This window comes from Muscardinus avellanarius (assembly GCF_963383645.1).
Source record: "Muscardinus avellanarius genome assembly, chromosome: 11".
NCBI lineage: Eukaryota > Metazoa > Chordata > Mammalia > Rodentia > Gliridae > Muscardinus > Muscardinus avellanarius.
In genome coordinates this window covers 16,389,477-16,533,655 of record NC_137797.1, presented here as the reverse complement: position 1 = coordinate 16,533,655, position 144,179 = coordinate 16,389,477, and the positions used below count along the sequence as shown (strand labels likewise).

The window sequence follows — 144,179 nt, the reverse complement described above, 5'->3', positions numbered from 1 at the left end:
CTGGGAAAACCCCAGCTCAGCGGGTGACAGGGAAAGGCAGTCTTCTCTAATCCCACGTTGTCTGGGCTCTTCTCTTAGTGCTCCTCCCCCTCTCCTAGGTGTAACCTACATTTTGGGGACCTGCCCAGCATCTCCTGCTTCCATGACAACCGTCCCAATCCCACCCACACTTCGGACCTTCAGGGTACCCTCTGTGCCCACCACCCTGGCCCCGGCCGAGGTGCCATAAAGAGGTGCTGCTGTAGGGAGGTGGGAGGAGGCCTCTCCAGAGGCAGAGGAGACCTCTACTCCAACCTCCCAGGCCCTAGATACATCACAGTAAGGAATTTAGGACGCGTTAGGTTTAGTGAAAAGATGAAGAGCATCATTAGAGAGCAAAGGCGCCAGGGTGTGGCCCCTCCGGAGGCCAGCTGCCAGGGCTGAAGGTTTCAGGTGATTTTCTTTTTCTTCTTTTTTGCAGTACAAGGGATGGAACACAGGGCATTGAACCCAGGGATATTCTACATCTTGAGTTACACACCCAGCCCTATTTTATTACATTTATGTTGGAAGCAGGCTCTTCCTAAGTTGTGGAGGACCTTGCTAAGTTGCTGAGGCCGGGCATGGCACCTGAGATCATCCTGTCTCAGCCTCCCAAGTCCTGGAATTACAGGTGTATGCCACCATGCCTACTTTAAGGTCAGTTTATTTTTTTAAGTATTCATGATTAGGTGGAAGGTGTATGATTGAGGGGGCTAGACTTTTCTATGGATTGGAGATACTGAGCAAGATTATGTCATGTTAGGGGTCTGGCACACGGGTTTCAGTTTACATCAGGGTCTCTAGAAGTTGTTGATGGGGTCACTGTCTGGTCGAATGTTAGCCTCTACCTTTATGAGGTTCATGGTCTCTTTCTTTCCCAATTTGCCGCATTCCAGAAACCGTACAGAGAGTTGGAAAGTTGCAAAGTAATTAGGCTCTTTGGTGCTCATACATCTCAGTTCCTTTCTGTCCCCTCCTCAGGACATGACAGGAGAGAAGGAGAAGTCCACGTGACATGGGGTGCTGGCACTGCGCTACTTTGAGACATCAGAAGCAGGCATGATGAGTGCTTGTACTCTCCATACATGGGAGGCTGAGAGAGGAGGACTGCAGGTTCATGGCCAGCCTCAGCTACTTTGTGGTCCTCTGACACTTAGTTAGACTCTGTTTCAAAATAAAGAGTGAAAAATAGGTCTGGGGGTGTAGCTTGGAGGTAGAATGCCACTGGGATCCATCCCTAGTACAAAGAAAAAGATGAAAAAGAAGGAGGAGGAGAAGGAGAAGAAAAGAAAGAAGAAGAAGAAGAAGAAGAAGAAGAAGAAGAAGAAGAAGAAGAAGAAGAAGAAGGAGGAGGAGGAGGAGGAGGAGGAGGAGGAGGAGGAGGAGGAGGAGGAGGAAGGAAGGAGGAGGAGAGGAAGAAGAAGAAAAAGAAGAAGAAGAAGAAGAAGAAGAAGAAGAAGAAGAAGAAGAAGAAGAAGAAGGAGGAGGAGGAGGAGGAGGAGGAGGAGGAGGAGGAGGAGGAGGAGGAGGAGGAGGAAGGAAGGAGGAGGAGAGGAAGAGGAGGAGGAAAGAGAGGAAGACGAAGAGAGAGAAGAAGAAGAGGAGGAAGAGGAAGAGGAAGGAGAAGGAAAAGGAGAAGGAGAAAATACAGGGGCTTTATTATTCTCATCTTCCAAATGGGGAAACTGAGTATTAGATCAACAAAGCTTTCCCCAGAAAACTTAGGTAGTAGGTTGTAGTTCACCACAAAACCTGTCTCCATGTTTCAAGAGCTGTGGGACCTCCCTTCTGTAGCTGCTTCTAAATTGGCCTTTTTCTACTCTCCAGAAGTGACAAAGCAGGAAATCCCATTCTCTCCAAATAGGAAATTTTAACCCAGGAGCGGTGGCTGAGACAGGAAGGTCGTAGGTTTGAGGCTGACCTCAGCAATTTAGTGAAACCCTCAGCAACTTAGTGAGACCCTGTTTTAAAATAAGTTTTTAAAAGACCGAGGGTGTGGCTTGAAGGTAGAATGCCCCTGTGTTCAACCTCTAGTACCAAAATAACAGCAGCTATGACAACAATCAAAGAACGGAAAATGTGCTCTTCTGGGCATCTGCCCCCCACATGCTGGATGGGGGTGGAGAAGGTTTCAGGAAGCTTCCGGTGGCTTCTGAAGATTTATTCATTTCTTGCCTTTGGAGACCATGAGATGTGGAGACACCCGCATTTTCCCCACACTGCGACCTTTCCTTTTTCCGTCTGTCTTTCTCTTTTGTGCTTTCTACAGTGACCTTTCTGACACAGCAGGGAAAGTTAAGTTTTGTGTCCTACAATCCCGTGAACGCCAGTTACAACGGAAACAAAGCCATCCCGCTCTTTCACCCTCGGTGTCCCAAACCTTCCTCGCAGGAGCTTCAGTAAGGATGTGCAGGAGTCTCCGACGCACAGGCCTCATGTTAGCACATTCCAGGCGCCGTGAATGAGGCCGGCTGACGCTTTGTATTAAATGTAAGTGGCTTCTTTTCACACGCTGGCACCGGGGGCCAGGGCCCGGGATCCAGGGCTCTCTGGGATCTTGGCAGGCCCAAGCGTGGGGTCTGAATCGCAGCTCTGTGGGGCCACAGGACAAGCTGTCACCGCGATGCAGGATTCTTCAGCCTGGAAGGGATGTGGGCAGGAGGAGGCCGGCCCAGCCACACAGGCTGCACACCGGGCACAATCACAAACCGCTTCTGCAGGGAGCTCGGCCTGGCGGAGGAATTGAGGCTTTGGTAGTTACTGGAGTAGAGTTTGAGTCCTGGTTGCCGGAACCTGAACCAGCAGCTCCGGTTCCCTCCCTTCAGCGGACGGGAGGCAGGCAAAGGAGCTGGCGGTGAAGTGCGACTCTCCAGCCTGCGTTCATCCCGAGCTTAGCATGTTCCAGGCTCTAGAAAGTGGGAATCTCCCTCCATCACACGCTATTCTAAGGGCCATAGAAGATGAAGTCTATAAAACAACTAGTACAGAGAAAGCATAATCATTGGAAAATACTGCTTTGATGTGTGTGGGTGTGAGTGTGGGGTACTGGGGATTTAACCCAGGGGCATTCTACTTCTGAGCTACACCCCCAGTCCTATTTTTTTTTTTTAAGCAGGATCTCACTAAGTTACTGAAGTTAGTTGCAAATCTGCAATCCTCCGATCTCAGCCTCCCAAGTACTAGGGTTACAGGCATGCTCCACCATGCCTGTCCCCCCACACCCTATTTCATTTATTATTTGGGAGGAGCCCAAGAGTGTTCTAGCCCTGGGCTACAGCCCTTTTAAATTTTTTATTTTGAAACAGTCTCGCTAAGTTGCTGAGACTGGCTTCAAAACTGTCATCCTCCTGTCTCAGCCTCCCAAGTACTGGGATTACAGATGTGTGTCACTGCGCCTGGCTATTGCTTTGATTTTAATCTTATATTTCCAGGAACTGTATTGATCACAGTAGTTTCTCCTGGTATTTATGAAAGGTGTGGAATTGCCCTGAATATTCGGGTATTTTGGTTTCTAAAATGCCGGTTCCAAGCTGCACATGCTGGTGCACGCTTGTAATCCCAGAATTTGGGAGAATGAGACTAGAGGATTACAGTTTGAGGACAGCCTCAGCTACTACTTAGTGAAGCCCTTTGCAACTCAGTAAGACCCTGCTTCAAAATAAGGAATAAAAAATAGGAGCCGGGTGTGGTGGCGCACACTTGTAATCCCAACATTCGGGAGGCTGAGACTGGGGTACTATGGTTCATGGACAGCCTCAGCTACTTAGTGAGACCCTCTGCAACTCAATGAGACCCGGTTCCAAAATAAAGAATAAAAAATAGGGCAGGGAGTATAGCTCAGAGGTCAAATGCCCCTGGGTTCCATCCCCAGACCCGCAAAAAAAAAAAAAAAAAAAAAAAAAAAAAAATTAGGGTTGGGGGTGTCACTCAGAGGTAGAATGCCCATGGGTTCCATCCCCAGTACTGGGGGGGGGGGGCCTGGTCCAGTTGGAAACCGCCCACTCTTGCCTGGTCTGGACTCTGTGGTCTTTGTACTTGACACCCGGGCCCATGAGAGCTGGGGACCACTGGGCCGGCGTCCTCATGCCCACATCACTTCCAGGCTGAAGAATCCTGCTCCGTGGTGACAGCTTGTCCTGCGGCCCCACAGAGCTGCAATTCAGACCCCATGCTCTGGTCTGCCAAGCTCCCAGAGAGCCCTGGATCCCAGGCCCTGGCCCCCGGTGCCAGCGTGTGAAAAGAAGCCACTTACATTTAATACAAAGAGTCAGCCGGCCTCATTGACGGTGCCCGGAACATGCTAAGCTCCGGACGCAGACTGGAGAGTCACTTCCACACCAGCTCCCTCGCCTGCCTCCCCGTTGGCGGCTTCTCACAGACCCACATGTGCTGGCTTATCTCTTCCACCCCTTGTCTGTCTCCCCAGATGTCGAGCCATGCTGTCCTGGGGAACAGCTTGAGAAAAGCCCTCTTCTCGCTCTTCCTCACCAGCCAAGAAGCCCCGGCCTGCAGGTGTCTGGCGGAGGCGGGGGCCGAGGCCCTGCCAGCCAGCCTCAGCCCATTCTCTCAGGCTGAGAAGTGCCTCGTCCCAGCCAAGTGGAAGCGCAGAGGCTCCGAGGCCTGGTCCTCAGGCACCTGTCTGTCCCGGCTCCCCGCTGCTGCTTCACTCAAGTGCGGGTGACCCCAGGACCGTGCCGCCCGCAGCCACCCCTCCTCTCCGGCTTGTTGGAAACTCGGGGTCTCCAAGTGGTCTCCAGGCCAGGAAGCAAGGGAGACTGAGAGACGATGCTCCCGCCCATTTCTTCTGGATGGAGAAATGCAGGAGGAGGCAGGAGGGGACCTTCAGCAGTAGCCTCTGTTCCCGTGGATCTCAAGCATGGCTGCAGCTGAAGCCACCTGCAGAACATTAAAAATGAGATCTTAGGGCTGGAGGCTGAGTGCTGCATGCACAAGGCCCTAGATTCACTTTCCGGCTCTGCAAAAGAAAAAAAGAAAAAAATATATATATGGTTAAAAATGAGATTCTGATTTCACTAGGGATGGGATAGGGAGGGGAAACCCTCAGTGGCACCCAAGCTGAGAATTCCCGATCTGGTTCACCCGCTTGTATTTTTTTTTTTTTTTCCGGTACTGGGGATGGAACCCAGGGGCATTCTACCTCTGAGCTACACCCCTAGCCATATATTTTGTTTTAGTCTTTCATCTTATTTATTTATTTTTTGAAACAGGGTCTCACTGAGTAGCCAAGGGTCTCGCTAATTAGCTAAGGCTGTCTTTGAACCGTGATCATCCGGTCTCCGCCTCTGCCTCCCGAGTGCTGGTATTACAAGCGTGAGCCCCCATGCCCAGGCTCACCCTGCTTGTCTCATAGGCAGGAAAAAATGGGCTGAGAGCCGGGCGTGGTGGCGCACGCTTGTAATCCCTGCGCTTGGGAGGTGGAGACAGGAGGATGGCGCAGGTTCAAAGCCAGCGTGCTGGCTTAAGAGACCCTGTTTCCAAATAAAATATAAAATAGGTCTGGGAGTGTAGCCCGGAGGTAGAAGGGTTCCATCCCCAGTACTGCCAAAAAAATAAAATAAAATAAGGGCTGAGAGCAGGGGCTTTTGAGGTGATTCATCTTACCTAATCCATTGGTTTTACAGATGGAGAAATGGAGGCCCAGAGAGGTTAAGTCAACTTGCTTGGGGCTCCATAGCTATGAATTCTATTTTTTAAGATTTGAGGTCATTTGATTTTTTTTTTTTTGTCAGTACTGAGAAGATTTGAACCCAGAGGCATTCTACCTCTAAGCTCCATTCACCAGTCCTTTCAATTTTTTTTTTTTTCCATTTTGGAACAGGATCTCACGATATTGCTGAGGCTGGCCTTGAACCTGCGATCTTCCTGTCTCAGTCTCCCAAATATTGGGATTACACGTGTGTACCACCATGCCTGGCTCAGGTTGACATTTTATAGTCTTAAAATGGTTTTATTTCACCAGGTGTGGTGGCGCACGCTTGTAATCCCACTGCTTGGGAGGCGGAGACAGGAGGATCGTGCAGGTTCGAAGACAGCCTCACTGGCTTAGGAGACCCTCTTTTAAAAAAAATTATATATATATATATATGTGTGTGTGTGTGTGTGTGTGTGTGTGTGTGTGTGTGTGTATGTGTGTATGTATGTCTGGGAGTGTAGCCTGGAGGTAGAGGGTTTCCAGGAACCCCAGTACCACCAAAAAAAAAAAAAAAAATGGTTCTATTTCAGCTGGGCATGATGGCACACACCTGTAATCTTAATATTTGGGAGGCTGAGACAGGAGGATCGCAGTTCGAAGACAGCCTCAGCTATTTAGTGAGGCTCTTTGCAACTCAGTGAGCCCCTGTTTCAAAATAAAGAATAAAAAAGATAGGGCTAGGGGTATAGTTGACAGGTAGAATGTCTCTGGGCTCCATCCGCAGTACTGCCAAAAAAAAAAAAAAAAAGGTTCTACTTCTCATCTCTAGTTTTAGTGACTTAAAGATCTGCTAAACCCTCCACATTTCCCCACTGCTCAAAAAATAAAGGAGTCCACCCACCTCCAGACGAGAGGTCCCGCTCTGATCCCTTGCTGTGGAAGCCTCCATTTTGACCTTCTGTGTCCCTGCTCAAACAAGAAGGAATCCATAGGAGCAGGTGAACCATGGTGCCCGTAACTGCTCCTGGGCACTCCTAACCCCACAGTAGCCCGCGTCTGACCTGGGGGGCAGCTGCCATTAGGATGCATGTCCCCAGGCCTGAGAGGTGGCCGTGCGGCAGCTGCTCACAGGTGGGGGGCAGTGGGGCTTGGTCGCGCCCCTTCCTTCCGCTGAAGTCCACAGTGAGGACAGGCTGGAGGTGGTAACTGCATCCCAGGAATCCAAGAATCCAAGTTGTAACGTTGTCAGGGTAGGAGACTAGAATGGAGTAAAATGCTTGATTTATAAACTGTAAATATTTAGTCCTGGCACGTGGGGAGTCGTTTCTACTCTTGGTTGTCCCTGCACACCTGACAAACGGGCTGCTTTTCAGACATGGCTCCATCCGTGGGGGCTTCATGGCCCCCAGCGTGGCAGAAGGTCCCTCGGGCCTCCCAGAGGACAGTGGAAAGGACTGGACTCCATGCTGGGGCTCAGGCAGCAAGGGCTGATAGTCAATTTGCTGCTGAAAGGCCAGAGGCCCAGCCGTCCAGTCTTCACAGGGGCACCGGTCATTCCTGGAGGGTCACAGACCACACTTAGTGCAGAAAGACCGCATACGGTGTTGATAAGACGTGGATCCAGGATGGGGTGCTGAGCTCTAGTGGGGGGCCTCCTTCCTTCATCCCACTAAAGACCCCTGTGTCACCCCCCCCCCTTCTTGGCAGTACTGGGAATAGAACCCAGGGGCCTTCCAAGCTACATCCCCAGCCCTATTTTTTATTCTTTATTTTGAAACAAGGTCTCACTAAGTTGTGGAGGACCTCACTAAGTAGCTGAGGCTGTCCGTGAACCACGATCCTCCTGTCTCAGCCTCCTAAGTACTGGAATGACAAGTGTGTGCCACCACGCCTGGCAGATCTCTTGTTTTTAAAAGCCGGGACTGCAGTCTTTTTTTTTTTTTTCTTTTCTTTTTCTACAATAGAATTTCCATGATCTGTATAAACAGTAAGCAACAGGACTGCTGGGCCACAGCATATCTCAGACACGTATTTGCCTAAGGGATTCTAGGATGTCCTTTCGGATGGTCGCACCTGTCTGCCCTGGCACCAGCTGTGTACTGTCCCGTGCTCTGCCAAGTGACATGATTCCGCTTTCTCATTTTTGCCAGATCACCAGTTGAAAGTTATATCACACTGTTGCTTAAATTCCCAATGTTTAAAAGAACTAAGTAGTTAGCATTTTGTCCTGTGCCGGCTGTGACAATGTGACTGTCCACTTCAATCAGCTCCACCCTTCGCCCAGATCTGCCACCAGCCCACATTTCTCTAGAGGTCTCTGCAGAGAGAGCTGGACAGACCTCCGCCAGCGGCTAAGACCTGGATGCACTGGGGCGCTGGGTGGGGCAGAGACCCTCAGCCCCTGGCCTTTGCCGTTCCTGCTTCTTCCCCTCTCTCTGGGAGTTCATCCCCACAGCTCCCTCTTCCCTGGCTGCATCAGCCATGAACCTGCAAAGCCAATTCCACCTCAGGGGTTTGGGCTCACTGTCCCCTCTGCCTGGCTCCCAGTGCCGTAAAAGCTGATGTCCTTCCTCCCCGGAGAATCTTCTCAAGATCCTCTTGCCTGTGACTCCCCCACCCTGTGCCTAACGTGGCACGTGGAGTGCTGTGGCCTTCAATGTTTTCTTCCTGGCACCACAACCACCCCCACTGCTCATGTCCTGCCCGCTGGCTTTTTATTTATTGTCCCTCTCCTGGGCGCCACCAAAGCAGGACTGTCGCTTTTTGCTGTGTCTCGAGCTTAGAAGCTCTGGGCACACGCAGGTGCTCGAGGAGCCCTTGTCGACTTGAACAAGCTCTTCTCAGTTCCTCATACCTAGAAACACTGGCACAACGCTCCAGCGTAAACGTGTGGCATTTATCAGTTTCCTAAGAAAAGGTTTTAGATTCTTTCTTTAAAAAGGAGTTAATTGCCGAGTGTGGTGGCGCACACTTGTAATCCCTGCTCTTGGGAGGTGGAGACAGGAGGATCGCGCTGGTTCGGAGCCAGCCTCGCTGGCTTAAGAGACCCTGTTTCCAAATAAAAAATATTAAAAAAAAAGTTCTGGGAGTGTAGCCTGGAGGTAGAAGGGCTTCCAGGAACCCCAGTACCAATAAATAAATAAATAAATAAATAAATAAATAAATAAATAAATAAATAATAAATAGGAGTTAATTGGGGTGAGGCGTGTAGATCATTTGCCTTGCGTGTGCCAGACCCTGGGTTTAGTCCCCAACACTGCCAGAAAACAAATAAAAATGAAAAAGAAAGAAAGAAAGAGGAAGAAAGAAAGGAAGAAAAAGAAAGAAAGAAAGAGAAAGAAGAAAAAAGAAAGAAGGAAGGAAGTAAGGAAGGAAGGAAGGAAGGAAGGAAATGCCAGGAGAACAGCACAGAATTATAAAATCCACAAACAGGTGACTTTGACCACTGATCGGAGAGAATTCCTACAGGGAACCAATTTGCTTCCTAAGAATCTGGTGCTGTCCCCAAACTGACTGGATCAATGCATTTCCAGATTTGGCTTTGGAGAAAACAAAAATCAATCAATCAAACAACAACATTAAACAAACAAAAAAGAAATGGAAATTTTGCCTAAACGCTAGATTATCTCCTCGACCTCAATCAGCACATTCCCTTGGTTGCCTTCCATCGCTTCTAACCGCCTTGAGTCCTCAGTGCTGATCATTTTCTTCTTTACAAAAACAGAGCCCTGTATAAAAAGGGCTCTGTGTTTAGGCTTGACATCTTAGTCTGACATGATGAGAAATAACTAGAGAAGCACCTGGTCACAATTGCAGAAACTCCTTCCAAGAAACTTAACCCCACTTGCTTTTTCTGAAACTTGCAGAGAGAGAGAGAGAGAGAGAGAGAGAGAGAGAGAGAGAGAGAGAGAGAGAGAGAGAGAAAGAAAGAAAGAGAGAGTTTTGTTAGGAAACAATGGAGCTAGAATCCAGCCACATCTTTCTTTAAAAAAAAAAAATGGTTAGCATGCCAGTTGTATAGGCACTGTCCTTTGTTTGAAGAAAAAAAAAAGTTTAACTCCACAGAGGAAAAACTAACACTGTCACTAGGATATGAAGAAACCATGGTGAAGAACTAGCGCCCGGCGCTGCAGAATGGCCCGCGGCATCTGCTCCGAGGCCCTTTATCAGCAGCCTTGTATGGTCTATTCAGGACTCTCAGAATGATTGTTGGCGTGATGTAGACAAATTGACGCAAATTAGTTTAGCATGGGCTATGCAAAGTTTAAGCTTGTCGAGCAGTACACGGGGACGCATGGCAACAGCTCTGACCCTGCAGAAAGTGCGATGCTCCGCGGGGACCTGCGCCTCCAGACTGGAAGCAGAATTTGCACATCGCTGGGAGGCGGGGAGGGGAGGGGCAGGAAGCTGGCCGCGGAGGCCCGAGCCCCTCTGCTGACCCTGAAGGCCGGTGATGGCGGAGGAAAATGTCTCCTGAAAGTGCCGCTTGCTTTGCCTAAAATCGGCCGCCTGCTATTTCACAGCCACAAATCCTCAAAGGACTGGCCCCAGAGATTAGAGGGATTCCTCCACTTTGCTCTTTACACTGGGTTCAAATAACTCAAGACAATTCTCTGGGAGCTGGTGTCACACAGACCACCTAGAGGGACCTTCTAATTGTATTTACAGTAATTTAATTACAGCAGGGAGAGCTTCAGAGGGCAGGATTTACCAAGATCGATACTACTACGGGGGCCACTGGAAGAGGTTTAATCTGTTAAATCAACAGAGAAATGGTAAGAAATAAAGCCACTCCAGAGCTTGGAAACCACTTCATGGGCTCTTTCTTTCTTTCTTGAATTCATTCATTCATTCATTCTATTCTTTTCTTTTCTTTTCTTTTTTTTTTTTTTCTTTTTTTTTGTTGTTGTACTGGGGATTGAACACAGAGGCATTCTACCCCCGAGCTACACTTCCAGCCCTTTTTATGTTTTTATTTTAAAACAGGCTCTAGCTAGGTTGCTGAGAGTTGCTGAGGGCCTCGCTAAGCTACTGAGGATGGTCTCGAACGTGTGATCCTCCTGTCTCAGCCTCCCCCAGTACCGAGAGTACAGCACCACGCCTGGCTAGTCATCTCACACACCCACGTGCATGCACAAACACAACTGTGGTACAACATCCAAACTGTGTGTGTGTGTGTGTGTGTGTGTGTGTGTGTGTGTAATTAACATATCTCTGGATAGTTATTCAAGAACTTGAGAGTCGTTGCCTTTTCTGGGGAGACCTGACATTGAAGTGGGAAAGAGACTCTGAGCCGCCGGTTCCCTCCTTTTGTATTTTTGTTTGTTTGGTTGGTTTTCCAAAACATTTTTACACAAAACACTGAAAACAGTTTTTTGTCCCCAATGTAGCCATAAAGACATTTTCCTGCAAATATTGTCACAAAAATTGGTGACTTAAATGTATTTGGCTAGCCGGGCGTGGTGGCGCACGCTTGTCATCCCAGCATTCGGGAGACTGAGACAGGAAGATCGAGGTTCGGGGACAGCCTCAGCTACTTAGTGAGGCCCTCTGCAACTCAGTGAGACCCGGTTTCAAAATAAAGAATAAAAAATAGGGCAGGGGGTGTAGCTCGGAGGCCGAATACCCCTGGGTTTTATACACAGACCCCCCCAAAAATGTATTTGGCTGACGTTAGACTAGCTGAGTAGTTATTTCGCCTTGGTGGAGGCGCTTCCCTTTGGGGGCCTTGGCTTTTCCATCTGCAGAATGGGAGGGAGCTGGCCAGCTGCTCCTGACCCAAGCCCCTGGAACTGTGACTGACAGCGGAGTCACGGAGTCTAACATGTGCTGCTACTGCCACCTAGCAGCCCGCCCCGGGCAGTGCGAACCCGGCTCTTCTGAAGCATCTCCAAAGCCTCCTGGGAGCAATTCAAAACACCGACTCCAGTGGCTACGTGGACATCCCCGGTGCTTTCTGAGCAAGGCAGAATATAACTATGGAGACAAATCCTTAGACATTTTCAAAGCAGTCTTGTCTTTCTCCAGCGTAGTAAAATCATCGGTGGGATTCCGTGGCCTTGAGTCTTTGGTGATGTGCCAGGCTACTCAGTACAACACAGATTTGCTGGGCCCTCCTTCGTGTGTGGGACACTGTGCAGATGTGTGTGGCAGGAGGAGGCAGGGATTTGGTATCATGCGGTTCAGACTCTGTAGCCTGTGGGACAGAGACTGTGACTGGGAAGTGTATTCTCGGGTTGCCCGTGTCTCTCCAGCAGCGAGCATCAGGCTGTCACGTAGCAGGAAGCGAATACGTTCTTGTTTTTTTTTTTTTTTTTTTTTTTTTTTTTTTTTTTTTTAAGTGGTACTGGAGGTGGAACCCAGAGGCTTTCTACCTCCGGGCTATCCTCCCAGACCTATTTTATACCTTTCATTTGGAAACAGGGCCTCACTAAGTTTCTGAGAGCCTCACTAAGTAGCTGAGGCTGGCTTCGAACCTGTGTGATCCTCCTGTCTCAGCCTCCCAAGCGCGTGCGCCACCACGCCCGGCTTACGTCTTGTTTTCAATGAATGAATCAATGAACAGACAAGTGAGCAGATTATATTTCACTTCATAGCAGGTAACTCTTGTCCCGGATTGTGGGGATCCAGTGATATGACAGGGGCTATGACGTCACGTCCACTGGAAGTGCCTTAAAGAGGACGACTGGGGCCGGGGTGTGACACACTTTAAAAAGGATGTGGGCCGGGCGTGGTGGCGCACGCTTGTAATCCCAGCACTCGGGAGGCTGAGACCGGAGAATCGCGGTTCACGGACAGCCTCAGCTACTTAGTGAGGCCGCCGCAACTTAGTGAGACCCTGTTTCCAAATAAAGAATAAAAAAATAGGGCAGAGGGTGCAGCTCCGAGATGGAATGCCCCTGGGTTCCATCCCCAGACCCACAAAAGTAAAATAAAAAGGGTGTGGTTCTGTACCTTGAGGCCCACTCACCATTTACTGGGCATGACTATGAGAGATGCCCTTTACTCCCCGCGTCGATATCTCCATTTGAGAATTAGAAAATGTCTTCTGCCGTGTATTCTAAGTTCACCTCTAGCTAAAACCTCAGTGTGCCCTATAGGCAGGGATTATTCTTCGGACTGTTTCCCCAGCCTGGCCCTTGCTAAGGAAAGAATAGATTGTGTTCTTTGTTTTAATGTTACCCCCAGGTGTCCATGTACTTATATTGGGGAGGGTAGTGAAACAGTAGCTAAAGTCTACTCCCTCCCACCCCCCTCGAGTCTGGGGATGGACCCCAGGGGCATCGACCTCCGAGCTACACCCCCTGCCCTATTTTTTATTCTTTACTTTGAAACAGGGCGGCCTCACTAAGTAGCTGAGGCTGTCTGGGAACCGCGATCCTCCGGTCTCAGCCTCCCTAACGCTGGGATTACAAGCGTGCGCCCCCACGCCCGCCTAAATCTACTCCCTTTTAAAACGGATAGTAACCCGGCAAGATGCCCGAGGACTGCGCGGCCGCCTGACTGCTCTGAAGAACCGCGCTGTGCCGCCACCTGTTGGTGAAGTGATGCATTCTTTTTTAAAAATTTTAAGCAAAACTGAAGTTTAACTTTTGTTTTGTTTTGCTTTTTGTTGTTTAGATTTTTTTTTTTTGTAGTACTGGGGATTAAGCCCAGGAGCATTCTACCTCTGGGCTACACCCTCAGCCCTATTTTATATTTTGAAATAGGGTCTTGCTAAGTTGAGGAAGGCCTCACTAAGTAGCCGAGACTGTCAGCAAACCTGTAATCCTCCTGTCTCAGCCTCCCAAGATGAAGTTTAGCACTTAGATTTTAATTAAGACCTAATGAATTTATAAACTTTTTTTTTTTTTTTTAGGTACTGGGGATGAAACCCAGGGGCATTCTACCTCCAAGCTAAACACTCAGCCCTATTTTTTATTCTTTATTTTGAAACAGGGTCTCACTGAGTTGCAAAGGGCCTTACTAAGTAGCTGAGGCTGTCCGCGAATCGTGATCCTCCTGTCTCAGCCTCCCCAATGCTGGGGTTGCAAGCGTGCGCCACCACGCCCGGCGGTTATAAGCTTCTTTAGATTAAAAACTCATTATGCTGAAAAGAGCAATAGGTATTTTTCCAAAGGTAAAAATAACAGTGGACACTTCAGTACCATCTGAATTCTTCCTCTTAATCCTCGCAGCGCCCGGGTCCTTTGATTATTCCCAATTTAAGGATAGGAAACTGAGAGTCCATAAAGGAACGACTTGCCCTGGGACACAGGGGTGAAAGTAGCAGAGAGGGCGTTTAAGCCCAGTCCCTTCTCATTGATCGCGACGGTCCCAGCAGTGTATCCTACCATCTTGATTTTCTCCCTCCTGATTTGAAATGCGCTTAACATCTTTGTGGATTAATCCCACCACCAAGATGAAACCCATGTTAACATTTTGTCCAGATCTATCCAGTGTTTTCAATGTTTAAGTTGCTTAATATTTGTACTTTTAAGTATAATTATGCTTTTTGGTCAAGACCCCAAAAGCCTTATGTTTTAAAATTAATTTATGTATCCAAATAAATTTATCAAATGCTTAATCTGTTCCAAGAAAAGATATAATGTATGAAAAAATATAATCACCATTCAGGTGAAGCTCACAGTCTAGAGGAAGAAATGTACAATAATCACCATGAGATAAATAGACACTCCCCCCCCCAAATTAATTCCAGGGGGGCAGGTAGCAAGAGAAGCCAGTGTTCCTGGGGAACCAACCGCGAGGCGATGTTTGGAAGGAGCCAGACAGCTCAGGTACCACCCCTCCCCGCCCGCCAATCAACTCCCCAGTAAGCCCTGGCCTGGAGGCGGGGAGAGCCCCCCTCTCCAGGCTCTGCTCCCTCCCAGGCGGGCGCAGCGAGGGTCAGTTAGCTCCTGCCTAACGGAGGAGGAGGGTGAGACCTCAGCCTTCCCACTGTACGCACCTCTGTGTTTACAGGTGGTTCTTGGGGATCTTCACTCGGGAGAGGAAACCTCCTCACCACAGACTCCGCACCTCCGCCCTCACCGTTTAGGTTTACAGGCGTCCTGCCTCCCTTGTTGGCACCGCTCTCTTGGGGGAAGGCAAGCATCTATAATTTTCTGCTGAAGTCAGGGTGTTAATTCTTTGTTTGGGGGTACTGGCTTTGAACCCAAGAGTACTCTACTCCGAGCTAGACCCTCCTTTTTATTTTGAAACAGGGTCTTGCCAAGTTGCTGAGGCTGGCCTCAAACCTGTGATCCTTCCATCTCAGCCTCCCAAGTACTGGGATTACAGACATGACCCACTGTACCTTGCTTCAGAGCGTCAATTTTTGAGCGAAAGGAAAAGGCCCTCTTAACCACTGCACCACTGTTCCCAGCCCATCTGCACACTCAAGTCACCTGATCTTTGGCCCTCGCCTGCAGATTCTGATTTTGTTGGTCTGGGGCAGTGCCTAGGTCCTGGGGTTCCTAAAAAGCTATCAGTGTGCAAGGCATGCTGGGAGTGACCATTCCTTCACCTCCCTTTGCCTCCTGATGGGGCATGGTTCTGACTACTGGGCATCTTTCTGACTTCCGCTGAAGAAGAGATGAATCCATGAAGGGTCTGGAAGAGTTCCCAGTGGAGGAGAGAGGCGAACTTAACTCAAGACCAGAGGGGTCATACCTGTTAGAAAAGATTTTCAGCCTGAGCCAGTCAGAGCCATAGACAGAGATTTAATTGGAAAAGCACGAAATGCACACTCAAGAAAGACCGTGGCGCTAGGCATGGAGGCACATTCCTATAATCCCAGTACTTGCAAGGCCGAGACGGAGAATCGCGAGCTTGAGACCAGTCTCAGCAATGCAGCAAGACTCTCGGCAATCTAGCTGTCAGAGTCTTGAACAGAAGTGACTCCATCTTGTAAGGCCATGTCATTCTGCAGATATCTTTGCTGCCCAGAAATCCCCAAGTCTGGCTCAGTAGACCCTTCTCCTTCCTTATGGAAATATTTCCATTCTCTTGTCTAAAACTGTGCCCGACAAGCCCCTTGTTTATTGCACCCCTCTGCTTATGGAAAAAAATCCCATTGTTCTGCTTAACCCAGCTCTAAAAACTTATCTAACGCCGGGTGTGGTGGTGCACACTTGTAATCCCCGCGTTGGGGAGGCGGAGACACAAGGATCGTGCAGGTTCGAAGCCAGCCTCAGTTGGCTTAAGAGACCCTGTTTCCAAATATAAAATAGGTCTGGGTGTGTAGCCCAGAGGTAGAAGGGTTCCATCCCCAGTACCACCTAAAGAAAAAAGAAACAAAAAACAAAACAACCCAACTCAACTAACTTCCCTTAACAACCGCCCTAGCAATGGCTAGGCTAACCACCACACTCCTCTGCCCCATAGAATCTCCCCATAAACAATCCATGTAAGCATCTAGACTAAATGGGCACAAGCTCCAACCTTTCACTGGAGCCATTGCCATAGATTTTATCCCCAAAAGCCTGCAAAAAAAAAAGTATATCAGGTGCCCTGGACAAGCTTACCATTTGGCTCCCACCAGCTCACTGCATGGGCGTGATGAAGCCTGGGCGTGTGAAAGTGGGACTGCACAAAATGCTGCTGAGCAGCGCTCACAGGCCAAGAGAGAAGCCCAACAGGACCTGTCTGTCTAAATTCCTCTTGGGCTTTCTGCAGCATTCCTTCCTCCCTGGTACGGAAAGTGTCCCCTTGAAGTGAGAGTCTTATGATCAATTCCCCAACAAGGTAGGTCAATGTTCCTCCCTCACTCCCTCCTTCCTTCCTTTCTTCTTTATTTCTCTTTCTTTTTCTCTCTCTTCCTTTCTTTTCTTTCTTTTTTTCTTTTTTTTTTTTGTACTGGGGATTGAACCCGGAGATATTTCATCTCTGAGCTATGCCCTTTGCCCTATTTTCTTTCTTTCTTTCTTTCTTTCTTTCTTTCTTTCTTTCTTTCTTTCTTTCTTTCTTTCTGTGGAACTGGGGTTCCTGGAAGCCCTTCTAGGTCCAGGCTACACTCCCAGACATACATAATATATATGTATATGTGTTTTATATATATATATATAATTTTATTATATTATATATATAATTTTATATATTATATATAATATATAATTTTTATTTTATATATATATACATATTATATATATACATATTATATATATATATAATTTTTTTTAAACAGGGTCTCTTAAGCCAGTAAGGCTGGCTCCGAACCAACACAATCCTCCTGTCTCCGCCTCTCAAGCGCGGGGATTACAAGTGTGCGCCACCATGACTAGCTTAGTTTTTATTTTGAAACGGGGTCTCACTAAGCTGTAGAAAGTCTCACTAAGTTTCTGAAATTGGCCATAAAGCTGTGATCCTTCTGTCTCAGCCTCACAAGCACTGGGATTGAAGGTGAGTAACTTCTACAGGATGATCCACTCACAACCAACAACCAATTTTTTTTTTTAAATAGAGGTCACTTGGGTCTGGAAATCTGCTGAAAGATTAGGTGAAGCAGTGGCAACTTCTATTGCTTCCTGGCCACACAGTTGAAGAAATCCGCTGGCCCTTTGCTGTGAAGTAGGCCCCAGTTCCAGGCCTGCTGTGCAACAGGCTCCAATCCCAGCCTTGGGCCTTGCTGGCTCCAGACCCGGCCTCGCCCCAGGGCAGGCTCTGAGCCCTGCCTCGCTAGCAGCAATGGGTTTTATCTCCCCACTGAAAGTCGAGGCTCTCAGCCTCACCATGGAGAGCAGGATCCGCTGCTCCAAGCACACCCTGAGCCCCAGCTCAGTGTAGAGGGGAGCAGCGGCCATGAGCTGAGGCTTCCCAGGACCTCCTGCGCAGCAAATTAGCCCAGGAATATGGGCAGGGCTCCCTCTGACTTGCCCCGGACATTTTTCTTACATAGTATGTTGTCCAGAATTCCTGCGCATGTGTGGAAAGAGCAGTCTACTTTTGGGGAGATATTTTTAAAACTTCAAGGTGGATTGGATTGGATCTGTCTGTCTCTCCTGAATACTGGCCACCGCTGCTACTGCCATCTTGGTCCAGCTCCGCAAAACTTTTTCTTACATAGTATGTTGTCTAGAATTCCTGCACATATGTGGCAGGAACAGTCTACTTTGGGGTAGATTTCTTCAAAAATTCAAGGTGGATTTGGTTGGATCTGTCTGCTTCTCCTGAATACTGGCCACCACCGCCGCCTTCTTGGTCTCTACTAGAGTATGTTACTGTTAAGTATTCCTGTGCATGGGTGGCAGGAGCAGTCTGCTTTCTGATTTCTTCTGGGGTATCCCTCCAAAAATCACTTTTCTTGCAGTGGCAGGCACCACGCTGCCATCTTGCCTCTACTTTCACCATTTTCTACTCTCTCTCTTATATTTCAGATAGGAAGTCATGACTGGAAATGTTTCTGTGTGTTGTCCCATTCAGCTATTAAATCAAAATCTGTTGTCCAGGGTTTCTCAAGGGGATGCATATCCTATTTGGCTGCTACTAACCATCACCGCTGTGGTCCTGGTCGCCGCTGCAGCTGCAACTGCAGCTGCCGCCATCTTCCTCCTTCAGTATTTTTTAATAAAAGAAAATAGTACATGCCTTTTAAAGGAGTTGGGGGTCCAAGTACTTAGTAGCAATGTGTTTTATCTCCCCGCCAAGAGTGGAGGGCCACAGATGCATCACGGAGAGTGGGTTTTGCTGCTCTGAGCTCACCCAGCCCCAGCGCTGCACAGAGGAGTGCAGAGGCCAGGAGCACCCTTGGCTCCCAGGACATGTGGCGCCGGCCGACCGGACTATGCGGGCTCCATCTGACGTGCCCCGAACATTTTTCTTACATAGTATGTTGTCCAGAGTTCCTGAGCATGTGGGGCAGGAGCAGTCTTTTTTTGGGGAGATTTCTCCAACAGTTCAAGACGGGTTGGATTGATTTTATCTACCTCTCCTGAATACTGGCCACTGCTGCTGCCGTCTCCACCATCTTGGTCCGTCTGTTCTTTCTTATATTTTAGTTAGGAAGTCATAGCTATAAATGTCTCTATATATTGTCCCAATCAGATATTAAACCAAAATCTGATGTCCGGGGTTTCTCAGAAGAATACCTGTCCTATTTGGCCGCTGCCAGCTATTGTTAACTGTGGTCACCGCCATCTTCCTGGAAAATCTCCCTTTTTTTTTTTTTTTTTTTACTAATTTTCAGAAAGATTAGTTGGTTCTCTAGCAACTTCCAAAAATTACTACATTGTTTTATGTTTGACTAACACTATAAGTCTGTGGATTTAATAATATTTAGTTTGTTTCACTCCAATGTCATTTTTACTGATACTCACATTCTCTCATTTTGGCCAGAGAAAGCTTTTTTAATCTGGCGCCTGAATTTTTTAGTCAGGACTCTAGTAATCGTTAGTAAACTTTTAATCTCTCTTATCAAAGTGCACACTTTTACCTACCTTACTTTCACTGGTATATTCTATATACCAGTGGTATATTTCAATGATATATTCTAGAAATCATTCCATGCTGGTATATAGAGTATGCATATAGCTTTCTATATACTACCATATATATTGATGGGGGATTGAGCCCAGGGGTGCTCTGTCATAGCCACACCCCCACAAAAACTTATGTGTTGGCAATGTGACCATATTCAAAGGTGAAATAAATCATGAGGGCTCTCTAATCTCATTAGCTGATAAGTCCATTTGGTGGGTTAATAATTTGAAAGAATTTACTGGGTGGTATCTGTAGGCAGGCAGAGCAGGGCTGGAAGATGCAGGGCACTGGAAGTGTGGCCTTGGGGACTACACAGATCCCTAGTCTGCTCCTCTCCCTCTCTGCTTCCCAGCTGCCATGAGCTGAACAGCTCTCCTCCACCTGCTACCATGATGCTTCTGCCTGGGAGCCAGCCAACCATGGACTGAACCTCTGAAACATGAGCCAAAAAACTTTCCCTCTTCTATGTTGTCCTTGCCAGGCATGCTGGTTACAGTGATGCAAAGGTGTAATGAACACAAATGGGTACATTTTTCAGTATGTGAATGGTACCTCAGTAAAATTGTTTTTCTTTTTTTAATGCTAGATGAATCATTCTCCCCACCTAGTGATTCTTATCCACTTCCAACTGTGACAGGCCCTGACCTCATGGGCTATCTCCTATACCAAATATGGCCTTTGCAGAGCTCCCACACTGTACCGTGCTTTCACACAGATTTGGGTACACTGGTCTTTTAGTTCCATAGAGATCTATATTTCTTAACCACAGGAACCAGGAATGGAGGGCAGAATCCTACTCGCAATAGACCATAGGCATCTCCATGGTTATACCCTGTTCATCCTCCTCCCAAGCACCAGGGCAGCACCAGCTACTCTGTGGTGAGCCGCCATTGAAAGATGGCGCCGGCTTCCTGCCTCTGAGCTTGATTAGGCACATGGCTGTGCAGGAAGCAACTCCATATTTGGAGGCTAGGGTTGCGTAACACATGACGTGGTGGTGACCTGACGAGCGTGAGCCAGTGAGTGAGTGAGATGTGGCAAGAAGTGATTGGGTGAGTTAATGTTTATAATGCCCTGCACGAGGCAGATCTTGGCCATTCCGCCATTACGAGTATCCTGAATAAACGGCTTGCAAGAAGAGCTTCGTGTCGTGTCTTAATCGCTGGTCGAGGGACGCGACAACTGGTGGCCCGTACGGGGAAAAAACAGCTCCCGTGCGTGAAGCTCAGAACTTGCTGTCGTCAGGGAAGGTGCACCGGTAAGTCCCCTGGTAAGTTGGGGGGTCCGCGAAAAATGCGGGTAACCGCTCTCACCTGTGGATAAGGGGAGAGCAAATCCAGTAGAGCTGCGATCAAAGCAGACGGGAAAGTGACAGTAGAGCTGCGATCAAAGCAGACGCGGGAAAGTGACAGTAGAGCTGCGATCAAAGCAGACGCGGGAAAGTGGAAGTAGAGCCGCGGTCAAGCAGACGCGGGAAAGTGAAAAGTAGAGCCGCGGTCAAGCAGACGCGGGAAAGTGAAAAGTGGAGTTGCGGTTAAAGCAGACGCGGGAAAGTGAAAGTGGAGTTGCGGTCAAGCAGACGCGAAAAAGTGAAAGTGGAATTGCGGTTAAAGCAGTCGCGGGAACGCGAAGGTAGAGCCGCGATCAAAGCGGACCATTTTTGAATTTCATTTTGAGCTTAGTTTTGGGATGGGGGCTTCGCAGTCTCATCCAATTTTTTTGGCTCTCCAGGAGCTACTTTATTCTAGAAGTTTAGAATTTAGAGAGTCTACTTTAGAGAAATTTTTAAATGATTGTGACAGAGCTGCTCCATGGTTTGCTGTCTCAGGTAACCTGACAGTTCCTAGTTGGGAAAAGCTTGGTCGAGATCTTGAATATGCCAAGCAACAGGGAAGCCTTAATCCCTGTGTTCTACCTATTTGGAAATTGATCAAAGGTTGTTTAAAAGATCAAAAATATGATGATGCTATTAAGGAAGGGCAAACCGCCCTCGAGTTACTCAAAGAACAGAAATCTGAAAAGCATAAGTCAGAACGGGCAGTTAGTGAAGCAAAGGAACCTGTCTGTTCCTCACTCTATCCGAATTTGTCTGAATTTAAAGGGCCAGACTCCTCTTCTGATTCTTCTGATGAAGAAAAGGGTTCGTTAAAGAAACAAATGGCCTGTGTGTCAATTCATTCAGCCTCGAAAAAATCTCGTTTGCCTAAATTAGATCCGGACTTTCCTATGCCCTCAGGTTTACAAGATCCTCCTCCTGGGCCACCGCCATCCTTACCATCCTCCACTCAGGGATCTCATAATTCCTTTTGCCCTCAAGTTTGGTCACGTGTTAGAACTGAGCTCCCGTTGGCCTTTCCTATTTTTCAAGATACACAGGGTGCTTGTTTTTATGAACCCCTTGATTTTAAGGTCATTAAGGCATTAGCAGAATCAGTTCGCATGTATGGGGTCACAGCTTCCTTTACATTAGCCCAAGTGGAAGCTCTGGCTAGAAACTGCATGACGCCAGGGGACTGGAATGGATTAACACGAGCGTGCCTCACCCCTGGACAATTTTTGGAATGGAAGGCCTTTAACATAGAATATGCCTCTGATCAGGCTGCTGCTAATGCTCTTGCTGGAAATCCTCAATGGGATCGAGATATGATTTTAGGACAAGGGCTACATGCCCAAAACCAAACCCGACTTCCTTTGGAAGTTTATAATCAAATAAATTTTTGTGCTATTAGAGCATGGAAGTCCCTTAGGAGCTCAGGGGAATCTGCTGGTAATCTAACCAAAATTAAGAACAAGTTGAGGTATTATGGCAGCTTGCTCAGCTTGGATGTGAATGGAGATATCCTGGTCTCTGTGTTACCAGCGTTCAATACAAAAACTTTACAAAAGCCGCTAACCTGTCTCGGGAGTTGTCAATTTATCTTTTAGGCAACTGGACGGGAAAATTTGAAACCCAACTAGAGAGATTACGCACTGCCGTGGTCACCGTCAACTCGACTCGTGTGGACATCAGTTTGGCTGAAGGACTGTCATCTTGGATAACTCGTGCCATGAATCATCTAAAGGAATGGGCTGGATTGGGGGCCTTGATGGGATTATTGGTTGTGGCTGTGTTGTTTTGTGTCTGGTGCATTGCTCGTCTTCGCCAAAGTTTTAATCATAATACAGCCATGTTTATACAGGCCTGTGTGGCTATCGAGGCAGGACAATCACCCCAAGCCTGGCTCGCGGCAGCTAAGGCATAGTGGCTCAGGTTGCAAGGCAAAGCACTGCAGCTGAGGGCACAAGTTTGGTCCTCAGGAAGAGTACGCTTGACTGCACACGGGTTAGGCACCCAAGTACCCGTCCCTAGAAAAAGGTGCCAGTGATTAATAGGGGTCAAACCTCTGCTCTTACCTGTTGCCTATAAAAACAAAAAGGGGGAATTGTGGTGAGCCGCCATTGAAAGATGGCGCCGGCTTCCTGCCTCTGAGCTTGATTAGGCACATGGCTGTGCAGGAAGCAACTCCATATTTGGAGGCTAGGGTTGCGTAACACATGACGTGGTGGTGACCTGACGAGCGTGAGCCAGTGAGTGAGTGAGATGTGGCAAGAAGTGATTGGGTGAGTTAATGTTTATAATGCCCTGCACGAGGCAGATCTTGGCCATTCCGCCATTACGAGTATCCTGAATAAACGGCTTGCAAGAAGAGCTTCGTGTCATGTCTTAATCGCTGGTCGAGGGACGCGACACTACTCCAGTGCCACTCTGCCCCACCTGGGGCCTGAGGACCAGCATCACCATACACTGCCCTGCAGGACCTCTATCCCATTCACAATTCCTTTCAAGTACCCTTGACCTTCTGCCTGGTGGGCCTATTCTACCATTAAGTTAACAATTAAAGATGACATATTTTGAGCTGGGCATGGTGGAGCATGCTTGTAATTACAGCATTTGGGAGGCTGAGACCAGAAGATTGTGGTTTGTGGACAGTCTCAGTTACTTAGTGAGGCTCTTGCAACTCAGTGAGACCCTGTTAAAAATAAAGAATAAAAATGGGGTAGGAGGTGTAGCTCAGAGGTTGAATGCCTCTGGGTTTATCCCCAGACCCGCAAAAAAAAAAAAAAAGATGATATATTTCTTTTGAAAGTGTATGTGCACGCGCGCGTGTGTGTGTGTGTTCCTAATTGCACATAAAAATTTTTCTGGTTTGGGGCTGTAGGTGTTGCTCGGTGGTAGAGCCCTCACCTAGCATATACAAGGCCCTGGGCTCAACCCCCAGCCCTAAATATAAACAAATAAATAAATACCTAAATATTGCCAGTTTTCTTCTTCTCCTTTGCTTTTACTATCCATAGAGGGCATTCATAAAAGAATAATTCTTGCAGTTCTCAGAATAGATATGTGCCTTTCAATTTTGGGGTATATTTGGAAGAATCAGATAAAAATATACATGTAAATCATTCAAATGTGATTATTATTTGCATTTTATCAAAAGCTATGGATAGTATCCTAATTATATTAGATATCTCTTTTGATAGAATTTATGAAGCTACTTAACATTTAAGGTTATGTGGATTATTGTTAGAATCTGCAATGTCATTGACAAATTATTTTAAATTTTTCTATAATCTGTATTTCTCTAGATGAATAGACATTTGAAAAAATTATGTTGCCATAGTTTAAACATGTGATTTCTCTACCCATAGGGTAGATAAATGTGTTCCTCTTGAACGCATTTCAAGGAGTATACATTTTTTTTTTGCAGGTCTGAGGATGGAACCCAGGAGCATTCTACCTCCCAGCTACACCCCGGCCCTATTTTTTATTCTTTTATTTTGAAATAGGGTCTCACTAAGTTGCAGAGGGCCTCACTAAGTAGCTGAGGCTGGCCGCGATCCTCCTGTCTCAGCCTCCCAAATGCTGGAATTACAAGCATGCACCACTCCGCCTGGCTAAAAAGTATACATTTTAAAACTGTCAGTAAGTATAGTTAAGTGTGGATCTCATTAGATGGTACTCATTTAAAGTATTGAATTCTGATTAGTAAACATTTCTTTTTATATATTTATTTTGCGGTACTCCTACCCTATTTTTTATTCTTTATTTTGAAACAGGGTCTCAGTGAGTTGCAAGGGCCTCACTAAGTAACTGAGACTGTCCACAAGGACAGTCTGGGGAGGGAACCCAGGGGCATTTACCAATGAGCTATACCCTGAGCCCTGTTTTTTATCTTTATTTTGAAATAGGGTCTCATTGAGTTGTAAAGAACCTAAGTAGCTGAGGCTGTCCACCAACTGCAATCCTCCGGTCTTGGCCTCCCAAATGCTGGGATAATAAGCGGGTGCCACCATGCCCAGCTAACATTTCTTTTTAAATTTCACCTAATTTGCCTTATTTTTAGCCAGACAGGTCACACAGCTCTAAAATTTACTATTAATGGAAATTAACATTAAAATAAAAATCTAGGTCAATACCTATGTAAATCATGGTTGTCCTACATTGGGTAGGTTGCTAACTCTGCCTTTACTGATCTTTCTTTCTTTCTCTCTCTCTCTTTCTTTCTTTTTCTTTCTTTCTATCTTTCCTTTTCTTTCTTTCTTCTTTCTTCATAGTACTGGGATTGAACCCAGGGGCATTCTACCTCTGAGCTACATCCCCAGCCCAATTTTATTCTTTTTATTTTGAAACAGGGTCTCACTAAGTTGTGGAGGGCCTCACAAAGTTGCTAAGGCTAGCTGTGAACCTGCGATCTTCCTATTTTAGCTTCCCAAGTACTGGGATTACAAGCATGCGCCACCATGCCCGGCCATTAGTGCTCTAATGGGACATCAAGTTTACTTAAATGGGACATCAAATTTACTTAATGTCAGCAAATCAGCATCCAATTTTCAGGGACAAACAGTGACAGTACCTTTATCCAGAGGGAAAAAGCTAGAGGAAAATACCTCGTTACTTTATATTCAGTAAAAATAAACTTTGGAAAAAGCCATTTTCTTACAAGTAAATTTGACTTCTAGTTTATCTTACATTTTTAAAAATTTTCTTGATATTTTGATATTTAACTTTTAATGACAAATGAATGTAACATTTGTGACTGTCTCTGAATTTTAAGTTAAATGGCCTAAAATGTGACTTGAGACATATGTTTTTATATAATGAGCAGTAAACAATCTGTTTGGGATGCTAAGTTTTATCACCCTCTGATGTATTTGTAAACAAAGACAAATGTTGCTTTAAGAAGTAATTATAATTGGGAAAAGACTATGGATGTGATACTTGATATTTTAAAACATACGCGTGTTTGCTTTTGTGCATTATACTTAAAATTAAGAAAATGTATTTCATAGATTAATAAAAATAATACATTCTCTCTTCTCCTTTTCCCTATTCTTTATCTTTTCCCTTTCTTTGTGAAAAATTCAGCCCAGAAGTGATGAGGTGGGCTTCCATGGCCCCATCCTTCCCTCATCCCACATGGGCACCTCTCCCAACCCTGTCTCCCTGCCCTGCCAATGTAAGTCGCCCTTGTCAATTCCTCAGCTGAGGTTCCAGAAATCTCTATGGAGGGAAGACCGGCAGGAATAAGGAAATCCACCAGAGACCAGCTAAACCAAGTGAGTTGGCAATAAACTCTTTCCATATGCGCTGAAGGATGTATTCTTATTCAAATTGTTGCTCTTGTAATCTACCCTTCTAAGAAGCCTGGCAGTGGGACGAGTGAAGTGTTTGGGGACTATTAACTAGTACAGAGGCCCTGGAAAGTTAATTATTCTCTTCACATATAAATGATTAGATCCAAGAAAAGATGAGCCTGGAGGCAGGGGAAGAAAGTGGGCCAAGTAGTCACTGATACAAATTTTAGTCTGGCAGTTTTAGATCTAGGGAGAGATTAGTGTTGGCCTTTTCAGACTGATAAGAGATTGGATTGGTTATTGTTTGCCTTATATCCCATGTGAAGGTAAAGGAGACTTTGAAAGATACCTTTAAAAGGTTTATTCCCTCCTGGAACTCATTTGCTTTTATAAACTATTTGGTTTCAGCATTTCAAGTGAGGAGACATCCGCCTACCTTGGTTACAGAGGATTTAATTAATTTGTGATGTTGAAAATTGAACCTAACGGGATTCCATCTCTGAGCTAAACCCCCAGACGTTTTGTTTTTTATTTTGAAACAGGGTCTCACTAGGTGGCTGAGAGTCTCACTGCATTGCTAAGTCTGGTCTTGAACCTGTGATCCTCCTGTCTCAACATCCCAAGTACTGGGATAACAGGTGTGCACCACCATCCCCTGCCAGAGGATTTAAGCTGTTAGATATCTTCAGGGTTTTCTTCACAGGTAAAAGAGGTGCAATGCCTCTCAGAATGCATATAGTAAGTATCGCCTAAATTAGGGTGGGCAACTGTCCCCAAACACAGGCCAAATTGAATGACTTACTTGTAGTTTACAAAAATCCCAGACAAGCTACATTATGTTCTGGGGCCACATAAAAATGTTAACGCAGTAAGTCCTTCTTCTCATAGTAAACACATTCGGCCTGTCAACTTCAACGGCCACTGCAGATGACAGCAGGACCCTATGGGCCGGCTCTGCCAGGTTCTACTCTCTGGTTTTCTTGAAACCTGCACCTCGCCCATTTTCCCCAATCCCCATTTAGCTTTTCACCACTGACAAGGCTTCTGCTGGTGAGGTTGGCCACAGTTTTGGCTGCTTTGCCCCAAGGTGAAGTAGACGTTTACTGCTAATCCCCTCCTTGGTTCTAGCACCTATGTGGGATGGAAGTGGGTGCTAGCACCTATGTGGGATGGAAGTGGGTGGGAAACAGTCATTGCTTCTGAGTAGCCAGCTCAAGTTCTTATCAAAGTCAGCATAATGCTTGCTAAAAGATAATGTCACCTGTTAACTGGAGACCCCGTTTTGAAGTAAAAATAAAAATAGGGTTTAGGGTGTAGCTCAGATGTAGAATGCTCCAGCATCACACACACACAGTTAGGTGGGCATGGCCTGGATTCAATCCCCAGTCTCAGAAGGATTGTAGGCTCCAGGCCAGTTCATAGTAACTTAGAAAGACCTTGCTTCAAAATAAAAATAAAGATCTGGGGGTACAGCTCAGAAGTGAATCCCCCTAGGTTCAATCCCCAGTACCCCCTCCTACAAATATAATCATCCCCGTCCCAGATCCTTCCTCCATTCATTTAATCTTCAGTGTGTGTGTGTGTGTGTGTGTGGTGTGTGTGGTGTGTGTGTGTGTGTGTGTGTGTGTGTGTGTGTGTGTGTATTGTACTGGTTACTGTAGAGGGAAGAGAGCAGAAAGTAGCCAACTGTGGTCAATTCCACACAAAGACACAAGCAAAAATATAACTCTGGCTGTATTGCTGCAATTGCTGTGAAGCACTGTCCACGCGGACAGTAAGCGCGTCTGTGTTTCCAGCTGCCAGCTGGTCCCACCCCAACGCAACCACTGTTTCCCATTTCATCATTTTTCTAAGCCAGGCCTGTGGAGGTTTAATTTACATATAGTAAAACTGTTCTTCTTAGTATGTTTTACAGATGTATAACTTACATCCCATTCAAGATACAGAGCAGTTCCTTGACCTCCCCCAATTCCCTCTGCCCCTTTGTAGACAACTTTTTCTACCTCCTAGGCAGCCTGATCTGTTTTCTCTTCCTATAGTTTTGCCTTTTCCAGAAGGTCATATAAATGGAACTGTACAGTATATAGACTTTTTAATAAGGTTTTTTTAAACTTAGAATAATACATTTGATGTTTGTGTTTACGAGCAGTTTTTTTAAATCGCTAATTCCATTGTACGTACCATTTGCATATATTGGGGTTTTTCCCATTTTAGGCCATTATAAAATGCTTACAGGTTTTTCTGAATGTTTTCATTCTCTAGGATCAGTATCTAGCAGGAGGATACTGGATCATGTGGTAAATGTATTAATAACTCTATAAGAAACTGCTAAACTGCCAGGTGTGGTGGTGCACGCTTGTAATCCCAGCATTTGGGAGACTTGAGACAGGAGGATCACGGTTAGAGGACAGCCTCAGCTACTACTTAGTGAGGCCCTTTATAACTCAGTGAGACCCTATTTCAAAAATAAAGAATAAAAATAGGGCTGGGAGTGTAGCTCGGAGGTAGAATGCCTTTGGGCTCCATCCTCAATGCTGCAAAAATAAAATACAAATACAAAAGAAACTGCTAAACTAGTTTCCCCAAGTGCTTCTACTATTCTGCATTCCCATCAATAAGGATTTTTGTTGCTTCCCATCAATACTACTTGGAATTATTATTTATTTTTATTTTTTATTGGTGCACTGTATTCATACATCATAGTGGGATACAAACTTTTGTAGACATACATGCACACATCACCCAGTCAGCCCCCACCCGATCCCCACCCCATTCTCTCCCCATCCCTCCTTCCCATGTTTGGCTTAGTGGTTGACATCTAGTATTATAGCAATTTATCCAAAATTAAAAATGATAATCTCACATAACAGTTTCATTTATCTGATACCAAGCTTTTGACGACTTAAAGATAACATTTCAATATTTCGTTTTACTTTTTTTCTTACCAGAGAATATTTTTTTTCTATTTTTTTAGGTGAAACTATCATATATTTATATATTTATTTTTCAGAAAATCTATCCTAATATGGAATATGGACTCTAGATAACCAAAATGATCTTGAAAAAGAACAAAGCTAGAAGACATATATTTTCTGATTTCAAACCATATAAAGCAACAATAATTGAAACAGTGTAGTACTGTTCTAAAGGCAGATATATAAACCATTGGAGTTAAATAAAAGCCTAGAGCTAAATTCTTCCCTATATTGTCAAGTTATTTTTGACAAGGTTTCCACGAACATTTGGTGGTGGAAACAATAATCTTTTAACTAAATATTGTTGAAAAATAATAATTACATGGAAAAGAATAAAGTTGGACCCTTACCTAATCCCATATACAAATATTAACTCAAAATAGATAAAAGACCTAAATATAAATCTTAAGACTATAAACTTTTAGGAGAAAATCTGGGTCATAAAACCTCACAACATTGAAATTGGCATTGATTTCTTGGATATGATTTCTATGGCACAGGCAACAGAAGGGTAAACAAACTCCCTAAAAAATAAAAAATATTGTATATCCAAAGACAATGTAAACAGAGTTAAAAGTTACTAATAGAATTGGATAAAATATTTCCAAATGCTATATCTGAAGGTATATTAATATTCCAACTAGAAATCCTAAAAATTAACAACAATAAAGGCAAACAATACAATTTAGAGATAGGTAAAAGACTAACATAAATAATGAATCTCCACAGATAACCAATCTTAGTTGTCTATTGGATGGAAAATCTTGTTTCTCTGGTTCTGGTGTGTGTTACCTATTTCTTCTTTGTAGTTAATCTCTTTGAGTATTTTCTCTAGCGCTGGATTTGAAGACATAAATTCCTTCAGTTTCTGTTTGTCATGGAAGCTTCTTATTTTTCCATCTAATTTGATAGAAAGTTTTGCTGGGTAGAAAATTTTTGGCTGGAAGTTGTTTTCTTTCAGAGTTTGGAATATGTTACTCCAAGCCCTTCTGGCTCTCATGACTTGGTTTGGGAAGTCTGGAGTGATTCTAATTGGTTTGCCTCTGAATGTCACTTGGCCCTTTGTTTTTGTTGCCTTTAAGATTCTCTGCTTGGCTTCCACATTGGTCATTTTGACAATTATGTGGCGTGGGGATCCTCTTCTCTGATCCTGTCTAAAGGGGGTTCTATAAGTTTCCTGGATCTGTGTATTGACCTCTTGCTCTATGTTAGGAAATTTTTCTGCTATTACTTCCTTGAAGAGATTGTTGATCCCTTTGGTTTCACTTTCTTTTCCCTCCTCTATTCCAATTATTCTTAGGTTAGCTCTCTTAAAATGGGCCCATATTTCTTCAATGTCAGATTCCTGCTGTCGGATATTTTTTTCTAGATTGGAAACTATGCGTTCATTTTTGGAATGATCATCTTCTAAGAGCGAGATTCTGTTCTCCATGTGTTCTAATCGGTTGTTTGTGCTTTGAATTGAGGCCTTTACTTCATTAATTGCATCCTTTATCTCTTTTTGGCTCTCTCTGAGTTCTTTTCAAAGCACCTCTATTATTTCTACAGTTCTTTTCCTGATTTGATCTTCTAGAAATCTCTGATTTTCTGTTTTATCGGGTTCTGATGTTGTGGGGTTGTGGGCATTCATTGCTCCAGTGTTATTCCTCTTTCCCATGATTTTGGAAGTTTGTGCCTTCTCTGGGTTCTTCCCTTGGGTCACTATGACTTCACTTAAGGTGCTCTGGATCTCGAGTCTGTAGTATCTCAGACCCCACTACTCCTTTACTGGGTTGTATCACAGAGTCTCTGACTCAGGGAGTCGATAGAGGCTGCTTTAAACTATGGGGGGTGCTAGGTTGCACGTTCTCCTATGGTGTGATATCTCTGCCACCGCCATTCCCCCACTGGGTCAAGTCCCAGGGAGTACAGTACTGAGAATTCTCCTCTGTGGCCCACAATTTGACTCACTGTTCTTGAGTTCGCAGATGTAGCTGTACTGGACTTGGTGAATTCGCTGCTGCTGCCACCGGTGGCAATATAGCGCTGCTGCTACGTCCTCGGTCGTGAGGCTGGCTTATATCTTCTTGGTTTTGAGTTCCACTCTGAGTCTCTGCAGCGTGTGCTAAGCTCAGCCACTGGGAGCTTTAGATGCTCCCTGCGCCGAAAGATCCCGCCTGGCTGTTCTGCAGCGGCTCACCTCAGCTTGCTGTAGCCGTCCGGTGAATTCACCGCTGCCGCCGGCAGTAGGGCGCTGCTGCCACGTCCTCGGGCGTGAGGCCGGTGTATCTCCTCTGTGGCTCTGAGCTCTGTTCTCAGTCCGCTTTCTCTCTGGAGCCTGGTGATTTTTTTGTTTCTCTGGTGATGGTGTTTTCTGGCTATGAAAGGCGCTGATTTTGTGATAATGGAGATTGGTTGTTAGCGGGGCTCTTAAGCCCCGCTTTTCTCGGTCGCCATCTTCCCGGAAGTCTCCTGGAATTATTTTGATTTGTACTAACTAGTGATTTTCATTGTGGTTTTGATTTCCATGTCCCTTTTTACTATGATGTAGAACACCATTTTGTGTACTTATTTGCCACTTGTATCTTCTTTGATGAAGTGATCATTTATTTATGCACATATTTTTAAATTGGGCTGTTTTCATATTGGGTTATAAGAATTCTTCATATATTCAGGACACAGTAACTTTTATACATGTTTTACAAGTATTCCTCTCAGTCTGTTTTTTTTTCATTTTTTTGATGTGACATCCAAAGAGCAGGTGTTTTTAATAAATTCATAGCTCCTTTGCTTCTTATATATTTCCTACTGCATCAAGAAATCTTTTCCTATCCCAAGATCACAAAGATTTTTCTTCTATTTTCTTGTAAATGTTTTATAATTTTACATTTAAATCTGTGATCCATTTTGTTATTTTGCACAGGGTATGAAGTGTGAGCTAATGGGTTAAACTTTTTCCCCAAAAAATGATGTACAATGATTACAGGATCATGTGTTTCTTTTTGCTCTCTTTTAATAAGGCTTCATTTGGCAGGCACTTTACATGGAAGTCACAGAAAGAAAGAAAAAACGGCAACAACAACCTTGCTTTGGCATGACAATCCTATGGCTGGAGAGAGAAGGCAGCTTCCAGTTTCTTCACCAAAATTTTTTTTAGAAGCATACTTTCCATTCCAGAGAAGTGGATAGAACAGTCCAGAAAGAACTGTCCATGTTCTCTAGCCAAAGACCACCAGGAACACCTGTGGCTGGACAAACATCAACCATCGCAGCGAGAGAGGTACACACCATGAGGAACTACAAGGCATCCCAGTAACAGGGGTTCAGAAGGGACTTGTTTTAGGTTTTGGGTTGTGTTGGGTATCTGGATGGAGGATTCAGGCAGAACTTTGTTCTGTGCTCTGATTCAGATACTGTCAGGATGCAGGGGTAATTCTATAGTTAGGCTGATGAATCTTATCTACCAAGGGGATAGGATAAAGTGAGTGAATTTATAACTGGTAGAGAAGCAACAGCCACGTGGCTGTTGTATTTTCATTTTGTGTATTACTCCATCTGGTGACCTGCACACGTTCATGGCTCTGTCCATCTTCAGTCATGATTCCCAGGTATCTTATTTTCTTACCATCATAACCATGGAGCAGTCTCGGTTCATGTTGACGTTCTTTGGAGTTATTTTTGTTCAACAGGAGAACACTGAGGCCTAGGTGTGCCAGGCCAGCTCCTAGCAACACCAAGACCTCACCAACAGTGCTGGGCCATTTACTACATGTCAGAGACTGCCCTCTTCCTCTTTCTCAGAATATAGTGGTTAAGAACGTGGGCTTCAGAGTCAGAGTTAAATGTTCAATTCCAGAGTATTTTCTTCAACTGCTGTAAGACCTGGACTAAAATATTTAAATTCTTTGCTTTCTTGTATTAGTAGGGGGAATATAATAGTGCTCGCCTCATTGTTGAGATAAGATGATACAGGCTAATAGCTCATGTCAAATAAATCTTAGGTATTATTATTGTAGCATAGGAAAAATTAAGGATATTGAAAGGAAAGGAAAACCAAAGAATAGTACAGAGAAATGTGTCAGGAGAGTCAAGGAACATAAGAAAGGTAAAGACAGAAGGACATTATTATTTCCATATGATGGTAACCTGTACAGAGCTGTTAAACATCCAGCTCATTTCAAAATGCCAGGATAGCCAGGGGTGGTGGCTCACACTTGTAATCCCCACGCTTGGGAGGCTGAGACAGGAGGATCACACAGGTTCGAAGCCAGCCTCAGCTACTTAGTGAGGCTCTCAGCAACTTAGTGAGACTCTGTTTCCAAATAAGTATAAAACTGGTCTGGGAGTATAGCTCTGAGGTAGAAAGCCTCTGGGTTCCACCCCTAGTACCAAAAAAAAAAAAAAAAAAAAGCCAGGATACTTCATTACATTCATGAAAACATGGTGAAACAGAGAAAAACGTGTGACCTTATACCAAATAATTTGCCATTTAAATGAATCCACATAAAAACACTGGGAAGAGTGGTTGGCAACTGAACAATGAAAACTCTATTTGTGTGGATGATAGGAGTTAGGTTCATGTATTGGGCAGATTAGACTGATTTACTTTCAACTTCAATGTGTTATTAGCATATAAATAATTTTGTGCCTTCATATTTCTGATTTCTAACTTGCTTCTTTCTAGTTCTAACTTTTTGAAGTACCTCACCTTGTTAAGCAATATCATATCTAATTTCTTCAGTTTTTCCATAAAGCAAAAGATCTTTTGGTGTAACCAACTAGGGGGAAATGCGTACTTAAGAGCCTGGGTAATTGATATATGCTAAATATATAAGAACTTATTTATATGCTAAACAAATAAGAATTTATTCTGGGAAAAAAGTTATTGCTTGAAAGTACAAACGACTTATTTATTTTAAGACATTATGGAATTTTCCAAAATAACAGCAAGAAACAAAATTTTATTTTAATAATTTAAGGAGATTTCACAGAATGGGAGTCAGTGCAGTAGAGGTCAGCCTATAAAATGAATAGGGGTTGACTTCTTCCCTCAGGCTCCTTTTGTTGCATTATGGCACCCCAAGTCATGATAGCATCCTTCCATAGAAGCCATTCCATCAACATTTCATAATTATTCTCATTTTAGATCTAAGTGTGAGTGCTATTCATTTTTATACATTAAAAAAAAAAAACCCTGAGGCAATAAGCCAGGTGTGGTGACACATACCTGTAATCCCAGTACTCAGGAGGCCAAGACAAGGAGGATAGCAGGTTCAAGGCTCAGCAATTTAGTGAGACTCTGTTTCAAAAGAAAAAGTAAAAATGAGGGGTAGAGGTGTAGCTTAGAGGAGAATGTCCCTGGGTTCAATTTCCAGACACACCCACAACCACCACCCCCAAAACTGAGGCAGTAATAATGAGGATCAGACTTCAAATACATGATTAGCTATGCTTGTGGTTTCAGATGTTCTGCTGAACTCTGCTGAACCTTACAAAAGAGCTCTCCCTATATCTTGGTTTGTATATAATATAGATTCAACTACCACTTTGAATTACAGCTTTAATAACTAAAAAATGCAAATTCTTCCAGGAGTGGTTACAGTTTTGTCAAATTCTATAGCAGAAAGAAATTCAAGAAGAAATGAAGGGTAATTATATACTTCCTGATTCTGCCAGGAGTCCAATCTTGAAAAGTCACAAATTGAAGGACAGCCTTCTGTGATAATAGAAGTATCCATCTCTTCACATGCTGGGTAAAAACCATCCACAATTCTGCTAATCAACCTAAATTTGAAGTGAAAAGATTAATATCTCTTCTAAGTTCTGTCAAACTACAATATCTTGTTAATATCAATGCAGTGACCTAGGTGATTTGATAAATTAATGATACAATTACTACATAACTATGTAGTAGTTTATGGCTGATACCATAAACTACACTGAATCCATGTTATTTAAGAACTGGATCTGAGCTTCTTTGAGGATGTTTTCTTCGGTTAGCCATTCCTTTTCTGAGCCTTGTTTTTTTTTTTTTAACTAGTGACACTCTGATCATTTTGCACCTAAAAATATTGTGTCAGGCTTTTTGCTTCATATGTACCTTAGAGTTCTTGTGAATTTTATGCTTCAGTGTATGTTTTTATTTTTTGTGGTACTGGGGGTGGAACCCAAGGGCTTTCTACCTCCGGGCTATACTCCCAGACCTATTTCATACTTTATTTGGAAACAGGGTCTCACTAAGTGTCTGAGAGCCTCACTAAGTAGCTGAGGCTGGCTTCGAACCTGCGCGATCCTCCGGTCTCAGCCTCCCAAGCGCGGGGATTACAAGCGTGCGCCACCACGCCCGGCCAGTGTGTATGTTTTGATTTGCTAAATGTGGAAGAAAAACTCTCCCATTTGTGTAAGATTTCACAGTTTATAATGCCCTTTCACATCCATCCTCGCTTCACAGCTCAAAACACGTGGGTTTATCGACACCGTCACCTTGTGCGCGCTGTGAGAAGTCGCAGAGGCGGCGGCCGGGTCAGCTTTGGTCCCCAACCCCTCTGCGGTGCTCGTCCGCGGCGGCCCCGCCGGGGCCCACGAGCCGCCGCCGCCGCGCGACCTCCCGGCCCGCGGGGGCTCTGCGGAGGCCGGGCTTCGGGGCGGTCTGCGGTCCAGTGCCGAAGCCGGCGTTCAGATCCCCGATCTCTCCTCCCCATCACACACACCTCACCAGTGTCGGGCGTCTGGGGAGCCCGGGCACTGCAGGGCGCGCGGCGCGAGGGACGCGCCAGCCAGGTCCCACCGCGGAGTGAGGGGACCCGAGCCCGCGCCACAGACGCCCCGGCCCGCGACCGTTAGCCGCCGCGCCCCGCCCCGCCCCTCCTGATTGGACGGCGCAGGCGAGGGGGCGGGAGGCCCCGCGGGCGCGCGCGGCGGGCCGGGGTTCCCACGGGGGCGCGCGGCCCGCGCCTGCGCACGTCGCTCGGCGGCGGCGGGGGCTGCCGGGAGCCCCGCGCGGCTCGGGGCCGGGGGCGCGGGCGGGGCGCGAGCGCGCGTGCGCGTCGGAGCGGAGCCGGGAGGGGGCGGGAGCCGAGGCGGCGGCGGAGGGGGCGGGTCGCGTCGGGCGCCACGTCCGCAGCCAGAGGCCGCCGCCGCCCGAGGCTGCAGGCTGCACCGCCGGAGCGGACCCGAGCCGCCGCGCCCGCCGCCCAGCCCTCGGAGCAGCGCCGGCGGTGAGTGCCGGCCGCCCGCCCGCCCTCCTGCCGTTGGCGGCGGCCCGGGCCGCGTGGGGCGGGGGCGCGGCGGGCGGAGCGGGGTCCGCAGCCCGGGTCGGCCGGCCGCCCGGAGCCCGCGCCCGACCTGTTGATGCGGCCCCGGCCCCGCTCCACGCCGGCCGGTCTACACCGCCTGCCCGCTCGCTCGCTCGCTCGCTCGCGCGGCGGGGCACGGCCCGAGCCCCCGCCCAGGCCGGGTCTCCGGGCCGCCTGCGGGGACGCGGGCGCCCACGGGAGGCTGCGCGGGCTCTGCGTGGAGAGGTCGGGAGGCCCGGCCGCGGCGCCTCCGGGGGCGTTTTCTGTCTCCTGCCACGTCACTCCCTCGGCTAAAGGAGAATGGGGGGGGGGCTTGCTGAGTGCTTCAAGGATCAATCCGGGGAGTGGGGCTACTGGGAACCACTAGGAACACTTAGGGTGTTTCTAGATCTAGTGTCCTCGTTAACAGTGCCAATTCCAAACGAAAACTCCTGTGTACGTACTACCTGTGATTATTTGTATATGCTGTTGTTTATCCTCTAAAATGTCTACTGGTGTGGATGCTCCTAGACTCCCCGGGAACACAGATAGCACACCAACAGGTATGTGTGTTCCCAGGCTCGCTCTAGAGAAAGGGAGAAGTAACCTTTAATAGATCCGCCTGCGTCCTGTTTGCTCTTTCCACGTTTGTTTCTTTGTTCTTGGTTATAACAGCGATACCAGAAACCAAGCGGAGCAAAAATGTGTTCATATATAGAAAGTATCATTAGGAAAGCTTAATAGTTAATATATCAGGCAAGTAAATATGCAGATTTGTGTGTTTGATACTTTATTTTAAACTCCAGGAAAATCTTTTCTTTGTTATAGTCACTGAGTATTGGCTCTTTTCTTACTTCCTGATGGTGTCTCGTTAGATTATATGCAAACACCTTAGTAGAGCCTTCGTATGCTTGTTCAGTGCCTAACAGTTTCTGACGTGTTAGGGATGCAAATATCTGTTGAAATGATGAGGCCTAATTTAGTGAAGAGAACTGATATACTAGTTCTCTGGTTTGACAGAATATTGTAATTCTGTTTGTTTCATTTAGGACAACACTTAACAATTGCCATTTTGACACTATCAGTTGTAAAGGGCACTATGTGTGCACTTAGAGGTTTTACTGACGTTACTTTTTCTTCCTTGCTAGGCCTAGTGCGTTTCCTAGTCTGCTTGTTGTTGATTAAGAAGCAGCTTGTTCAGTATGGTTAACTTCAGAAGCCTGAACACAGTAAGCTGTCTTACTGTACATGGCTGCTTGGTGTATTTGTATTAGAGCTCTGTACAAACGTATTTTTAAAATCTCCTTGCACTGTTTGGGAAAGAAACTAAGATATGGGAGTAAGGATGTGGTGGAATTCTTGATATAGAACTACAGAAGAATTTAGCTAATTTATAGTCTTTTATATAGGAAAATTGGCACTTACTGTTTAATAACATACTTTGAAGTGGCTTTGAAAGTATTCTGTTGTGCACTGTACTTTTGTAGTTGATCTTTATACAAAGTGTTAGTGTGATTTAACCTCTATGGTACATTAGAGGGGTGATAACCATAAGCAAATTTATGTACTATTTTCAGACTTTGTCATTATGAGAAAAAAGTTTAAATTTATAAAATGTTACTGAAACCTACAAAGCATTGATTCATCTATTTTCCTAAGGAAAAAAGGAGAGAATTCTAAGAGGTATTTATTACTTATTTCTATTATTGGAATAATTTATCCTTTATAGGATAGAGCTGTTATTAATCTTTGTTTAGTATATTTGCCAGCTGTTATATCTATGATACTGTTTATAGGCAAAGATTATTCTCCCCCTCCTCACTGATTATTTTGCTATTATGCTAAACAGTATGTAGACATAAAGTCATATTTTATAGTTTCTTAAAAATCCACTTATAAGCAGTTTGAGTAGTGTAACAGATTATTCACATGTTAGGGCCAAAAGACAGAACTAATTTACATCCATAGAATAATTTAGATCATTTATCCTGATGTAAATAAAGTCTGTTGTCTGTCATTATTGCCTTCCTTAGGAAAGTGTGGGTGGTTTGAGCCCAGAGGTATTCTATCTCCAAGCTACACCTCCAGCCCTATTTTTTTCCTTTAATTTTAAAATAGGGTTTCACTAAGTTGAGAGGGCCTCACTATATTGCTGAGGCTGCCTGAGAACCTGCAATCCTCTTGTCTTAGCCTCTCAAGAACTGAAATCACAGGTTTGTGCCACCAGCCCTAGAATAGGAAAACTTTCTTTTTTAAATAGAAACTTGTGTGCATTATGGACTTCCAGAGAGTGGACATATTTTCTTTCCTAATCCCCTTCCCCCCCTTTATTCTTCCTTCTCTCCTTTGGAACCCAAGGACATTCTACCTCTGAGCCATACCCTCTCCCTTTACTTTATTGTGAAACAGGGTCTAAGTTCCTGAGAGCCTTCCTTAGTTGCTAATGCTGGCCTCAAACTTTCCATCCTCCTGTCTGAGCTTCCCAAGTACTGGCATCACAGGTGTGCACCACCATGCCTGGCTATATTTTGAATGAATGATTGACTAAACTGGTAAGTGCTAGGAAAGTGCATTCCCATTTGATTGTAAACTCTGGCCTAGAGTATGTCTGTGTCTTTTTAATCATACTGAAGTTTTAAATGCATAAGATGCTTGGCACATTCCTATGTGCTTGGTTCACATATTTTGAACAGTGACTTGGTGAGTTTAGGGTAGATAGTTTATATATAACAGTAATTTTATTATCATTTTGACATTGTCAGTTGGTACTTGTCTCCACATATATACTTTATTAATTATTGTTATTATTTTGGTGGTACTGGGGGTGGAACCCAGAGGCTTTCTACCTCCAGGCTACACTCCCAGACCTATTTTTTATACTTTATTTGGAAACAGGGTCTCACTAAGTTGCTGAGAGCCCAAGTAGCTAAGGCTGGCTTTGAACCTGTGCATATCCTCCTGTCTCAGCCTCCCAAGCGTGGGGATTACAAGCATGTGCAACCACACCCGGCCACATATATACTTTAAATTTTTATTGGCAGATTACTTTTTTGGGATTAGGAGTCAGTTTGTCTTCACAGTTTCCAACTTAAAACAGGTCTTCTGCAGTGGTGATAATGAAGAGGAAGTAAACAATAGTGTCCCCTTATCCATGGGTTTCACTCACCACAGTTACCTGTGGTCATCCATGGCTCAAAATACTACATGGGAAATTTCAGAAATAAACAGCACATAAACAGAAATAATTTCAGAAATAAACAGCACACTGTTCTGAGCAATGTGATGCAATCTTGCACCATCCCACTCTATTCTGCCTGGGACAGGAATCATTTTTTTGTCTAGTATATTCATGCTGTATGTGTTTCCTGCCTGTCAGTCACATAGTGGCCCTCTGGGTTATCAGATTATTACAGTGCTTATATTCAAGTATTTTCCTTAATAATACCCCCAAAATATAATAAAAGTAGTGATGTTGGCAACTCAGGCCAAAGAGAAGCTGTAAAATACTTGCTTTAAGTGAGAAGATGAAAGTACAGTAAGATATTTTGAGATAGACCATGTCAACATTAACTTGTTATACTTATTTTATAATTGTTAGATCTCTTACTCTACCTAGTTTATAAATTAGATTTTATTATAGGAATGCATATATTCCAGTGATAGAAGAAAACAGTTTTTTTTTCTTTTTGTTTTACTATTTGTGGGTTTAGGTATCCACTGGGGTGTTGGAACATATCCCCTGTGGAGAAGGGGAGGAAACAACTGTATAAAAAGCATTTCTCTTTAATAGTAAAATGGTAATATCTATGAAGAGGATAATATCACTAAAAATTTGGCACAAATATAGAAGCTAGGAACAGTTTATGTGTAATAACACTTCAGGTACTTAAGAATTTTAGCAGATACCCTCTTTATAAAATAACATATAAGGTTTTATGATGCAATTTGGAGTTTAGGGGGATAAATCTCAAATACTTCTGGCTTTTACATAATTTTAATTAAGGGTTCTAGAATATATATATATACAGTCTACCTATGAGCTATACCACCAGTCCCATTTTTTATTCTTTATTTTGAAACAGGGTCTCACTGAGTTGCAAAGGGCCTCACTAAGTAGCTGAGGCTGCCCGTGAACCATGATCTGTCTCGGCCTCCCAATTGCTGGGATTACAAGTGTGTGCCACCATGCCCAGCTGCCCTGATATATTCTTATGGTGCAATCACCATTATAAATATTGAAAGACTGAGACAGATGTGTGGCTCATTGCTATAATCCCAGTACTTGGGAAGATGAGATAGGAAAATTGCAGGTTCAAGGGCAGCCTCAGCATTGTAGCAAGACTCAACAACCTAACAAGACCCTGTTTCAAAACAAAACAACAACAAAAAAAACATAAAAAAGGGTGAGGGGATGTACCTTAGAGGTGGAATGCCCCTGGATTCAATCCTCAGTATCCTCAGCCTCACAAATGTTGAGATTACAAGAGCACGCCACCAAGCCTGGTTCAGAGGAATTTTAATACTACATCCTTTCTATTAAGACCGGTAATGGGCCAGCTGTGGTGGCACACACTTGTAATCCCAGCCTTTTAGGAGGCTGAGGTAGAAGGACTATAAATTGAATGCCAGATTTAGGCCATGTTCTTGTTCTTCTTGTTTTTGTTGTTCTCCTTCTTGTTTTTTTTGGGATACTGGGGGAGGAACTCAGGGGCATTCTACCTCCGAGCTACACCCCCAGCCCTCAAGGTCAGATTTAGCAACTTGGCAAGACTCTGTTTCAAAATAAGAAATAAAAAAAGCCAGCCAGGCGTGGTGGCACATGCTTGTAATCTCAGCAGCTTGTAACTCAGCATTCAGGAGGCTGAGGTAAGAGGATCAGGGTTTGCTGACAGCCTCAGCTATTTAGTGAGGCCCTTTGCAACTCAGTGAGACCCTGTTTCAAAATAAAGAATAAAAAATAGGGCTGAGGATGTAGCTCAGAGATAGAATGCCCCTGGGTTCCATCCCTAGTACTAGGGGAAAAAAAAAAAAAAAAAAAAAGCCAGGCATGGTGGTACACATTTGTAATTACAGTATTTGGGAGGCTGAGATAGGATCAAAGGTTTGAGTCCAGTCTCTGCAACTTAGTGAGACCCTACTTCAAAATAAAACATAAAAAGGGGTGGAGTACAGCTCAGGGGTAGAATGCTACTGGGTACAATCCCCAGTATAATAAATAAATAGGAAGAAGAAAAATGGAATAAAGGGCAGGGGATGTAGCTCAGTTGTAAAGCATTCCTGAGTTTAATTCTTCTTCAGTGCTTCTTACCAAATGAAATCATACCAAACAACAACAAAAGAATCCCAGTGACATACAAGAAACCTAAATATTAAAACCAAAACCAGTCTCTGTGGCCTCTTAGTACTTTGACGGGCCTCCAGAAATTAAGTCCCTCTAGTTTAGGTAGACACATGCCTACCTTGATGGGACTCCAGAGTTGCTATTTGCTATTTTTTTGATAACCCTGTTGGCAACTCCTGCTAGTAATTTTAAATGTGACTATTTCTGTATAATAGTATCAAACTTTACACATTTAAAAATCTTCTATAGAAATGCTCCTAATCTGAGAGCCAAGTGAATGCATGATGGGAGTGGAAGTGTGTTTGGGCTGGCAGGGGAGTGCTGGTAAACTGGGAGTGCACCCTAAAGCACTCTTAGGCAAGAAGGAATTATTTTTTTTTCCCCAGTACTGGGGATTGAACCCAGGGACATTCTCTGGAGTTACACCTTCAGCCCTATTTTTTTTTTTTATTTTTATTCTTTATTTGAAACAGGTCTCACTCAGTTGCAGAGGAAGTCACTAAGTAGCTCAGGCTAGCCACAAACCTGTGATCTTCCTGTCTCAGCCTCCAAGTACTGAGATTACAAGTGTGCGCCACCACCACCCTTCTTAAGAATATATTTTTTTTAAGTCTAGTTATCTTAAGAAATTCCCAAGCACTTTTCATTTTACTTTTTACTGTGTGTACATTTAAAAATAAAACAGTATTTAAATTACTGTGGAGTTAAATGCATACAGCATGTATCTCATCTGATTTCTTGAAGCTCCTAACATATCTCTGCCTACTCAAGAAGGTACATTTGAAAAGCACAACCCTAGCTTAGAGTTTTCATTTTTTATGCTGAAATTTGGGGCCCTTATCAATATGCATATTTTCTTGTGAGGCTAAAGCTAATGTGGATACAAATATTTTGTTTTTATTCCACTTATTCCACAAATAAATACTGTGTAGCAGCTTACAGTATAAACAAGTATTAACAAAATGGTAAAAATATAAATAAGATATTCAAATTTCAAACCAGGAAAAATAGCAATGAGAAGAGAGGTCCTTAGGGCGTATGTAGGAGGAGCAGGAGCACAGCAGAAAGGACATGGCTAGACAATAAGAGCCTACCTAGTGGAGCTGGGATTCTAGCTATAAACTTCCAAAAGCCAAAGGCAGACATCACATCTTTATATCTTTTAAATAGGAAAATACATAAATCTCAAAAAACCCCATAATATTTGGGAGACTTACCTCTAAAGAACTTACTTATGTAGAGCTCCATGTGGTAGCTAGTAAACGATATAGTGGGTAATGACCTTAACAATATTACACAGTTCCTGTAGTAATAGCCTGCATTAAGGCTGTCAGGGTTTCCTTACCAAGTGCATAACTGAATAAAATGCAGTGATGTAATTTTCTTAGAGCATTATGTGATTCAAGTGCATTGTTTCTTAGATTATCAACTTCATCTGTGGATAAAAACCTAGAATAAATAGGACAAGATGAAGTTTAAAAATATTTATGAGCCAGGTATGGTGGCGCATGCTTGTAATCCCAGCATTTGGGAGGCTGAGACAGGAGGATCGTGGTTCACGGACAGCCCCAGCTACTTAGTGAGGCCCTTTGCAACTCAGTGTGAGACCCTGTTTCAAAATAAAGAATACTAGCCGGGTGTGGTGGCGCACGCTTGTAATCCCAGCGCTTGGGAGGCTGAGACAGGAGGATCGCACAGGTTCGAAGCCAGCCTTAGCTACTTAGTGAGGCTCTCAGCAACTTAGCGAGACCCTGTTTCCAAATAAACTATAAAATAGGTCTGGGAGTATAGCCAAATAAAATATAAAATAGGTCTGGGAGTGTAGCCTGGAGATAGAAAGCCCCTGGGTTCCACCTCCAGTACCACAAAAGAGAAAAAAAAAAAAAAAAAAAAAAGATAGGGCTGGGGGTATAGCTTGGAGGTAGAATCTCTCTGGGTTCTACCCCTAGTGCCACAAAAATAAATAAATTATGAATATCACCAATCTCTAAGACTTAAAATTTTTTATTGCAAAAGTAATACATTTATGGTAGAAAAATTAAAGAAATACTATATGTAAACACTATTGCATACCATAAATATGTATAAATAGCATATATTATAAACACTATATAGGCATCTACTATAGGATCAAAATATATTATTAATACTATATAGGCATGTTTCTACCTTCTAATGGCAATCTTTGTTAAACTTTTGTATACTTCCAGTTTTTTTATGCATTCTAGTAATTAGATCATATGATATATATCTTTTACACTAGTTTCTAAATATATTATGAGTTTCCTGGAGGATTTGGTTTTCTTAAATTATTTTAACTTATCCATTGTATATGATTTTAGAAAGCTTATACAGTTCTTTTTTGCCTTTAACAAAGCTGTAGTCATTTGACTCTTCATTTGCAGGTTTATTTTGCTTATTACTCTTGCTGGCTTCTGCTTGGCTGTCCTAGTTCAAGTTGTCAGTTTACTTCTTACCACTCTTCCTTAATCATGTCACTAACGCACAGCAGCTTCAGCTATCACTTCAAACCACTCTCAGAACCTCGACTTTTAACCTAGACTTCTTGCTGGAAGTCTCTGGCCTCTTAAATCACGTTGCCTGCTGGACGTCTCCTGTGGATGCTCTGAAGGCACCTCAAACACAGCCTGTTCAAAACTCCATTTTCTTGTAAAGGTAGTTTCTCTTCTAATGTTCCCTCCCATCTTCTTCATCTGTTTACTTAGTTGCTCACTCTAGAAATCTTAACCTAGACTATTCTTTTATCTCACATTAATAGCTAAGTAATATTATATTTCATACAGAAAATTCAGGTACTTCTGTGTCAACCATGCATTAGACATTTAGCTCTGGAGGGAGAGTAGGGAACACAAGCAAGCCTGTTCTCATGGAGCGAACATCCTAACTGGGAGAGACACCAACAGATCAAGTGGCCATGAGAGCTATGAATATAGAGCAGTTCGGTGCGTAAAAATCAAAGCAGTCGAGGGTGCTGACCTATTATAAGGTGGTCGGAAAGTCTTCTTATAGGGATATTTGCCCAAGGACCTGAAGTAAGGAAGCAAGCCATGCACAGATCTTGGGGAAGATCCTTTCCAGGAGAGAGGAAGGAAGGAGAGGAATGAGCAAGAGGGAGAATGATATCGAGCAGAAATGGAGGTCAGATGTCTGGCCTCAGAGGCCAAGGTGTAAAATCTCTGGATTGTATTCTGAGCAAAATAGGAAGCACTTGGAGGGTTTAAAGAGTATTACATGGCTGGGCTGAAGGAAGAACAAAGGTGGAAGCTTGGAGACTAGAGATTGTAGTAGTATAGGTGAGAGATTAAGATGGTTTAGACTAAAGTCATATCTGGACTTATTTAGGCAACAATTTACTGATGTTTAGATGAGAATGTTAAAAAACAAAAAGTCAAGGGTGACTCCTAGATTTCTGGCCCAGCTGTTTATTTGGGCAGGGAACAGTGACAAGGGTTGAGACTGCTAATCTATTTTACTTTTATACTAAAGTAGCCACTTAACTATATTTAATCTCTGTCCTATTTGTCCTTGCATTAGTCCACTTGGAAGCCCTTCTATCTCCCGGCTACACTCCCAGACCTATTTTATATTTTTTATTTGGAAACAGGGTCTCTTTAGCCAGCGAGGCTGGCTCCCAACCAGTGTGATCCTCCTGTCTCCGCCTCCCAAGAGCGGGGATTACAAGCGTGCACCACCACGCCCGGCTAAAGCAAATCTTTACATGGTAGCCCCCACCTCCTTCTCCATCCTTCCTTCTTTCTTCCTTTTTGCAGAACTTGGTGTTGACACTAGGGGCATTCTACCTTGAGCTACACCTCCAGCCCTATTCTTTTATTCTTTATTTTGAAACAGGGTCTCATTAAGTTGCAGAGGACCTCACTAACTCGCTGAGGCTGGCTGTAAATCTGCGATCCTCCTATCTCAGCCTCCCAAGTATTTCTTTTTTGATTATTAGATACAGTAGAGAAAAATAATTTAAAAAGGATTTTGTATTAGGAGGAATAGGTAAGACTACTAGTAGAGATTTATAGGCTAGAAACCAGAAAGGCACTTTTGAAATGTATGCATTTACTATCATAATCATACTTACTTTTGAACTATAGTTAAAATATGTAAGATATAAAGGTGCATATAATTTCCTTATTTTGACATAGAGTATGAAAGCCGTTGTTGATTAATTGCTGAATGGATGAGCAAGTACTTAAGTGACTGTGTGTGTGTGTCTAATGTGGATAACTGGGACTACAGTGAAGAACAGTTTATAAACAGCTGTCTTTCCTCTTGAAATAGCCCAGTGGTGAGGAGGAAGGTGGTTCTAGTAATTTTTTTCCACAAAAGGAACACATACATACTGCATGTTTTTGTTTTTTTTTTTTTTGAATTTCTTAATGTTCTCATCTTAGATTTAGAGCTAAAATATTAATTTTTTTTTTTTTTTTGGTGGTACTGGGTGGAACCCTCGGGGCTCCACTCCCAGACCTATTTTATACTTTATTCGGAAACAAGGTCTCACTAAGTTGCTGAGAGTCTCACTAAGTAGCCTCGGCTGGCTTCAAACCTGTGCGATCCTCCTGTCTCAGCTTCCCAAGTGCTGGGATTACAAGCCTGCACCACCACGCCCTGCTGAGCTAAAATATCTTTAATTTTTATTTTTAATCTTACTAATAAAAAGAATCAAAAGAAGTTGCTTTTCTGCTGCCATATAGCTTATGGTCAAGTTGGGATTCAAACAGGTTTTCTGATCCCAGAAGCCATAATCACAAGCTGTGGATATTTTGTTATGATCAATCAAAGAAAATGGAAAGAATGTAACTTTTTAGATTGAAGGAATTTTAAAATTAAGGCAAATCTGTCATGAACTTCTTTTCCCTTTTCTGTAAGAGATAACATCTTTACTATTATTTTTTAAATCTTAAATACATGTGCTAAATTAACAATTCAGATGAGGATAAGATTAGGTACTACTGATAAGTGGTCTGAGCCAGGATTTTTCTTTAGAGCAACTAAGATACATATTAAACACATCATCTACTGGACTCTAAGGTGCAGTGAAGTGCCATTTTAGATGGAATTTAAGTTTTAAAAGTACAGCAAGCCGGGCGTGGTGGCACATGCTTGTAATCCCAGCATTTGGGAGGCTGAGACCGGAGGCTTGAGGTTCGCGGACAGCCTCAGCTACTTAGTGAGGCCCTCTGCAACTCAGTGAGACCCGGTTTCAAAATAAAGAATAAAAAATTGGGCAGGGGGTGTAGCTCAGAGGTCAAATGCCTCTGGGTTCCATCCCCAGACCCGCCAAAATAAATAAATAAATAAATAAATAAATAAATAAATAAATAAATAAATGTACAGCAAGATGAATTGCATTGTTAGAATTACTATTGAAACCCCCACACTACTCACAGCCTTACCTCTGTTGGGATGTAACTGCAATGAAGCTTTCACAGAATATCCTGTGTAAAATATCACACCCTCTTCTCCTTCATCCCCTTTCTCTTTAGCACCACCTGACAAACAGTAATAGTGTTTGTGTAGTAATTATGTTCCCCAGCTAGAGCGACCGTGTCATGATGGCAGATCCTTTGGGCTGTATTAACACTCTGTGCCCCATTCGCACCTAAAGCTTGCTTAGCTCAGAGTAGTTGCTCAGTCACTATTTGTTAATGGATCATTACAGCACGCTGTTAGGTTTTACAATAGCCTTTTCAGTATCTGTTGTGTATGTGCTATAAAGTAGTTTAGGCTATCAAGATATATGATTAAGAAATATTTAGTTGACTGCTGGGATAATAACCTTAGTTTTATCCTAGCAAGATAATATATCATAAAGAAACTTTCAGACCAATCTTGACTTGTTTTAGTCTTTACTTAGTCATATGAATTTAAAAACATATATGCTTAGGGCTGGGCGTGGTGGTGCAGGTTTGTATTCCCATCATTTGGGAGGCTGAGACGGGAGGATCGTGGTTCCCGGACAGCCTCAGCTACCTGGTTCCCGGACAGCCTCAGCTACCTAGTGAACCCTCTGAAACTTAGTGAGACCTTGTTTCAAAATAAAGAATAAAAAATAGGGCTGGGGGTATAGCTCAGAGATAGAATGCCCCTGGGTTCCATCTCAAGTACTGCAAAAAAAACCACACACACACACACACACACACACACACACACACACACACACACATTTATTTCTTAGGTTCCCTTTCTATTTATAAGTAATTCAAGTATATATTTTGTATTCTCCTCTGGTCTTCATCAGAGTTCTAAATATAACAACATCCGAGTCATCAGAATCTTATCTTTTACGATTTCAGAGTGGTTGTGTCATATGTATATAGAAAAGTGATCCTTTCTTCCCGCTAACCCCTATCTTCCAGCTCTCTTTTAATTGGTAATTTTCATAAGTTGAAGCCCCCACAGTTAACAACATTAGGAAAACTAATACTGTGTCTGCCTTTCTTCAGTTAGTGTTTCAGGTAAGATTTATATTGTCCACTGGTATAATATAAAATATTTCTTAAACACTAGGATTTGACATAGGAGAGAGACAAGATGAAGTGGATTTGTGGTTGGTGTTTAAAAATGTTGTCTAGCCAGGCATGGTGGTGCACGCTTGTAATCCCTGTACTTGGGAGGCTGAGACAGGAGGATCACACAGGTTCGAAGCCAGCCTCAGCTGCTTAGTGAGGTTCTCAGCAACTTGGTGAGACCCTGTTTCCAAATAAAACATAAAATAGGTCTGGGAGTATAGCCCGGAGGTAGAAAGCCCCTGGGTTCCATCCCCAGTACCACCACCAGAAAAAAAAAAATGTTGTCTAAATAAAATTAAGTATTAATTTAGCATGTGATAAGTGGTAGTTTCACCTTAAAATGTTTTTTTTTTTTTAAAGGAGATCATGAATCAGGCAGATAAAAATCAACAAGAAATCCCATCATACCTTAGTGATGAACCACCAGAAGGTAAGCATTCATTTATAACACTTAAGAATGAAAATAATATCTTTGTGAATTAAAGAACTATAGTGCCAGGCGTGGTGGCACATGCCTATAATCCCAGTACTTAGGAAGTTGAGACAGAAGGATCACAGGTTGGAGGCCAGCCTCAGCAACTTAGTGAGACTATGTTTCAAAATTAAAAATTAAAAAGGACTGGGGGTCTAGCTTGGACTTGGAATGCTCTGGGTACAATCCCCAAACCTCCCCCCCCCCAATGTAGCCTATTTACCTGGTCAGTAAATAGGTTCCAATAATCTAAGGTAAATATGTTTAGCTTCTAATAGAGGAAGCACAGATACAGGTGAATGAAGACACATTTAATTTTTTTTGTCTAAGGTCCATTTTCATATCATACTTTTAAGACCACAAGTAAGAATGCCCTTTCACTGGAAAGGATAGGATGGACTATATTTTTGATACATACAAAAAGATCAGCCTATTTTAAGAGGCATTTGAGATTTATTGTTATTATTATGACATCATGAATTATTTTAGACTTACTTTCATTTCCAACAGCCTTGGAAAGACTACCTGCCTTCCTGAATGTTCTGACTTCATACAGAAAATGACTAAGGCAAGCTGAGTGTAGTGGCGCACACTGTAATCCCAGTAATTGCGAGGCTGAGTCAGGAGAATCACAGGTTCAAGGACAGTCTCAGGTTCTTAGTTAACCCTCAGCAACTTAGTGAGACCCTGTTTCAAAATAAAGAAATAAAAATAGGGCTGGGAGTGTAGCTCAGAGGGACAGTGGTCCTGGGTTCAATCTCTAGTACTGCAAAGAAGAAAAAAAAGAGAAAGAAAAAAAAAAAAAAAGAAAATGACTAAGGCATTTATTATGGTCTTGATATAGTCTGTTATTTTTTTTTTAAGTTAAAGAAGTTTATTAGAAAGATAGAAATACAGAAAATAGAAATACAGCCCCATGCCAAAATGGCTGGGGGGGGGTGACTCGAAATGAATACACCCGATATAGTCTGTTATTAAACTTAATACAAATAATGATTTCATGTAGACTTGCATGTTGATTACTAGGATTGGTAGTTCTAACTCTAGGAAATTTTATTTTCTTTCCAGTTCTATTATCCACTGTCTAAAACTTACTTTATATTGTTAGGCAAAAATAAAATTGCTAGGAAAATAATATAACAAAAATTTCACACTTAAGCCTAAAAGAGGACAAAGGAACTAGCTGATTAGGTTTAATTTTATTTGTTTGATGAAAGGATAGACTGGGAAATTATTAGCTCAGCTCTTTATTTTTATGTATATATGTATTTACTTATTTTTGTGGTGCTGGGGATTGATCTCAGGGTTACTCCACCTCCGACTAACACCCTAGCCCTATTTTATTTTTTATTTGGAATCAGGGTCTTGTTAAGTTGCTTAGAGCCTCTCTCAATTGCTGAGGCTGGTCTAGAATCTGTGATCATCCTGTCTCAGCTTCCCAAGTACTAGGATTACAGCCTTGCAGCATCATGCCTGGCTGCTTTATTTTTCTGCTTTAAGACCCCAAAATTACAAAATTTTGAAAAGAAAACTTAAGTCTCAATGTAAAACCTAACAAAAACTTTATAGAAAGATGTCAGGAAAGGGATAAAAGGCATCCAAGAGTATAATGTCAGGAAGATGACAGAGCCTCAGGAATGTATTGATATGCCAGTCACTTAATGGGCAAATAGCAAAGCTGATAATTTATGTGGCAGCACTTAAGAATAAATTATAATTAAAGAGGTAGCTATTAACATTTATCCTATTTGATTAGAAAAAATTACTTTTTGTCATTAAATGCATGTGTACCAAGTTTGGCAAAGCAAGATAATTTTGCTAATGAGAAATTTTGCATGAGACATCTAAATTATTCTTAAATCAGGAGTTTGCCTCTTTCCCTAATGTTTTTTACCTTAATTATGAAAGTTACCAATTATGTAATCCTATCCATCATAATTTTATAATGAACATATTCACATGCTAATCAGTATCTTAAGTCTTCTATTTCAGGTATTTAAAATTTGAATTAATTATGCTTACTGTTTAGGTTTGTGTGTGGTTTTGGAGACTGAAGCAGCACCTTGCACATACTAGGCAAGTGCTCTACCTCTACCAGCTTCACTACTCAGTTTTTTTTCTTGGTACTGGGAATTGAAGCCAGAGGTAATCTACTTCCAAGCTACACCTCAGCCGGATTTTCTTTCTTATTTGGAAATAGTGTCTTACTAGGTTACTGAGAGCCTTGCTAAATTGCTGAGGCTGGCTACAAACCTGTGATTCTCCTGTCTCAGCCTCCCAAGTACTGGGATTACAAGCGTGCACCACCATGCTTAGCTAACTGCTTAATTTTAATAAATACATTTGTTTGATTTTTTTTAAAATTTAGCCATTGCTATATCCACACCTATACATTGTTTTTAGTCAGTGAGACTTTTCTACTTATGATAGAACTGACAAAACATTTCAAGGTAAATTTGTGCCTTTTACATTAGAAAAGCTCAATTTTCAGGATACTATTTTTTCATTAAATATTGTTGGTTTTCCTACAACATCTTCTCTGAGAAGGATCTAGATTTGTTAGTCTCAGTTGGAACTGTGTATACAAAAGTTTGCCTTTATGTGAGTGTACTCACTCAATTAGTGAAGTCTGAATTGTATAGTTATCAAAATTTTTCCATGAGGTTTAGGAAAACGCCAGATTATATATTGTTGCCTAAGTGATTATGTTACATGGGCGAAAAGGCCTGTGTTCATTTGAAGCTGGTACATTTAAACTCTCATGAAAACTTCCTGCTAGTCATTATATAAGTTTGGAGTTACATGCTCATTTTTATGGCTCTCTTTAAAAAAAACAAATTCCCAACCAACCAAAGAAAACTATCCTGTGACTAAGATAAAGCTAATTTTTTCATATTAGTAGTACTTTTTCTAAGGGTATCTCAAGTTTTTTTTTAAACTAGATGTTTAAAGCACATTCTTCCATCACTGAGGAAGTGTTCTTAGTATTTAATTGTAGTATAGTTTATCTGAATAAACGATTTTAGGTTAGTAACATTACTTAAATGATTAGTTTAAAATCTGTTTAGGAAAGTAGGAAATATGCATTTGAGGGAGAATGTGGGCCACCTCAAAAGTGAGAGGCGCCTCATTAGCTCTTTGAAAATAACACTAAGGGACACAGCAGAAACCTAAATATATCAATCAGTGGTTCTAAGACTTTTTGAACATTTTTACACTCTCGAATTTGAGACCTCAAGTAGAGCGCAGTGGCACATGCCTGTAATTTCAGTACTTGGGAGGCTGAGACAGGAGGATTGCAGGTTCAAGGCCAGCCTCAGCTACTTAAGGGAAACTATTTCCAAATAAATAGAGCCAGGGGTGTAGTTCAGACATAGATATAACCCTGGTAAGCCTCAGAGGGCTTGCTTTTACCATATTAGCAATAAAGATTGAGAAGTCTGCACAAGAGATCCATCACATATTAACACGATTGACATGCTTTTATGAAAAATAACTTTTCCAATGCAAATTATTCATGAGCTGTGTGATAGTGCTTGTACATGTTTGCAAATCTCTTAAAAATGTTTTGAGTTAATGGAAGAGAGCTGTGTTCTTGCAGCTGCTTCTGCATTTAGTCTGTTGTGGTATCGTGCATCATCTAGCTTCTGGAAAACTCTGATATAGACTTGAGGGAATGAAAATAAAAAGATAATGATATCTTATTACTATTATTTTCTTTTATTTTTTAATTTTTGCGGTACTGTGGATGGAACCACATTACCTTCAAGTTATAAGCCCAGCCCTATTTTTTTAGTCCTTTTATTATTTTATTTTATTTTTTTGGGCTAAACTCCCAGACCTATTTTATATTTTATTCAGAAACAGGGTCTCTTAAGCCAGCTGAGGCTGGCTTCGTACCTACGTGATCCTCAGGTCTCAGCCTTCCAAGCACGGGGATTACAAGCCTGTGCCACCATGCCCAGCTTAGTCCTTTTATTTTTGAAACAGGGTCTCACTGAGTTGCAAAGTGCCTTGCTAGGTAGCTAAGGCTGTCCGTAAACCACGATCCTCTAGTCTCTGCCTCCCAAATGCTGGGATTACAAGCGTGTGCCACCACACCTGGCCTCTTATTATTATTAAAGTAGTTTTTACCTTGTAGGAACCCCCCTGAAATGGTCTGAGGGTCCTGAGCCATGACTTAAGAACCATTGTTTTCTATAAAGATTGTTTCAGTAATGAATGATTGAATCTTATCAAGGAAGTTGAAGATTGTATTATCTTTCATCCTTTTAGGATATTAAAAAGTCATTAAGTAACAAAACTATAAGTCAAAGAAATCAAAGAACTTTTAAAATAGATCTTTCAGAATAGGTTTCTAGTTCATAAAAGTTGTCTAGTGTCTAAGGCATTTCTTTTCACAGGTGCTAAGACTTAGCATTGGACCAAGATATTATAAAAACATTGTGTAGAACTGTTCCCTTGAGGCAGGAGCTCCTCGGTGTCTTTCCTTCAGTGTAGTTAGCGCTATCAAGGAAGGCTACTTAATGATTTTGTATTGCGCTTTGAGACCTAACTGTCTTATATTTTCTCTCATTAGGGTCAATGAAAGATCATCCACAGCAGCAACCAGGCATGCTGTCCCGTGTGACTGGGGGTATCTTCAGTGTTACTAAGGGAGCTGTTGGTGCCACCATTGGTGGTGTGGCTTGGATTGGTGGAAAGAGCCTGGAGGTGACCAAAACAGCTGTTACAACCGTGCCTTCCATGGGAATCGGGCTGGTGAAAGGGGGCGTGTCTGCTGTGGCTGGAGGTGTGACAGCCGTTGGATCTGCTGTTGTAAACAAAGTGCCCTTAACAGGGAAGAAGAAAGACAAATCTGACTAAGATACATGGAGATATACTTGCTCTCCACAGCATTATGATGCCAGTGGCATTGAGTTCTAAATTATGAACTACAACCGAGTCATCTGTTTCAGACATTTATCTTCTAAACTGCTGTGTTCAAAGTATTGATGACTGGCTTTCATCCTAAAAGAAGAGACCAATACTAGCACAGTATATGAAGTTTGATCATACTTAAGTTCCAGCTTTTTATCTGGTAAAAGGTTACACTTACTCAATTGTAACTGAAGATATGGTATGTTTGAATATTTACTATAAGTCTTTCAGTTTAACTAAAATGTGAAAGTTGAATTTAGTAGATGACCTTTACAGTTCCATATGTATAATGTGCCAGGTAACTCATATGCCCCTTGCAAAGGGAACCTTGAACTACATAAATTGTACCTTTGATGTGCCTAATAGTTTCAGATGTCTTAGTTTTTTAAAATCATAGTGATTTAGGCCAAGAGGCATTCTTTTCTTTTTTAAGCTGGCAAAAGTAGTAAGAATTTGGGAAGTTTAAAAAAAAGATAAATGGTTTTATGATACTGTCAATCATCTTTTGTTAGATATGCATTGTATTCATTTAATCATTGATGCCTTACAAAAGAAAACATCTTTTTCTAATACCTTGAATATGTGCAGTTCATAGAATTATCTATGGATTCTTTTAAAAGTTGTGAAATTAGTTTTTTCTGAATAATCTCAGGAGTAGTAGAGTCAAGGTATTTCTTGCTGTCAGTGGATAAGGTAGTGCTTGTTGTTACCTGTTCTGTTAGTAGTTAAGGTTAAAATATGCTTCAACCTGGGTTCATGCTTCATCATAATGTGCCTCACAGTGCCTAAGGAACATTTCTTAGCTGGTGAGAAGCTTTGTTAGAAGAGTTCCATAGTAAGGGGAATAAATTAATCTTGAGTTCTTAAAAGTTACCTAAAATATTCAGAAAAATATAAAAAGTCCTTCACACCTCTTCTGTCTTTAGGGTGTCTTAAGTTAGTTGAACTCCTTTTAAAAAATACAATAAATGTTTCCACAAATATGTAAGGACTGACTTTTAAATGGAATAAAATGGGCTCCATAGATTAGTTCTGAATGTAGGCTTTAAAAATAAGTTATCTTACAGTCCTTTAAAGCAGCTCTGTGCACCATTTTTCAAGCCAATTTCAGAGAGGGAACTGAACTTTTGATTATGTATGTGGTATGTCATATCTTATTAACATGTGTCATGTCATTCACTCAAAGAACATTTTGTTTCATAAAAATATAACAGTGGTATACACACACACACACACACACACACACACACACACACACACACGGCATTCCTTATAATTAAGGGTTATAATCCAAGCATGAAAAATCTTGTGTTTTTATACTTAAGTCTGGAAGTTTGTATTTATTCTGTTTATCCTCCTGGAGAGGAATAAAGGGGTGACATCCTGCAGTAAGTAAGTTTAAACAGTGTCCCTGAAAATTTGAACCGATCACTCTAATTACTAAGGCTTAAATGTTTATGAACTACTACAAATATTACATTAATAATGTGGATCAACAGTAGATAAGAATCTAACTTTTAAAAGCTTTCATAAATACTAGTAGGGATTTGAGCAAATTTACAAATAATCTGAATCTTTCTGCTTGCACATAACTGAAAAATCATTAAGGAGTTCAGTTCATGATTATTTCATGCAATATGAGTTTAGACATATTAGCGGGTATATTTGGCAAAATGTGTTAATTAGCAGAGGAATTTTTTTTAAAACTTGAAAATAGACAAATGCTAAATAATCTAAATAATGATATTAGAGGACTTTTTTCCTGCTGTTTAGAAGCAACTGCTTCATTGCTAGTCTTATTTCTAACTTATCTTCTTTAGTTATAGACTGTGCTGTGATTTGTACTTGAATTTCTTCTTAGTATAGACTTTAGTTTAATGTATACTTGCATATTTATTTTCTACTTTGCTTGTCTTTAAATAGCTTGAGGAAAATGGTTATGAAAAGCCACCTCGTACATTTATTTCATCAAGATTGCTCCAAATTCTAAACTGTAACTTTGCTCAGAGGGGCTTTTGCAATGATAGCAGAAAACTCTACAAATATACAGTTAATTTGTAGAGTTCTGTTGAATTAACTTGCCCTTTGCTATGTATGGCCATATCCTGGAGTCTTTCCCAGTTTATTTTCCTAGACTTGCAATTTGACCTGTTAAACAGGACTAGTTCACTACACTTGTTATACATCTGGAGGCTTCTACTATTCAGCTTATATTTTGAGTGGGTGTTTAGCACAATGAGGATAAGTTTGTGTGACCCACTTGAATGATTGATCTAATAATGTTGACATGAATCCTGTACTTAGGAAATGTTAGATGAAAATAATTGATAACTGCATAATTTTTTGTATTAAAGGGATGGGAAGAGAACACATGAATCTGTTAATAAAGCACTATGATCTGCGAAAGATGAAATGTTTCATAAAGATACAGAAATAAAGGAAATTTTAAAACAGGATAATCTTAAAACTTTGACTTACATAGCAATTCAGAAAGTGCTACAGCCAGTTTAAAATTTTTGTGTTGATAATGTATAAACAGGACATCCTGGGATATGTATTTTGATGCCAACACAAGAGTGAAATATAAATATATTTTGAAAACTCTAATAAAGATTAAGAGTGCACATTTCTAGGTTTTTACCTGAACTTGCCAAATCTCTGCAGGATGGGGCCCAGAATTGCATTTGAACTATTTGTGAAAGTTACTGTGCACATTAAAGTTTGAAACTGATGAAGAGGTTATAAAGTAAGGCGCCCTTCTCTTTATTCTAAGTAGCTATACAGCCAATTTAGAGCTTTCTGTGGACAGAAAGGACTGGGAGGCCAGGAGAGTAGAGAACGGAGGCTTCCTCAGCATTGGCTCCTCTGCCAGATGCTGCCCCGCGTCAATTTAATCATGAGGCTCTTATGAGGGGAATATCTTCATTCCTTTTTTCTTTTTTTTTGGTAGTTCTGGGGATGGAACCCAGGGGCTTTTCTACCTCAAGGCTACACCCTAGACCTATTTTTTTATATTTTATTTGGAAATGGTCTCACTAAGTTGCTGAGAGCCTCACTCAGTAGCTGAGGCTGGCTTCGAACCTGTCCGATCCTTCTGTCTCAGCCTCCCAAGCACAGGGATTACAAGCCTGTGCCACAACGTCTGGCTTCATTCTCTTTTTACAAATACAGAACAGACTAGCATCAGTTTAAGTTTAATTTCTTTTTATCATTTTTGAACTAGTGTTAGGTCACAACCTCTCCAGCATATGTCCAGAAACAAAAATGAACCTCGTCTTTCCTTCTGGTGCTGACACTCAATGTGGCCCATGTGAGGCTCACTTGAAACTCACTGGAGGAGCTCCTGGTGGTCAGATTTACTTTGGCAACAAAATCCACTTTACTGCAGAAATGACTTCAAAATGTAATTATACATAATTTCTCTGAAAAAAATTAATTTTTCTATTAGAGCCTTTTTTTTTTTTTGCCAGTCTGGGGATGGAGCCCAGGGCCATTCAGTCTCTGAGCTACACCCCCTGCCCTATTTTTTATTCTTTTAAATTTGAAACAGGGTCTCACTGACTTGCAAAGGGCCTCACTAGGTAGCTGAGGTTGTCTGCAAACCATGTCCCTCCAGTCTCAGCCTCCCGAATGCTGGGATTACAAGCAGCGTGTGCCACCACACCTGGCTGAACCTTTTCTCTTAGAGGAAATAAAATGTGACTTTAGTGTTTCATGTGAAGATACCTTTCCCTGCTATTATTGATTTTGAATTTTTAAAATTCTATTTCAGCTGGGCATGGTAGTGCATGCTTATAATCCCAGCGCTTGGGAGGCTGAGACAGGAGGATTGCACGGGTTTGAAGCCAGACTCAGCTGAGTGAGGCTCTCAGCAACTTAGTGAGACCCTGTTTCCAAATAAGTATAAAATAGGTCTGGGAGTATAGCCCGGAGGTAGAAAGCCCCTGGGTTCCACCCCCAGTACCACACACACAAATAAATAAAAATAAATAAAATTCATTTCAACTGGGCATGGTGGTGCACACTTACAATCCCAGTATTTGGGAGGCTGAGACAGGAGGATCACAAGTTTGAGAACAGCCTCAGCAAGTAGTAAGACTCTCATTAACCTAGCAAGACTGTTTCTAAGTAAGAAAATCAGGGTGAGGGTGTAACTCGAAAGTAGAATGCTCCTGGGTTCAATCTCCAGTACCACAAAAAGAATGTAAGAATGAGGAAAAGACAAAGTATCAAAACTATTTCAGAAGCTTGGGGGCCAAAAACAATGGAATAGGATTTGGCCCAAGTGAAAACAAAGTCCGTATACTGCATGCATGACTATGAATGTACATCTCTTTTTTATCTCCTAAGTCAGTATTTTCAAATTAGAATAAGCTACAAATAAATGTATTCTGTAACTGTTTCTAGTTCTCCATGCCTGGACCGAGGGCCTAACTTTTAGCTCCTGGACCGATTAGTCTCTTTTTAAATTAATGGCCACAAGGCACACAGGGCCACTCAACTTTTTGTCAAATTTCCTTCGATATCCTTTTCTGTTTCACTTTACCACTCGGCAGCACGGCTGCTTCCCGTCTACTCTTGCTGATCCTGCTGCTCATCACACTTCCTCCCTCTGGTCCATGTCCTCTGGAGAAAGGCACCAGACGGCAACGCCCTGCCTCATCCCACCCGCTCCCGAACTCCAGACCAGGACCAGAACCTGCTCTTCTCCACAGTCGACTCGCCTTCCCTTCCTCGAGGACATTAAATTAGTTTTTCCATTTCTATCTATCTCCTGGGTTGAGCCATCAGCATATAAACATGTTCTTAGAACAAAAATTTCTCAATCTCAGGCTGGGCATGGCAGCACACACTTGTAATCCTAGTACTTCTTTTTTCTTTTTTTTTAATTTGGATTTGGGAATTGAATCTGGAACATTCTAACTCTGAGTTATACCCCCAACCCTTTTTATTTTGAAATAAGTTCTTGGTAAGTTGCTGAGGCTTTTTTATTTTGAAGTAAGGTCTTGCTAAATTGCTTGTAGCCCTCCTGTTTCAACTTCCCAAGTACAGGATTAGAGTTGTGCCCACCACACCCAGGTGTAATATCAGTACTTGGGAGGCTGAAATAGGAGGGTTGCAGCTTTGAGGCCAGCCTCAGAAATTTAGGCCCTTGGCAACTTATGAAGCACTGTTTCAAAATAAAAAATTAAATAGGGCTTGGATGTAGCATGCCCCTGGGTTTAATCTCTAGTACCACTAAACAAAATAAACAAAAATTCTCAATTTTAAAACTTTCATTTAAAAATTTTTCTTCACAGGAAAATTTCTTAAAAAATTTACAGTTCATTTCCCTTTTGCCAAACTCACTACTTCTCTGGATCTTAGCTGATCTTCCAGGGGCATCAGTACTATGGGCTATGGCCTCTTTTCTTCCTCTGATCAACTTTTCCAGATTTAGCCAGCCATCCTATCCCCAATCTACACTCTTCCTAGGCAATCTCATGTAGAGCCATGGCTGTAGACACTGGAGCTGTGCAACTGATCCCCAAAGGTGGACTTCTAGTTCTGACTTCACAACTGCAGACTTAGCTATTTGCCTGTTTTAGGTCCAGGCTAGAATGTTTTGTAGGCTCTTAAAATCAACACCTAATTACCAAGACGACTAAACAACACATAATGTATTAAAAACCTAGATACAGCAGGGTGTGGTGGCTCACACTTGTAATCCCAGCATTTGGGAGGCTGAGACAGGAGGATTGTGCAGGTTCGAAGCCAGCCTCAGCTACTTAGGCCCTTTGAAACACTTCAGTGAGACCCTGTTTCAAAATAAGAAAAAACAGGGCTGGCGTGTCACTTGGAGGTACAATGCCCCTGGGTTCCATCTCCAGTACCACAAAATAAAATAAAAACTGAGATACTTCTGCAAACGAGAGCATTACTGATACTTTATGTCAGGACAACTCTCCAAGGGTTCCCACCGCTCATCCTGCTCCTACTCATGATGCGCACTGGATGGACTCGTCAGTGATGCTCATGTGATCTCATCTTGTGCTACCCTCCCCATGGCACCATCCTGCTTCAAACTTACTGGCTGCGCTCTCTGTTTCTCCCCTATTTTGTGATGCTAGGGATTGAACCCAGGGCCTCTGCATACTAAGCATTTGTGCCACCACTGACCTACACCTTCAGCCTCTAACCCCATCGTTTTTCTTGACAAACATTCCAGAGTGACCGGGCAGGTGACTAGTCACCCTTAGTCTCCGCATTGGTCAAACAAGTAGAAACATTGTTTTTGAGCTTTTAGGATTGTAATGCTTCACAGCATGCCTGGCACTTATGTGTAACAGTTTCCTAAGGAACTAAACAGATTTGGATAATGGTTACTAACACTTGCTAAAAGAATGGATAAAGAGGAAACTGCCTGCATTTTTCATAATTTTTCATTATACTCGGAGGCCATGCACACACATTGCACAGATCTCCAGTATTAAGATTGGAAAATTAGGTTGTTTTCTTGTTACAAAGGTCAGACTTCACTGTTGAAAGTGGCCAGTCTTTATCTGGGAACAATAATTAAAAATGGAAACTGGAAACACCATCACTAAAATTGGTACCAACCATCACATCTTTTTCCGTATAGGCAGACCTTGATATTCAGAAAGCTTTCTAGAAAGCTATATTTATTTCAACTATATATAAATTAGATAACTTCAAATTGTACTACTTGTTTCTCAAAGATAAATATCAAACAAGATGTTAGTTTTCTCTGAAATAAGGTTTCAGAAGCTTGAAAGCTTAATGTTTCATGTTAACCTGAACTACAGAATTCAGAGCACAGCAGTGATGCTCAGGGCTGGTAGTCAGGAAGACTGAACTTGCCTCTTAGATGTAATATACTGTATAAATAGAAATGTCACCATACTATTTTCCAGTACTGGGGATTGAGCCAGGGGCATTCTAACTCCAAGGTATACCTTTAGATCCCCTTCCTCCTCCAGATTTTGAATTAGGGTCTCACTAGGTTGCTAAGGCTGGCCTCAAACCTGCAATCTTCCTGTCTCCGCCTCACAAGTACTGGGATTAGAGGTATGTACCACCATGCCTGGCGATGTCCCCATACTTTGAATTAAAAGAGTGTACTGTTCATCTCTTGAAATGATTCACTTACAAAATATCACACTTATGTGCCATTTACTAGTACACACATTTCTGGAATAATAGTTTAAGGTCAAATCTACTTTGTAAAACATAAATGTAACTTTTATTTTAAAATATAATAGATGAATCAGAAACGATCTATTTAGAGGTAACTTAAATACAACTTATAAGGTCCTTAAAATTACCGGTGCCTATAAACTGCCTGAATTGCTTAAGTCTTTAAGAATCAGCTTTTCTCTGTATTCTTAGAAAGAAGCAAGACCAGCCAGTAAGTCACTCTTCAACATTTAATGGTGCCACAGGGTTGAATAATGGCCTTCCTTTTTTGGCTTGAATTTTGCCAAAGTTAGCTTCGAACTCCTTTTTCGTTCCATTTAGATTCTCTAGATGTCCATCCTTTACTCTGTAGCCTAAGGAATTCAGTTTCCTTATTCTGTACTGAACAATCTGTGGTGTCAACTCAAGAACCATTGGCGTTTCTCTTATCTGAGCTATGGAAATTCCTTCTTTCAATAATCCCTGGATTCTCTCTTCTAAAACTGGAACAGAATAATATAAAAGAGCAGGACATTTCAAAATCAGTTGCTTCAGGTCATGATCTGAGCATTCAAAAGCAGTTTTAGAGAAGGAAATACTGTTCTGTATGCCTCTTGGGCAAAGTTGAAAAAGAAAGCCTTTTAGTTTGGACAGAAGTTGGAGAATCTCAGAGTTTGTGAAGCCCTGCTCCTGGAGAAATTCTAGTGTTTCCTTTATAGATGTAGGAGAATTTAACAATATAAATGGATTTTGGCTTAATAATTTCAGTAGCCAAACTTTCATGTTGGCCTCCAAGCCACCTATATTTAGGTAACTCTCTTGGAGAATCCTTATCATTTGCTTATTATTCTCAACAGGATTATGAAAAATACTGGATGCAGTTGTCAAGAATCTACTAATGACTACATTCTTGAGTCCCAGCTCTTGAAAGAACTGAATATTCAGCTTCAGGTTCTCCTGGTCTTTAACAGCAAAGAAAGATTCTGGAAATTGCTCTATTAACTTGACTAACTCTCCCTCGTTTTTGCAGACCAACTGCCAGAGTTTTCTCTGGGTGTCAACAGCGGCTGGACTACAGACAATTGCTTCCGGGAAGCGCTCCAAAACACTGGCTATCACAGTCTCGTCCGCACCTAGTTCTTGTAAAATAGTTGCGATTTCTTCAACATAGGTTTCATCCTCTAAAAGAACCCAGCCTTTTAATCTGCGAATTTTCCTAATGTCAACGGAAAATTTATACAGCTTTTCCACTGTCCTTATATTTTCCTTGTTTGACTGTCTATCAGTTGTAAAGGTGCAACATGCTAAAAAAGGTTTGTATTCTGGAGTTGATTGCATCTTTCTGAAAGAACATAGCCTGCAGGGCTGGGACCTCACCAGCAGCTTCCCCAACATGCCTGCGATCCACTGGTGACCTGCAGTCGGCCGTCCTGGCACTCAGAACCCAGTCACTGCTCCTACAAGACAGAAGTAAAGGTTTTTTTTTTTTGTTTGTTTGTTTTGGTGGTATTGGGGTTCCTGGAAGCCCTTCTACCTCCGGGCTACACTCCCAGACCTATTTTTACATTTTTATTTGGAAACAGGGTCTCCTAAGCCAGCGCACGCGGCTGGCTTCGAACCTGTGCGATCCTCCTGTCTCTGCCTCCCAAGCGTGGGGATTACAAGCGTGCACCACCACGCCTGGCTAGAAGTAAAGGTTTTTAATATCAAGAGTGTTGACTTTTAGAACATAGACACTAACACATACAAGTAGCAGGTATGGAAATAAAATGGACTTAAATTAGAAAGGAAAGCTACTTGTAGATATTTAAAATATCCTTGAGTATTCATATAATTTATGAAGCCATTACAATGTACTCCACAACTTAGGCATCTTATACTTTATACATTGTCCATTTGAACTTTGCAACAACTTTGTGAAGTGCTTACTTCTAGTTTTTGATAAAAATCATTCCTATTTCCTTCTATATTTTTCTTTGAATTTTAAAAGTTAGCTCTATGGTTCATTTGAAATTTCTGGGGATTGATGGAGATGCTTATTAGATTTTATCGATAGTTTGTCTCTAAGCACCAGTTTCGCAGTAATCCTTTCCTCCTTCCTTTCCCATGATTTTTTTTTTTTTTTTTGGCGGTACTGGGGATTGAACCCAGGGCCATTCTACCTCCAAACTTATTTTGAAACAGGGTCTCACTAAGTTGTGGAGGGCCTCACTAAGTAGCTGAGGCTGACTGCAAACCTGCGATCCTCCTGTCTCAGCCTCCCAAGTACTGGGATTACAAGTGTGCGCCACCACACCCGGCTCTTCCTCATGTTTTCTCATGCCTCCTTTGTCATATATTACATATAGCTTTGTCTTTAGGTAGTCGCCACCCTCCTCCTCCTATTTTGTAATTTTCTAAATGGGCCCAGGAGGCTCAGTAATTCTTGCTCCCTCTGCCAGACCATTCTGAAACAAAGTCTGGTCAATTCATTCTTCTCTACCTTCAATTAACAATCTCAAGTCTTCTCAGCTCAGACCTTCAGCCACCACCTACCTCTATCCCTCCTTCACTCTCACCCCTGCCCTTGCTCTCCCCTTCCCTACAATTAGACCTTTCATTCCCACTCCTGTGCTGACCTCAACCCCTCTGGCCTGAGAACGCCAGAGCGCTGCTTTCCCATAGTGGGCACACCCTGGAGGTATTGTGGGGCTCGTTCTATCCTGTCATAAAAACATGAATGCCACAACAAAGCCAGCCACATGAACTTTCTGGGTCCTGAGTACATATAAAATTACATTTACGCTACATTGTAGTCTATTGAGTGGGACACAGCATTATATCTAATATAGGTATATAACCTTAATTACAAATATTTTGCTGCTTAAACATGCTAATGATTAGTGGAGCCTTCAGTGAGCGATGCTTTTCTGCTGCTGAAGGCCTTGCTTCCCATGATGCTGACCAGGTGGTGGCTGCTGACGGCTGGGGTGACTGTGGCAATTTCTTAGAAGTTTGCCGCACTGACAGGCCCTTTCACATAAGACTCTGCAGCACACGATGCTATCTGACAGCATTTCACTCACAGCAGTGCTGTGTTCAATACTGACCAGTCGGTCCTCTCACACCCTGCCGCCACTAACCTTATGTAATATCCTAAAACCTTCTGCTGCCATTTCCACAATGTTCCCAGCATCTTCCCCAGTGATTCCATGTGAAGTGACCACTTTCATCAGTAAGAAGCAACTTATTGTTAAAAGTCTTATCACTATCACTTATACAGCATGGCCGAGTAGCTCGCATCTAATTGTCAGGGGCCTGGGATTTTTGGAATGTCAGATGGGCACTGTCTTGAACTCAGTTACTGGGTCCATCAGCCCCATGCAGGAGATCAGCCCATGCTTCGGAGGGAGACATCAACTTCTCTCTCGCTATCAAAGTCAAATGGCATCTTCTTCCAATAAAAGACTATTTCATCTACACTGAAAAAACCTGTTATTTGCGGAACCACCTTCACCAAGGACCTCCGCGAGGTCTGGCTAACTTGCCGCAGCTTCTACACCAGCGTGTGCCGCTTTACCTTGGCTCTTATGTTATAAAGATAAGGGCTTCTTAAACCTCACGGGTCAACCTCTGCTGGCTTCAAATTTTCTTCTGCAGTTTCTTCGCTTTTCTCAGCCTTCACAGAATTACAGAAAGCCGGGGTCTGGGTGTGGATTAGGATTTGGTTTAAGAGCCCACGTGGCTGGTGCGATCTCTCCTCCCCACTCACACTGTCTCCCCATCAGCGCACAGACCGACCCGCTCCTCCGTGGCCTCCCTGGAGCAGCACTTGCTGTTTGCGGTCATGACTTGGCTGTCTGGCACAGAGGCCTGGCTTTTGGCCTCTCTCGGCTTCGGACATGTCTTTCTCACTAAGCTTAATCATTTCTAGCTTTGGATTTAAAAAGTGAGGGATGCGGGCTGGGGATAGAGTACAGAGGCAGAGCAATTGCCTAGCATGTGTGAGGCCCTGGTTTGGATCCAACACACACACACTAGCAAGAGATATACAACTCTTCCTTTCACTTTAACCCTGAGACTACGGTGGGGTTATTCACTGGCCTACTCAATATTACAGTGTCTGGGAATAAGGAGGTTTGGTGGGGGAGAAAATAAAAAGACAGATGGTGGAGAATGGTTGGTGGAGAGGACAGCCAAACAACATACAACATTCGCTAGGTTTACCATCTTACATGGGCATGGTTCACGGCACCCCAAAACAATCACAACAGCAACATGGAAGATCACTGATGACCCTAACAGATACTGTAATGAAAAAGTTTGAAATGCTGCAAGGATTACCTAAATGTGACAGACCAGGGAGAGAGTCCATGCTGTCGGAAAATGACACAGACACACCTGCTTGAGAAGGGTTGCTACCGACTTTCAATTTGTCAACAACAAAACAACGCCCCCTGGCATCCACGGAGTGTGACGAAGCCACAGGTAAAGTGAGGTGGGTGTGCGCATTCCCGCCTTCAGCTCCGTCCCCTGATGTTCCTTCCACCTTTCCTCCTCCTGTTTCTTCCCTTGACTGCTCTTGAAAATCTACAACCTGGCTTGTCTTCCGCCAACTCAGCTACTTCTTGCAGATCCTCTTTCTTCTTCCTGTCTTCCTTCTTACCTCACTCTCAGTAAAGAGAGTGGTTCTGTGGTTAGGGCCAACAAGTACTCTCAGTTCCCCTCTCTCTTGATCTCTGAACCTTTGGGCACAGATGGCCACTTTCCCTCCAGAGCATTCTCTCACTTGACTTCCAGGGCACGCCGCCCTCCTGGTCCTCCTTCCTACCCGTCTGGCTGCCCTTCACCTGTCTCCTCTGCAGACTCTCCCCAGTGCTTGCTTCTGCACCCTCTCCTCCTCTTACCTCACAGCCTCTCCTCAGAGCTCCTGTCCCTGTCCAGGGCTGTGGTTGATCCACATAGGCTGTTCTCCAGCTTCTTCCCAAAATGTGATCTCGTCACTGCCGTGCAACAGACTTTTCAATGGCACTTTAGATAAAGACATAAAACAAAAATGCCTTAGCATGGCCTACAAAGCTTCTTTGGGCTCTGCCATCACCTGAGTCCTCGTTTCCTCCTCTCACACCAAGCACGCCCACCTGTTCCCTGATCTGGTCTTTGAAGACTGCACTATTCTCCATGCTCAAAATGTCTGGTCTAGTAAGTCCTAGTCCAAGTATCATTTTTCTCAAGGAAACAACCCTACACTCTGGACTAGATGAAACTTCCTGTTCCCTTTATAGGCTTTTATGGCACCATGAACTGCAACTCTGTACCACATATTATAGCTGTAGCTGCTGACGTGGTGTTTCTGTCGCAACACTCCACAAAGGCAGATTATTCACCATGGTGTTCCAATGAACCGCTTCCCTCCCCTTTACCCCCTGGCATCACCGCCTCTTTGGTGATGGTCTCAGGTGAGGTCACGAGAAAGCTGACTCTCCCACATGCTTTGCCATGGTACCCTGCTCTTGACCCTGTGTTTCCTTATCATACTCTTACAAGTCCGTCATTCATTCAGGCTGTGGGACCTTTTTTTTTTTTTTTTTTTGCAGGTCTGGGAATGGAACCCAGGGGCATTCGACCTCCTGCCCTTTTTTTTTATTCTTTATTTTGAAACCGTGTCTCACTGAGTTGCGGAGGGCCTCACTAAGTAGCTGAGGCTGTCTGCGAACTGCGATCCTCCTGTCTCAGCCTCCCGGATGCTGGGATTATAAGCGTGTGCCACCACACCTAGCTCAATGGGACCTTTTGCTTAAACTCAAGCTCTCCGCTGGGAATGATGCTAGGCACCAGCTCTTCTGCTAAGAGAATACTCCACGCTTTTCTTGGGATCACAGCCTTTCTGAGAACATGAGCCACAAGCGCTCTTTCCAGAAAGAAAAGGCTCACACAGCATCTTGCAAATGATTTTAGCAGGATTCATGAATACCCTGCAGTTCAGCCATGATTCACCTAAATTTAACTGAATTTACAAGTGCTGGGAGGTAGGAACTGAATAAACATTCTGCATGTAACTAGCAAAGCACCTGATCCACAGAGGAGCACAGTCCATATCTGTCAAGTAAAACTAAATGAAAAAATCAAGTTCCTGAGGCAACAATGTAGAAGGTGAACTGTGAGGTACTGAAGTCACACCATTTGGGCTTAATTGCTGGTCTTTCTGACTTGAGAAAGTTACTTCGCCTCTCTCTGCCTTGCTTTGGGCAACAGGATAATGGGAACACTACTGCCTGGTGATGGTGAAGACTGAATAGGCTAATACCTTAGAATATTAAAAACAAACAGCCGGGCGTGGTGGCGCATGCTTGTAATCCCCGCGCTTGGGAGGCAGAGACAGGAGGATCGCACAGGTTCGAAGCTAGCCCCGCCCGCTGGCTTAGGAGACCCTGTTTCCAAATAAAAATGCAAAAATAGGTCTGGGAGTGTAGCCCGGAGGTAGAAGGGCTTTCAGGAACCCCAGTACCACCAAAACAAACAAAATTATATATATATATAGTAGGTCTGGGAGTGTAGCCCGGAGGTAGAAGGGTTTCCAGGAACCCCAGTACCACCAAAACAAACAAAAAAAATATATATATAGTAGGTCTGGGAGTGTAGCCCGGAGGTAGAAGGGTTTCCAGGAACCCCAGTACCACCAAAAAACAAAACAAAAAAAACTCTCCACAAATACCAACTCATTAGCACAACACTCATTCCATTTTAAAGATGAGAAAACAAGTAACAAGTGCAGGTGAAGCGGCTTGCCCAAGGTTGCTCTGCTAACAAATGGCACGTGTGATGGCACGTGTGTGTGTTATTTTATTTTATTTTTTGGTGGTACTGGGGGTGGAACCCAGAGGCTTTCTACCCACGGGCTATGCTCCCAGACATAGTTTATATTTTATTTGGAAACAGGGTCTAAGTTGCTGAGAGCCTCACTAAGTAGCTGAGGCTGGCTTTGAACCTGTGTGATCCTCCTGTCTCAGCCTCCCAAACGCGGGGATTACAAGTGAGCACCACCACATCTGGCTCGTGTGTGTGTGTGTGTGTGTGTGTGTGTGTGTGTGTGTGTTTTACTGGGGATAAAACCCTGGGGCATTCTACCTCCGAGTTACATCCCCAACCCTATTTCGTTCTTTTAATTCGAAACAGGGTCTAAGTTGCTGAGGGGCTCGCTAAACTGCTGAAGCTGTCCTCAAACCTGTGGTCCTCCGGCCTCCGCCTTCCAAGTACAAGTACTGGGATTACAAGCGCGCACCACCAGGCCCGGCTGCGCCTTTGTTTAGATTCAAACCCAGCGCCTCATCCCCTGACCCCGTGCCCTACACGTAGTAATGCTCTTGGTCAATGTTAAATTAAAATAATTAAATTATTTTAATTTAACATTAAATATCAGGCCTATTAAATATCAGGCCTATTCCCTGATATTTCGTGCTTTTCAAGCGTTTACGAGGCGTGAAACCCACTTCTCTAACAGGTCCAAAGCTTATACTTAATAGGGTCCCCTCTACAACATCACCAATTCCAACAAGTTTTACTTTTACAAGGAGTATGGCCTGACATCTTCAAGTTAATCCCAATGTTTACAAGCAAGCGGGAAGGAAGTCCAAGGAAGAGACCTGGGGGACCGAGAACGGCCGCCCCCCCCCCCGAAACTTCCCCGGCGGGCCGCTCACCTGTCGGCGTGTGCTCCAGCCAGGGGCAGGGGGTTCCTGGGCCCTCGCCGCCCCTGCTCCCTCCCCAGCGGCCTCCCCGAGGCCTGCCAGCCGGAGCCCCGCGCCCAGGTCCCCACAGTCCAGACTTTCCCTCAGAGCCGATCGGGCCACCTTACGCCTGTGGCCAATCACAGCTCGAGAAACTGCGGCGCCCACGGCCTGCCCAACACAGCCAATCAGAGCGCGGACACAGTACGCGCCCCGCCCCACGCCGCAAGGGGCGGGGCCTCAGGCCGACCGCGGTCTCGGCCGGCGTTTGGAGAAAGCCGGAGCTCCAGTCGTTGTGCCCCTTAGAGTGTCACTGGCTCGTGAGAAAAAAGCTAGAAGTCCTTGAAGCCCCGTCTTTAAGGTAGTGCCATCCAGAATTATCCAAATGCTATTAAAAAAAACCCCAAACGTCTTTAAAACACACGGAACATCTCCATCCCTATCCCAAGCAGTTACTTTTGAGTCTCTACTCTTCTCCCCATCCCTGATACCTTCCCTATTCTCCCTTTGATAAATTGCCAATGTGATACTCTACTTATGAGGCAAAACCTCATACACTAATCATTTTCTCCTGAAAGCCAGGCTCATTTATCCACCCAGTCAAAAAATATTTATGGCATGCCTATTAAGTGCTAAGCACACAATGAGAAGACATTGGGGAACGAAACAACGTGGGGGGGGGCACATTTCCTTACCTCATGGAGGAAAAAGACATAACTCAGATGATGAGTCACAATTAGAGTTCAGTGTTATCAAGGATTGAGTGTCCTGGCCCTGGCTAGTTCTGTCTGAACGGAGCTGGAGTTAGAAAAGCTGGGGCTTTCCTAACCCAGGCTGCTGGTCTAGACTGTCAAGTTTTACAACACACTGTGCACAGTTCTAACACAGCCTTAATACCCAACACTCATACATTCAGGCTGCCCACTTACCTTGTGGGTACTGATTATTTTTCTGTGAAAGCTGCTGTGAAATACACACTCAGGAAATGTGGGAATCTATGAGTGTAGCCTTAGTATGCAGTTTATGCCCAATAGGCTTTGAGCGGAACTAACACAAGAGCAGCAGCAAGAACCCTGGCTCATCTCAAGATCAACTGTAATCTCCAGGATATTCTGGAATTAACTGAGCAGCTAATGTATGTTGGTGGAAGGTAGGGAGTTCTTGTTCAGTAATCCTTCTGCTTCTGAGTTACTTTTATATAAAAGCTCTGCTATAAATTATGGATTTATTGCACTTTTTCTTGACATACAAGGATTTGGGACCCAAACTAAACCAAAATGGCTTTTTTTTTTTGTCTTTGAAGAGGAAAAGGTGTACTTGAAGGGAAATTACACAAAAAAGAAGCAAGTTCAGTGATGTAAACTCAGTACCTAGAACTATATGCTGAGATCACTGGTCAGGAGGGAGGAGAAAGGTGCACCAGGAGCTGCAAGCTAGCCCCAGGGCTCCACAGAATCGCCTGAAGCGTGGCAATTCTGACAACACTGTGCTTTATGATCAAAACTTGAAACTTCCCAACTCACTATGCCAACTCCATTCCACAAATGCTACCCAGAGTTTTCCAGCCCAACTTTTTAATGGTACATTTCTAGGACCATACAATCAGAAAAAAACAAAACAAACAACATCCATACCTTTAGATAGAAAAATGAGGGAAGAGACAGCTATGATATTATTTTAATTATAATTCATATTATTCATATGAAAATCACAATGTTTTACTTGTGGGAAAATCCTGGTGTTTCTAGTATGTAAGAGAAGACTTAAAAAGTTTTTTTTACATTTCAAATTTATTAATTTCAGGAAATGTAAAAGCATAAGGACTATGCACGTGTTTACTCAAATTTGGTTTTCTCAGCCTAATGTATTGAAGTTGTCAGCACGGTCTTTGCCCATTTTAAGAGAGCTAACCTAAGAATAATTGGAATAGAGGAGGGAAAAGAAAGTGAAACCAAAGGGATCAACAATCTCTTCAAGGAAGTAATAGCAGAAAATTTTCCTAACATAGAGCAAGAGGTTGATACACAGATCCAGGAAACTTATAGAACTCCCTTTAGACAGGATCGGAGAAGAGGATCCCCACGCCACATAATTGTCAAAATGACCAATGTGGAAGCCAAGCAGAGAATCTTAAAGGCAACAAAAACAAAGGGCCAAGTGACATTCAGAGGCAAACCAATTAGAATCACTCCAGACTTCCCAAACCAAGTCATGAGAGCCAGAAGGGCTTGGAGTAACATATTCCAAACTCTGAAAGAAAACAACTTCCAGCCAAAAATTTCCTACCCAGCAAAACTTTCTATCAAATTAGATGGAGAAATAAGAAGCTTCCATGACAAACAGAAACCGAAGGAATTTATGTCTTCAAAACCAGCACTAGAGAAAATACTCAGAGATTAACTACAAAGAAGAAATAGGTAACACACACCAGAACCAGAGAAACAAGTTTCCATCCAACAGACAACTAAGACTGGTTATCTGTGGAGATTATTTATGTTAGTCTTTTACCTATCTCTAAATGGTATTGTTTGCCTTTATTGTTGTTAATTTTTAGGATTTCTAGTTGGAATATTAATATACCTTCAGATAAAGCATTTGGAAATATTTTATCCCATTCTATTAGTAACTGTTAACTCTGTTTACATTGTCTTTGGATATACAATATTTTTTTTATTTTTTAGGGAGTTTGTATACTCTTCTGTTGCCTGTACCATTGAAATCATATCCAAGAAATCACTGCCAATTTCAATGTTGTGAGGTTTTATGACCCAGATTTTCTCCTAAAAGTTTATAGTCTTAAGATTTATATTTAGGTCTTTTATCTATTTTGTTAATATTTGTATATGGGATTAGGTAAGGGTCCAACTTTATTCTTTTCCATGTAATTATTATGTTTCAACAATATTTAGTTAAAAGATTATTATTTCCACCACCAAATGTTCGTGGAAACCTTGTCAAAAATAACTTAACAATATAGGGAAGAATTTAGCTCTAGGCTTTTATTTAACTCCAATGGTTTATATATCTGCCTTTAGAATAGTACTACACTGTTTCAATTATTGTAGCTTTATGTGGTTTGAAATCAGAAAATATATATCTTCTAGCTTTGTTCTTTTTTAAGATCGTTTTGGGTATCTAGACTCCATTTTCCATATTAGGATAGATTTTTTTTCTGAAAAATAAATATATAAATATAGGAGTTTCACCTAAAAAAATAGAAAAAAATATTCTCTGGTAAGAAAGAAAGTAAAAAGAAATATTGAAATGTTATCTTTAAGTCATCAAAAGCTTGGTATCAGACAAATGAAATTGTTATGTGAGATTATCATTTTTAATTTTGGATAAATTGCTATAATACTAGATGTCAACCACTAAGCCAAGCATGGGAGGGAGGGATGGGGAGAGAATGGGGTGGGGTTCGGGTGGGGGCTGACTGGGCGATGTGTGCATGTATGTCTACAAAAGTTTGTATCCCACTATGATGTATGAATACAGTGCACCAATAAAAAAAAAAAGAATTCAAGAAGTATTTGCTGGGTTAAATAGGTCTTAAATCTCTCCACCACTACTAGGATTTCTAGACCACTAGCCCTTCTAGTTAGGGGAATATCCGTTATAGAATACCCCCTAGAGCACTCATGTATTAAGCTCAAGGTTGGTTAACTTAGAGAGTTGTAATGTCATCCGTGGGCCGGGTCAGTTTGCAATGGATTTATCTGGTGGACACCTAGGGCTGTAGGGTGTGGCGGGAGGTGGGTCCCTGGGCTGGAGGAGTCTGTCTCCTCTTGCTCTCCCTCGTTTCCAGCCGCTATGATGCAAGAGTGAAGACACGTACTCTTCCTCTCTCCTCTTGGCACCACTATGCCAAGAGAGTTGGCCTCACATGGACTGAACCCAAACCCCTCCAAGGAAACTGTGAGCACACACATTTTCCTTCCTCTAAATTAACTGATCAGGTCTTTGTATTAGTAAGAATGCTCAGACAAACAGTGCATGTGTTTAACTGGATGACACCAGTGACCCCCTTGCTCTTTCAGTGACTCCTGGCCACACTAAAACAAAGCTGGAAAAGGTTTCCCAAAAAAATCTCTTAAAAAGAAGAAAAGAAATAAAAGAAAAATCACCGTGTTTGAGCACTATGCTACCCGGGTGTGTTAGCACATGTTTGTAATCCCAGTGCTTGGGAGGCTGAGACAGGAGGATTGCCAGTTCACAGCTAGCCTCAGCAACTTAGTGAGACTGTCAGCAATTTAGACCCTGTTTCCAAATAAAAAATACAACAAGGCTGGGAGTATACCTCAGAGGGATAACACCCTGGGTTCTACCCTACCGCCAGATTGGCTCCCTCCCTACTCCCCCCTTCCCAATACAGGGTGCTGAGACTGACCCGGGTGTCTCACCTCGGCACATACTGTCATGGAGGTGATTCCTTCAGTGATTCCTCCACTTCTCCTGGACCACCTCCCTGCTCTACTGAAGTTTCTCTTCCATGATCTGAAGTCCCGCCTGTGTTCCAACTACTCCCTAGCTTTCCCATATGAGAGAAAATATGACCCTTCACTTCCTATGATTGGTTAATCTCACTTAACATCATGTTCTCCAGGTCATTCCATTTTTCTGAGGACATAATTTTGTTCTTTATTGCTGAGTAGAATTCCATTGTGTGTATATCCCATAATTTTGTAATCCACTCATCTGTTGATGGACACCTGGGTTGGTTCTATAATTTGGCCATTGTGAATTGTGCTGCCGTGAACATGGATAAGCATACATTACCATAGTATTCTGATTTTAGTCCCTTTGGAAAGCTACTCGGGAGTGGTAGAGTAGATTACACGGTGGATCCAGTCCCAATTTTCTGAGGAATCTCCACACTGATCTCCATAGCAGCTGTACTAATGTGCAATCCTACCAACAGTGCAGAATAGCTGCTATTTCTCCACATCCTCACCAGCATATACTATTGCTGGATGTCTTGATGATTGCCATTCTAATTGTGTTTAGATGGAATCTTAGTGTAGTTTTGATTTGTATCCCTGATTACTAATTATGTTGAACATTTTTTATGTATTTATTGGCCATTTCTATCTCTTCTGTTCTGAAGTATCTATCGCTGGACATGGTAGTGCATGCCTGTAATCCTAGTACTTGGGAGGCTGAGAAAGGAGGAGTGCAGGTTCAAGCCCAGCCTCAGCAACTTAGTGAGACTCTCAGCAACCTAGGAGACACTATTTCAAAACAAAAAATATAAAAAGGTCTGGGGATGTAGCTTGGAGGTAGAATGCCTATGGGTTCAATCCCCAGTAAAACACACATACACACATATCATCTAAAATAATTTCTGCATTTTTTAATTCAAATTTTTTAGTTTCTTTCTCTTTCCTCTCTTTTCTCTCCCCATCCACCTTCCCCTCCCCCTTTCTCCCCTCCCCCCCTCTCTATTGGGGATTGAACCCAGGAGCGTTTTTTTTTTTTTTTTTTTTTTTGCAGTACTGGGAACCCAGGGGCATTGTACCTCCAAGTGACATCTCCAGCCCTATTTTTTATTCTTTATTTTGAAACAGGGTCTCACTGAATTGTAGAGGGCTGAGTAACTGAGGCTGTCTGCGAACCCGGATTCTCCTGTCTCAGGCCTCCCAAATGCTGGGATTACAAGCATGCATCACCATGCCCGGCTGAACCCAGAAGTGTTCTACCTCCAAACTGTAGCTCAGCCTTGTTTTATTTTGAAACACAGTTTTACTAAGTTGTAGAGGGCTTTGCTAAATTGCTGAGGCTGGCCACGAACCTGTGATCCTCCTGTCTCAGTTTCCAAAGTACTGAGATGACATGCGTGTACCACTGTGCCTGGCTCTTTAGTTATTTTTAAATACAACTATTAAACAAATATTTGTCACTACTGAAGATGGGAAAATGAAAAGTCGCTGTTTATAATTAGGAGTGGTAAGAACTAGCTTATTAGAGAACAGGAAAGGGATAAAAATAATGATAACAATGACAGCAGCTGCAGACTGTAATATCCAATCCAGGGAACGACACAGCACTGCAGTCCTGTAGCTAATATTTATTGAGTACTCGACCATATACCAGGCCCAGAGCATTTTACAGGAGTTGAATTAGGAAATAGGCATGCTCATCCCCATTTTACAGGTGAAAAAGGAAGGCACAGCAGGTTAAGGTGCTGCTCAAGATCTCGAAGCTGGTAAGTAGCAGAGCCAGGTATTTGATTCCAGAACCCACACTCTTACCTGATGTTCCACTTAGCCAGACTTAAAATCACAAACTCCATTAGGTTAAGTAATCCTTTTGGTTTCAAATCTTTCTTACAAATAATTTTGAAAAATATCGATTTACTAAATATGTGGTAGCTGTTCCTTCATTCACAATGGTGCCAGGTGGTTTATAAAATCTGTCCCTATAATTTGTAGTACTTCACACAGCAATGCTTTCTCCGTACCAATAACAAACAAAAGGGCTCCAGAGGGAAGAAAACAAAACACCAAGTACACAGCATTCCTTATTTGCATACACTTTAATAATAAAGTCATCTTAGCTGTAAATGGACAAAACAGGGAGACAAGGAGAACTTAACAAATGATCCTTCCACAACTATGGGTCAAAACAGGCATACGTAAAAGCTTTAAAACGTATAGTCTGTGTTAACAGAGGCTACACCTACTAATTTGATTACACATATTTTCTTAAACATTATTATCAAAGAGTGCAAAGTTAGGCCAAACAACAATGTCAAGAAAATTTTGTCCTGAATTTTAACAAAGTCTTTTAAGAAAGTCTAAAAATCTCCTATTTTCCCACAATGACTTTCAAAACCTTGAATTTTATAGCAGAATATCAGTTTGCAACTTAAACTTTTGCCATACATGAAAAATTATCAAAAATATATTGATGGGTCTATACTAATTGTGACTATTTATATTTACATTAAGCAAATTCTTTTACCAAGTTCTTTATATACAAATTACCTTGTTCTATGTGAAATTTATTAAAAAGTTTAAAACCACAGAAATGTCATTAGAAATAATGCATTTGAAATGTAACTGTTTTCCATCAATGAAGAATATTTTAAAATAATTTAATTAAAAAGTATTGAATTCCCACCAATTTCAGCTGCAATGGTATTCCTCCTGAATGCTTTCTGTAATGGGGGGAGGGGGGGAAGAAAAAAACATACAATGAAATCAAGTAGAGCTTGATTACAAAAAATTAAATGATAAAAATTTGTTTTTTGTTGCTCTTCAAGAAATTTATAGTATAATTAGGTTGGCATAAAAATAATCATTAAATGTAAATAGTTTAACTTAAGATACAAAAAATACTTAAGAATTGGCAAATGCACCATATAAACACTTTTCCTATTAATTTAAATCACAAAATAATATCCCAGACTCAATTAAACTGGATGTAGGCATGGCTTCTGACACTTCTGAAAAGGACCAGCATTTAAAAATATTAAGACTAAATGTAAAGAATTTAGATTTTTGAAGCAGTACAACAGATAAGATGAATTTATCAATATTTAAAAGGCAAAGATCTGGGAGAAGTTCAGAAAGTGGTTATATTAAGGCCAGTAAAAAGACTACTTTGTTTTAGACTCACAGTCATACAGTAAGGGAATGAAAAAGTTGCCTTTTTCTTTTTTCTTTTTTTGTAGTACTGGGGATTCTAACTCAGAGGGGGTAGAATCTGAGGGGCATTCTACCTTGGAGCTACACCCCAGCCCTATTTTTTATTCTTTATTTGGAAACACGGTCTAAGTTGTGGAGGGCATCACAAGTTGCTGAGGCTGGCTGTAGACCTGTGATCCTCCTGTCTCAGCCTCCCAACCACTGGGATTGCAAGCATGGAAAAACTTTAGCCAGGCCAGGTGGCACATGCTTGTAATCCCAACATTCCGGAGACGGAGGATGCGGAGTCTAGAGGATCATGGTTCCTGGACAGACTCAGCTACTCAGCAAGACCCTCCACAACTCAGTGAGACCCTATTTCAAAAATAAAAAGACTAAGCTGGGTGCAGTGGCGCACACTTGTAATCCCAGCACTTGGGAGGCTGAGACAGAAGGATTGCGCAGGTTCGAAGCCAGCCTCAGCTTAGTGAGGCTCACAGCAACTTGGTGAGACTCTGTTTCCAAATAAGGTATAAAATAGGTCTGGGAGTATAGCCCAGAGGTATAATGCCCCTGGGTTCTACCCCCAGTACTGCAAATAAATAAATAAACAAATAAATATAAAAAATAAATTTTTAAAATTGCTTTTTCTAGGAAAAAACAAAACCATGAGCTTGTCATATTTAAAGGGCACTGATTCAGATGACCATAAAATTGGATGCAGCACTTTTTCCAGGCTAGATGCCTCTCTCTTGTGCACAAATTAAGTGCCTTTGTAATAATTGCTTAAGAATTTATGACTCAAGAATTTATTATTTTTCTTTATTTTTCTTTTTTTTTGGTGGTACTGGGGGTGGAATCCAGGGGCTTTTCTACCTCCAGGCTATACTCACAGACCTTTTTTTAAAAATATACTTTATTTGGAAACAGGGTCTCACTAAGTTTCTGTGAGCTTCACTAAGTAACTGAGGCTGGCTTCGAACCTGTGTGATCCTCCTATCTCAGCCTCTCAAGCGCTGGGATTACAAGCGAGCGCCACCACGCCCGGCTGAATTTCTGGTTTAAAAACAGAGATTAAATTCCGGGTTTGGTGGCCTATGTTTGTAATCCCCATGCTTGGGAGGCGGAGACAGGAGGATTGTGCAAGTTCGAAGCCCCTCGCTGGCTTAAAAGACCCTGTTTCCAAATAAAAATATAAAATAGGTCTGGGAGTGTAGCCCGAAGGTAGAAGGGTTCCATCCCCAGTACCACCACAAACAAACAAACAAACAAACAAACATAGAGATTAAAATCCATTTGTTTATGTTAAATTTCATATTCGACTAAAGCAATAAATAAAGCTCTAATATTTACCTTATGAACTCATCTGTCTCTGGACTTTGGGACCAATACTCTGTGGGTCTTCTTCCTGGCTCGGGCGTTTCCCGCTGCTGAGGCCGGCGCCCGCGGAGCTCCTCCCTGCACATTCAGAGCATGCGCGTTAGGATGGTCCCCTGAGCGCACAGCGCGCTCCAGGGCTTCATTCTTACCTTGCTTCAAGAGCTGAGTCGGCTGACTGTCTCCGTGAGCACAAGGTAAAACACCGCTCCCTCGAGAGCCACCTGTTTGTATTTAAAACACGGCGAAATTACCGCAAATAAAATCTAAGATATGTTAAGACTGTAAATTAAGTTTTTACTATTTATATGTTTACTTATATGCTTTTAAACAATTCTCCATATGAACCAAAAATCACATGCCAAAGTCAAAAAGCTTGGCTCATAGAAATGTTGATAGTTCAAAGGCAAAATCACTGATAATTTCTGCTCCTTTGTCTTTCTCTCCCTTCTTTGCTGAGTCTTTCCTCCTCCTCTCCCCTCCTCTCTTTCTGGCATTCCATCTCTGAGTTACACCCCAGCCCTTTTGTTTTCTATTATTATTATTATTATTATTATTATTATTATTATTATTAGTGGTACTGGGGGTGGAACCCAGAGGCCTTCTACTCTACCTCTGGGCTACACTCCCAGACCTATTTTATATTTATTTGGAAACAGGGTCTAAGTTGCTGAGAGCCTCACTAAGTAGCTGAGGCTGGCTTCGAACCTGTGCGATCCTCCTGTCTCAACTTCCCAAGTGCTGGGATTACAAGCGTGCGCCACCACACCTGGCTTTGTTTTCTAATTTTAAATAGGTCACACTAGGGTGCTGAGAGTCTTGCTAAGTTGCTCAGGCTGGTCTTGAACCTACTATCCTCCCAAGTACTGGGATTAAAGGAGTGTGCCACAATATCCTGCTACTGGCAATCATTTTCTAAGAAACATCTCTTTACCAGGTGATAATTAAAACTTGACCATGAAGGTAAAACATAGGGCCAGCGAGACTGCCGGCCTCCCTTCCATCCTGACCCTTTCCTCCACATTCCTCCCTATGAGCCCCTCCTAAACGCGCTCTCTTGAGATGATAAGGCGCTGCCACGTGATGCAGTTCAACCACTCGAACCACACAGTAATGAGAAGAGACAGACGAGTGCCTTCTCTTAGCCTGAGCAAAAGTCAACACTTTTTTTTTTTTTTTGGTGGTACTGGGGTTCCTGGAAGCCCTTATACCTCCAGGCTACACTCCCAGACCTATTTTCACATTTTTTAATTTTGGAAACAGGGTCTCCTAAGCCAGCGCGCATGGCTGGCTTCGAACCTGCGCAATCCTCCTGTCTCTGCCTCCCAAGTGTGGGGATTGCAAGTGTGCGCCACCACGCCCGGCACCAAAAGTCAACACTTCAAAGAAGCAGTGTTATAGGAGAAAGGGCTGGATGGCAGCATAGAAAAGCAAACTGCAGAACAACATTTTGCCAGTGAGTCCAGACTGAGGAAAGGATGAGCCCTGGCCCCTGGACAGGTCGCCTTAGGCCTCAACGAAACTACCTACTCTTATTTTATAATCAAGTACCTTTGATGAAAGAATTCAGGCACTCAAAGCTGGGAAACTGGATGCCGTGGATCATGTGTGGGATCTCTTATCACTAGGAGGGGATATCTCCACATAAGTTAATAAACCAGTACTCTGCACTGACATTTCCATTCACTTTATTTTAAATCTTCTACTCAGTCATTCACAGAACGGCATCTCTAACTGTCCTGAAGGTGTCTGGCATGCGGCTGTACAGCGCAAGGTCAGACTAGGCTGTGGCGGAGTCTGCGCCGGCTGGGCTCCTCCTGCCCCTGCCCTGCGCAGCACTGTCACCACGCAGCACTGCGAAGCATCATGCAGAACTTCACACAGCTACAGAATACTTAATGCCTCCGAACCGTGAACCTGAAACGGCTCAAATGGTACATTTATGCAATGTATATTCTACCACAATAAAAATACCAATGACATTTTCAATGATCACACTTTTTTATGTGTGTGGGGGCAGGAATTGAACCCAGGGGCATTCTACCTCCAAGCCACACCCCCAGTCCAGCTTATTTTTTATCTGGAAACAGGGTCTCACTAAGGTTAAGGACCTCACTAAGCTGTTGAGGCTGGCTTCAAACCTGCAATCCTCCTGTTTCAGCCTCCCCAGTACTGGGATTACAGGTTACAGGTGTGTACCACCATGCCCAGCTCTACAGTATTTATACCTTACACATTTTCTTTCTTTGTATCTTATACTTTGCTGAGTACCTATTTATGCTATGGACTATACCAGGTAAAAGAGATACAAATATTAATAAGACATGGAGTTTGCCTTCTAGAGGTTCAAGATCTAGGAGGGGGAGGCAGATATATAACATCACTAAGAAGTATTATTATTAAGGTAACTGTTGGTATAGGATACAGTGGTTTTTCTGGATAAAGAAAGATACATTTTTTTGTGTGTGTGGTACTGAGGATGGAACCCAGGGACATTCTAGCTCTGAGCTACACCCCCAGCCCTATTTTTTATTCTTTATTTTCTTTTTGGTGGTACTAGGGATGGAACCCTTCTACCTCCGGGCTATACTCCCAGACCTATTTTATATTTTTATTTGGAAACAGGGTCTCTTAAGCCAGTTTTGAACCTGCTGGCTTTGAACCTGGTGATCCTCCTGTCTCCACCTCCCAAGCGCGGGGATTACAAGCGTGCGCCACCACACCCGGCTATTTTTTATTCTTTGAAACAAGGTCTCACTGAATTGCAAGGGGCCTCACTAAGTAGCTCAGGCTGTCCACGAACCTGTGATCCTTCTGTCTTAGCCTCCCAAATGCTGGGATTACAAGCATGTGCTACCATGCCCGACTTGAAAGATACACATTTTGCTTAAAGATTCATAGAGATGGCCCTTAGGATATGCCATAAACTAATCACCTTGGTTTTATTTTCTCAAATTCATCAGTTCCATTCTTTCTTCTAGTACTAAGATAAATGAGAATAACTTTAAAAAACAAAACATTGAGAGAAGGCAACCAGGCATAAAAAAAGAGCACCAACTACAGGATTCAATTATTTGGCACTAGAGATAGAACTCTTGAGGCATTATACCTCCAAGTTATACCCCTAGCCCTATTTTACATTTTATTTTATTTTTTGCAGGTCTGGGAATGGAACCCAGGGGCATTCGACCTCTGAGCTATACCCCCTGCCCTATTTTTTATTCTTTATTTTGAAACCGGGTCTTACAGAGTTGCAGAGGGCCTCACTAAGTAGCTGAGGCTGTCCATGAACCGCGATCCTCCGGTCTCAGCCTCCTGAATGCTACGTTTACAAGAGTGCGCCACCACGCCTGGCTACTTTTTATTTTAAAATAGGGTCTAAGTTGCAGAGGACCTAAGTTGCTGAGGATAGTTTCAAACCTGTGATCCTCCTATCTCAGCTTCCCAAGTGCTGGGATTACAAGTGTGTACCACCACAGTCAGCTAAGGAACAATACTTTTTAAAATAAAAGTTATTTTTACTTTCCATCTGATATACTCTCAACGTTTTTCAGTTTTGCTGTAGTAATGACCCTGAAGACAGATGAATGTGGAGAGTGCCGATTTTGTGGCTAACCTTGTTTCAAGCTAATTGGTCAGCAAAGCTCTATTCTTTACTCAGTTTCTTATGCTATAGAAAACAGAATTTACTACATCTTAAGGAAAGTTATAGGCTATAAGATATTTATAAATTTCTAAAGATCTGGGAGGCCTAAGTGCATGCCTACCATATTATTTCTAAAGAAATAAAATACCAGATAGGGAAATTCCTAAATATTTTGATCTTATTAATTTCTCCCTTCCTCCCCAAAGGTATCACTCTCTTGATTTCTAGTACTATAGTTTTGTCTTTTTTAACTTTAAAAAAAAAACCTCATCAGCCAGGTATGATGAGGCCTGTCACTGAATCCAGCTAAAATCTACTTATCCATTGCGTGTGTGTGTGTGTGTGTGTTACTGGGGATTTAATCCTGGGGCCGTTCATCTCAAACTATGTCCCCAGACCTATTTTATTTTATTCCTAGGGTCTCACTAGGTTGATGAATCTCACTACCTGCTGAGAATGTCCTCAAACCTGCGATCCTCCTGTCTCAGCCTTCCCAGTACCGTAATTACAAGTGTGTGCCACCACTCCTGGCCCTCAAATTCACTTGTTTTAAATGTATAATTCAGTGATTAAAAAAAAAAAAACTTGAAGAACTATGTAACCATCACTATAATTCAGTTTTAGAATATTTTCCATTGTTCCCAAAAGATCCCCCAGGGCCATCTGCATTCATTCCCAATTCTTACACCTAAAACCAAGGTAGCCCAATCTACTTTGTTTGTCTCTAAAGACTGGCTATTTCTAGATAGTTCTTGTGAGTGGAATAATGCAGTCTATAGCTTTTCACATCTGGTTTCTTTTTTTGCAGATCGGGGGATGGAACCCAGGGGAATTTGACCCCTGAGCCACACACACCCCCAGCCCTATTTTTATTCTTTATTTTGAAACAGGGTCTCACTAAGTTGCAGAGGGCCTCACTAAGTAGCTGAGGCTGTCTGCGAACCGTGATCTTCTAGTCTCAGCCTCCCAAATGCTGAGATTAGAAGTGTGCACCATCATCCCCAGCTTCTGACTTAACATAATGTCTTCGTTTCACACAGGTTACAGTATGCATCAGTTTTTGTTTCTTTTCATAAGTAATGTTCCATTGTGTAGATATATCACCTTTCGATTACTATACAGTAAAGCTGCTGTAAATAATCATTTATAAGTTACTGTGTAGAAACAGGTTTTATTTTGGGCAGATATTTAGGAACAGAATTTCTGGTTTGTACAATAAATTTATGTTTAAGAAACTACTTTTAAAAAATTACTAGTAGCCGGGCGTGATGGCGCACGCTTGTAATCCCAGTATTTAGGAGGCTGAGACCGGAGGATCACAGTTCGCAGACAGCCTCAGCTACTTAGTGAGGCCCTATGCAACTCAATGAGACCCGGCTTCAAAATAAAGAATAAAAAATAGGGCAGGGGGTGTAGCTCGGAGGTCGAATGTCCCTGGGTTCCATCCCCAGACCCCGAAAAAAAAAAAATTACTAGAACCATCGTGGTGGTGCACGCTTGTAATCCCAGTACTTGGGAGGCTGAAACAGGAGGATCACGCAGGTTTGAAGTTAGCCTCAGCTACTTAGTGAGGCTCTCAACTTTGAGACCCTGTTTTCAAATAAAATATAAAATAGTACTGTGAGTGTAGCCCAGAACTAGAAAGCCCCTGAGTTCCCTCCCCAGTACCACAAAAGAAAAAAAAAAAAGAATCCTAAACTTTTTTCTCAAAGTGGCAATACCATTTTATACTCCACTTCTCAGAAAGGTTTTTTTTTTTTTTAATATGCTTTAAAATATTTGGTGTTCTGTTTTTAGTTTAGCCATTCTAGTGGGTGTAGGGTGACCAACTTGCCCCAGTTTGCCTGGTATTGTCCAGGTTATTGCATTGAAAAGTTCTGTGTCCAAGAAAACTCATCAATCTCAGGTAATTAGGAGCAGTTGGTCACCCTATGTGGGTGTAAAGTACTATATCACAATGTTTTTATTCTGTATTTCCCTAATGACTAATAATGCTGATGAATAGATTGTTTATAATAGAAAAATAAACTAGTAAAATGCACTGCTATAGGAAACAGACTGTGGTGGTGTTTTTTTTTGTGTGTGTATGTGCGTGTGTGACACTGGGGATTGAATTCAGGGTATTCTATCTCTGAGCTATACTCACAGCCCTATTTTATTTTTTATTTTGAAGCGGGGCCTCAGTAAGTTGCTGAGGCTGGCCATTAACATGTCGTCCTCCTGTCTCAGCCTCCTATGTACTGAAGTGCTGGGATTATGGACATATGTCATCACCATGCCCGGCTCAGATTGTGGGGTTTTATTATAAAAACAAAAGTACTTTAAGACAGCTATTCCTTTACAGAATATAAGAAGTATAAGAATGAGAGATGAAAAATGCAATTAGTATTATAAAGATTAAGAATTTTCCATGGTCATTTAAAAATATTTAAAAAGTTATGAAGAATCTTGCCCTTCGATGAATCTTACAAGCACTGTAAGATAAAAGCCTACAAACAGGATAAGTGTAGGGAATAAAGGGATAGCTTTAAAAAAAAACCCCATACATTCTTTCAAAAGGAGAAGACATGTGGAGGAAAATGCTAATAGCATAGTCCAAGTTCTGAGGGCCTTCCCACAGCCGCTCCCATTTCTAGGTCTAAAATGTCCTCTTCTTCATCGACTTCCCAAGTGCTTCCTAGCTCCATCTTTAATCCGCTCTCTCCAGTCCCTTCAGCTCTTGGTGAGCTCTCTTTTTCTCCGATTGCAAGTGGAGGTAGCATCTTACAATCTATTACTTTTTCACTAGTTTCTGTTTTCCCTCCCCGCCTAGTCAGATGTGGATCTGAATCCTAGTTCAATTTACTAATGGTGGGATCTTGGTTAAGCGACCTAACCTTTTTTTTTTTTTTTTTGGTGGTACTGGGGTTCCTGGAAACCCTTCCACCTCTGGGCTAGGCTACACTCCCCAGAAACCCATTTTTCATATTTTTATTTGGAAACAGGGTCTCTTAATCATCTTATGAGCTGATGTGTACCTAAAAGTAAATAAAAAACAGTGAACATTCTGAAAACAGAAGATTCAAATTTTTTTACTATCAAAATTGACCTCCTGGCTTGGAGTACAGCTCAGCGGTAGAGCACCTGTCTAGTTTGGGTGAAGCCCTGGGTTTGACAGCACTGCAAACAACACCAACAAACCCAACAACACCACAGAAATCACTTCATTCAGTCTGTAAGGTCTTTAACTTGGCCTAATCAATATCTACTACATGTACTACCTCCCATCTTTAAAGGGTCACCAGTGGTGTTGGGGGCAGATGGGTGTGTGGGTGCACACATGTTTGCATGTATACAAAGAGGCTATTACAACTAATTTTTTTTTGTGTGTGTGTGAGGTACTAGGAATTGAACTAAGAGAGGCATTCTATTTCTGAGCTACACCCTCAGCCATATTTTATTTTTATTTTGAAACAGGGTCTCAGTAGATTGATGAGAGTCTCACTACTTGCTGAGGCTGTCCTTGAACCTGCAGTACAGCTTTCTTAGCCTCCCAAGTACTAGGATTACAAGCATGTGCCACCACGCCCAGAACAACTAATTTTAAAAATACATTCTTAAAGCCGGGTGTGGTGGCGCACGTTTGTAATCCCCACGCAGGAGGATCGCGCAGGTTCGAAGCTGGCCGCGCTGGCTTAGGAGACCCTGTTTCCAAAAATAAAAAAGTGTAAAATTGGTCTGGAAGTGTAGCCTGGAGGCAGAAGGGCTTCCAGGAACCCCAGTACCACCACCACCACCACCACCACAATAATAATAATACAACATTCTTAATAAGACCTATAATAGTAAGGATCAGCTGGGCGTGGTGGCACACGCTTGTAATCCCAGCATTTGGAAGGCCAAGGCAGGAGGATCACACAGGTTCAAAGCCAGCCTCGGCTACTTAGTGAGGCCCTTTGCAACTCAGTGAGATCCTATTTCCAAATAAAGAATAAAAAATAGGGCTGGGGGTGTCGCTCGGGGGTAGAATGCCCCTGAGTTCATCCCCAGTACCGCAAAAAAGAAAAAAAGTAAAAAAAAAAAAGTAAGGATCAGTGAATGGATAGCTGATTATGAATCTCTTTATATTACTAATACATAAATTTCCCCTTCACTTACTTCCACTGTTGCTACAACCTGGGATATTTTCTCCAGGGGCATATCCCATGAGACCTCCATTCCCATTAGGATTGGAAGGTACCGATGCAAGAAGACCTAAAGAGAAAAAATTTCCTATTAAATATGATGAAGACAGGTACATACACAACTGCCAAAGTTACAAATCAAAGCTGGTTACTGACATACCTAGTCCTCTGTATCGTGAAAGCTGCTGATAGATCTGCTTCATTCTTTCAATATTCAAACGACTTGCCTCGGCATGGTTCACCATTGGTTTGGGGTAATTAACGCCTATCAAGCATTTGGCTACCTTCTGGATGCCTTCGGGTGCATTCCAGGGATCATAGATATATTTTGCAGGGAAACCTCTTAGGACAGGCAAATAACGCCTTTTGGAAGAAGGAAAAAATGTTATTAGTAAAATGTACTATGAACAAGCTATAGCAGACTACTAGATATGAGTGGCCAAAATAATCAAGTCAACGTAAATGATCTCTTTACCCTTCTCCTCGTCTCTGCCGCCCATCATGAGTGGGGAATACTTTAAGCGTTGCTTAACCATGACAAGCTCTTCCTGGATTAGTTATTCCACAATGAATAATAATCACCCTTGATTTACCTGATGTAGTCTCCATTGGGATCTGTTCTCCTACCAAAACCAACAGGGCAATAGCAGTGGAAAAACTGCTGGAAAAAGGAACTACAAGACAGCCACATCCAACTTCCAGCATTGATGCTCCAATCTGCATCAAGCAGTAATTCTTCAAATACCTTCAGAAGTAACAGTCACCAATTAGTTTGCACACACATAATTCTCAAAGCAAGCATTTTGAGGTCACTGTAGATAAAAGGTCAAGGCAAAGAAAATCTAGCACAGAACTGTAAAACTGAGCATTTCAAAGTTAGCCTCCCTGTGTATGTTCTGTTCTATAATGAGCTATTCAGGGAACGAACTGTATTGGCAATACAGCAGATTTCTGAATCAAATTTACTTCTCCAACCTTTGCAGTGTTTTTGTGGGGAGAGTAAAAAATTACTTGAGTCACTGACTTTAAAGGATGACAGGATATTGGTAGAGAGAAAAAAATCAGAGTAAACCATATTCAAGAAAGCAAAAATGCTACCAAATAAATCAACAAAAACGTAGATATGGTACACTGGTCTAGAAAAGAGAGCACATACAAATATAAGTGTGTTTGAAAATGCAGTATCATATAAATTTCAAATTTTTGATTAAAAATAAAATAGAATTAAAATAAATTGTTTTTAAAATAAATATATTAAGTAGATAGAATATATGTGTGTAGATGACTTTGTATTAAGAAATAAAGGAGATTAAAAAAACACACAAACAAATAAGCACCAACATCAGAAATGGTCCTTGGATAAAGAAATTTTAAAATACAGCCAGGAAGGTAAAACATATCTGTGAATCCTGTTATGTATGAGCACAAGATGACATCACAAAATGTTGTATGCTTCACTTTATATTACAGAAGTATTACTAAAAAGCCAGTACATTGAACTGAGGTGAAATGGCTTATCTTTTAAAATTTATAACATGTATTTTTATTTCTAAGAACTCATGAGTGAATCCATTTTGTGACAGAAATAATCACCTACACATATGTTTACCCAATAAATCCAGAATGTTAAATCTTAATAGTTTTCCTAATAGCTGGGCTGGTTTAATCATGGAAATGACTTTAGGTTCATGGGTTTAACCAGTTTTCACCATTTCTCATGTCTTATTTTACCATCCTGCTCTCCAAAAATAGGCCTGTACTATGGGGACTATATACTATTGAAAAATGTAAATGAGTGTATATAAGAGACAACCTATATTACTTTTAAGGTAGAAACGTCTTCAAAACCCACCATGCTACATTGGCTGGAGTACGTACCTTCATTCCTTCCTCCCAACTAATCCACAGGTCACCTCGTGTGAGGAAGCAAGCGACTGCGTGCCTGGCCAAATGGTGAATCCAGCCCTCCTGACGGAGCTGTGTCATGATGGCGTCAATCCATGGGAAGCCTGTCCGGCCTTCTGCCCATTTAGCTAAGGCCTCAGGATTTTTATCCCAAGGAATCTGAACACAGATGGGATTTCCTTCCATTTTATCGAAGCGTGGATTATTTGTTGCTGCTGTATAGAAAAATTCACGCCATAACAGTTGCCCATACAGAGAAAGGGGAGGAGAACTATTCTTCTTTACCTATGATTAAAAAGCAAGGAAGTGGAATCAGCAACTTTTAAAAAAGTATTTTCAAAAAATAAGCTCTAATTTTAGATAATACCTTTTTGTAAAGATCTGTTAGCTTGAAGTAAAACAGTCGACATGACAAACAACCAAATCGAAGATAAGGACTAAGTCCAGTAGGGCTCGCAAGGAGGGAATTGGCATTCATTCGCGGCCTTTCAAAGTTTGCCACCCAAGCCTGAGAACAAACAATGAGGTTAACTAAATGCCCTTTTCAAAGTGTTCAAATTGAGATTAAAAAATTATAGTTCATATTATCAAATTTCATGCTTTAATTTTTTTTAGGATAAAGAAGCATGCATTCTTTTGTTTCAGCCACCCTTACGCAGCATGCCCTCATGTGAAAAAACTTCAAATTCCCAGCACAAAGCTGAGAGCGCCTTGAGTCTCTTTTTTGTGTGTGTGGTAGTGGGAATTGAACCCAGGGGCGTTCTATCTCTGAGCTACATTCCCACACAATTTTTTTTATTCTTTATTTTGAAACAGGGTCTTACTAAGTTGCAGAGGGCCCCAGAGATTGCTGCGGCTGGCTGCAAACCTGCGATCCTCCTGCCTCAGCCTCCCAGGTACTGGGATTACAAGTGTGTATGGCTACGCCCGGCTCGAGTCTCTGACATTGAGGGCAAGGTGACATACAGTAACCCCCTCTCCACAGCCTCACATTTCCAGGTTTCCATCGTCCATGGCCAGTCAGAGTTGGAAAATATTAAATGGAAAATTTCTTAAGTTTTAAATAAGTTATACTATGTAGTTATAATTACTCTATTTTTTCTTTACTTATTATTGCTAATCTCTTAGTATGCCCAATCAATAAAATAAACTATCATAGATACATAGGTACAGCAAGAAACAGTACATATAGGCTTTGGTACTATGTGTAGATTCAGGCATCTCCTGGGGTCTTAGAATGCTTCCTTCGTGAATAAAGGGACAACACTGTGGGAAAATTCTATCTTCTAGCTTCAAGGTTATGGTCATCTGACACGAGTTTAGGCAGAAAGAAGAGGCAGTATGGTAGTAGCCAAAGGGGAAGTAATCAGAAGAGAAAGGGAAAGAGCATTAAATGACCAACTGGTCATTTAAATTTATATAGAAATTTAAAAATAAGGTTGTTAACGTTCTAGTAATTGTATTTGTGTCAAGTATTTCCCTCAACCCTCCTTTTCCAACAGTCTATTTGTGGTCGTTAAGGAGAGTGAAATTATTTTTAAAATGCCAGTTTGGAAATAGGAGCATGGGTATATGATCTACATGATCATACTTTTCTTTCTAAATGCCTTTCCAAACGTGTAAGTGCTTCAGTTTCTCCTCCTGGCCACACTGCAGAGGATAAGCCATCTGTATCAAAACCTAAAACGGGAGAGAAATGAAAAGAAAAATGTGTTATGCTTCTGAAACTCAAATAATAAACACCCTCAGTGTCTTATTTCACCACAATAATTGGGAGAACAGATTACTTGGTAACAAATTATGTGAACAGAATAAAAACGAACTGAGTGCACACAGACCTCACCTGCAGAGGGTGGGGTGTGCTCTCCATTCTTCTGGGTGTACATCTTAACGTGATAACAACAGATCACATATTTATAGAATACGTAAATGATGGACACACTTGCCACTTAGTTTATGAGTTTCTTTTCTGTCTTCATTTTCCCCCTTTCTCTCTCTCCTAATGCAAAATACTTTATACGCAGCCATTAAAACAAGTGAAACTGAGCGACTCATGACTTACTCCTGCGCCTCGTGCCCACGAGGGTCCGCACCTACCCAGCTCTTCCAGCGAGGGGACCCCGTATCTCTCGTCGTGGTCATCTGACAGAGGAGTGGTGCACTTGTCTATCACGTCTGCAGTGATGGTCTCCACCGGTGTCTCTAGCGGCTCCATTTTGCTGATGAGAGTCTGGAATCTTTTGTAAGTTAGAGGCGGTTGTCCACCATTGAGTTCTATGATCCTATTACAAGAGTTAGTAAAAATGACGATATATTTTGGTCTATAAGCGGTTAAAAGGCTTAAAATTGGAAAATAAAAGTTATTTCAGTCTTTTAGTATATTAGTTTTTCGTATGACCTCTGAGCCACACCCCTAGACTTATTTTATTTTTATTTTAAAACAAGGTCTTACTAAATTTCTGAGGGTCTCCCTAAATTGCTAAGGCTGACCTCAAATCTGCAATCCTCTTCTCTCAGCCTCCCAAACCCAGTTTAGTAACTGGGATTACAGGCATATGCACCAGGTACAGTTTGTTGTTAATCTCTTACTGCGCCTAATCTGTAAATTAAACTTTATTATAGGTATGTGCCTGCAGAAGAAACAGGATATATAAGGCTTGGTACTATCCCTGATTCCAGGTATCCACTGGTAGTATTATAACACCTCACTGGGGAAAAGGTGGGGACTATTATATTTACGACATGTAAGTGCCCAAATTCCAAGTTATTTATATTTAACTACCTTAAATATTTATTATCATTATTATTATTATTATTGGAAACAGGGTCTTGCTAGTTTGATAAGAGCTTCACTACTTGCTGAGGCTGGCTTCGAACCTGTGACTCTCCTGTGTCAGCCTCTCAAGTACGGGGATTATAGGCATGTACCACCATGCCTGACTTTATATCTGATCAGTGTTGTCTCAGTCAAGTCATATTTCAAAGGGAAAAAAAAATAACTAGCTTTGCCAATGATAACTTAGATTAGATACCATTTTGGAGTAACTATTCTTTCATTAAGGCCATTTATGTAGCATTTGTCCTGAATAAAGAATTACAGGGAAAATCCATCTTTTTTTGGTACTGGGGATTAAACCCAGGGGCATAATAACACTGAGCTATACCCCAGCCCTATTTTATAGATTCTGAAACAGGGTCTTGCTCAGTTGCTGAGACTGGCTTCAAACTTCCTATCTCAGCCTCCTCGTATTGGGATTATAGGCATGAACCACCATGCCCGGCTCAGTTCATTTTATAAATGCAGACACTGAATCCTATGGGAGGGCCATGGAAATTAGCCAAGATTATAAAGCTGATAAATAAATAATTAAAGTTTAGTCCAAAATATAGTGTATTTTTAATTATATACCATGTATAATTATTACCAACTCTAAGTACAGAAAGTAATCGCAAAAAAAAAAAAAAAGCTATCCTGCCTGCTTTAAGTAACTTTTCTTTTGGTATATAGTATTTTGAGTTTACACATATAGTCAAAACAAATCTTCTTGATTTAATGATACTAATCAATAAAGTAAAAGGCAGGTTTATTATGAAAGGATATAAGGCATCTATCCTATCAATTAAGACCCCTGTCTGAATCAACTTGTGACTTTTTTGAAATACTTGGAAAAATGGAATACAATTTGTTTGTCATGTTAATCACATTAGTATTAGATTGATTAAATATACAAATAATTTAAAAGCAATTAAAAAGGTACATAAGTTAAAATATTTCAGTATTTAAGGACAACCATATGCTAAAAGTTTTAGTAAGCCAACAAATATTTTTATTTTTGCGGGTCTAGGGATGGAACCCAGGGGCATCTGAACTCCGAGCTACACCCCTGCCCGATTTGTTATTCTTTATTTTGAAACAGGGTCTCACTAAGTTGCAGAGTGCCTCACTAAGTAGCTGAGGCTATCGGCGAACCGCGATCCTCTGGTCTCAGCCTCCCGAATGCTGGGATTACAAGCGTGCGCCACCACGCTTGGCTCCAACAAATCTTATGAACCTCCCAAATTACTAGCAAATAGCATTTTTATTTTTTTTAAATTTTTAAAATATTTTTGCGTGTCTGGGGATGGAACTCAGGCAGGGGCATTTGACCTCTGAGCTACACCCCCTGCCCTGTTTTTTATTCTTTATTTTGAAACCGGGTCTCACTAGGTTATGGAAGGCCTCACTATATAGCTGAGGCTGTCCACGAACTGCGATTGTCCAGTCTCAGCCTCCGAATGCTGGGATTACAAGCGTGCGTCCCCACGCCCGGCTTACAAATAGCATTTTTAAATTTAGTCACAGAATCATTTTTGGACAAAGCATCATCAAAAGCTGGTATTTCAAGAAATAAATTTAAAGATATATAGCATTATGCCATTGTTTAGAGAATTAAACTTGAAATCTAGATAAAAAGATAAAATACACATGAAATAAAACAACTAAGACAACTGTAAAATGTGTCAAGGAAGTTTATGGCTATGTGTTACATAAACTGTAACTTTAAATAACTTTAAACTGTAACTTTAAGAAATAACAGAAGCCCAGCATGGTGGTGCTCGCTTGTGGTAGTGCATGCTTGTAATCCCAGCATTCGGGAGGCTGAGACTGGAGGATCTTAGTGAGGCTCTCTGCAACTTAGTGAGGCCCTGTTTCAAAATAAAGAATAAAAAATAGGGCAGGGGATGTAATTTGGAGGTAGAATGCCCCTGGGTTCCACCCCCAGACCCGAAAAAAAAAAAAAAAAAAAAAAAAACAAAAAACAACCAGACCACACAGATTGAGTTAGCATAGTTCAACGAAGTTTGTATTAGTTTCAATCCATAATAGTTTGGAATTGAAAATACTTAAGTGTTTTTATCTTATGTCTATAGTTATATACGTGTTATGGGTAAATTAAAAATGTCTTACATTTTTTATCTTATGTCTATAATTCTGATACTTGTTATGGGTAAATAAAAAATCACAGCAGCTACATAAAATGCTAAGGGTTTGATATATATTCATTCATTTAATTCTCTCACAATTCTAAGATGTATATTATTTCCATTTGTCTATGTATTTAATATCACTGGCCTGTATACTTTTAAGTGCTCAACATGGTAAATTCTGTATGTATGTTTTCCCACCATAAAAAACAAAATCTTACTTGTCCAGGTCATATAGTGTATGTGAAATCCGTACAATGACTTCTACGCCAGCTTCAGTAGCCAGTTTCTTAATAGCTGCATCTCGTTCCTTTCCAAAAGGCTCAGAATCATACTCAATTGAAAGTTTAGTAATGTTCCATTCCTAAAACAAGAGAAAGGTACAACAATGAACTCAGTTTTATAGTATTTCCTATTATAACAATAAGTAAAAAGGCCAAAATCTACATATCAAAATAATATACATAAAACAAATTTCAAACATGCAGGAAGAAAATACAGTACTTAGTAACTAAAAAATAAGTAAACCACAGATGTATATTCACTATATTCCCATCACGTGCTAGGCACTAATCAACCTAGCAATATACTTAAAACCATTTCTCACTAAATGTGTCTACATAGCATTTTACATTTGTAAATTATTTACAATTACATTATCTCATTTGGTCCTCATTTGAAAACACTCAGAATTTGGCAGTTGGGCCAAATTCTCCATTTTTAGATTAGCTTACTTTTAAAAATTAGGGATTTGTGTAAGTTCACAGAAAGTCAGAACATCTGAACTTGTATCTGTTGATTCTAAGAATTGGTCTTTAACAAATCTTTGCTAGTTGGTATGGTTATAAGTTGCTTTGCTGAGCGCTACTGTATGCATAAATATTTTATTTCTGATTATTAACTGCAGAAAATTCAGAGATAGTAATAATAATAGCAACTACTCCCTGAGTACCAGGTGCTATTTCCTTAAAGTGATTTTAAGTGAAGAAACCATCAATTAAGGGAAGTGAATTTCCTCAAGAAAGCAGTGAAAATTTTTGAAGTTCAAAATCTACTCTTTCTCTCTCTCACACACACAATTACTTGTAATTCTACCATTATCTAGCTGACTACAGTTTCCTTCCTTCTGCTTATTACTCCTTTAATTGGTTTAATTTTTTTTTTCTTTTAGGTGGAAACTTAGTTCTTCAATTCCTTCCTTCCTTATTATTATTATTATTATTATTTATTATTTTTTTTTTTTTTGGTGGTACCGGGAATGGAACCCAGGGGCCTTCTACCTCCGGGCTACACTCTGAGACCTATTTTATGTTTTTTTAATTTGGAAACAGGGTCTCTTAAACCAGCTAAGGCTGGCTTCGAACCTGCGCAATCCTCCTGTCTCAGCCTCCCAAGCATGTGTGCGCCACCATGCCCGACAATTGCTTCTTTTCAAATAAATATAATATTTCGCAAGAAGATGGAAAGACTTGGAGAACATTATGTTAAGTGAGTTATGTTAAGTCAGTCAAGCACAGAAGAGAAGGGACATATGTTTTCTCTAGTATGTCCAAACTAGGAGTACTGGGGATAACAGAGGGACTTCAGATAATGCAGGGGAAACCACAGCAAAGCTAGAATGGATGGGTAGGAGAGGAAGAAGGCTGAGGTTGATTAATGGAGGAGCTACATTCAAATATGTGTAAAAGTGTCGGGCGTGGTGGCACATGCTAGTAATCCCCGCACTTGGGAGGCTGAGACAGGAGAATCGTGCAAGTTCGAAGTCAGCCTCAGCTGGCCTAAGAGACCCTAAATCCAAATAAAATATAAAATAGGCCTGGGAGTGTAGCCTAGTGGTAGAGGGCCCCTGGGTTCCATCCCCAGTGCCACCGAACAAAAACAAAACCAAAAACCAACCAAACAAAAAATATGTGTAAAAGTATGAATGTAGCAGGTCAACCTGGACACTCACTGTTGGAAGAGGGGAGGGTGGGGGAGGGAAGGGCACCAAGCACTCTCTGAATACATGCCATTTTCAGTATGATCCACATTAAAAAATATATATATATATTGAAAGCTATTAATTTTCCTCTAAGCATTGCTTTAGGTAAGTCACATAAATTTTGCACATATATTTCCATTTCAGTTAAAAATGTCTGCTATTTTCTTGCTATTCATTTTTAACTAAATTCTGCTGAGGTCAGAGATTATAAACTGTAAGGCTTCAGTCATCTGTAGTCAACTGATTCTTTATGGCTGAGTGAGGTCTGTCTTGGTCAATGTATCCTGTGCACTAGAAACAAATGTGCATTCTGTAGTTCTTGGGTGTACTGTTTTATAAATATCAGTACACCACACCATACCATACCATACCATACCATACCATACCATACCATACCATACCATAAATAGGGCTGGGGGTATAGCTCAGAGATAGAATGCCTCTGTGGTCCATCTTTAGTACCCCCCCCCCCCACACACACACACGCCAAGAGGAGACATCAGCACAGAAGCCACTATCAACCATCCCAATAAATTAAAGGAACTATTATTATGTCTAAATCAGTTTTACCTCTAATGTGGGAAACAGGATTAGTTACTTATTAAAAAGCCTCGCTACTGTTATACTAGAATAATAAAACCAGAGACTCTAAATTACTAACAAAAGAATCTTCTTTCTCAGAGAAACTGAATGTGAGATTAGGGGTAGGAGGGAGACCTGTTTTTAAGTGTATATCTTTCTAGACTTAAAAGAAATGCAGGTAGTACCTTTAAACAAAAAGTAAAAATTAAAATATTAACTCAACAAAAAATAAATTAATTCTATGGCTCTAGACATAGTAAATACATCTGAAAGTTCTCATAAATGGCATTTTTATATAGATTACTGTATGTAACTGAAAAAAATAAGAGTAAACTCCTAAGTGCTTCATGCGTCTGTGTGTTTCGTGCATGTGTATTTTATAGCCCATGTGAAAACCTATGACTCTCTGCCACTGACCAGAGAGGACATAATCTGAGTGCATAAGATAATCTGGGCCAATAATATTCTATTTTAGGAAGAACAAATCTCAAAAGAAAAACAGAGATGATGTGCTGGCTTGAAAAAGGTTTACTCAAAAACAGACATATGACAGCCACATACAACATGGGATCTGACCTACTTGCTTACCAAGTATATTCCATCTTGGACAAAGATTATTATTTTATGCAAATGTTTTTCAAAATACCTTGAAGAGCCTGGGAAACACATCTGCTGGTTGTCCTCGAATCACAAATAGACGAGAATTTAATTTTCGTAGATTGGCATCAAGATCCTCAAGACATTGAAGCAAAAACCTATAGAAAAAAAAGTATTAAAATTAATAAAATACATATTGAAAATATATAAGATGTTTGAAAATCAGATTGTTCTATAATTTGAAATGTCAAATTATCTCTCTTTTTTTTTTTTTTGGTGGTACTGGGGTTCCTGGAAGCCCTTCTACCTCCGGGCTACACTCCCAGACCTATTTTTTTACATTTTTTTTTATTTGGAAACGGTCTCCTAAGCCAGCGCGCGCGGCTGGCTTCGAACCTGCGCGATCCTCCTGTCTCTGCCTCCCAAGCGCGGGGATTACAAGTGTGCACCACCACGCCCGGCTTCAAATTATCTTATTACTATTCCTTCCTGATATATAAATTACTATTTCCAGAAACTATAATTTTTAAAAAATTATTGCACAAGTTTCCCAATATTTTGTCCTTAAGTCCACTAATTTTCATTAAATAAAATTGACTTAGCAAAAATTTAATTTATAAAAATAAAAATTAGCCGGGCGTGGTGGCGCACGCTTGTAATCCCTGCGCTTGGGAGGCAGAAACAGGAGGATCGCGCAGGTTTGAAGCCAGCCACGTGCGCTGGCTTAGGAGACCCTGTTTCCAAATAAAAATGTAAAAATAGGTCTGGGAGTGTAGCCCGGAGGTAGAAGGGCTTCCAGAAACCCCAGTACCACACACACACACAAAAATAATAATAAATAAAAAATAAAAAAATAAAAATTATGTAAGTAATTATCGGAGCAATTAAATGAACTGATTTTATTGTTTAAACTTGAAATAAAATTTTCTACGTAAAAATGGTAATTCATATAGAAAGGTCACCTTAAAAATCTAGAACATCTTTTACTGGGGGAAAAAATGGGAACCTCCAATTTATTGACTCTGAGTAAATGATTTAATATACATACTTTATTAGGGGAGATAGTAATAATCTAAGAGAAATCATAATACCCATTTTCATGCTTCTAATCTAATTAAGAAAAAGGAATTAATGATAATAAATGCTAAGTTATTTGGTATTAAATCCTGATTGTAGAGAATACCATATTATTATTATGTTTTTGAAAGGTCTCATGAACAGGTGGGCTACAGACTTTTTCAATGAAGTAAGCACTAACAAGGTTTACTTATGACTTGATTTCTGGGAAAACTCTGAGGCAGAACTGAAAGACAGCTTACTGTGCATTTTCTATTGTGAAGAAATAGAGCATTTCCCAAGAACAAATCCAAAATAGAGGTCAGTCCTGGAAGGTTCAACCTCATTGTTTGCCACCTGTTAATTTTCATCTAGATTCTGTTCCTCTTAGCAGGACATGTCTTATTTTCTCTCTATTTTGTTTCTTTTATGTTCTTAATTTTAACGATTTTTCTGCCTTTTCCACAGGCCAAAAGCTCACTGAGGTGAGTGGCTATGTCTTACTTGTGAGATAAGAGTGGTTAAGAGATAAGGAATAACATATTACAGAATGCACTGTCCAATATGGTAGCCAAAAGCCACATGCAGCCATTTACATTTAAACTACTTAAAATGTGCCATTCAGTCCCTCAGTCACAGGAGCCACATTCCGAGTCCTCAACAGCGATACGCGTGGCGGACGCTACTCTACTAGAGAGCACCAATGCGGAGCGTTTCTATCACTGCGGACAGTTCTACTGGACAGTCCTGTTCTAGAAGGCTCTCAGTCGAGACTATCTTGTTCCATCTGCCATTCTGCTGCCATCACTTAATCAAGCAATCTTGCTTTTTACAACTGTAGTTATTCATTAGTGTCATGAGTCTATTAGGTCTGACACTCCCCCTTCAGAAGTCACACCTGTAGCACTTAGAGCCACAGTGCTATTCTACTCTCGACAATGTGGAAGGCACCCCAGCCCATTTCACCTGATGAAGCCTCAGAGGGTCAGGAACAAAAAGGAAACAACCCTTTCTGTACTCGAATCTGTATTTCATCACATTTCTCTTCTATCTTGGTTTGGAATAATTTCCCTAACACCTGATTCCCCACCTCAACCCACCACTACCAATGTGCAAATACTTGGAGAAGAACACTGTTAGATGCATGGCGATATAAAATTATCTGAGTTTCATAAAGTTTTCCACAATTATAAATAGCATGTTTTGTTATGTTTACGGTGAAGCATCTAATTTTATACATGTGTATTTGCTTAGCAAGAGAAGTTGTTTCTTTCTCTCTCTCTCTCTCTGAGAAGGGGTCTCACTCTGTCGCCCAGGCTACCCCTGAGGTCAAGAGATCTTTGTGACTCAGCTTTGCAATTAACTGGGACTACAGGTGCAAACCACTGCAGCTGGCTAGCGAGAGAGTTTTCAAACAGAATTAAAATTAAGAAGCTGAATGAATTAGTGTTTTAAAGTTTCCTTAAACTGAAACAGTACAAAACTAAATTGTTCTAGAGAAGCAATCCAAGGCAGAGGTAATTCACAAATCTTTGTTGTAGCACTGACTTCATCTTCTTTTAACAGCACTGGTATGGAGTAGCAAGAGTTCTTCCTATTCAAGTTTTTTGGGGAAATGTTTCCATGTGGTACAAGATGTTAAGAGAAAAGCACAATATTAAAAAGAACTGCTGTGCTGTCCCTTGTACCTACTTATGTCTACACATTCATGGTAGGTTACTTACCATGATATTAGTAATATATACCCTGGGGGAGTGAGAGTTTTGGGCAGAGGTGGGAAATATATACGTTAAAATTTTTTCATAAGCCGGGCGTGGTGGCGCATGCTTGCAATCCTAGCATTTGGGAGGCTGAGACAGGAGGATCATGGTTTGCGGACAGCCTCAGCTACTTAGGCCCGTTGGAACTCAGTGAGACCCTGTTTCAAAATATAGAATAAAAAATAGGGCTGGAGGTATAGGTCAGGAGTAGAATGCCCCTGGATTCCATCCCCAGGCCTGAAAAAAAAAAATTTCACAAAAAGTGTAAAGTTGATAATCAGCATATATCCTTTCAAAGTAGAACAAAATGAGTATACTTTATCTATTGAAAACCTGATTTCACACACACTAAGTATCCTTTCAAAGCAACACACATATTTCTATGGCATAAATGTTCAGCATTCTATAATTTAACAAGTTTAGCAAAAAGTACTACTATGCTTCAATTAATCCAGAAAGTTTTAACTTCCTCATCTGTAAAACTGCAACAGTAATAGAAGCCACCTCAGCCTTTATTTGGGTGAGAACTAAATCAACATACCAAGCTTTTCAAACAGTGTCTGCCCATAGTAAGTACTGTTATATAAGTGTTATTACTTTTTAGTCTTTTTTTTCTGCTTCTATTCTGGGTACAGTAATTCTAGTTCTTATCTCTTGCCTGTATTATTTATGTTTCAATGCCTTAAAACTGGTCTGCCTAGCAACAACCTCCGTCCACTGTAATCCATCTTAATACACAATACCAAATCTCCGTGAGGCACAAGTTCCTAGACAATGTCTTCTGAGACTTAGCTTATACAATAAAAAGTAAACTATTTTCTTGGCCACTAATAGAGAGTTCCAGGCTCACTTTCTGCTTCACTCCCCTTTTCTTCCCACCAAATCAAACTAGTTCTCTTTTCCCTACACAAACCTAGAGTTGGTTCCATGCTCTTTCTTCAGCCTAGAATGCCATTGTGAATTCTCATCTCTACAAGTTCATGTCCCATGAAGTTTTATGTATTATAGCTGAAAGTAATTTCTCTATTCTCTGAATTATCAATGGACATAATGCTCCTCATCCTATAGAAACTTTCAAATTGTAACCCATAGCTGCGTGTGTGTGTGTGTGTGTGTGTGTGTGTGTGTGTGTGTGTGATCTCTTCCTGGTAATTAACTATCTGTGTCTGATTTCTATTTACACAGTTTTCATAGACTGTGTTTTTATATCTAAATTTGGTAAACAAATCTCATCATGTGCTTTGTCCCATTTGTTGGAAAGATTAGAAATGTTTAAATGACCTAGTAGAATTGTCCTGTGTAACTGTTAAAACAATTAGAAAGAACATAAAATAACCTAGTAGGAATTCTATCACTTGGAAGGTATTCCTTAAACAGAAGTTATAATTATTTTCCATTAAGAATAATTTCTATTTTTGAATAAGACTATGTATTTCTACATGTGAATATTCAGGAGTGAGAATAGAAAACAATGAATTAGTTGGATGCCTATACTTATATGAAACTTCATTTGAATTAAAACCCCTCTGGATGCACTTGACCTCAGTGTGACTTTGAACTAACGTCTGACCTTTCCCAGTGACAAGGCCAGTGTTAATTATGAATATGTATTTACAAAAGAAGCACGATTCCATTAAGACTGAATCAACCAATCACCACGCATACAATTCTCGCTTGGCAGTACCATAAAAATGTTCAGCAGCCTAGGTTCAAAGTGTCAACTCATTGATAGGTGTAATTTATTTTTAGTGCCACATGGAAAATATCACTTGAGAGTTACACAAAATATAACCCTTCATCCTTTACTCTAACTGGGAAGACAGAGCTCTCAGTTCAGATTCATGTGCTTCAGAGAACATGCCAATTTCACCTTTATATATTACAAATACATGTGCCATAGAGTAGGCATTGTATATTGGATAAAATGATTTAATATATTCTATTGAAAATGCATAAAACATAATTTAACAGAAACATATTATTAGACCTTCTCCAATTTGGCATATACTATATGGCCATTTCTTTTATCTTTTTTTTGTGGTGTTTGGGATTGAACCCAAGGTCATTCTACCTCTGAGCTATACCCCTAGGCGGATTTATTTATTTTTTTTTCCAATTTGAAAACAGGGTCTTGCTAGGTTGCTGAGAGTCTCATTAAGTTGCTGAGGCTGGCTTTAAACCTGCAATCTCCTGTCTCAGCCTCCCAAATACTGGGATTATAGGAGTGCACCACTACATCTGGCTTTTATATTCCCTTTTCTTGAACTACATCCATTTGAAGGTTCAGTTAATAATGCTGCTAATTACACAACCAATGGATTCGTTTTTAAATAAGCCAAATAGTAGTAAAACTCACTACAACTCTTCACATACTGTATTGTCTAAACAAACAAACAAAAAACCAGTTCTTATATTATTTAATGGAAATACTGAATGCATCATTTAAAAATAAAAAATGTTAGGAGAGAAAATACATTTACTCACTTTAAACATTTTAAGGATTTTTTCCCTCCAGAAATCACTACTTATTGCTATTATAAGAAAATGACACGCAGTAAGCTTCCTTATAACACTTCCAAGAGATGATTTCAACATGAATCAACAGAAATAGTTTCTTAAAGTAGGTCATTGCTATAGCAACCAGTGGGCGGTTTAGTATACTCCCATCAGAATGACCTACTTTCTAGCCTGTGCTGGAACAGCGTTATATAACTAGTATTTCTAGTTCTGTCTATAAAATAATCTAAAAAGGGCAACAGCAAAATACAACATAATCCTATTGCTACTGAAAACAAGGCGTTATGAAGTAACATGTGTCATACCAGAGTGAGGCCATCTGGTTCTGCACTTGAGTTTCTAAAGTATATCTTATCAAACACTCAGCAATGGAAACTACTCTTAGAATATCTAAACCAAAACAACGCACTGCCGATCCCGGAGAACTGATCTAAAGAATATAAGCTGAAGTCATTACGACCACAGGGAGAACATCTCCTCCTATCCTTTACATGAAACAACAGCCAAATTTAGAGAAAAAACAAACCCTGGAATTCTAGATACACTTAATTATCATAAAAATAGATTCTAAATCATAAACCAGTCTTTGGAGTTTTATTAGATTTTTAAAAATTACAAATGGCAATCTACCAATTGAATAAAGTTACATTTGTTATTTTTTCTGGTTTGTAAGAAATCTTATTTATTCATTTACTTTTTTAGTGCATTGTAATAGTACATCACATTGGGGCATAGAGTCAGAAAAATACATGAGCACAGCTCTTGGTGCTGAACCCACCGGGCCCCTCCCCTTGCAAGTCTTTGAGATTGGAATTGATAATTTTGTATATATTCATAGCATTATTTCAACTGTGCAACAAGTTTTTTTCATCTATTCTAGTTGTCAGAATACTTGTGATACAGATTTTCCTTTTAAAAATGATTTAATGTTTAATAAAGATAAAATTATACATTTTTTTTTGGTATTCGAGATTGAATCCCCAGCCCTTTTTATATTTTAGCCTGAAACAGGATCTAAGTTGTTGAGGGTCTCCTCCCTAAATTGGTGAGGCTGGCCTTTGAACCTGTGATCCTCCTATTTCAGCCTCCCAAAGTGCTTGTATTATGGGCATTCCTATCACATCCTGAAAAAATATCTATATTATAAGGTAAATTTTACATTTGTCAGACTCTAAAAACCACAAACCCATGGACCTATATCATGACATAAAAGTTACTTTTTATAACAAATATTCTGCAATGCCCTGTTTAAAACTCTAAAATTTATAGATAAACATCTATAGTCACAATTTTAAGACACATTTAATATAATGCCCTAATTCTAACATATAGGAGAAATTAAAGGAAGGTTATTAATATTTTTAAAAGAAGTAACATATTCTTCTATACACAGCAAATAGCTGGACATGACACAAGAAAACATTCAACAGCTACAACTAAATTGATCCAGTTGTGTTCCTGGTAATTCAAATACCACGAGTGATATTCTCTTTGGTGATATGATTTCTTGAACTGTTGAGCAAGACTTTGTAGTTTTGAACAAAACAAAGTACAGTTTTCCCTTGATTTATATAGGTCACAAATATATCCTAGAAAAACTCAATACATATTAACATTATGTAAAAAACGCATATATTTTTTAATTTTTAAAAATTTTTTTAGTGGTACTGTGGGTGGAACCCAGGGGCTTTTTCTACCTCCTGGCTATACTCCCAGACCTATTTTATACTGTATTTGGAAATAGGGTCTTACTAAATTGCTGAGAGCCTCACTAAGTAGCTGAGGCTGGCTTCAACTGTGGGTTCCTCCTGTCTCAGCCTCCCAAGCGCTGGGATTACAAGCGTGCGCCACCACGCCCGGCTCTAAAAAACACATATATAACAATTAATTTAAGCTTTCAATTCAGATAATTACATGTTTTTCATTTATATTCAACATGTGGTAAAACATTATGTGACAGAAAGTTATGTGGGACTCAGGACAATTATTTATTTTGAGGAACTACTTTGAGCTTTGAAAGAATTCCATTTTTTGCCTTTCCACACTTATTCCACTAGGTCTCTCCACTGTGACAACCCAAAAATGCCTCCACAAAATTCCTAAAATAATTTCCAAGGAATGATATTGTTCATTACTTACATAATTTCATTCACTGATTTATGAGAGACACAAATATAAACATAAAGAGGGTCCACTGCCTGTAGAGCATAAAATCTAGCAAAAATATCTGAATATGCTGTAGGTACTATATATGAACACAACAGAACCTGCTATCATGGGAAACAACATATATTATGACATACAGTGGATACTGTTGATACTATGAGAAAATAAGAAATATCAAGAACCTGGTGATAATAGAGATGAACCTTAAAGTATCAAAATGATTTTTAATAGCTGGAGAGAGAGAGAGAGAGAGAGAGAGAGAGAGAGAGAGAGAGAGAGAGAGAGATAGAGATAGAGATATGGATGGATGGTGTGTGTGGCACTGGGGAGTTAACTCGGGGGCATTCTAACTTTGAGCTACTTCTCTCGCCCCGTTTAAGTTTTATTTTTAAACAGGGTCTCATGAGGTTGATGAAAGTCTCACTACTTGCTGAGGCTGTCCTTAAACCTGCAATCATCTAATCTTAGCCTCCCAAGTACTGGTATTACCAGTGTACATCATCATGTCCAGACAGAGGAGAATTATTGACTACTGGACTGTGGCTAGGTGTTGTTCACCACTTTCCAGTGCCCAGACAATTCCTGATATATAGTGGGAGTTCAATAAATATCTACCCAATGATTAACCAAATGAATCAATGAATGAATGAATGAGTGAATGAATGAACAGAAAAGAGATATTTCCCCCACCATACAAGAGTATTTTTAAAGACTGGATTCAGCCAGGCATGGTGGCACATGTTTGTAATTCCAGCATTTGGGAGTCTGAGACAGGAGGATTGTGGTTCGCAGACAGTCTCTGCTACTTAGTGAGGCCCTTTACAACTCAGTGACACCCTGTTTTAAAATAATGAATACAAAATAGGGCTGGAGGTGTAGCTCAGAGGTAGAAATGCCCCTGGGTTCCATCCCCAGTATCTAAAAAAAAAAAAAAAAAAAAAAAAGACTGGATTCAACAGTCAGAAGAGAAGAAACATGAAAAAGAAAGAACAGTCTCTGCACGTCTGTCTTACTGGGCACTTTACACCCATTATATCCCAACAGCCCTACATAGTATCTCATTTTTAAAACAATGGGATCTGCTGGGCATGGTGGCACATGCCTGTAATCCCTGTACTTAGGAAGCTGAGCCAGGAGGATTCCAGGAGGGCTAGGGATGTAGCTTAGAGGTAGAACCCCACTGGGTTCAATCTCCAGTACTGCACATAATGATGATGATGATGATGATGCTACTTTCTCGTAGCATTATGCAGTTATCTAAAATGTTTTAGAAAAATTAATCTGACAGCTTTAAGGACATTAAGAGAACACAGATTTTGCCTTCAAGATAGGGAAGAAGCATGTACATTGGTTAAGACAGAAGAGTTTAGGTTATACTATGGAAAAAACTACTCTAAAATTTCCGTATCTTAAAACAACTAAAGTTTATCTTTTACTCAGCTCTACTGCACACCAGCAAAGGCTTTTATAGTCACATTGCATTAGTCAATGGAGGTCATATCGCCAAGCCAGATCCAACGAGGTAGGAAAGCATACACTTCCTATAGAAAGGAACCTGGGAGGCTGAACAGTAATAACATCTACCACAATATCTAAACACTGGTATGTATGTATCATGTAGTGAGTTTTATTATGAAGAGTGTAGTTTGAACCAGGCTGGTGGCACACCTTGCAAACGTGGGAGCCTGAATCAGGAGGATCACAGGTTCCAGGACAGCCTCAGCAACCTAGGGAGACCCTATTTCAAAACAAAAAACAAAAAGGGCTGAGGGTGTAGCTCAGAGGTAGAATGTCCCTGGGTTTAATCCCTAGTAACTGCCCCCAACCTTCCCTACCACAAAGTGTATTTAAGACAGCACAGAAAAAACCTAAATGTGTGTGGAGTGGGGGAAAGGACAGGGTGTGGAAGCTAGATAGAAACTGGGAAACAGGGTAACGTCAGAAGAGCAGCACTCCAATGGAGTGATGGAGGGCCTTTGGGAGGGAGGGAGGAGAAGGGATGGAGACGTTAATGTAACCACTGAAATAATGCTATGTATATATGATTACTAAATCCCACCTCAAAGACACACACAAAGAAGGGAGGAAGGGGTGGTACCCGGAGGGAAGTTCTCCAAGAGATGTGTGCCTGGGTGTTCTGATCACTCCACACCTCAGTATGTGTGACTGCACTGCACCAAATAAGAGTATACAAAGTTAAAAAATAAGAAAAGCCCGAGACACTGTCATAGGGAGCTGAAGGAAATATATGACTAGATGCAATGTGGTAATCTGGATGGGATTCTAGAACAAAAAAAAAAAAAAAACTGGCAAAAACCTGAATAATGCCTGGAGTTTGTACAACAATCTCTCAATTTTGATAAAAGTACCATGATAATAAAAGGTGTTAATATTAGGGAAACCTGGGGACAGAGAACACAGGGCTCTATTACCTTGTCATATTTTCTAAAATTATTCAAAAATAATATTTACCAAAAATACTCCTTCTGGAGCTGGGCGTGGTGGCGCACGCTTGTAATCCCAGCATTCGGGCGGCTGAGACCTGGAGGATCGCTGTTTCCGGACAGCCTCAGCTACTTAGTGAGGCCCTCTGCAACTCAGTGAGAACCGGTTTCAAAATAGAGAATAAAAATAGGGCAGAGGGTGTAGCTCGGAGGTCAAATGCCCCTGGGTTCCATCCCAGACCTGCAAAAAACAAACAAACAAACAAAAAAAACCCCAGAAAACAAAAACCTCCTTCCCCTGAAAATTCACCATCTCAATAAAATTTCATGGAATTTATGCAGTCCCAAATACCTCAAGCACAGGATTGCATTTAAAGCTGTCCCAGATTTTCTGTGACCTGAGATAACTATTAAAAAAAAAAAAAAAATCACACAGAGCTGGGTGTGGTGGCACATACTTGTAATCCCAGAATTTGGGAGGCAGAGACAGGAGAATGGCAATTCGCAGACAACCTCAGCTACTTAGTGAGGCTCTTTGCAACTCAGTGACACCCTATTTCAAAATAAAGAATAAAAAATAGCCGGGTGTGGTGGCGCATGCTTGTAATCCCCACGCTTGGGAGGCGGAGACAGGAGGATCGCGCAGGTTCAAAGCCAGCCGTGCTGGCTTAAGAGACCCTGTTTCCAAATAAAAAAAATATAAAATAGGTCTGGGAGTGTAGCCCGGAGGCAGAAAGGGCTTCCAGGAACCCCAGTACCACACACACACACACACACACACACACACACACACACACACACACACACACACAAATAGGGCTGGGGGTATAGCTCAGAGGTAGAATGCCCCTGGGTTCTATCCCCAGTGCTGTTAAAAAAAAAAAAAAACACACACACACACACATACACCACAAATCCTCCCCATGCTTCAAAGAATAAGCACACAAAAAGTTCCACCCAAAATCAACCTGTCACAAAACATACAAAAAGAAGAATTTGAGTTGGAAGAATGAGAGATGTGAATGACTGATATTTTGAGAATTGGTGAAAGCTTCTAAATCAAGAAGCCCATAATTCCCAAGCAAGGTAAGAAAGAAAAAGACATACGGGAGGAGGTACGGGGTGAGGTGGAAAGGGAATTAATGACAGAAACAAAGAACAGACTGAGATAGGCAGAGATACATAGAGGCAGATGTGAGAGGATGGGGATAACGAATTTTGGGAAATACCTAGAACTGAATGACAGTGAGGGAAATACATCTGAAATTGTTGAATCCAACTAAAATAGTACCATATTAGCCAGCTGTTCATTAATACTGCAGAATACCTGAGACAACTAACTGAATTTTGGAGGCCAGGGTGCAAGACAGGACAGCCCCACAGGTTTGGGCCTCGTGAAGGCTTTGGATAGGAATGGTGGATGTGCATGTTGAAGCTGCTCACACCTTGACCCAAAAAGCAGAGAGGGGAAGAAGATGCTGAGGCCCCCAAATCCTTCTGGAGAGCACATCACTGTGACCTAAGGACCTCCTACTAGGCCCAACCTCTTAAAGGTTCCTCCACCTTACAATAGACCTTTGGGGCCACCCGACCCAATTCAGGTGCTTAGAAAAAAATGGATAGAAACCTTTAAACCAAGTTAGTGAAACATCACAAAACATTCTGAAAAATAGAAGAAAAAAATGAATAGAACACAAATTCATAAAAGGAAAAAAAAGTCAAAAGCTATAATATAAACCACGTGTAGTGGTGCACACCTGTAATCCCAGTACTTGGAATACTGAAACAGGAGGAACACAGATTTGTGGGCAGCTTCAACAACTTAGTGAGGCCCTCCACGGCTTAATGAGATTCTATTTCAAAATTAAAAATATTAAAAAATAGGCGCTGGGGGTATAGCTCAAAGGTAGACTGCCTCTGAATATTCAATCCTATGTGTGAGAGAAATACACAAACACACACACACACACACACATATATACATATGTGTGTGTGTGTGTGTGTGTGTGTGTGTGTATATCAAGCTATTATATAAAGAGGAAAGATATACTTCTGATAAATAAGAGTAATTAAGAAAAAACAAGAGTAATAAAGAAGAAATAATCTCAGATCACCACTGGAACGAAAAAGAAAATAATAACAGTATAAACAATCTTGTACAAATAAATTTGAAAGCTTAGATGAAAGAAATTACTGAAATTGACTCAGGAAGAAATTTAAGACTTACCAAAGTGGACTCATGAGCAAAGAACACTAATGGTCCTAATAGTTATTAAAGAAACAATCAATCATTTAAAAATCTTACAAGGAAAACACAGGAGCTAGCAGGAGCTAGTCAGCTTTACAGATAAGTTCTACCAAACATTCAAGGAATCATCCCCCCAAAAAAATTTACAGAAAATTATTATTGTTGTTGTTACTACTCTCCTAGGAATGGAAGCAAGGGCCTCACACACACTAGAAGGCAAGGGCTCTTCTACCACTGAGCTACATCCTCAACCTTTAGAGAGGATTAAATCATACAAAGGATAGACAAAAAGAAAAGAAAAAGAAAAAAAAAGAAAGAACAACTTGAACTGATTCTAGGATGTTATATTTACCCTTGCATCAAATCAGGCAAAGAATTGTAATAGAAAAACTACAAAATAATCTTACTCATGAACACATTATGTCAGCAAGGCAAATCCAGCAATATATAAGAAACATCATCATGATCAAGTTGTGCTTATTCTTAGAAAGTTGGTTAATTTAATACTTAAAAATCGATACTTTAAATCACTACTTCATTCTAAAAGGAGAAAAATTACCTGGGCGTGATGGCACACAATTGTAATCCCAGTACTTGGGAGGCTGAGACAGGAGGATCCAGGTTTGCAACCAGCCTCAGCTACTTAGTGAGGACTTCCACAACTTAGTGAGACCCCATTTCAAAATAAAGAATAAAAAATTGGGCTGGGGGTGTAGCTTGGAGGTAGAATGCCTCTGGGTTCAATCCTGAGCACCACAAAGAAAAAAAAGAAAAATTATATGATCTACTTAACAGATTCAGAAAGAATAGCAACAAAAACTCAGTTTCCGTGTAAATTCAGTACACTGAGACTAGAAGGTAACTTCCTCAATCCGAAAGAGTATCCATAAAATGACTTCCAGGTAACATCACATTTAATGGTGAAGTGTTAAGAGCAATTTCTTTAAGACTAGGGAGAACCCAGCATGCTGTTATCATTACTCCCCCATATTCACTCTGGTCTTTGTAGGCCTAACCAGGTGTAGTCATAGAAGAACAAGAAAAAAGGTAAAAGGACAGGAAAGAAAGAAATAAAACCATGATTTTTTTACAGATGATAGTATATTGATACAATAAATATAGAAAAAGTACACAAAAATTATCATAATTAACAAAAGTTCAAAGGATTACAACCACTCAACTTCAAGAATCAACTTAAACTAATTTATGTAACATATCTAATCTTGAAAATCAAACAGAGCTATTTATACTTTAGAAATCTTATACCTTGTCTATTTTTAGAAACCACTGCATTGTGATTCTGCCAGGTTAGGCCAAATCAAGTGTAAGGCATACTCCTAGGCTTTACGAGGATTTACACACAACTAAACAACATTTGCCCAGTGTGTATTCAAGATCAAGCTGGCCCAGATCTACTTTTCTGTAGTCCAACAGTTCTACTGAAATTTCAATCTTTAGAAAAAGGACAATAATGCTGAAAATTTATTCTACTTCTTTTGACCCATGGTATAGTACATACAGCTATTCAAGTTTGCCTAGAGTTTGGTAAATGGTCAAGATATTTCCCATATTGACATTATTGCAGAGTGACAGCCACACAATACAATTATACATTTATCCACCTATCAAAAATTTATTGAGCCAGGCGTGGTGGCGCATACTTGTAATCCCAGCTCTTGGGAGGCTTAGACAGGAGGATGTGGTTCGCAGTCAGCCTCAGCAACTTAGTGAGGCCCTTTGCAACCCAGTGAGACCCTGTTTCAAAAGAAAGAATGAAAAATAGGGCTGGAGGTGTAGCTCAGAGGTAGACTGCTCCTGGGTTCCACCCTCAGTACCAACAAATACCTGAAATAAATCGACTTATAGCTGTGCAGTTTTGAGGTGTCAGGCCCTGGTGGGCCCACCCTGAAGCTTCTGGGCTGGTGGTGAGGTAGCACATCATGGTGGAAGCACGTGGTGGGAGCAAAACCATTCCCTGTGTGGCTCAGAAGTAAAACAAGCAAAGAAGGGACTAGAAGGGGCCTGGATTCCGCAATCTCCTTCAAGCGTATGCCCCCAAATGACCTGAAGACCTCCTACCAGGCCTCCCAATAGTGCAACAGGCTGGGGACCAAGACCCCAGGAAGAGAGAAGGCTTAGTGCTTTTTATTGATGTTCTGGGTATTGAATTCAAAGGCGTTCTGCCTTTGAACTATACCTCTAGCTCCATTTTATTTACTTATTTATTTATTTATTTATTTATTTGGTGGTACTGGGGTTCCTGGAAGCCCTTCTATCTCTGGGCTACACTCCCAGACCTACTTTATATTTTTTATTTGGAAACAGGGTCTCTTAAGCCAGCGAGGCTGGCTCTGAACCAGCGCGATCCTCCTGTCTCCGCCTCCCAAGCGCGGAGATTACAAGCGTGCACCACCACGCCCGGCTCCATTTTATTTTATTTGGTAAAAGACATTGCATCCAGAGGCATTCTACCACTGAACTAGACCTATTTTATTTTTTTATTATTTACTTTTTGTGTGTGTGTTACTGGGGATTGAAACCAGGGGCATTCTACCCTATTTTTGTTTGTTTGTTTGTTTGTTTGTTTGTTTTGTTTGGAAATAGGGTCTCAATAAGTTGCTGGCTTTGAACTTGTGATCTGTTTCAGTTTTCCAGGTACTGAGATTACAGTTGTGTGCCACTATGCCCAGCCTAACCCAGGCTATTTAAGCTAATATTTCCACTAACACAGAAGTAAAAATATTACGATAGAAAAGACAATTTCCTAAAAGCAGCTGAGAGTTGACAAGATAATAAGGAATTACCAGACCAAATGCTAAGTAGAACATATATAATCAGCTTTTGTCCTAAGGGCATTTGCTAATTCCAGAGAACTCCAACAGTGGTTTTGATGGCTTCATGATATAAGAGGGATAGAAGTCAAAGTTTAGGATAAGCTCAAGAGAAAGTCTGAAAGAAGATACCCCAAACGTTAGACCAATTTCTGAAAAGGTGTACATCCTTGGGGAAAGGTGCTCACTAGAAATAAGCTCCTCTTCTATCCCTGTGAAAAGGCTGCCTTGACACTCAGCAGAAAGGGATGGAGGGGAATAAATAAACAAAAAAGACCCTACAGGTTGTAAAGTACTGACCAACTCAGATGGATTTGCAGCCCAAATTCAAATAATCAGTTTGCTGCCAAAACCCTCAAACCATAAATCTGAAGTGTCCTGGAATGAAGTAAATTATAATTCTCTGGAGAAAGGCACCCTGATCCTGTGCCTCAGGAAGTTCCTACAAATATTTTTCTAAAGACAATGAAAAATCTTCAAAGCAGCTGTGGGATAGGAATAGATGACAGATCACCTTTAAAGAAACAATAGTTCTCAATAGCAACAAGGGAAACAAGAAGATAGTAGAGTATGTGTGTGTGTGTGTGTGTGTGTGTGTGTGTGTATAAAATTTTTTTTTTTTGGTGGTACTGGGGTTCCTGGAAACCCTTCTACCTCCGGGCTACACTCTTGGACCTATTTTATATTGTTTTTTTTTTTTTTTTAATTTGGAAACAGGGTCTCTTAAGCCAGCGAGGCTGGCTGTGAACCTGCGTGATCCTCCTGTCTCTGCCTCCCAAACGTGGGGATTAAAAGCGTGTGCCACCATGCCCAGCTAAAATATTTTTAATAAGCTGAAAACAAATCAAGAAACTTAGAAATTTTATATTCATAAAAATACCTTTAAAGCATCAAACCAAACACATAGAGATATTTTGTTAAAGAGTTTGTCTCCAAAGGAAAATTATAAATTGTATGTTTCAGGCAGAAGTAAAGTGATTCTAGATGATTTCAGGTATGCAAGAAAAAATAATAAGGATAGAAAGTTACTGGATTAAGTGCCTTCCAAGTACTTACAAGATAGCCAGGGAAACAGTTATGTTAGTACATATACTGTAAAAATATTATACAATATTTAGTGATGATTTGGTAAGCTAACTGAAAATTATGAACTGACTAGACAAGAATGAAAACGTACAAAGTCCAACAAATGTCATTTTTTCAAACTACTCAACACATAGTAGCCACTGATGATAAATGACACATTATAATCCTATGGCTTGGAAATGGAAAGATTCATGCACTGGAAGCTTAGTCTCCAGTCCAATGGTATCAGCAAGTGGTAGAGCCCAGTGAAAGGTGGTTAGGTCAGAGGGGCACCACCCTCGGAAGTGAGTAGTACAGTATGCTGGGTCAAGTTAGTTATCAGGAGAGCAGATAATCATAAAGCAAAGTCTCAGCATGTGCATGGCTGCCTCTGCACATGGCCCTTTTTGCTTCTCTACCAGTTGTGACGCAGGTAAGGAGCTCTCCAGACAATGGCACCATGCTGTTTGGACTTTCCAGCCACCAGATCATGAGCCAAAATGAACCGCCTTTCTCTGTAAAGTACCTGTGTCTCTGGCTTTTTGTTATAGTGATGCAAAATTAACTAGGACTGATGGGTTGGAAATCAGGAAGCAATAGAACAGAAAGTTTAAAAAGATGAAGTTATTCATATGTATCTGTAATTAAGAATAATGGGAAAGAAAACTATGATCAGGAAGGGGGAAATAAAAGAATGATTTTTATTTCTATAGGAGTTTCCTCAAAAGTCCAAAATTTGAGGAGTAGAGGATTAGTGCATAATTAAGTTAAATTGCAAAAATGAAAAAACCTTTATATATCAGGAATATTAAAAAATTAAGTTAAAATGCTTTATCCATACATGTTGGGAGCACTACCAATTCACTAATACGTATGAAGAGGGTAAGTAACGAGACATGTCTAAAGCCCTGCGTGTGCCTGTACATACTCTGTATCACTTTGAAGTTCACTATGATGCATAATTACAATGCACCAATAAAAGTGTTTATTTAGAAAACATAAAATTGCTTAAGATATAATACTTTTTATGGTACTGTGGACTGAACCCAGTGGCATTCTACCTCCAAGCTACATTCCTGGCCCCTATTTTATTCTTATTTTGAAACAGGCTCTCACTAAGTTGCAGAGGGTCTTACTATGGAGCTGAGGCTGGCCGTGAACCTGCGATCCTCTTGTTTCAGCCGCCCAAGCACTGGGATTACAAGTGTATGTCACCACACCTGGCTCAGATTATAATACTTTTTTTTTGTGTGGTACTAGGGATGGAACCCAGGGGCATTCTACCTCTAAGCTATACCCCCAGCCCTATTTTTAAAAATTCTTTATTTTGAAACTGGGTCTCACTGAGTTGCGAAGGACCTCACTTCACTAAGTAGCTGAGGCTGTCTGCAAACTGATCCTCCGGTCTCAGCCTCCCAAATGCTGGGATTACAAGTGTGCGCCACCACACCTGGTAGATTATAATACTTTTAAAACTACTGTTTATGACCAGAAAACTAACAACTCAGGCCTGTAGCTCAGAATAATAATATAATATGAATAAATAACATAATATAGAATGTCCTCTTCTGCCCCCCCTTCTAATAACAAACTTTAAACAGAAACGCACAAACCTAAACAAGACCGAAGTCTAGTATATATACCCTGGCAAGAGAAACAGAATGTTACAGACATTGAATGAGCTCATTGACAAAGTCATATGATTGGATATGAGCAAAGAAAGTCTGATTTTTTTTTAAAAAAGATGAGAGTTTCTAAAAGTTATAAGCTAGTAAGTTTGATTCTCACCCCAAGAAAACAACGGCATTACTACATACTAAACATAAAGCTTTGAAACAGTAAAGCCAGGGGTGGTGGTGCACGCTTGTAATCCCAGCATTTGGGAGGTTGAGACAGGAGGATCACGGTTCACGGACAACCTCAGCTACTTAGTGAGGCCTTTTGCAACTCAGTGAGACCCTGTTTCAAAATAATAAAAAATAGGGCTGGGGGTATAGCTTGGAGGTAGAATGCCCCTGGGTTCCATCCCCAGTACCACAAACACACACACAAAAATAAAATAAGTATAACAATGATAAAATTTAGAATTATGCCACACAGCTGAACAAGAGTTGAAAACAATATGAACTGACAGAGGTAATGGGGCTCTACATTTAGATTCAGAAATGCCCTCAACAAGTACACAGAGTCTGAAAGCAGGCTGAATGAAAAAGACACAGAGAGTTTGATCCTGATGCAAAATGCAATGGAATCTGTCAGTCTAATAATCTTGGCCTATAAATAAGTGTAGGTTTTTAGTAAATACTTATCAATATTTCTTACATCCTACAAATTGTTATAATTAGATATAGGGTGTCTCCTGAGGAGCTCATGTTTTAATGTTCTGAGTTGATGTATTTAAGTCATGATGACTCTAATCTTATCACAGTGGATAAATCCATCTTGATGGATGACTTGCGGTCACCTAAGTAGGCGGGCTATGGCTGGAGGTCGCCCTGGGGGGGCCTAGCAACTGCTTTTTCCTTTGAATCCTGTTGCTTTCTGGCTCTCTGCTTCCTGCTGCCGTGCCGTGAGATCTCTAACTCCAGCCTCACATGGGCTGAACCTCAAAATCTCCAAAAAACTGTGAGCAAACAATCCTTCTTTCTTGTAAATTGTGTGATCAGTTGTTTTTAATTATAGCAGTGAGAATGTTGACCAAAACACAAATCAAAAATAATCTGAGGAGATTAAGGTTAAGCTGGATCACAGGCTGGATCCTCATTCTTTTATTATAGGTAATGTATAAGAACAAAAGTCTATTAATATGTTTTCAAAATATTAATATATTTTTATTGAGTATTAATTCCAAGACAAAGGACTAAGTATTTTTATCTCACTTGATTCACAAAAATTATATAATATAGGTATGCTGTGGTTTGATGTATCACCCAAAAAGCCTTTATTGGAAACAATTTCCAAGACAACAGTGGTAAGAAGTGAGACCTTTAAGAGGTATTGAGGCACAAGTCACTCCCTCCTCATGAATGGATTAATGTTATCAACCCTGGAGTGGGTTTCTTATGAGAGGACAAGCGTGGTCCCTCATGAGTGCTATTGTATGCTGTGTTTTCTCTCTCCCTTTCTCCCTCTTTGCTTTGCCCTTCTGCATGATGGAGCAAGAAGGCCCTCACCAGATGCTGAAATTCTCCTTGCTTCTAGAACCATGAATCAAATAGATTTCTACTTATTATAAATCATAGTCTTTACTATTGTTATAGCAGTGTAAAATAAAGATAGGTAGTATCTGCTCCACTAAAAAATAAAGACTCTTAGAAAACATAATATCCTACCCAGGTAGGTAAATGCTGGAACTATGTGTTTAACTCAGGCCTTTCTGGATACAACATACTTCAAAAACCAATTATTGTTCATTAAACTTTCTATTTTTTTTTTTTAGAACAAAGAGGATTACATTTGGGGTTAATCAGGATTGCAATCTGGGATAGAGTCAAGCAGTCTTGAAAATGTGCTTCTCAAATATTTACTTCTGCTGGGTGTGGTGGTGCACACCTGTAAAGCAGTACTTGAGAGGCTAAAATAGGAGGATCACAGGTTTCAGGATAGCCTTAGCAACTTACTGAAGTTCTCAGCAATTTAGCAAGACCTTGTTTCCAAATTAAAAAAAAAAAAAATACAGCTTGGGGTGTAGTTCAGAGGTAGAAAGCCCCTGGGTTTGATCCCCAGTTATCACACACACACAAATTATTTCTTATTAATTGCTTTGTTAAAAGTTCATTGCTGGGCATGATGGCACATGCTTGTAATCCCAGTATTTGGAAGGCTGAGACAGGAGGCTCTGAGTTTGTGGACAGCCTCAGCTACAACTTAGTGAGGCCCTCTGCAACTCATTGAGACCCTGTTTCAAAATAAAGAATAAAAAACAGGCTTAGGGTGTAGCTCAGAGGTAGAATACCCCTGAGTTCCATCCACAGTACTGCAAAAAAAAAAAAAAAAAGTTCATTAAAGTACCAGCAAGTTTGAATAATATAATATCTAGCATATATATATATATATATATATATATATATATATATATATATATATATATATATGGACCACCACATTCAGGTACAAAATCTATACAAATACTTCATAATTAAAGATAAACTTTGAAGGGGGTGCTGGGTATTGAACCCAGAGGCATTCTACATCCGAGCTACATCCCCAGTTCTTTTATTTTTTTATTGGGAAACAGGATCTCACTAAGTTGCTAAGGCTGGCCTTGAATCTATGATTTTCTCCTATTTTAGCCTCCCAAGGATTGGGATGATAGGTGTTGTACCCCTACATCTGGATACACATTTTAATTAATAATAATGATGATGATCGTTTTTTACAATATTTTACCTTACCTACTGATGTAAACTATTTAAGCACTCAAAAAGTGTTGTGTGCATGTATGTCACTGTTAACATGGTTTATATTATGATATTATAAAGAAAAAAACTAATTCAATGAACTCTTGAAAGAGCTGACAGCTGAGTGCTTCAATCTGGGAAATGATGTAAAATGGATTTCTAATACCTTCTTTAGTTGCATTTACACTTAGAAAATACTTTTTCAAATTCTACTGCTATATGCAAACATATACATTTTTGTTAAAATATTCACTAGCATGTTTAATTTCTTTCTTCAAACAAATGATCATATGTATCAAGTACTGGCAAACAAACTTGACCATCAAGCCATCTTACTGTAGCTCTTAGAAACTGTTATGATAAAACATTAAAAATCATGCTTTAAGCCGGGTGTAGTGGCACACGCTTGTAATCCCTGCACTTGGGAGGCTGAGACAGGAAGATCGTGCAGGTTTGAAGGCAACCTCAGCTGGCTTAAGAGACCCTGTTTCCAAATAAAATATAAAATAGGTCTGGGAGTGTAGCCTGGAGGCAGAAGGCCCCTGGAGGCTGAGACAGAAGGATCACAGGTTTGATGCTAGAGCACAGTAACTGAGAAAGACCTGTTTCAAAATTAAAAGAAAGGCAGTAGGGTAGGGTCGGGGAGCCGGAGGCATGTGTAGGTTAGTGGTAGAACCACCCTGGGTCAATCCCCAGTTCCAACTCCCCCCACACACAAATCACATTTTGGCCCAATTAAAGAAAAAGTAACCTACTTTTGAGATGTATCACTTAAGAGAACCACTATCAAAGAAATAACCTTTTATAGGTATTGATATGTAAAGAAGCATTTTCATTATCCCTTATTTCAAAAACTCACATGAGCACCTTTGTCTTTTTAATATACTTTGGAGTGGGAAAGCAAAGTTTTAACTCTAAAGTTTTCAAGCAAGCTAAAAAGATTTTTACATTGCTTTGATTTTAATCATATTCATTTATGCTATTACATTCAACAATGAATCAGTATTAGGAAGCAAATATTGACTACTTTTTAAAAATAAATAAATAGCAGTAATTATATTAGGGTATAAATTGCCTTATTCTGTTATCATAACTTCTCCTTTTATGATGCTCAAAGCTACTGACAGTATTTTTCTAGTATAAAATGAGTAAAAAGGGAATCAATAAAATAATAAATCCTGTCACTTGTGTTTTGAGGAATAAAGACACCCTTACATTTTTTTTGTCTCATACATATACTCCACAAGTAAACAAATAGGTGATTTCTGCAAATAGGTGGTGTTACCGACTAGCTCAATTCTGTGGGGGGCAAGTCCACTAGCGGTCGGGGGCCTCAGAAAGATGGGACAAAAGGCAGGCGAAGTCCTGCAGATCCTTATCTGCAGCGGTCCTTTCCCCTCTATGAATTCTTTAAGTTTTTAGTCACGACGCTTTGGAAAAAGGACCTGAGGTGGACAAAGGCTTCTTGAGCCAATGACACTTTATTATGAAAAACCCAAGAAATTTATACACTTCACCAGTAAAGTTAAGAGAAAGGGGGGCGGGGGTCCTTCAGCTGGCTGTTGGCCTTTGAAGAATTAACTTCTGTTTCTCTCCAAGGTCTTGCAGATAAGCAGTTGCAGGTGGTAGCCTCCCAGAGTAGACAGGAATAGTCAAGGCTTGGAAACTTCTCGGGGGAATCTTCTTTTAACCCTTCCTGGAACTTTCCATCTTTTGGGCTCAGTTCATATAACAAGTGTGGGGAGATTTGGTAATTCAGGTATCTTCTAAATCTGAAAGCTTAAGCATACTCACAACACAGTTTGGCAGACAAAATACCACAAACAGCACCACAAGGTTTTTAGTTCTAATTGTCAGATGTATTTTCTTAACTGCTGAGCATTCTTCTTTAGACAAGCCTATTAAAAGTCTACTTATCTTTAATAATTCACTTCCCTGTCACAAACTCTCTGCAACCTGCTTTTAACCTTCTAATTTCTTTCTTTTCCAGTTGGGACTTTCTTATGATAAGCTCTTTTTCATGCAAAAATGCTTTTCTTACTCTTACGGTATTTCCTTTTCTTCATACATATATATATTTAGAATGTCTGTCCTTTATTTTGTCATATTCATTTCTAACTATGCGGCCATTTTTTCTGTCTCCTGGAGTGCTCACACTGAGATAAAAGTTAACAGTCTTTTTCTTTGGGTCTATTATATTTGGGCAGCTAAGTTGTTTCTTTAAGGTCACACACAAAGTTTTTCTCTGTCTCTGGGCAGGATTTCAAGGGTAAACAAAGTTACCTTAAACTGAGCTACTTTATCGAAGTTAACGGTGAAGGTCGGAGGCCATTTGTGGTTGCTGCAGCTGGGGTGCTTATCACAGTACCCGAATTCTGGCCAGTTTCTCATTATTGTTGAGCAGAGCCAAGGACGCTTGGACAGATTATTAGAGTGTTCATCTTCACTGACTCAGTTTTATAAATCACATCACTGGAGCAATTCATATAGAAAGTTAAAAGGAATAATAGTGAAGGGTATCTATAAGTTGGGGGGCTTTGGCCAGAGACGATACCTCCTTCTCGGGGCGTCCTTGCCGATTACTATGTGGAGTGGGGTCTCAACACATAGATGCCGAGGCAGCAGGATGTCTTGGCAAGGTGGTTTCATTCAAATGTAAATATAAAAATGCTCTTTATTATGGGGTTATATTCGGATAATTTGGAAACTAAAAATATCAAAAATTAAATATGCTTTCAATATATCTAATGTATTGAACATCATGGTGTATTGCAGCAGTTTACCCTCATGATCGAGTGGCTGACTGGAAGTTATGGTTTGCTGACAACTGGCCAGCACTCCAGGAGAGCATCATACTGCATACAGATAACCCAGGAAAAGATCAAAATGTGACAAAGCAAAGTTTCTACTGAATACATATCACTTTTGTACCATCATAAAGTTGAAAACATTCTAAGTTGAACTCATAAATTGAGGACCATCTGTATATTCAAGCCAGTATTTAACAGTTGTAACTTAATATACTAACTGTATACTAGTAATAGAGTATGTTCAATAGCATCATATGATGAACGAATTTTGTGAATAGCTTATTCTGCTTCTTCATCTAGAATAATACATGTCAATATCTTTATAACTGAGTGTCAACCTTTTTGGTAACATTTTTCTCCATAAAAAGCTTTTTAGTTAGTTTTATTAGTTAGCTGTTAGCTGGGCATGGTGACCCATGCTTGTAATTTCAGCATTTGGGAGGCTGAGACAGGAGGATTTCAGTTCAAGGACAGCCTCAGCTACTACTTAGTGAGATCCTTTGCAACTCAGTGAGACCCTGTTTTAAAGTAAAGAATAAAAAACAGGGCTGGGGTGTAGCTCAAAGGTAGAGTGCCCCTGGGTTCCATCCCTAGTATCAAAAAAATTTAAAAAGATAAACGTTTATTGTTTATTAGTTGTTAAAATTTTCAATTTAAAACTCAACTATCATTTGTTTCTTTGATATTTGCTATACTAGAATATATTATATATAGGTGTTATTTTTTACAAAAATTAATTCATTTTAAGATATAACACACCAGTGTTTTATAGGTATTTTCATTCTTTTCCAATTTGGGAACCCAATTGTATAAAACAAAATTGGGGTAAGCAGTGAGGAAAATCTTGGATTATAAAGAGTCAAGAGACCGTTTGGGAAAGTCTAAACAGCATGGCTCTGGTGTCCTGGCAAAGGTCCCTGGCTGCATCACAACGAGAAGAGAGGTGGCAAGGGAACTGGCTATATGCAGAAAGCAAGAGACTGAAAAAGGGCCAGGCCTGCTTATATTATGACTGCTGTGGTGGAAATGAAGCCACTCCTACTTGCCCTAACAAACTGAGAAAGCACTAAGTCTATTCATGTTGGAGCCCTGATGACCTAATTTCAAATAGAACCCACCTCTTAAAGGTCCCACAGCCTCAACACCATCACTTCGGGCGTTTCCTGCACATTTACCTTTAAGGGACAAACTATATCCAAGCCATATCATCTTTAATATCTGTCAAGAAAGGTAGAAAGCAGAAAAGGAGAGGAAAGAAAGAAGAAACAAGTGACCAAGGAGGGAAGAAAAAGAGACCGGAGGAGGAAAAAAGAAAAAAAAAGAGGAAGGAAGAAGTGAATATATGTTCATGGGCAGCATTATTCATAAGAGACCAAACCAGAAAGAACCCAAATGCCCAACTCATGAATCAATAAACTAATTGTGGCATATATGTACCATAAAATATGACTTGGAAATAGTAAACAACAACACAGATAAATCTCAAAAACACCATGCAAAGTGAAAGAAGTTAAATACAAAAGATTGTACTCTATGATTTATATGAAATTCTATAAAGGCAAAACTGTAGTGCCAAAAATAAAACAAAAAATTAGAGTACAAGAAAGAAAGTCAGTGAGTTGCACAGGTGAGAGAGGAAAAAAAAATATATCAAGGACTAGGTCCTGGAGAGGAGATCTAAATGTCAGTCTTGTCTCTGACAAGAAAAAAAACTCCGTACTTCACAAAGTTCTACCTGACAATCATTTCTGTAGTAGAAATAATGCTGCCAAGAGAATTTTAAAAATCCTAATGAATTGTGATAATCAAAAATGGGGGATGAAGAAGGGAGCATAAGGAAAGGTGTTCACAATGAATGATACATTCCTATTTATATAAACATGTACTATGAATATATTAGTATACAGGCTTGATTGTCACTTACACAATCAAGAAAAAGTTCTCAATAAGATGAAAAGTTGGAACTCATACTTTCCTTTCCTTGATCTCTAACAAATTTAAACACACAAAGATAGTAAACATCATACAAACTCATGGATACCTACACACACAAACTCATGGATACCTACAAATACACACAACCACAGCATCTAAACAAGCAAGATGGTAAAACTCTGAGAAGTTGTGTACAAAAAGGACACAAAAGGGCTGAGGTTGTACTTCAGTGGTAGAGCATGTGTGCGCTTTCATGCTTGAAGCCCCAGGGTTCAATCTCCAGTAACAAACAAAGAAGGATAGATAGATAATGCTTTCAGTAGACACTATACATCAATCCTTTAGAAAAAGAAAAATTTATATCTGGAAAGAAATACATTACAAAATTAAACAAGTACTCTGGGGAAAAGATATTCTCTCTCTCTCTCTCTCTCTCTCTCTCTCTCTCTCTCTCTCTCTCTCTCATATTAGAAACCCATGTAACAACTGCAGGGGTATAAGGTTCCCAAAGAGAGAGAAACTATCAGGGTTTGTCATTTTGGCTCCACCCAGGCTAGGAGAAAAGTAAAAAAGAAAAACCTCAATTATCCAAACTGTAACTACACAAAATAATTTATCTCTACAAGTAAAGTCTAAGCAGAACTAAAAATAAAATAAATTAAAATACACTAAAATCTCAAGGTGAAGCTTTTCTTTCTAATTCATCACTCCTATCTCCACCAACTATTTATAATGACGCCCAAACCTAAAGGAACCCTTAACATGTTTTGCCTATGGAAATAGAAATGCCCCCAGAAGACTCTAAAAACCAGAACAGACTTTCAATGGTGGAGCTATAGCTCCAGGGTCCCACAGTGAACAGATTTCATATTCCAAAACCTGAGAGTATGTTCCCATAAGGAGCAATAATCCCTCACACCAAACAGGGAAAATCCTAGAATACAATTTTAACACAAAGGAAGACAAAGTCTAGCTTCTAAAGCAAAAGCTATGGTGTAATGGAGCTAGTCCTATAAACAGCAACAACACACACACCAAGGCCCTCACGTAAAGAGAATGTGGTAAAACCTATTTGTAGGAAAAATATTAAAATGTCTCAGATAGATAGGAAAGGAGTTAAGGAGAACACTAATACTATATTAAAACAGAGGGCTTAAAAAATATGTCCCAAGATCTGCATGCTGACAACTGTTTTTTAAAAGAAAATCAAAGACCTAAATAGATGGGTAGATATACTATGTTCAATATCAAAATTGTTAAGATGTCAATTCTGTCCAAATTGATCTGTAGATTCAATGTAATCTTAATAAAAATCTCAGTAGGATTTTTCGTATAGACAGGTTAAACAAATTTGGAGAATTCACACTGATTTCAAGACATTATGATACTGATAAAAGGACAGATACATATATTAATGGAGCAGAAGAATATAAACCACAAATACACCCATGTAGATGGGAAGGTGGGTGGTGGAAGGGTGGAGGGGTGAACTTTTCCAAAGGTATAAAAGTATTTCAATGGAAAATAATAGTTTTTCAACAAATGGTACTGAAACCACCGAAGGTCCACATACAACAAAATTAACCTCAACACATACCAGATACTAATACAAAAATTAACTCAACAAATCATAGACCTAAGTGTGAAATGTAAAGCTATCATGTCTTAGAAGAAAACACAGGAGAAAGTTTTGTGATTTAAACAAAAAGTAGTTGCACATCAAAACCATAATCCATACCAAACAACAACAAAAAACAATTTTACCAAATACTTTTAAAATTCCTGCTAACATAATAAACAAACAAACATGCCACTGAGGTGGAGAAAATATGTGTAGGTCACTTTTTCATATCTGACAACTTGTACTCAGAATACATAAATAACTCTTAAAAACTTAATAAGAAAATAAATAATCCCCCCAAATGAGCAAAAGATTAGAACACAAATTTCACCAAGAAATATGCAGGTAGAAAATAAGCATGCTTAAAAACAAACAAAAACCCCAAAGAAAAACTCAATAACAAATTAAGATCACAATGAGATTCCAGCTAATATTTAACAGAATGAAAAAAAAAAAAAAACAAACTTGAGAATACTAAAAGGTTGCAAGGATAAAAATCCTTAGAATTCGTCTATGTTGCAGGGGGTGTAGCTCAGAGGTTGAATGCCCCTGGGTTCCATCCCCAGACCTGAAAAAACAAAAAAACAAAAAAACTTAAATATTACTAAGACAGAACAATCAAATGAGAAATAAAGAATAGAACCCACACAATATAATCAAATACCTATGACAGGAATAGTAGACCACAAACTATTTGAAAGAAAAACAATGGCTAAAACCATAAAAAAAAAATTAAGAAGTCAAAGCCAATCCAATTTAACTAGTAAACATACATCAGAATAGAAATGGTTTTAAAATGTTAGAAGAAAATACCCTAGAAACAGAATTATCCATGGAAAATAAATTTTCAAGGAAAAATATTGAGACTGACTGACACTGAGGCATATTGTAAGTGGGTACTGAACCAGAGAACTGCTTAGAAAGAGCCAGTCATTTAAAAGTGCAATGTAAGTTAAAAATGAGAAAAAATACAAAAAACAATGGTTTTACCAATTGAGTTTCTTTTTTAAAAAACAAACCAGGAGTCTGGCAATCTAGGACTACTATAGAAACTCTGAAATTAGCTGTCAGGGACCAATCAGAATTCTTTCAGTTCCACTGCTCTGCCATCCTGAGAGTGTTTGAATGCCAGAGCGAAAACCATCACATTTCTTTTCCAAATAGCAAGAAAAATGAAGTGAGCTTAGGGCAAGTACCCTCCCTTTTAAGTGGACTTCCTATGAGTAACTCTCATTGTTTACATTTCAATAGCCAGAATTTAGTCACACAGTTATCCCTAGCCACATGGAATTAGTCATTTAGTCAGAAGGCAATGCAAGCCAGGTGGGGTGGCTCATGCTTATAATCCCAGCATTTGGGGGGTTGATGCAGTACATCCCAGGTTTAAGATCAGACCCAACAACTTAGCAAGACTGTTTCAAATAAAATATGGATGGAAGTGTAGCTTAGAGGTAGAACTCTCCTGGGTTCAACCCTTCCCCCACCCCTGAAAAAGAAGGCAATGTAATATGCGCTAGTAAAATGAAAGTTCTGCTACTAAAGAAGAGGAAAGCAATTAGGACTGGTGGTACAAATCAGTAATCCCAGTAACTTGGGAGGATGACACAGGAGGACCACAGGTTTGAGAACAGCCTCAGCAACTTGGTAAGACTTTTAGCAACCTAGCTATACTCAAAAGGGCTGGGAGTATAGCTCCGCAGGAGAATGCCAGAGTTCAATCCCCAGTAACCCCCCAAAAAAGGAAGAGTAGATATTAGGAGGCACAGGTAGTTTCTGCCCTAAAAGGAGGTTGACCTCAGATTCCTCCATCAGAAAATCTAATGCTAAAAGAAATTGAAGCAATATCTAAAAGTATATGAGAAAAAGAACAAGTGAACTAAAAATATTCAACTAGATTATCATCCTAATAGAACAACAGGCAAACAAACATTCTCTAACATAAAATAACTTGGGAAAGGGACAAATCAAGACAAATAATAGATCAATGGAAATAAAAACTGCTGATAAGCTCTGAATCCTTAAGTGTAAAAATAAGTAGGAATTATGGTTTATGGAACAAATAAAACAGCTATTATAAAGCTCAAAAAAGTAGAAATAATCTAGAACTGATGGTAAAAAGAATGTAAGTATGTTAAATGACTCAAACAGGACACTTATTCTTAATATTTATGTTTTCACAGAGGGAGACAATTTTTATTTCGCACCCAAGGCAAAAGTAAAAGGAACGTTTTCAATTTATTTCTGCTCTGCATTATAAGACAAGGGAGTACAAATGTTCCACTCGGCCCCTGCACAACAACTTGATTTGAAGCTTAGGAGTTCACAGGATGGGAAGCCTCTGCTCACCCGTGCAATGATATTACAGAGGCAGTAAGGCAGGGCTTAGCGTGCAGCCAGGAAGTGGAATGCTACTGGGTTCAATCCCACTCCAAATTTTTACAAAAATAATAGCATTTTCAAAAAACATTATGAATCTCTCAATAAAAATCAAATCGGTATTTTTATAAATGGAATAGTATTGAAAAGAACAAGCATATAAGAACATTATAGCCTACAACAGGTATGAAAGGTGTTTTTACTGTGTCTTGGGAACATTCAAAGGTAAAACTTAAAGGTAATAAAATATTCAACAAAAAATCCAAATTCTATTCAATGTTATTTAATTAATCCGTTTGCATTTTAGTCAAAGAACTTTGAAAATAAAATCACCATATATATGATAGTTTTTATCATATAAAACAATGAGGTAATATTTTCTACCTTCATTCAAATCTACTCAACAAAATATTGATGTACTTTTTTTTTTTTTTTTTAATTTATTTTTTATTGGTGCAATGTATTTACACATCATAGTGGTATAAAGAAAATACTTTTGTAGACATACATGCACATCTCGCCCAGTTAGCCCCTACCACGATCCCCACCCCATTCCCTCCCCATCCCTCCTTCCCACGCTTGGCTTACTGGTTGACATCTAGTATTATAACAATTTATACAATATTAACATTGATAATCTCACATAACAGTTTCATTTGTCTGGTACCAAACTTTTGATGACTTAAAGATAACATTTCAATATTTCTTTTTGCTTTCTTTCTTACCAGAGAATATTTTTTCTTTTTTTTTTTTTAGGTGAAACTATCATACATTTATTTATTTATTTTTCAGAAAAAATCTATCCTGATATGGAATATGGACTCTAGATACCCAAAACAGTCTCAAAGGAGAACAAAGCTAGAAGATGTATGTTTTCTGATTTCAAACCATATAAAGCTACAATAATTGAAACAATGTAGTACTGTTCTAAAGGCAGATATATAAACCATTGGAGCTAAATAAAAGCCTAGAGATAAATTCTTCCATACATTGTCAAGTTATTTTTGACAAGGTTTCCATGAACTTTTGGTGGAGGAAATACTAGTCTTTTAACTAAATATTGTTGAAAAATAATAATAAATGAAAAAGAATAAAATTGGACCCTTATCTAACACATATACAAATATTAACTCAAAATAGATAAAAGACCTAAATATAAATCTTAATACTATAAGCTTTTAGAAGAAAATCTGGGTCATAAAACCTCACAACATTGAAATTGGAAGTGATTTCTTGGATATGATTTCAATGGCACAGGCAACAAAAGAGTAAATAAACTCCCTAAAAAATAAAAAAAAAATATTGTATATCCAAAGACAATGTAAACAGAGTTAAAAGTTACTGATCCTCTTCCAAGAGTTCCTCCTATGACCCATTTCTCCCTAACTCTCACATATTAGGGAAAGCATCTGATTTCTTATTTTTTGTGCCTGACTAATCTCACTTAGCATAATGTCCTCCAGTTCCATCCATTTCCCTGAAAATGATGTAATTGAGTTTTTTTTGATGGCTGAGTAAAATTCCATTGTGTACATATCCCACAGTTTTGTAATCCATTCATCTGTTGATGGACATCTTGGCTGGTTCCATAGTTTGGCTATGGTGAATTGTGCAGCTATGAACATAGATACACATGCATTAGTTTGGTAGTTTGGTTTCTTTTCTTTTGGGTAGATACCCAACAGTGGTATTGCTGGATCAAATGGAAGATTTGTTCCCATTCTTCTGAGGATTCTCCATACTGTTTTCCAAAGTGGTTGCACTAATTTGCAATCCCACCAACAATGTCTTAGAGTTCCCACTTCTCCACATCCTCGCCAGCATCTGTTGTTGTTTGTGTTTTGAATGATGGCCATTCTAGTTGGAGTTAGGTGATATCTCAGGGTGGTTTTGATTTGCATCTCTCTGATTGCCAGTGATGTTGAGCATTTTTTCATGCATTTATTGGCCATTTGAATTTCTTCTTTTGTGAAGTGTCTATTTAGTTCATTTGCCCATTTTGTTATTGGATGCTTTGTTTTCTTAGTGTTGAGTTTCTTGAGTTCTCTGTATATTCTAGATATTAGTCCTCTATCAGTGGTGTAGGTGGCAAAAATCTTCTCCCATTCTGTTGGCTCTCGATTGAGGTTCTTGATAGTTTCCTTTGCTGAACAGAAGCTCTTCAGTTTCATGCAATCCCATGTATTGATTCTCCTTTTAATTTGTTGTGCCTTTGGGGTCTTGTTGAGGAAATGTTTGTCTGTGCCTATGTGTTGTAGTGTTGGACCTATGCCCTCTTCAAGGAGCTTCAAGGTCTCTGGTTTAATTTCCAAGTCTTTGATCCATCGTGAGTTGACTTTTGTACAGGGTGAAAAAGTGGGATTAACATCCAATTTTCTGCATATGGTTAACCAGTTTTGCCAACACCATTTGTTGAAGAGGCTATCTTTTTTCCAGTGTATGTTTTTGGCCCCTTTGTCAAAAATCAATTGGCTGAAAGTGTGTGGACTTGTTTCTGGGTCTTCTATTCTGCTCCATTGGTCTATATATCTGTTCTTTTGCCAGTACCATGCTGTTTTTATTACAATGGCTTTGTAGTATAGTTTAAAATCAGGTATTGTGATTCCTCCTGCGTGGTTTTTGTTGCTGAGAACTACCTTGGCTATTCTGGGCTTTTTGTTATTCCAGATAAATTTAAGGACTGATTTTTCTATGTCTGTGAGGAATGATCTTGGTAGTTTAATGGGCATTGCATTAAATCTGTAGATCACTTTTGGGAGGATGGCCATTTTAATGATATTAATTCTGCCAATCCATGAACATGGAAGGTCTTTCCATCTTCTAAGATCTTCTTCGATTTCTTTTTTCAGTGTTTTATAATTTTCTTTGTAGAGATCTTTTACTTCCTTGGTCAGGTTTATTCCTAGGTATTTTATTTTTTTGTGGGAGATCCTGAGTGGAAGTGTTTTCTGAATTTCTTTTTCATTGGATTTATGGTTGGTGTACAGGAAAGCTTCTGACTTTTTAAGATTGATTTTGTATCCAGATACCTTGCTGAATTTGTTGATCAGTTCTATAAGCCTTTTGGTTGAGTTTGTTGGGTTTTCTAAATATAGTATCATGTCATCTGCAAATAGTGAAAGCTTAAGTTCTTCTTTTCCTATTTGTACTCCTTTGATTTCCTTTTCTTGCCTTATTGCTCTGGCTAGAGTCTCTAGTACTATATTGAAGAGAAGTGGTGATAGTGGACATCCTTGTCTCGTTCCAGTTTTTAGGGGAAATTCTTGAAGTTTTTCCCCATTTAATATGATGTTGGCAGTGGGCTTATTGTAGATTGCCTTAATAATGTTGAGATATGTTCCTTCTATTCCAATTCTCTGCAGTGTTTTTATCATAAATGGATGTTGAATTTTATCAAATGCTTTTTCAGCATCTATTGAGATGATCATGTGGTTTTTGTCTTTGATTCTGTTTATATGATGAATTACATGGATTGTTTTTCGTATATTGAACCAGCCTTGCATCCCTGGGATGAACCCTACCTGGTCATGGTGAATGATTTTCTTGATGTGGTTTTGAATGCGTGTTGCTAGTATTTTGTTTAATAGTTTTGCATCCAAGTTCATCAGAGATATAGGCCTGTAGTTTTCCTTCCTTGAACTGTCTTTATTCGGTTTGGGTATTAGTGTGATGTTGGCTTCATAGAATGTATTTGGGAGAGTCCCGGTTTTTTCTATTTCCCGAAATAGTTTGAGTAGTATTGGGATTAGTTCTCCTATAAAGGTTTTATAGAATTCACTTGGGAAACCATCTGGTCCTGGGCTTTTCTTTGATGGTAAGCTCTTTATTGCTATTTCAATCTCTTTGATTGTTATTGGTTGGTTTAAGTGTTCTATATCTTCTTGACTCAGTTTAGGAAGGTTGTATTTATCTAGGAAGTTGTCGATTTCCTCCAGATTTTCCATTTTGTTGGAGTATAGTTTTTCAAAGTAGTTTCTGATAATCCTCTGGATTTCTACGCTGTCAGTAGTAATGTCTCCTTTTTCATCCCTTATCTTCATAATTTGGGTTGATTCTCTCTTTTTTTTAGTTAGGTTGGCTAGTGGTTTATCAATCTTGTTAATTTTTTCAAGAAACCAGCTTTTGGTTTTGTTGATTTTCTGTATTGTTTTTTTATTCTCTATTTCATTAATTTCTGCTCTAATTTTAATAATTTCCCGTCTTCTGCTGGCTTTGGGGTTCAATTGTTCCTGCTTTTCAAGGGCTTTGAGGTGTGTCATAAGGCTATTTATTTGAAGATTTTCTGTTTTTCTTATGTGAGCACTCAGTGCTATAAATTTTCCTCTTAATACTGCCTTCAAAGTGTCCCAGAGGTTTTGATATGTTGTTTCTTTATTTTCATTTGTTTCTAGAAATTTCTTGATTTCACCTCTTACATCTTCTATGACCCATTCTTCATTCAGAAGTGTGGTGTTCAGTCTCCACATGTTTATGTTGTTTCTCTGGGTCTTCTTATAGTTGATTTCTAGTTTCATTCCATTATGGTCTGAAATGACACAGGGAAGTATGTAACATTTTTTAAATTTGCTAGTGCTCATTTTGTGTCCCAGGATGTGATCTATTTTGGAGAAGGTTCCATGAGCAGCTGAGAAAAATGTAAACTCTGCTGTAGTTGGGTGAAATATTCTATATGTGTCCAAGAGGTCCATTTGGTTAATGGTATTCTTTAGTTCTGAGACATCTTTACTGACCCTTTGTCTGGAAGATCGGTCTAGTATTGTGAGTGGTGTGTTGAAGTCTCCCAGTATTATTGTGTTGGGATTTATGTGTGGCTTCATGTCACAAAGAGTTTGATTTATGAAAGTAGCTGCCCCTATGTTTGGGGCATAGATGTTGATTATTGTTATTTCCTCTTGCTGGACTATTCCTTTTACCAGTAAAATGTGACCTTCTTTGTCTCTTCTAATAAGTTTGGGTTTGAAGTCTAACTTGTCTGATATCATAGTTGCTACTCCTGCTTGTCTTCGAGTACCATTAGCATGGATTACCTTGCTCCAGCCCTTTACCTTGAGTTTGTTCCTATCTTTACTTGTGAGGTGTGTTTCTTGTAAGCAGCAGATGGATGGATTCTGGCTTTTAATCCATTTTGCCACTTTATGTCTTTTTATTGGGGAGTTGAGGCCGTTTACATTCAGTGTGATTATAGAGAGATAATTTTTAATTCCCAACATGTTAAGATCTTATTTCTGTTTGAGATACTGTTTATTCTTCTTTGCTTAGTTGTCTGCTGGATGGGAATTCTTGTTTCTTTGGTTCTGGCGTGAATTACCCATTTCCTCTTTGCAGTTAATCTCCTTGAGTATTTTCTCTAGCGCTGGTTTTGAAGACATAAATTCCTTCAGTTGCTGTTTGTCATGGAAGCTTCTTATTTCCCCATCTAATTTGATGGATAGTTTTGCTGGGTAGGAAATTTTTGGCTGGAAGTTGTTTTCTTTCAGAGTTTGGAATATGTTACTCCAAGCCCTTCTGGCTTTCATAACTTGGTTTGGGAAGTCTGGAGTGATTCTAATTGGTTTGCCTCTGTATGTCACATGGCCTTTTGTTTTTGTTGCCTTTAAGATTCTCTCCTTGGCTTCCACATTAGTCATTTTGACAATTATGTGGCGTGGGGATCCTCTTCTCTGATCCTGTCTAAAGGGAGTTCTATAAGTTTCCTGGACCTGTGTATCGACCTCTTGCTCTATGTTTGGAAAATTTTCTGCTATTACTTCCCTGAAGAGATTGTTGATCCCTTTGGTTTCACCTTCTTTTCCCTCCTCTATTCCAATTATTCTTAGGTTAGCTCTCTTGAAATGGGCCCATATTTCTTCAATGTCAGATTTCTGCTGTCGGGTTTTTTTTTCTAAATTAGAAACTATGCGTTCATTTTTAGAATGATCATCTTCAAGAAGCGAGATTCTATTCTCCATGTGGTCTAATCTGTTGTTTATACTTTGAATTGAGGCCTTTACTTCATTAATTGCATCCTTTATCTCTTTTTGACTCTCTCTAAATTCTTTTCGAAAGTCCTCTATTATTTCTAAAGTTATTTTCCTAATTTGATCTTCTAGAGATCTTTGGGTTTCTGTGTTATCAGATTCTGATGTTGTGGTGTTGTTGGCATTCACTGCTCCATTGTTATTTCTCTTTCCCATGATTTTGGAAGTTTGTGCCTTCTCTGGGTTCTTCCCTGAGTCACTACAAGTTCACTTAAGATGCTCTGGATCTCTAGTCTATGGTATCTCAGTCACCACTACTCCTTTACTGTGTTGTATCACAAAGTCTCAGACCCAGGGAGTCAATCAAGGCTGCTTAGACCGTGGGGGGTGCCAAGTTGGGCGTTCTCCAGTGGGGAGTTGTGACTATGGTATGATATCTCTGCCACTGCCACTCCCCCACTGGGCTGCACTGCTAAAATCTCCGACCCAGGGAGACTATCTGCGCAAGTCCCTGGGAGTGCAGTACTGGGATTTCTCCCCTACGGGCCGCAATTTGACTCACGGTTGTTGAGTGCGCTGATGGAGCTGTAGTGAACTCGGTGGATTCGCTGCTGCCGCCACTGGCAATATGGCACCACTGCCACACCCTCGGCTGTGATGCGGCGTATTTCTTCTCTGGTTTTGATCTCTGCTCTGAGTCCTTGCCAGTTGTGCTGCGCCCAGCCCTTGGGAGCTTTAGATGTTCCCTGCACCAACAAAACTGCTGACTGCCGCCCGGCTGTTCAGCACCTGCTCACCTCGGCTCGCTGTCCACCCCTCCTCTCAGGCGACTGGTGGCTGGTTGAGTGGGTTGGTCTAGGGCTGTCCGGTGAACTCGCCGCTGCCGCCAGCAGTAAGACGCTGCTTCTGCATCCTAGGCCGCGAGGCCAGAGTACCTCCTCTCTGGATTTGAGCTCTGTTTTGAGTCTCCCTCCTCTCTGGAGCCTGGTGTTGCTAGGGGAGATGTAGGCCGCGCCGCTCCGGCCGCTCTGCGCCGCGGCTCTGGCTGCTCCGCACCACGGTTCTGGCCGCTCCGGCTGCTCCGGCCGCTCTGCACCGCGGCTCTGGCTGCTCTGCACCGTGGGTCTGGCCACTCCGGCCGCTCCGGCCGTTCCGCGACGCGGCTCTGGCTGCTCCGGCTGTTCTGGCCGCTCTGCTCCGGCTGCTCTGGCAGCTCCGCTCAGCTGTTCTGGGCACTCTGCTCCGGCTGCTCCGGCCGCTCCACTCCGCGGCTCCGGCCACCTCGCGCCGCCGCTCCAGCCAATCCGCGCTGCAGCTCTGACTGCTCCGGCTGTTCTGGCCGCTCCGCTCGGCTGCTCTGGCCGCTCTGCTCAGCTGCTCGGAACCGCGACTCCAGCTGCTCTGTACCGCGGGTCTGGCCACTCTGGCCGCTCCGGCCGTTCCGCACCGCGGCTCTGGCTGCTCCGGCTGCTCAGGCCGCTCCGCTCAGCGGCTCCCCCCAATCCGCGCTGCGGCTCTGGCCGCTCCGGCTGCTCCGGCCACTCCGCGCCGCGCGGGCGCGGCACTTCGGGCTGGTTTTTTTCCGGTGACTTGTTTTTCCAGCCCTTTTTCTCTGTCCCTTGTATTTACCGTTTTTATTTCTTTGCTGTGGTGTTTTCTGGCTCTGAAAGGCGCTGGTTTTGAGGTAGTAGAGTTGGATTGTTAGCGGGACTTGTAAGTGCCGCTTTCCTCCGTCGCCATCTTCCCGGAAGTCCTTGATGTACTTTTTTTGTGTGTGGTATTGGAGATTGAACCCAGGGGCATTCTAGCTCTGAGCTACCTCTGAAATAAAATAAAATAAAAATAATTTTATTTTCATTTCAAAATAAAAATACAGAATTTTGTATTTTTATTTTGAAACAAGGTCTCACTTGGTTAATGAGATCTCACTACTTGCTGAGGCTGTCCTTAAACATGTGATCAATCCTCTTGTCTCAGCCTTCTAAGTAATGGAGATTACAGGTATGCTACCATACCTGGTGTGACATACTTTTTAATGTATCAGTGCCCTGGGGTCCCATTTTTGTGGTTATAAAAACTGGCAAAAAATATGTAGAATAAAACAATACAGAATTACAATTTGGAGACAGAGAGGAAAAAGAAAAAGTGTGCTAATAGATTTACTTGTAGAAGGTAAGGTCACAGACACATGATAAAAGTACTTTAAAATACATTGTTATAATTTTTAAGTAACCACTAGTAAAATAAAAATAAAATATAAACTACTAATATTCCAAGGGGGGGCAAAAAGAATAAAATTTAGAAAAAGCTAATTAAAACAACCAAAACAAGTTATAAGGCAAAAATAATACCATAATATTAGTGATAAAATAAGTGTGAATGAGCTGGGTGTGGTGGTGCATGCTTGTAATCCTAGTATTTGGGAGGCTGAGACAGGAGGATCACATAGGTTTGAAGCCAGCCTCAGCTACTTAGTGAGATCCTGTTTCTGAATAAAATATAAAATAGGTCTGGGGGTGTAGCCTAGAGGCAGAAGGCCCCTGGGTTTTAACTCAGTACCAAAAAAAAAAAAGTGTGAATGGACCATATTTTGCTATTAGCAATTAAAACTTAAATCAGGTTAAAAAACATTCATCTATATGTTATTTATGTAATACATATAAAGCAAAAATAAAAGCAAAAAAATCAGACAAGTAAAAAGAAAGAAAAACCAGGAGTGGCAAGACTAACATTATTAAGAAGCAAAATTATTCAATAAAATAAATATAGGAGGATTTACAAACTATGGACTATGGGATGAGTCTGCCCCTTGGTTTGTTTTTGTATAGACACAAACTAAGAATAATTTTTAAATTCTGTATTAAAAGATAAGAATTTGAAATAGAGATTCTATATGTAGCTAATAAAGCCTAAAACATTTACTCTATCTCTTTTGGGGGGTGAAATTCACATAATATAAAATTAATCATTTTAGAATATAATTCAGTCAGGCCTAGTGGCACATGCTTGTAATCCTAGTAACTTAGGAAGCTGAGACTAAGAGGATCTCAGGTTCAAAATCAGCCTCGGCAATTAATTTAGCAATACCTTCAGCAATTTAGCAAGACTCAGTTTCAATCCCCAGCATAACTAATGGAATACATAATAATAAAAAAGATAGGTGGTGTGACTTGAAAGTAGAATGTCCCTTGAAACATCTAATCACTCCCAATATACCAATTATCTAGTGTCCATAATCGGTCCCTATTTTCTCCCTACCCTGAGCTATCACTAATTTGCTTTCTGTTTCTATGGATTTATCTATTCTGCATTATCATCTCTAAGTGGAATCACATCATATGTGCTCTTAGATTTCTGGCTTCTTTTTATTTAGCATAGTGTTTTAGATATTCATGTAATACATCACTCCTTTTATGCCTAAATATTCTACTGAATAGATATAGACCACATTTTAAAAATTCTCTCAGCAGCTGGGAAACATATGGGGTATTCCCTCCTTTTGGTGATTCTGAATACTACTGAATACTACTGCTATGGGCATTTATGTACCAGTTTTTGTTTGAATGCCTGATTGAATGCCTTCTTCTTCTTCTTCTTCTTCTTCTTCTTCTTCTTCTTCTTCCTCTTCCTCTTCCTCTTCCTCTTCCTCTTCCTCTTCCTCTTCTTTTTTTTTTGGTGGTGGTACTGGGGTTCCTGGAAGCCTTTCTACCTCTGGGCTACACTCCCAGACCTACTTTTTATATTTTTATTTGGAAACAAGGTCTCTTAAACCAGCGCGGTTGGCTTCGAACTTGAGCCATCCTCCTGTCTCCGCCTCCCAAGCGCGGGGATTACAAGCGTGCGCCACCACGCCCGGCTGAATGCCTGATTTCAACTGTTTGGAATTCTAGTTGTGTCACTAGGTCATATGGCAAATTCTATGTTTAACTGTTTGGGGGAATTCCCAAACTTCTCCACAGCAGCTGCACTATTTTACACTGCTTTTTAATTTCTCTACTTGCTATTTTCTTTTAAAAATTTTTCTATTATAGTCACACTAGTAGGTGTGAAGTGGTATTGCACTACGGTTTTGTTTTGAATTTCCCTAATTAGTAATGATGTTGAACATCTTTTCATGTGATTGTGGCCATTTCTTGTATTTTAAAATAATATCTAAAATAGATATTTACTTTAAAATTCTTACAAATAAAATAAAAAAGACAGCAGTTCAGCAGAAAATTTGGCAAGATTATTAATTAAACGGTCATTAATTTACAGAAAGAACAAAACTTCCAAAGCTAATATGTATGACAAGAAATGTTAGAACGAGAACTTCTGGAGCCATGAGCCAAAACAAATCTTTCCTCTTTATAAATTAATTGCCTCAGGTACTAGGGATTGAACGCAACGTTACTGTTCTACCTCTGGGATATATCCCCAGCCCTATTTTATTTTTTATTTTGAAACAGGGTCTAAGTTGCTGAGGACCTTGCTAAATTGCCAAGGCTAGCCTTAACCTGCAATCCTCCCATCTCAACCTTCCTAGCACCAGGATTATAGGCATGGTATATGGCTGACTCAGTAGGTTTTTTATTTTTGTTTTATTTTTATTTTTTGTGGTCTTGGGGATAGAACCCAAGGGCATTCTACTGCCGAGCTACACCTCCAGACCTATTTTATATTTTATTTGGAAAGAGATCTAAGTTGCTGAGAGCCTCACTAAGCTGCTGAGGCTGGCTTCAAACTTACGATCCTCCTGTCTCAGCCTCCCAAGTACTGGGATTACAAGTGTGTGCTGTCATGCCCAGCATCGGTAGGGGTTTTGATGTGGGTAGTTTAACATGTGAATTGAACATGTCCTCTGAGACATTTATGCCTCAAGAGTATGACAACTCAGAGTTTGGGAAGTTTGACTATTCCCAAAACCCTTAACCCAAATTAATTTATGGGTGAATTCTAGCAAAGCTTTATGACACATAGTCTATGTTATTTATATTGATCAAGAACATGAAAAGGGTGGAAGGTTACCAATTTATTTTAGAAGGTTCATATGATTCCCATTATCAAAACTTAACACAACCAACTGGCAATGGACAACTCTAAGAATTAATTACTCGCCAGGCGTGGTGGCGCACGCTTGTAATCCCCGCGCTTGGGAGGCAGAGACAGGAGGATCGCGCAGGTTCGAAGCCAGCCGCGCACGCTGGCTTAGGAGACCCTGTTTCCAAATATAAAATGGAAAAAGAGGTCTGGGAGTGTAGCCCGGAGGTAGAAGGGCTTCCAGGAACCCCAGTACCACCACCAAAAAAAAAAAAAAAAAGAATTAATTACTCTTCTGAATACAGATAATGCTATAGTTTGAATTTGGAACATCCATATGGTAAAGGTTTGATCCCCACCTTGGCACTATTGGGAGGTGGTAGAAACTTTAAGAGGGGATTGTGGACCCTGGTCTCTTCCTCTTTGTCTCCTTTTTGCTTTCCAGCCACCATGAGGTAACCAGCTTTGCTCCCTGCAATGTTACGCAGCACAAAAATAACAGCCTAAAAGGCCACTGGCACAAAAACAATCATGGACTGAAACCTCCAGAATTGTGAGTCAAATAAACCTTTTTGAATGTAACTATTACATGTGTGTGTTACATAAATGGAAAGATAACATAGGTGTTAAAATTTATGCATAAATATGCATATATAATCACATACATATTTTTATTTTTAAACTATTATCAGTGATATACTTATTTGAAGTGATATTATTGTGCTGGGCATGGTGGCGCACTCTTGTAATCCCAGTACTTGGGAGGCTGAGATAGGAGGATTGCAGGTTCATGGCTAGCCTCTGCAACTTAGTGAGACTCTGTTTCAAAAAATTAAAGAAAGAGCCGGGCGTGGTGGCGCACGCTTGTAATCCCTGCGCTTGGGAGGCTGAGACAGGAGGATCGCGCTGGTTCGGAGCCAGCCTCGCTGGCTTAAGTGACCCTGTTTCCAAATTAAAAAAAAATAGGTCTGGGAGTGTAGCCCAGAGGTAGAAGGGCTTCCAGGAACCCCAATACCACCAAAAAAAAAAAAAAAAAAAAATTAACGAAAGAATAAAATAGGGTTAGGAGTATAGATCAGAGGCAGAATGCCTTTGGGTACAAACTCCAGTACTACCAAAAAAATGATGTCATAGATACTTTATACCATTTGAATTTTTTATGGTAACAGTATTTTTCATAAAAATTCACATTTGAAAATTAAAAGCCTAGAAGCACACTTTAAAATTGAAAAAAATTTAATGATCAGTTCAGATAACATTATAGTGGAGAAAGAACTCAATAAGTACTATTATAACAACAGCATCATTTTGGGGAAAATGACCATCATTTGGGAGAAAAAAAGTTAGAATAAAACCTCAAGTGTCAATATAAATTCTAGACAGAACAAAAGTTTTTATGAATGAAGGAAAATATAAATGCTTTAAAAACATTATATATAAAAATTTTATACCATCTTAAAATGAGAAAGGCCCTTTGTAGCTTATCACTAATTATATACAAACAATAAAAATTTATTTTATTTCTTGGGTAAATAAAAGCTTAATGCACATATTTTTATTCTTTTGAGAGAGAGTCTTGCCATTGAGTTGCCCATGCTGGCCTCAAATTCCTGGGCTCAAGTGATCCTCAGCCTCCTAAATAGCTTGGACTACAGGCATGTGCCCACTGCCCCAAGTTAACATCATAGATACATATACATTTTTTAAATCATAAGTGAAGGTGGACATTCCGCTGTTTTTCCATACATTTCCCTTTCAGTGCCCTCATTCATTTCCTTAATTTTAATTATCATCTTTTTTGTGTGTGTGGTACTTGGGATAGAACCCAGGGGCCTTCTACTTCTGGGCTACACTCCCAGACCTATTTTTATATTTTTTATTTGGAAACAGGGTCTCTTAAGCCAGCTGAGGCTGGCTTTGAACCTGCATGATCCTCCTGTCTCATCCTCCCAAGCGTGGGGATTACAAGGGTGCGCCACCACGCCCAGCATCAATTATCATCTTTTAAAGTATTACTTCAAATAATATATACATATATACATGTCAACTTCCTAGCTTCAGCCCCTTCTAACCAACTATACCCGGATAGACTGCTGTTACTTTTACCTTGATACACCTAAAACCAGAAGTACAAATGTATCATCTTGACTCCTAAACCAGCTCCTTCTGGTTTTGTTATGTCTCTTTCCCTGAGATCTCAAACCTGGGATATTATCATGTGTGGTGGTGCATGCTTGTAATCCCAGTACTTGGAAGGCTGAGAGAGGAGGATCACAGGTTTGTGGTCAGCCTCAGGTACTTAGTAAGGCCCTCCACAACTTAGTGAGACCCTGTTTCAGGAAAAAAATAGGGCTAGAGGTGCAGCTTGGAGGTAGAATGTCCCTAGGTTCAATCCTCAGTTCCACAAAAACAAAACAAAACAAAATGGAATGTTCATTGACTCCTTCTTTTCCAAAACTGGCCACATATGTCATCAAGCCCCTATGATTCTTCCTTTTTAGTATTGTCCTTTCATTCAATCTTTCTATTCCCATGCCATCACCCAAAATAATTACAAAACTGAATACACACAAAAATGTCATTAAGATGCTTAATTTGATTTTGCTGTTGCTGCTGAGGGGATAGGGGTGAGATACAATATAATTGGCAAAAGTAAGTAGAGCTAAAAGAATCCCCTTTTCAAAAATGGTATATTTTTCTTTTATCTCTAGAAAACCCTAATATTCAATTGTTTTAGTCCATTTTCTGTGGCTATTACAAAATATCTGAGACTGTGTAGTTCTCAGATAAGAAAAGAGGTTTACTTATTAACTCACAGTTCTGGAGTAGGGGTAGATATTTTACATAAGACAGTCAGAAAAGGAACCTCCAGAGAAGGGATTCAAGGAATAAGCCATGCTAAAGTCTGAGGGAATAATGTTTCACATTAGGAGGTGAAGAAAATGCAAAAGTCATGGAAGCAACCAAGGGTTTTACGCATGAGAATGACATGATCAGACTAAGGTTTAAAAGTATTACCCCGAATATAAAACACTCAAAACACTTAACACACACACACACACACACAAAAAAAAACTAAAACAACCTACAAATAATCCAATTAAAATGGGGTATTGAACGTAATAAACTCGTCTCAAAAGAAGAAATAAAAATGGCCAAGAAATATATGAAAAAATGTTCATCATCATAGCAATCAGGGAAGTCCAACCCCAAGCTACACTGAGATTCCTTCTAACTCCAGTAAGAATGGCAATCAAATACAAACAATAAATGCTGGTGAGGATGTAGAAAAACAAGAACCCTTACACACTCATGATGGGATTGTAAATTAGTACAACCACTGTGGAGATCAGTAGGGAGGTTCCTCATAAGACCAGGAACAGAACCGCCACCATATGACCCAGATATCCAATTCCTTGGTATCTTTCTAAAGGAATTGAAGTTAGAATACTAATGTGTCACAGGCATATCGATGCTTACAGCAGCACAATTCCCAATTGCCAAAGTATGGAACCAATCTAGGTGTCTGTCAGCAGATGAATAAAGAAAATGAGGTATACATACATGATGCAATTTTATTCGACCATAAAGAAGAACAAAATCATGTCATTTCCAGGAAATAGATTCAACTAGATAATACTGTACTAAGTGAGATCAGCCAGTTCAATAAGTCAAGGGACATATGTTTTCTCTCATACATGGAAGCTAGAAAGAATCTAAGAGGTAAAAGGGACTTCAGTTACATGAGGAAAGAGACCAGTAGAACAGTGGAAGGGTTTGGGGAAGGAAGGGAGAGGGAAAACGAGGACTGATGAAGGGAACAGTTCATATGTTATATTCAGATATGAAGGTATCATTATTACTCCACTAACATATGCCAGGAGGGAGAAGGAAACTGGGGTGGGATGTGGAGGGAAATGCCCCAGGTGATACATGTATGCATGAATGTGTCACGTTGAATCTCGCTGTGCTATGTAATTACAATCAACCAAAAAAAATATGATTTTTTTGGTGTGTGGTACTGAGGGTGGAACCCAGGGGCTTTTCTACCTCTGGGCTATAATCCCAAACCTATTTTATATTTTATTTGGAAACAGGGTCTCACTAAATTGCTGAGAGCCTCCCTAAGTAGCTGAGACCGGCTTTGAACCTGTGCAATTCTCCTGTCTCAGCCTCCCAAGTGCTGGGATTACAAGCGCTCGCCACCACACTCGGCTAGAAGTATATGATTTTTTTAAGCATACAATTCAGTTATTTTTCAGAGTTGTGCAACCATCACTTTCTAGAACATTTTCATTACCTCAAAAAGAAATCCTAATGCCAGGTGTGGTGGCACACATCTATAATCCCAGTATGTGGAAGGCTGAGACAGGAGGATCTCAGGTTCCAGGATAGCCTCAGCAAGTAGTGAGACTCCATGACCTAGTGAGACCCTATTTCAAAATAAAGTTGGGCTGGGAGAGGGGTGTAGCTTGGAGGTAGGCTACCCCTGGGTTTAATCTCTGGTATCATAAGAACAAGAACAGGAACAGAAACAGGAGGAGGAGGAGGAAGAAAAAGAAGAAACAACAACCACCAGTCTAGCTGGGTGTGATAACACAAGTTTATAATTCCAGCTACTTAGGAGGCTGAGGCAGAAGGATTGCAAGTTTAATAAGGGTAGCCTAGGAAAATGTCTCAAATTAAAAAATAAAAAGGGCTGGGAATGTAGTTCAGCACTTGCCTAGAATTTGTAAAACACTGTATTTAATCCCTACCACCACAAAAAAAAAAAAGGAAAAGGAAAAGAAACCCTATGCCTCTTGCCTCTTAGCTATCACCTCCCAAGCTCCCAGTTTCAGCACTAAGCAGTCACTAATCTACTTCAGTCTCTACTTATTTGCTCATTTTGGACATTTCATATACATAGCATATAATAGAAAGAATTTTGTGACTTGTTTGCTTAGCATGTTTTCAAGGTTCATTTATATATGTTGCAGCATGTATCAAAACTATTCTTTTTATGGCTATAAAATAACCTAATATATAGATATACCTTTTTTTCTTTTTCTTTTTTTCTTTTTCTTTTTTTTTTTTTGGTGGCATGGGGGATTGAACCCAGGGTCATTTCATCTCTGAGCTACACCCTCAGAACAATTTTTAAAAAAATCTCTTTTATTCTGAAACAGGGTCTCTCTAAATTGTGTAGGGCCTTGGTAAGTAGCTGAGGCTAGCTATGAACCTCCAATCCTTGTCTCAGACTCCCAAGTACTGGGATTACAGGCACATGCCACTATGTCTGCCCACATTTTTAAAAAATCCATTAATCAGTTGATGGGAATTTGCGGTGTTTCTACCCTTTGACTATTACTAATAATACTTCTTTAAACATTGGTATATAAAATTTTGTATTAAAATTTTCATTAGTATAATTTTTAGAAGATATGCAAATTTTTTTTTTGTGGTACTGGGGATGGAACCCAGGGGCTTTTCTACCTCCAAGCTATACTCCCAGACCTATTTTATACCTTATTTGGAATCAGGATCCCACTAAGTTGAGAGCCTCACTAAGTAGCTGAGGCTGGATTCGAACCTGTGTGATCCTCCTGTCTCAGCCTCCCAAGAGCTAGGATTACAAGCTTGTGCCACCACGCCTGGTTTATTTGGTAAAAACAACTTTTCAAAATTAATTCTTCTCTTGAATCCAAATTCTATAAAACATTGATTAATAAAAATATAAGACAGCTTCTAAAGAAAATTAAGAGGGTTTTTTCTTCTCCCCTAGAATTGAGGTCAGATAATATAAATAGTAGGAAATGAGACAGACTAAAAGGTTGATCTTAAATGCCAGGCTGAGGAGTTTGGACATTATCTTATAGTCAATAAGAAGTTTAAGTGAGGGAGCTACTAATCTACAAAAAGCACTGGATTGGGCTGTATAAGTCTTGAGTATTCACTCCAAAAAAGACTTCTGCTTATGACACTACTGAAATCTCTACAGAAAGGTTATGAAAGATCTTAAAATGCTGAATCCAACTTTGTTTCAGTCTTCATCTTACTTCACCTCTCAGCAGTATTATACATACTTAAAATACTTTCTCCTCCTTGAAGTAATTTACTTGGCTTCTAAAACAACTTCCTCTTAGGGCTGGGGGTACAGCTCAGTGGTAGAGCATTTGCCTAGCATGTGTAAGGCCCTAGGTTCAATCTTCAGTACCATGAAAAATAAAAACGAGAATAAAAAAAAACACCACGTTCATTTTGCTTTTCTTCTTACTTTATTAGCAGCTCCTTCACAGTGTCCTATGCTGGTTCTTCCACAGCTACACAATTTGGAACATTAAGAGTACCCAAGTAACACTAAGAGTACCCAAGCATTGGATTATCTCTGCTTTCTAGCTGTACTTATTTTCTTAATGTTCTTTTACAGTCTTACAGCTGCACTAGAATAGAATGTAGCTTCATCAAGATGTTTCTTTTGTTATTCCGAATTTTCCATGCCTACATCAGTGCCTAATATGTAACAGATGCTTGACAAATATTTATTCAATGGATGGGTGAAACAAATGGCTACATATATTATCTAAACTGATAACTCTTCAATTTGTACCCTCTGCTTGGATCTCTGTCCCCAGCTCCAAATATAACCACCTGCCTATTTGCTGTCTCCACCTCAAACTTAACAAAGTCCAAAGGAGAAAAAAAAGTCCACTCATCCTCCCAAAGGCTTCCCTGACTGGCTTTACGTAGCCAAAGGCAGTTCCAATCCTTCTAGTTCCTCTAGCCAAAACTTTTGAGGTCATTCCTAACTCCCTTTTTATCCCTCAGGTCACAAGCCCAATCTACCAACAAATTCTATGTATTCTGCCTTCAGAAAATAACCAGCATCTGGCCGCTTCCACCATTATCACTGTGGTCCAAGCCATTCTCACCTCTCACCTGGATGAAAGCAAGGGGCGTTCTGACTGGTCTTCCCCGTCTTGTCCCTCTCCGCTCATAACTCAGCTTGTTCTCAGAACCACAACCCAAGAAAAAAAAATTCAGACTTAAGATCACATCACTTCTCTCTTCATAAGCCTGCAATTATTTCCACTTCACTCTGAGTAAAAGCACAAGTCTTGATAAGTGCTTGTAAAGCTCCACTCAGTCTGGCCCTATTACAACTCTGACCTCATCCCTACTTTCCCCTCCTCACTTACTGTACTCCAATCATACTGGCTCCCTCTGCTGTTCTTTCCAAAGGTCAAACACATTTCCACTTCACAGCCTTTCTCTCTGCCTGGAATGTTCCCCTGGACATGTGCATCCCATCAGCTCCTTCAGGTTAGCTATCACCTCGGTAACTTACCCTGACCATCTTATTGAATGCTGCAGTCCCATCCCTGCTCTTGGATTACTTCTCTCTTTTTTCTGCCTTATTCTCATTCATAGCACTTATCACCACTTAAAATACTAAACATGTATTTTACATAAAACATGAGTTTGAAGAGGACAAGACTTACTCTTATTTGCTACTATATCCCTGGCATTTAAATCTGTGTGTCAGTGATCTATCCATTGAGCAAACGCTTTCATTTCCACGAAGGGGGGGTGGGTGGTTAACAATCATCTAGCCCGGTTTTTCAGTAAAAGATCATAAAATGTTTCACCTAGGGTTTCTTCATTCTCTGATCCCTAGAAGGATTATACTTTGCCTAGAAAGAAAAGCTGTGCTTTGTCTTGTCAACCACAAGGAGGAGTTGAGAGGAAGAACAGAGAGGAAAAAAAAAAAAAAATCAGAAAACGCCGTTTCCCTTGCTTTTCCTGTAGCAACCTCAAGGGGGAAGAAAACTGGCTTTGGAGACGATTGTTCTGAATGAATGATTTTTTTTTCCATACTATGTATGAATTAACCTAGACACACACACCCGTAAACATTAATGCCCACAATCTTTCCCAGTGCTATAAAAGAGGCCAAGGGAATAGACCCACAGACCACTAAAGTCTAGGAAGGTGTTTCTTTAACTCCACCACTAAGACCACTTCATAAACCGGGAGAGTTCCCATCAGCGCAGAGAGACAACGAACTTACCGACGAAGGCCAAGGGGTCTCGAGCACTCAGTACTCTCTGGCCAGGGAACGATCCGGCCAATTTTACTTAATATTTAAAGCGCCCACAATTCTTAAAATGGTAGAAGCAAAGGGGTCCTGGGTCTAATTTCTCAGACTGGGCCGATCTCACATAATTCACGAACACCTGATCCAAGAACACGGAAATCGGCTTCCCCCAGAGCTTTTGACTCACCGCCACCTGTTGATGCCCACGTTGGAGGAGCCGGCGAACCAGGGGTCGAGGATGTAGACGCAGCGGATGGTGTCCGCGCCCTGGATACACTCCTTCAGGGCGGGGTTGTCGTGGAGCCGGAGCCCCTTTCGGAACCAGTGCACGGCGTTCACCCCCATGCCCGGGGCGAGGCGGCCGGCGGCTCACCGCCGACTTCCTCCGCAGAGAGATTCACAGGAGGAGCGGGACCAGGCTCATAGCCGGCACCTTCGCTTCCAGGAGAACCGCCGCACCCGGGGTGTAAGGAAAGGGCGGCAGAGGGGGGCCGGGAGAAAATGAATCCGACGAGGGGCGCGGAGGGCGCGAGGGCGCCGGAGGCGCGGAGGGAAGATGAATGGAGGCGGCCGGGGCGGCGGGGTCCCCGCCCGACGCCCTCTAGGAGCCGGCGCCCGCTCCCAGCGCCCGCAGGACACGCATAACTGGGAGGGCCTGGGACCCCCCGAGCGCGAGCAAGTGCCAGGGGCCCGAGCCGCCACGACGGCCCGCGCTGGCACCCGCGGCCCCGGGAGAGTCGTCACGGAAACCTCGCCCCGGCTAGGCGGCCCGGGAGGAGAAATCGGCCCGCCGGGGCTGCGCCACCCGGAGGGGCGGCAGGGGCGGCGTCGGCCGGGGCCCCGGGGCGAGCACGGAGCCGGAGGGCGAGGCGAGGCGAGGCTGCGGGCTGCTGGACGGCTCTGGCCGCGGACCGGTCCCGAGGCTGCCCC

The 144,179-nt window shown here is 40.9% G+C and overlaps 3 protein-coding genes across 4 annotated transcripts; 1 reads left to right on the top strand and 2 right to left on the bottom strand.

Annotated features, from left to right (window-relative positions):
• Positions 1-48,218: 48,218 nt before the first annotated feature.
• On the top strand, positions 48,219-53,190 carry TMEM263 (transmembrane protein 263; the record flags this gene model as incomplete). Its single annotated transcript, XM_080705063.1, has 2 exons — positions 48,219-48,282; positions 52,904-53,190. The coding sequence occupies 2 exons, from the start codon at positions 48,219-48,221 to the stop codon at positions 53,188-53,190; spliced, it is 351 nt and encodes a 116-aa protein (XP_080561189.1).
• A 7,467-nt stretch (positions 53,191-60,657) lies between these two features.
• Positions 60,658-61,815, bottom strand: MTERF2 (mitochondrial transcription termination factor 2; the record flags this gene model as incomplete). Its single annotated transcript, XM_080706655.1, has 1 exon — positions 60,658-61,815. One exon carries the CDS (start codon positions 61,813-61,815, stop codon positions 60,658-60,660), a length of 1,158 nt encoding a protein of 385 aa, XP_080562781.1.
• Positions 61,816-77,113: 15,298 nt separating this feature from the next.
• On the bottom strand, positions 77,114-143,594 carry CRY1 (cryptochrome circadian regulator 1; the record flags this gene model as incomplete). Of its 2 annotated transcripts, none has more annotated exons than XM_080706529.1 (12): positions 77,114-77,205; positions 77,281-77,352; positions 84,912-85,007; positions 85,098-85,300; positions 85,531-85,682; positions 86,816-87,127; positions 87,210-87,350; positions 88,434-88,522; positions 88,940-89,124; positions 92,029-92,171; positions 95,017-95,125; positions 143,437-143,594. In XM_080706529.1, 12 exons carry the CDS (start codon positions 143,592-143,594, stop codon positions 77,114-77,116), a joined length of 1,752 nt encoding a protein of 583 aa, XP_080562655.1. The 2 variants fall into 2 exon arrangements, with proteins under 2 accessions (XP_080562655.1, XP_080562656.1); XM_080706530.1 differs by having other exon boundaries at positions 77,114-77,181.
• Between the last annotated feature and the right edge of the window lie 585 nt (positions 143,595-144,179).